Source organism: Oncorhynchus keta, chromosome 30, assembly GCF_023373465.1.
Source record: "Oncorhynchus keta strain PuntledgeMale-10-30-2019 chromosome 30, Oket_V2, whole genome shotgun sequence".
Lineage (NCBI taxonomy): Eukaryota > Metazoa > Chordata > Actinopteri > Salmoniformes > Salmonidae > Oncorhynchus > Oncorhynchus keta.
This window is the reverse complement of record NC_068450.1, coordinates 34,375,235-34,519,201: the sequence shown is the minus strand read 5'-3', so window position 1 is coordinate 34,519,201 and position 143,967 is coordinate 34,375,235. Positions and strand designations below refer to the sequence as shown.

Below are 143,967 nucleotides of genomic sequence, written 5' to 3'. Positions count from 1 at the left end.
TCCTGCGCCGGCTCTACGCACTATGCTTCCAGTGCGCCTTCATAGCCCAGTGCGTCCCGTGCCAGCACTCCACACTCACCGAGCTGGAGTGGGTATCCAGCCAGGACGTGTTGTGGCAGCCCCCCGCACCAGGCTTCCGGTATGTCTCCTCAGTACGGTGAGACCTGTTCCGGCTCCATGTACGAAGCCTCCAGTGATGATCCATGGCACGAAGCATCCAGTGATGATCCATGGCACAAAGCCTCCAGTGATAATCCATGGCCCGGAGCCTCTAGTGGTAATCCATGGCAGGAAGCCTCCAGTGATGATCCATGGCCCGGAGCCTGTAGTGATGATCCATGACAAGGAGCCTGCAGCGACGGTCCCCAGTCCGGAGCATCCAGCGACGGTCCCAAGTCCAGAGCCTCCAACGACGGTCCCCAGTCCAGAGCCTCTGGCGACGGTCCCCAGTCCGGAGCCTCCAGCGACAGTCCCCAGTCCGGAGCCTCCAGCGACAGTCCCCAGTCCGGAGCCTCCAGCGACGGTCCCCAGTCCGGAGCCTCCAGCGGTGGTTCCCAGTTCAGAGCCTCCGGCGAAGATCTGCGGTCCGGTTCCTCCGGCAACAATTCACGGTCCAGAGTCTCCGGGGACGATCCACGGCCGGTTCCACAGAAACGGAGGGATTAGCGTAGGGAGTGGGGGCTACGTTCCGAACTGGAGCCGCCACTGAGAGTAGATGCCCACCCGGACCCTCCCATATAGGTTCAGGTCCACACCTTTTGTGTGTGTGTGTGTGTGGGGGGGTACTGTCACGCCCTGACCTTAGAGATCCCTGTTTATTCTCTATATTTTGGTTAGGTCAGGGTGTGACTAGGGTGGGTACTCTAGTTTTTGTATATCTATGTTTTCTTTTTCTTTGTTGGCCTAGTATGGTTCCAAATCAGAAGCAGCTGTCTATCGTTGTCTCTGATTGGGGATCATACTTAGGCAGCCCTTTTTCCCACCTTCAGTTGTGGGATCTTGTCTTTGCCTGGTTGCATGTATTTTTGCATTACGAAGCTTTTCGTTCGTTGTATTGTTTATTGGTTTTTTTGCTGGTTCACATTTCAATAAAATATGATGAACTCAAATCACGCTGCTCCTTGGTCTACCCTTAACGACGAATGTTACAGGGACCATGCAAAACAAATGAGATTGTGCATTGGGAGGTTTGACATCACAGACTGCACTATGGCATCATGTTTGTTTTGTCTTCATAGAAAACTATAAACTATCCACACCAACTGGGCTATTCCTCTCTTTATGATAAACACCTTGCTGGTACAAACATCCAACGGTGGAAAAGCCAATCCAGAAGACCACACCTTGATATAATCGTTACGCTAGAAAGCTAGGTGTAAGCACAATCACATTCCAATCAAAGACTTGACCGAAACACAATTGCATAACTCCCATCACTCACTTAATTTGCAAAATCATCACAGGTTTAATAATAATTTAGAATTGTTTAATTTGCTAAACGTAACTTTTCTCAAAGTCTTTCTTCATTAGCCATCTTCTCGTTTAGACTTGAAGCGGAACTTCCTGTGTCTGTTTTCACACTATATTGTCACTTACACCCACAAACCACACTACTTTGTCTCTGTGGTACACTCACCCGGTAGCTCAGTAGATCAAGGCCTGCATGTTTATGTAAATTGTGCCATTCCAAGAATGTAACCATTGAGCAACAGTCATCGTGTAAAAATAACAAGCATCAGTCCTTGCAGCAAATGTTCTGCCAATACAAGCACACTGTATGTGGGTTAGCAAGTTCTGTCAGTACTACTCATTCTACTTCTATAGTTATCAACAGGTAAGAGTGGATGATGTGTTTGTCTGTGTGAGATTATGAAAAATCTGTATATATTATTGGTCTCTGTGTTAGCTATCTTCTGTGGTGGTGTATACAACAAGACAGGTCATTATAACACGAGCCAACACTTTCCTCTGATTCCCCTGACAGCAGGTCAGTGACCGCCTGGCTAACCGCTGAGGCCAACCAACTGGTCTCCTCTCCTGGATTCAGATACCGCTGGGTGATAAGACCCCCAGTCAGACTGGCTACGGTGGAACTCTCGTGATTCTGGGACATTTGGCAGAATGTCAAAACAGTGATCCTGCCTGCTTCTCTATAAAAACAAACAGCCATTGTCCTGCCAGTACAGGAGGTTGGTTCAATGCCAGATTTGGAACAAAGATGTCTTATACAGTGTGACTGTGATTCAGTGTGACTGTGATTCAATGTGACTGTGATTCAGTGTGACTGTGATTCAGTGTGACTGTGATTCAATGTGACTGTGATTCAGTGTGACTCTGATTCAATGTGACTGTGATTCAGTGCGCTTGTGATAAGGTGTGACGGTGATTCAGTGTGACGGTGATTCAGTGCACTTGTGATAAGATGTGACTGTGATTCAGTGTGACTGTGATTCTGTGTGACTGTGATTCAGTGTGACTGTGATTCAATGTGACTGTGATTCAGTGTGACTGTGATTCAGTGTGACTGTGATTCAGTGTGACTGTGATTCAGTGTGACTGTGATTCAGTGTGACTGTGATTCAATGTGACTGTGATTCAGTGTGACTGTGATTCAGTGTGACTGTGATTCAGTGTGACTGTGATTCAGTGTGACTGTGATTCAATGTGACTGTGATTCAGTGTGACTGTGATTCAGTGTGACTGTGATTCAGTGTGACTGTGATTCAGTGTGACTGTGATTCAATGTGACTGTGATTCAGTGCGCTTGTGATAAGGTGTGACGGTGATTCAGTGTGACGGTGATTCAGTGCACTTGTGATAAGATGTGACTGTGATTCAGTGTGACTGTGATTCTGTGTGACTGTGATTCAGTGTGACTGTGATTCAATGTGACTGTGATTCAGTGTGACTGTGATTCAGTGTGACTGTGATTCAATGTGACTGTGATTCAGTGTGACTGTGATTCAATGTGACTGTGATTCAGTGTGACTGTGATTCAATGTGACTGTGATTCAGTGCGCTTGTGATAAGGTGTGACGGTGATTCAGTGTGACGGTGATTCAGTGCACTTGTGATAAGATGTGACTGTGATTCAGTGTGACTGTGATTCAGTGTGACTGTGATTCAATGTGACTGTGATTCAATGTGACTGTGATTCAGTGTGACTGTGATTCAGTGTGACTGTGATTCAGTGTGACTGTGATTCAGTGTGACTGTGATTCAATGTGACTGTGATTCAGTGTGACTGTGATTCAGTGTGACTGTGATTCAGTGTGACTGTGATTCAATGTGACTGTGATTCAGTGCGCTTGTGATAAGGTGTGACGGTGATTCAGTGTGACGGTGATTCAGTGCACTTGTGATAAGATGTGACTGTGATTCAGTGTGACTGTGATTCTGTGTGACTGTGATTCAGTGTGACTGTGATTCAATGTGACTGTGATTCAGTGTGACTGTGATTCAGTGTGACTGTGATTCAATGTGACTGTGATTCAGTGTGACTGTGATTCAATGTGACTGTGATTCAGTGTGACTGTGATTCAGTGTGACTGTGATTCAGTGCGCTTGTGATAAGGTGTGACGGTGATTCAGTGTGACGGTGATTCAGTGCACTTGTGATAAGATGTGACTGTGATTCAGTGTGACTGTGATTCTGTGTGACTGTGATTCAGTGTGACTGTGATTCAGTGTGACTGTGATTCAATGTGAGTGTGATTCAGTGTGACTGTGATTCAGTGTGACTGTGATTCAGTGTGACTGTGATTCAGTGTGACTGTGATTCAGTGTGACTGTGATTCAGTGTGACTGTGATTCAATGTGACTGTGATTCAGTGCGCTTGTGATAAGGTGTGATGGTGATTCAGTGTGACGGTGATTCAGTGCACTTGTGATAAGATGTGACTGTGATTCAGTGTGACTGTGATTCTGTGTGACTGTGATTCAGTGTGACTGTGATTCAATGTGACTGTGATTCAGTGTGACTGTGATTCAGTGTGACTGTGATTCAATGTGACTGTGATTCAGTGTGACTGTGATTCAATGTGACTGTGATTCAGTGTGACTGTGATTCAGTGTGACTGTGATTCAGTGTGACTGTGATTCAGTGCGCTTGTGATAAGGTGTGAAGGTGATTCAGTGCACTTGTGATAAGATGTGACTGTGATTCAGTGTGACTGTGATTCTGTGTGACTGTGATTCAGTGTGACTGTGATTCAATGTGACTGTGATTCAGTGTGACTGTGATTCAATGTGACTGTGATTCAGTGTGACTGTGATTCAGTGTGACTGTGATTCAGTGTGACTGTGATTCAATGTGACTGTGATTCAGTGTGACTGTGATTCAGTGTGACTGTGATTCAATGTGACTGTGATTCAGTGTGACTGTGATTCAATGTGACTGTGATTCAGTGTGACTGTGATTCAATGTGACTGTGATTCAGTGTGACTGTGATTCAGTGTGACTGTGATTCAGTGTGACTGTGATTCAGTGTGCTTGTGATAAGGTGTGACGGTGATTCAGTGTGACGGTGATTCAGTGCACTTGTGATAAGATGTGACTGTGATTCAGTGTGACTGTGATTCTGTGTGACTGTGATTCAGTGTGACTGTGATTCAGTGTGACTGTGATTCAGTGTGACTGTGATTCAATGTGACTGTGATTCAGTGTGACTGTGATTCAATGTGACTGTGATTCAGTGTGACTGTGATTCAATGTGACTGTGATTCAGTGTGACTGTGATTCAGTGTGACTGTGATTCAGTGCGCTTGTGATAAGGTGTGACGGTGATTCAGTGTGACGGTGATTCAGTGCACTTGTGATAAGATGTGACTGTGATTCAGTGTGACTGTGATTCTGTGTGACTGTGATTCAGTGTGACTGTGATTCAGTGTGACTGTGATTCAATGTGACTGTGATTCAGTGTGACTGTGATTCAGTGTGACTGTGATTCAGTGTGACTGTGATTCAATGTGACTGTGATTCAGTGTGACTGTGATTCAGTGTGACTGTGATTCAATGTGACTGTGATTCAGTGCGCTTGTGATAAGGTGTGATGGTGATTCAGTGTGACGGTGATTCAGTGCACTTGTGATAAGATGTGACTGTGATTCAGTGTGACTGTGATTCTGTGTGACTGTGATTCAGTGTGACTGTGATTCTGTGTGACTGTGATTCAGTGTGACTGTGATTCAATGTGACTGTGATTCAGTGTGACTGTGATTCAATGTGACTGTGATTCAGTGTGACTGTGATTCAATGTGACTGTGATTCAGTGTGACTGTGATTCAGTGTGACTGTGATTCAGTGCGCTTGTGATAAGGTGTGACGGTGATTCAGTGTGACGGTGATTCAGTGCACTTGTGATAAGATGTGACTGTGATTCAGTGTGACTGTGATTCTGTGTGACTGTGATTCAGTGTGACTGTGATTCAGTGTGACTGTGATTCAATGTGAGTGTGATTCAGTGTGACTGTGATTCAGTGTGACTGTGATTCAGTGTGACTGTGATTCAGTGTGACTGTGATTCAATGTGACTGTGATTCAGTGTGACTGTGATTCAGTGTGACTGTGATTCAGTGTGACTGTGATTCAATGTGACTGTGATTCAGTGCGCTTGTGATAAGGTGTGACGGTGATTCAGTGTGACGGTGATTCAGTGCACTTGTGATAAGATGTGACTGTGATTCAGTGTGACTGTGATTCTGTGTGACTGTGATTCAGTGTGACTGTGATTCAATGTGACTGTGATTCAGTGTGACTGTGATTCAGTGTGACTGTGATTCAATGTGACTGTGATTCAGTGTGACTGTGATTCAATGTGACTGTGATTCAGTGTGACTGTGATTCAGTGTGACTGTGATTCAGTGTGACTGTGATTCAGTGAGCTTGTGATAAGGTGTGACGGTGATTCAGTGTGACGGTGATTCAGTGCACTTGTGATAAGATGTGACTGTGATTCAGTGTGACTGTGATTCTGTGTGACTGTGATTCTGTGTGACTGTGATTCAGTGTGACTGTGATTCAGTGTGACTGTGATTCAATGTGACTGTGATTCAGTGTGACTGTGATTCAATGTGACTGTGATTCAGTGTGACTGTGATTCAGTGTGACTGTGATTCAGTGTGACTGTGATTCAGTGTGACTGTGATTCAGTGTGACTGTGATTCAGTGTGACTGTGATTCAGTGTGACGGTGATTCAGTGCACTTGTGATAAGATGTGACTGTGATTCAGTGTCACTGTGATTCTGTGTGGCTGTGATTCAGCGAGACTGTCTGAATGCTCACCTGCTGCTAACTCATTCCCAAGGTAGCCTACTAAACAATGTATTAGATTTTGATCTAAAGGGAAATACAGTACACTGACAGTCTGTCTGTAAATGCTATATAAAGCCAGTCAGCCTGTCCTTTGACTGGTACTGAGTGGGTTTCAGTAGTATGATGTGTCACTGGCCCACTCAAATTACACACACACACACACACACACACACACACACACACACACACACACACACACACACACACACACACACACACACACACACACACACACACACACACACACACACACACACACACACACACACACACACACACACACACACACTGACTTATCCAAGGGTCAGGGGTCAGGCTCTAAAGGGGAAGGGAGAGGAGGGGCAGGAGGGCAACTTGAATGGGTTTCTCTAGTGTGCTGTGTCAGCGGCCCACTCGCATTCCAGACTTATGAGCCATTAACTGGCCATCACATACACACACGTTGGAACACGCGGACACACACACACACACACACGTAGGGCTAAATTATATTCAATAATATGAATATAATATATTTCACTCCATTAGATATTAGGATTAAACAATGTGCAATCAAGTATTAATAGTTTAGCTGACTAAGATGAAGAAATGGTCATTAGATGTGAATATAAAATGCAACTATTTAATAACATTATAAAGGGAATTAATTACATTATACAAGGCAAAACCATAAGTTACAAGACATTACTGTCAACAAGGCATTAGTTTAGGCATATGTTGTACATCGTAAAGTTACAAGACAAAGCATGAACAAATCGGTCCTACACACATAAGACTAGTAGCCTAGAAAAGAGAGCATTCCTCAGAAGACTTTTTCTCCAAGGACAGGATGCAAGAAGAACAGAACAATGTATTCCTATGACGGTGTGACTATTTCAAACCAAAACTGACCACCATAGACCAATCAGACCATTTCAAGGTACACTGACATTAAACTAGCTAGCCCAACCTCCACACAGGAGGTCACAGGATCCAAAGGTTTGTCTGGGGGATCGGTCCAATGCAGATGAGGCAGCATTCCTAAGAAGGGCAATAAAACCTCTTGCATACAGAACAAGTTGTTAGAGTTCACGCTGAAAAACATAAAAAGACCACAGAGATATGTTAAACATCACACATCCATATAGATGTCATCAAAGTTCTCCTCAGAGAACAAGGTTCATATAGACCAAACATGGATGCAGTAATATTATTCATGACTGCGTGGCCGTGCACGTCTCCAACTCAATCAACAACTTTGCTGATGACACAACGGTGGTAGGCCTGATTACCAACAACAATGACACAGCCTACCCAGGGAGGTGATGGCCCAGGAGAATAACCTCTACCTCAACGTCAACAAAACAAAGGACATACTTGTGGACTTCAGGAGACAGCAGAGAGAGCCCCCCGCCGCCCCCCTGCCCCATCCACATCGACGGAGTGGAGAGGGTGAAAATCTTCAAGTTCCTCAGCGTGCACATCACTGACAACCTGAAATGGTCTATCCAGTGTGGTGAAGAAAGCACAACAGCAGCCTCCTCAACCTCAGGGGGTTTAAGAAATGTTTTTGGCCCCTAAGTCCCTCATGAACTTCTACAAATGCAATATTGAGAGCATCCTGTCGGCCCGTATCACCGCCCGGGAACGACAATTGCACAGTTTTCTTGTTTTTGTAATTTATGGACAGCCAGGGGCACATTCCAAAACTCAGATATTAGAGATGACAACTCGTAATATAAACTGGAGGTTTTCCAATGCCTCGCAACTTAGAGTGTTGGACGAGTAACCGGAAGGTTGCATGTTCAAACCCCCGAGCTGACAAGGTACAAATCTGTCGTTCTGCCCCTGAACAGGCAGTTAACCCACTGTTCCTAGGCCGTCATTGAAAATAAGAATTTGTTCTTAACTGACTTGCCTGGTTAAATAAAGGTTAAATTAAATTTTAAAAAAGACCCTTTCTTTCAAAGATAATTTGTAAAAATCCAAATAACTTCACAGATCTTCATTGTAAAGGGTTTAAACACTGTTTCTCGTGCTTGTTCAATGAAACATAAACAATTAATGAACATGCACCTGTGGAACGGTCGTTAAGACACTAACAGCTTACAGATAGTAGGCAATTAAGGTCACAGTTATGAAAACTTAGGACACTAAAGAGGCCTTTCTACTGACTCTGAAAAACACCAAAAGAAAGATGCCCAGGGTCCCTGCTCATCTGCGTGAACATGCCTTAGGCATGCTGCAAGGAGGCATGAGGACTGCAGATGTGGCCAGGGCAACCTTTCAGGTTATGTCTATATAGGACTCGTTTTACTGTGGATATAGATACTTTTGTACCTGTTTCCTCCAGCATCTTCACAAGGTCCTTTGCTATTGTTCTGGGATTGATTTGCACTTTTCGCACTAACGTACGTTCATCTCTACAAGAAAGAACGCGTCTTCTTCCTGAGCGATATGGCGGCTGCGTAGCCCCTTAGTGTTTATACTATTGTTTGTACAAATGAATGTGGTACCTTCAGGCGTTTGTAAATTGCTCCCAAGGATGAACCAGACTTGTGGAGGTCTACAATTTTTTTCCTGAGGTCTTGGCTGATTTCTTTTGATTTCCCATGATGACAAGCAAAGAGGCACTGAGTTTGAAGGTAGGTCTTGAAATACATCCACAGGTACAGCTCCAATTGACTCACATGATGTCAATTAGCCTATCAGATGCTTCTAAAGCCATCACACTATTTTCTGTTTAAAGGCACAGTGATCTTGATGTATGCAATCTTCTGACCAATTGGAATTGTAATAGAGTGAATTATAAGTGAAATAATCTGTCTGCAAACAATTGTTGGAAAAATTACTTGTGTCATAAACAAAGTAGATGTCCTAACCGACTTGCCAAAACTATTGTTTATTCACAAGGATTTTGTGGAGTGCTTGAAAATGAGTTTTAATGATTCCAACCTAAGTGTATGTAAACTTCCGACTTCAACTGTAGATGGCATCAAAGTTCTGCTCAGAGAACAAGGTTCATATAGACCAAACATGGATTCAGTAATATTATTCATGACTGCGTGGCTGTGCACGTCTCCAACTCAATCAACAACTTTGCTGATGACACAACAGTGATAGGCCTGATTACCAACAACAATGAGGGGGGTGAGGGCCCTGACGGAGGCCCTTTCTATCAGCATGTTAAATGTGCAACCAGAGAGGATAAAAACTCTAGACCATCTTTACTCCACACACAGAGACACATACCAAGCTCTCCCTCGCCCTCCATTTGGCAAATCTGACCATAATTATATCCTTCTCATTCCTGCTTACAAGCCAAAATTTAAGCAGGAAGCACCGGTGACTCGGTCTGTAAAAAAGTGGTCAGATGAAACAGATGCTAAGCTACAGGACTGTTTTGCTAGCACAGACTGTAAATATGTTCCGGGATTCTTCCAATGGTATTGAGGAGTACACCAAATCAGTCACTGGCTTCATCAGTAAGTGCATCGATGACAACGTCCCCACAGTGACTTTACGTACATACCCCAACCGGAAGCCATTGATTACAGGCAACATTCACGCTGAGCTAAAGCGTTTTCAAGGAGCGGAACTCTAATCCGGGAGCTTATAAGAAATCCTGCTTTATCCTCAGATGAAAACATCAAACAAGCAAAGCATCTAATCGTACTACACCAGGTTTGACACTCTTTGGACGTGGCAGGGCTTGCAAACTATTACAGACTACAAAGGGAAGCACAGCCGAGAGCTGTTAGCGACATGAGCCTACCAGATGAGCTAAACTACTTCTATGCTCGCTTTGAGGAAAGTAACACAAACATGCATGAGAGCATCAGCTGTTTTATTTTTTTATTTTTATTTATTTCACCTTTATTTAACCAGGTAGGCTAGTTGAGAACAAGTTCTCATTTGCAACCAAGACCTGGCCAAGATAAAGCATAGCAGTGTGAACAGACAACACAGAGTTACACATGGAGTAAACAATTAACAAGTCAATAACACAGTAGAAAAAAAGAGAGCCCACATACATTGTGTGCAAAAGGCATGAGGAGGTAGGCGAATAATTACAATTTTGCAGATTAACACTGGAGTGATAAATGATCAGATGGTCATGTACAGGTAGAGATATTGGTGTGCAAAAGAGCAGAAAAGTAAATAAATAAAAACAGTATGGGGATGAGATAGGTAAAATTGGGTGGCTATTTACCGATAGACTATGTACAGCTGCAGCGATCGGTTAGCTGCTCAGATAGCAGATGTTTGAAATTGGTGAGGGAGATAAAAGTCTCCAACTTCAGTGATTTTTGCAATTCGTTCCAGTCACAGGCAGCAGAGAACTGGAACGAAAGGCGGCCAAATGAGGTGTTGGCTTTAGGGATGATCAGTGAGATACACCTGCTGGAGCGCGTGCTACGGGTGGGTGTAGCCATCGTGACCAGTGAACTGAGATAAGGCGGAGCGTTACCTAGCATGGACTTGTAGATGACCTGGAGCCAGTGGGTCTGGCGACGAATATGTAGCGAGGGCCAGCCGACGAGAGCATACAGGTCGCAGTGGTTGGTGGTATAAGGTGCTTTAGTAACAAAACAGATGGCACTGTGATAAACTGCATCCAGTTTGCTGAGTAGAGTGTTGGAAGCTATTTTGTAGATGACATCGCCGAAGTCGAGGATCGGTAGGATAGTCAGTTTTACTAGGGTAAGTTTGGCGGCGTGAGTGTAGGAGGCTTTGTTGCGGAATAGAAAGCCGACTCTAGATTTGATTTTAGATTGGAGATGTTTGATATGAGTCTGGAAGGAGAGTTTACAGTCTAGCCAGACACCTAGGTACTTATAGATGTCCACATATTCTAGGTCGGAACCATCCAGGGTGGTGATGCTAGTCGGGCGTGCGGGTGCAGGCAGCGAACGGTTGAAAAGCATGCATTTGGTTTTACTAGCGTTTAAGAGCAGTTGGAGGCCACAGAAGGAGGGTTGTATGGCATTGAAGCTTGTTTGGAGGTTAGATAGCACAGTGTCCAAGGACGGGCCGGAAGTATACAGAATGGTGTCGTCTGTGTAGAGGTGGATCAGGGAATCGCCCGCAGCAAGAGCAACATCATTGATATATACAGAGAAAAGAGTCGGCCCGAGAATTGAACCCTGTGGCACCCCCATAGAGACTGCCAGAGGACCGGACAGCATGCCCTCCGATTTGACACACTGAACTCTGTCTGCAAAGTAGTTGGTGAACCAGGCAAGGCAGTCATCAGAAAAACCGAGGCTACTGAGTCTGCCGATAAGAATATGATGATTGACAGAGTCGAAAGCCTTGGCAAGGTCGATGAAGACGGCTGCACAATACTGTTTTTTATCGATGGCGGTTATGATATCGTTTAGTACCTTGAGCGTGGCTGAGGTGCACCCGTGACCGGCTTGGAAACCAGATTGCACAGCGGAGAAGGTACGGTGGGATTCGAGATGGTCAGTGACCTGTTTGTTGACTTGGCTTTTGAAGACCTTAGATAGGCAGGGCGGGATGGATATAGGTCTGTAACAGTTTGGGTCCAGTGTGTCTCCCCCTTTGAAGAGGGGGATGACTGTGGCAGCTTTCCAATCCTTGGGGATCTCAGACGATATGAAAGAGAGGTTGAACAGGCTGGTAATAGGGGTTGCGACAATGGCGGCGGATAGTTTCAGAAATAGAGGGTCCAGATTGTCAAGCCCAGCTGATTTGTACGGGTCCAGGTTTTGCAGCTCTTTCAGAACATCTGCTATCTGAATTTGGGTAAAGGAGAACCTGGAGAGGCTTGGGCGAGTAGCTGCGGGGGGGCAGAGCTGTTGACCAAGGTTGGAGTAGCCAGGAGGAAGGCATGGCCAGCCGTTCCGGATGACTGTGTGATCACGCTCTCCGCAGCCGATTTGAGTAATTCACAAGGAAGCAGGGCCAGATAGATTACCAGGACGTGTACTCCGAGCATGCACTGACCAACTGGCAAGTGTCTTCACTGACATTTTCAACCTCTCCCTGTCTGAGTCTGTAATGCCAACATGTTTCAAGTAGACCACCATGGTCCCTATGCCAACAAACACTAAGGTAACCTGCCTAAATGACTACCGACCCGTAGCACTCACGTCTGTAGCCATGAAGTGCTTTGAAAGGCAGGTCATGGCTCACATCAACACCATTATCCCAGAAACTGTAGACCCACTCCAATTTGCATACCACCTCTACAAATCCACAGATGATGCAATCTGGCAAAAGGTATCGGAGCGCCAAGTCTAGGACCAAGAGGCTTCTAACCAGCTTCTACCTCCAAGCCATAAGCCTCCTAATTTTTTTAGCCCTTTTTCTCACCAATTTCGTGGTATACAATTGGTTGTTACAGTCCTGTCCTAACGCCGCAATTCCCGTACGGACTCGGGAGAGGCGAAGGTTGTAAGCTGTGCGTCCTCCGAAACACAACCCAGTCAAGCCGCACGGCTCCTTGACACAACGCCCGCTTAACCCGAAAGCCAGCCGCACCAATTTGTTGGAGTACGCACCGTACACCTGGCGACCATGTCAGTGTGCATTGCGCCCATTCCGCCACAGGAGCCATTGGTTCGCGATGGGACAGGAATATCCCTGCTGGCTAAACCCTCCCCTAACCCTGATGACACTGGGCCAATCGTGCCCCATCCCATTGGTCTCCTGGTCTTGGCCGGCTGCGACAGAGCCTGGACTCTAACCAGGTTCTCTCGTGGCACAGCTAGCACTGCGATGCAGTGCCTTAGACTCCCCCCTTCTACATTGCTGCTACTCTCTGTTATTATCTATGCATAGTCACTTTAATAACTCTACTTACATGTACATATTACCTCAATTAACTCGACACCGGTTTCCCCGCACATTGACTCTCTACCGGTACCCCCTGTGTATAGCCTCCCTCTTGTTAGGTTCTAAATAGCAGCATAAGAACTTGACGGACACTATGAAAGCTCCAACCAAGGTTATTCACCCATTGGGTCAATACAGCTGCATAAGACAAAATACATATTCACAGAAGCACTGATGTTTAACCCTTGATCCTATGCTGAGTCTCCTCCTACACATCTGAACAGCAAATGCATCTCTGTTGCTAGACAGAACCTTAGTGATATCTGTTCTTCCTCACTTCATCTGACCTGACCTCTGCCCCAACTCACGGCTGTCATGTTTACTCGTATCAGACGGTGTCTTTTTTCCTCCCATCGGATCCCTGATGGCTAACAATAACATATCTGGACAGAATGTAAACATTATACGTTCCCCTCTCTCCCTCCGTGACATGAACAAGTATATTTCATATTTTCAGAACCCAACACCCTCATAGATTTCTACAAATGCAATATTGAGACCATCATGTCAGGCTGTATCACCATCTGGTACGGCAATTGCACAGTCCACAACCGCAGATCTCTCCAGAGGGTGGTGCGGTCAGTCCAACTCATCACTGGGGACATACTGCCTGCCCTCCTGGAGAGGTGGGGCAGGAGGGCAAATTGAATGGGTTTCTGTAGTGTGCATACAAACACACACAACACACACACAGCAGTACTGACTTCTCCATGGGTCAGGGGTCAGGCTTTAAAGGGGAAGGCAGAGGACGGGCAGGAGGGAAAATTACCATCGCAACCCAGGCTCCTCTCCAAAGCTGAACTGGCCCCAGGATATAAGTAGTAACACTGCCGGCCCCACTGAAAGAATGCATAGCAAACTAGCACCATGACACCATGACACTTAAATGAACCGGATCTGTTAGAAGATCCGAATTTGCACTTTTATCATCAATAGTCATTCACAGTATAAATACTCCATAGCAATCTTTCACATGTGTGGAAGTGATGATGTTTTTTCAGGGCATCTGTAAGGGCAAAAATATTAACTTAACTCTTAAGGATCGGACCCTTTTTTTTCAATTTTCGCCTTAAATGATATATCCAAATCTATCTGCCTGTAGCTCAGGATCTGAGGCAAGGATAGGCATATTCTTGATACCTTTTGTGAAAATGTTAAATTAATGTAGGACTATATATAGCACATTAGATCTGGTAAAAGATAATACAAAGAAAAAAACATGCATTTTTTTGTGTTTTTTTCCCCTCCCATCCGCTTTGAAATGCAAGAGAAAGGCCATAATGTATTATTCCAGCCCAGGCGCCATTTACATTTTGTCCACTAGATGGCAGCAGTTTATGTGCCATGTTTTAAACTGATCCACTGAACCATTGCATATCTGTTAAAAATGTTGTATCAAGACTGCCCAAATGTGCCTAATTGGTTTATCAATACATTTTTAAGTTAATAATTTAAGTTCTCCTCAAGCAATAGCATGGTATTCTTTCAATGCAATAGCTACTGCAAATTGGACAGTGCAGTTAGGTTAACAAGAATTTAAACTTTCTACCCATATCAGATATGTCTATGTCCCGGGAAATGTACTTGTTACTTACAACCTCATGCTAATCACATTAGCCTCCGTTAGCTCAAACATCCCGCAGGGGGACATAGAGGTTTTAACACAATACACGTTGCAAAATTTTCAGCGTTAGCATCCTGTTATTGGTGATCACAATGATGTATAGGGATCTCTCTTCCTGCAGAGGTGTGTCCCTATGTTATTTTACTGTATGAGTCAGTACATTGTTTTGGATATCCTGCAGGAATTCATCCACTTAGATAAACACACTTGAGGCGCCATAAATCAAATCTATATTTTCCTACAGGGCCAGCCCTATGGCTTTGTAGACACACTGTCTACATATCACTATCTATTGTACAGTAGCGTCACATAGCGTCTCGGAGTAGGAGTGCTGATCTAGGGTCAGGTCCTCCCTGTCAATACAATCTTAGTCATTGTGATCTAAAATGCAAAGCTGATTCTACATCAGCACTCATACTCTAAAACACTTGGTAATTATGACCCTTGGTCTAATGTATATCTCTAGGAGAATACATATTGTGGTTTCTGGTGGGCCCGTTTCGAGTCATGAGAAAACTGACATTCCCAGCCAGATAAGAACTGTACTATGTATCTCTTCCAACACTAGGTTACTGCTCATGCTGCCCACATTTATTTCTTTATGATCATGTTTATAATTTTATCACTCACATCTCGAGGCAAAATCGGGGCAGGTGATGTGGAAAGTTGTCCAGAGACAATATTCAATTTCTCCTATCACGCCAGGATCAAACGCTGTGTAAATGTGGTACTTTGCGACAAACATTTACAGAACTGTGTAAATATTAACTTCATAAAAACAAAACTGGAGCAATGTGTCACCCAGGGAGAGACGTACTGTTTAGTAAGCTGCCAGTCTGGAAGGCTTGGGTGGCAGTAGAGAAGCATGATTATGAGGACAAGTGGGACAGAGGTGGACTAGGTGGAGAGACATAGTAGACTACTTTCTGGTAGATTACACAGTCTGATTAATCACTTTCACCTTATACTAACTAACCTTATCAGTCATTTGGAAAATCAAATACATTACCAACAACCAATGGTTATTTAAATGGGAACAAACTGATGCTTTATTCTCAATATTGAGACAGCTGCTCTGGTCAATTATTAGTAAGCGAGTGCAATTAGGTGGCTAGTGGAAGTCTAGGTCTGTAATGAACACGATGGGAGATAGAGAGCAGGTTTCAAGGAGAGGGCGCAGCAGGTGTTTACTGTAAAGGACCACAGGTGGAGGCAGGTAGCTGGGTCCAGAGGCAGGTAGAAGGTCATACACAGGGGTCCAAAAAGGCAGCAGTACAGGCAGGGAAAAGGCGAGTAATGTTGTCTGGGAGATCAGGCAATAGGTTGATAACAGGAAATCCGATAGGCTAAAGTACAGGCAGGGAATAGGCAAAAGGCGTTGTCAGTGAGGCAGGCAAAAGCTATCATAAATGCGAGGAGTAAATTACGGGGGGTTCAGGTGATTGAGACGTGGAGAGTGAGCCGCATTCAGGGGATCTGTGTTTGAGTGTGAGCTGGAAAGTGAGCTGGAAAGTGAGCTGCGTTCAGGGGATCTACGTGTTTGAGAGTGTGAGTTGGAAACAGACGTTACAAGATCATTATACAGCTAATCGCAGTTCGTTGTATTTCCACTCTGATTTATTACAGTGTGTATGCAATTAAATACACAGTGCTTCGCCATAATATTTCAGGGGGTTTGGTTATGTGCCACTTCTCATGAAATTGGTAGGATTAATTCCCCTGCTATTGAAAGGAAGTTACATACTTTTGAGATCAGGTATGTAGTATCATCTCATCAATACCCTAATTTGGTCCCTGACACCACTTCTCAATGTGCCGTATGTCTTTATGTATCTGGTTTATACGATAAGCACGTAATTTTCAGCTAATCTACTGATTTGCTTTATAGAGTGGTTGCGGTTCTCTGTGAACAATTTGTTTCCGAGTAGGCTTAATCACAAGTTCCTGTGAACATATGGCACATTTACAAAAAAAAGTCGTAGCAATCTAAACGTTGAAAGTCAATGTTTGAAATCAATGTTATTTTATGAATAACATAAAATCAATGTTATTATAAAAAGGTTAAATAATAAAATAAATGCTATTAATCAATGTCAAAATGTTTTTGAAATCGGTGTTATTATAATGAATAAACATTGATTGAATATCGGCTTTGAAATGAATAGGCCTAACCTACCTCAGTGATCGCATATAGGAGTTGGATTTCAGGGGGACGGCCGAGGAGAGGGGGGTCTATTTCCTTTATTTGCCGGACGGTCCAACCTAACCCAGAGTCAGTCAGGCGTATATCCTATATCTATCCAAACTGTTTGCAAAGATAGTGCACTCACTGCAGCGGTCACATTGGGATCTTAACTGGGTAAGTTGTACACCAATATCTCGGACTTAAATTAAACATTTAAGTTAAATATTCCTTATGTCAGGTTAATTCGCGATAGTACTATTATTACGTTTACTAGGTTTTCTAGAAGTCCGCATCGTCGTCAGTTTTTTTCTATGGAATGAAATAGTGCATTCGTGCGTTTCTCTGTAAACTATGTACCCACCGGGCTAGTTGGATAAGAGATTTAGATACAACACCAATGTTGTTAGTTCATAGTTATAGCTCGAGGAGGTGGGGTGCATTTCAGGGTAGGCTATGTGGGAAGATACAACTATTGTTTAGGTTAGGCTATGTCTGTACGCAGTGCAGTGAACTTTAATTGGCAACGAACATCAGTTAATTCATCAAAGATGCCAACAAGACGTTTTGTATTTTTAACACAACATGCTGTTATATTTTGTCCTGAAGAAAATAATCGGTGACTGCTTCAAAATTCAAATTCATGTTTTTGAGCGAAACCAGTATTTTCACAGTGATGCCATGTGGATACCTAATTTATTACATTTCTCCACAGATATTACAAGACAAGTTTTGGCTCTCTGCTGAAAAGACAGAAGATGGACTCAGCTATCCACAGCCACCTTGTGCGGAACCAGTCCAGTCTGATTCTGCACGCTGGGTATTCCAACGACACCTGTCGCTTCAATGAGGAGTTTAAGTACATCCTACTGCCTGTGTCCTACAGCCTGGTGTGTGTTATGGGTCTGGTGCTGAACTCAGTGGCTCTGTGGATGTTCCTGACCAAGATGCGACCGTGGAACCCCAGCACCGTCTACATGTTTCACCTGGCCCTGTCAGACTTCCTGTACGTTCTCTCCCTGCCCACCCTCATCTACTACTACGCTAACCGCAGCCACTGGCCCTTTGGCGTTGCCGCCTGCAAGATCGTCCGCTTCTTGTTCTACGCCAACCTCTACTGCAGCATCCTTTTCCTCACCTGCACCAGCGTCCACCGCTACCTGGGCATCTGCCACCCCATCAAGGCCCTGACCATGGTGAAGCCGCGCCATGCCCATGCCGTGTGTGGCATGGTGTGGGCTGCCGTCACGGCGTGTCTGGTGCCCAACCTCATCTTCGTCACCACCAGTCAGAGGGACAACGACACGTTGTGTCACGATACGACCAGTCCGGAGCAGTTTGAGGAGTATGTGGACTACAGCTCTACGGTCATGGTCCTGTTGTTCGGCGTTCCCTTCGTAGTCATCATGGTCTGTTACTGTCTGATGGCGAGGGCTCTGTGTCGGCCCAGACGGGGGCTTTCGCCCATCCAGCGGAGCTCACCTTCACGCACCAAGTCCATCAAGCTGATTGTGGTGGTGCTGGTGGTGTTCGCCGTATGTTTTGTACCTTTCCACATCACACGCACCCTCTACTATACCTATCGTGTACTGAATGCCAAATGTGAATTCCTGAACATCGTTAACTTTGCCTATAAGATCACCAGGCCCCTGGCCAGTGTGAACAGTTGTATTGATCCCCTCCTGTATTTCCTGGCTGGGGATCACTACCGCGCTAAGCTGGTCAAAGCTCTCACTGGTAAGAGACAGACAACCACCAGTCGCTCTGCTGCCTACCTGCAAAACCGCCCCAGTAACAACCATGAGATCGCCCTGGTCTATAAGAACTCAGACTCGAAAGCCAGCGGTGAACCTGAGAGATAGTGGGTCATTCATATGGACATCTATGGGGTATCATATATAGATATGCCTAACCTCCGTCATATAAACACGGAGGAAACGGTTAACAGTCCTGGGCTGGTCACCACACAGCTGCACTTCCTTTGGATGCTGTTCTGTCATTTTGGACCCCGGATGACTACATGCTGATCGGTAGGGCCTCATTACAGAGCCCAGATCTGTGAGAGGTTCAGTTCCTATAGGGCTGTTGGGGCAAAACCTTTCCTTAAAGGGGAATGAAGAAGTGGGCTTGGGATTGGTCAGAAAACAGATCCCTTATCACCAACAGCATTTTGCAGCAGTGTTGGGTGCAGTACCATTAAATCCAATCTACATTCCCCCTTGTTAGCAAGAATCTATGTGAAAACCAAGTCTGTTTTATACATTTACATACAGTCTCTAGTTCTTACTCTGAATGCTTTTCCGTCAGTTTCCCTCATTTTCATTGTGGCGGTTGTAGTGTTTGGAAGACAAAGTTCAAATCCTTTCAACCAGGGAAACAAAACAGTCTCTGTGTCTCTGTCTGAGCCAGACTGCAGTTTCCTACTGTTACCACCGACTGAGGAACTACAGGAACAAAGCCTGTTTTGTACAATTAGCTGCAGAAGGAAAAACAATGTATGCAATCTGTCATCTAAATGTTTGCACTTGTGTTATTATGGCAGCACGTACTCAGAGAGAAGATTTGTGAATGGATATGACAGATGTTAAAAACAGTGTGTTATTGTGATCATCAAGAGAGAAGGTCAAAAACATTATTACGGTGGAAAACATTATTTAGACATATGATCGAAGGGTTTTCGCTGGCTTCCAGTAAGAGCGGAGGTGACGTCATATTTAGCAACAGGCTCAGATATTGTGAGGCAATCTGAAACAGTTTAACAGAAACAGTGCATGTACCAGGAGACTCATTCTGGTAGATATTGGAGCTTTATCCCTCTCCCAGCTGTTTTTGTCCTTCAGCGCAGAGCCTCCACAGCTGTCTCTCTATCTGTCTCTGCTGTGAGGAAACCAGGAGAGGGGTGGCGTGGGGGAGTAGAGAGACTGAATGGGTGTGTAGGCCGGAGTATCAACTCCATCCAACAACCCACACTACGGATGAAGGGGGGATTTTCCTTCATTATCCAATTGGGACGTAGACCTGCACACAACATGGCTATTTTCACACTGATTTTGGCTGTTGTTGTGGACAGTCTGTCCATGGCAAAGCAGATATCTCTGTAACGTAGATTGCAAGTCAGAGGTCCGTTCCTAAGGGTACTTAAAGTACTATACTGCTGTCATGTTTAAGCTACTAGTAATGTTTATAAAGGGCATTATAACCTAGGTTCAAGGTATGATAGGAAAACACTTGGTTCTATAGGTCTATAACATTATAATGACATTAAATATATGTTTTATATATCTACTTTTTTTTGTTTGCTTACTGGTTATCATGTTATTGTTGCACCAACTATTACCAAGTAATAACAATATCCCTATTGTGCAATGTCAATAACCATCCATGACATCGGTTGATTAACCACAATCTCAGTTTGTGTGTGTGTGTCAAATTGAACTCCATGCCGCAGTGTCTTGCAGACTTGAATGGGGTTATGGTAGAGGGGGTGTGTGGGAAAGTGATGAGCGGTTGCGTGTCTCACCGAAACATGAGGCGTTACTGGGTGTAGGTCCTCCATTAATCAGACAGGGGTGACTTGAGGAAGCGGGAGGACAGAACTGGGCAGCACAGAGAAATAGGACCAGGAAGTGAGCTGGTCATGGTACTGTACTGTTTGGGTTTTTCCCTGCCTGGGCCGTGCCAAGAAAACAAAGCTGGTCCCACCAACACACCATGGAAAAGAGCTTGTGTTTCCTCTTTCCAGACAAGGCTCTGTCTTGATTGTCCATTGTAATGATCCATAAATAATCTGACATTGAGATCTGAAAGAGAGGAAGACCAGCTCTCCATAAAGGAATAGATAATGTTATGTTCTCCGCAGTACACAGCAGGTGTATTCTCCATCTTTCTGTTGGGCATTACTAGTCGATACTCTCCTTTACAAAAGGCTGCATCAACGGGCATATTGAAATACACCTATTTATGCTCAAAGAGACCAGTTGCTACAGTCGTCCAGTGATGTGAATGCAAGCCCCAGGAAGAATATGTGTTACATGTATCTGAACATTTGTCCTCTGGGTCAGAGATTTGGAATGCCATGAGCACTGGCGCCTCTCTGTGGGCTGAGTGAGACAAGACGGATTAGTGGTGTGCATTGGTGCCTTTGAAGATGGAATAGAAATGGAGCAATGAAATAAAAATGTTACCTTGGCCTAAATGGTTTAGTACTAATCACTATATCTTTCTCAAAAAATGTTTACATTTCATTTCAAGGCCTTTTAAAAAACCTTTTTTTTTTTTTTACAAAATAAGTCTTAGGCCAAACAAAATATATGATCAACTCTGTGGTTAGGATATATAATATTGTGTAAACCAACCACATAAAATGCCATTACCAATAGTGCTATATACTATATCACTGCACCTCTTTACAGCAGCTTGTTGTTGCATGTAGGATGTTCTCAGCTTGGTCAGGAGGTGTCCTCATTGGCTTCTTTACTGAAGCACGAGCATCGTGAAACCATATCAGTTATGAGCTTATCACTCTTTTTGGGATATAGGCTGATATTGTTCGGGGTGATGATGAGTTGATAAGAATCTTAACCAGAAATAAAATAGATAAAAGAGGAAACGTTTTACAATGAGGGGCTTCAACAATATTTTTTTCAGTCAGGACCAAACCAATGTTTCTTTTTTACGGAAATGGACTATATGAAGGGTCTCGATATTTCATATATTAACAAAACATGAGGAATTTATACATTTTCATTGGTATGGTGTAAGCAGCCAAGTAAAAAAAAAAGCTCTGTATCGCTTGTTACAGGAGGAGGCTTAATGGAGAAACCATCACGTTTATCATAAAGCAAGTTTATACAGCCTAGTCTCTGTAATTCATTTACCACAAACGATATTTCAATGCTAGAAGTTGGTATAAAATTAAATAAAATGCAAACATACTTATTTGAAACATCAATTTTGTAAATATCTGTGAATATTGTCCCTTTATATTTTGTAAGGACTACGCACATGCAGAACATGTATTAATGCAATAAGTTCTCTGATATGTTTATACATTTATGAAGGCTGCAATGGACGTGTACAATAACCTTTGTAATTTGCGAATAGCATATTTTGATAGATGTAAATTAAAGTATTATGTAAATATGTGCATACATCCACATGCATATGGAAACCATGCGTTGTTATAGCCTTCAGAATATTACGCGAAACATATTTTAATAGAACTTATATCCTTTTTTATTGAGTTATTTCATGTTTAAAGCGTAATCATCTCTAAACATCTCGGCTATTTTGCAGGATATGGGGTTATATGGGGTTATACATTTCAAAAGCTTGATGGGCTCCATAAAAACGTATCAGCTGTCTATTATATATACTTTCCACCAAAAACGTAAAATATATTGATTTAATTGAAATATAACACAGAAAATATTTTTTCTGCATGTTTTCATTCGGCCCCATATTTTTGTTCCTTTTTTAATTCGAATATTTTTGTTTTATTATTTTATTATTATTAGGCTTGCTGACATGCAGTGTTTTAATGTATTGCATGAGATAAACCGCTGCATTTAATTCTATATTGAAGAGAAGGATCCGCGCGGGTGGAGTGGAGGTTCGCACGGATCCTTCTCTTGTGATGGGATCATTACCCTCCAAGGCCATCCGGCGCTGCACAGGTGAGAGGAAAATCTGTGTTGAATGCTCATGGTCACAGTATTGTAGACACCAGACTATGCGAAAAATAACAGATAATACGTTTCTAATCATAGACTATTATATCAAGTGTGAAAGGAAGAAGACGCAGTAAATCGACTTCTCCAGGCGAAGCAAATAATATTCTCCATCATGTTTGTTAGATACATCAAATAAAAACATGTTACCCAATTCATAAGGAGTCTTTGCCACTCTCTTCGTGTGAGACTACCCATTTTAAATGTAATCTTCAATTGAGGTGGGACATCCCAGGGAGTTTGGCATTCGAAACCTAAAAGTTGAGTTGATAGGTCCACAGAAGAAGCGGGAACTGATAGGCCCATGTCAACTGAAAGGTGCATGTCTTTTTTTTAAATATAATAATACTTTTTCAAATATCTACTATTACTACTAATAACAGGTCCCTAAATTCTCCACTAAGCACAGACGTCAATTCAACGTCTATTTCACCTTGGTTCAGCGTAATTTCATTGAAAGGACGAGGAAACAACGTTGATTCAACTAGTGTGCGTCCAGTGGGTCAGGCCTACCGAGGCAATAAAATGATTGAGTTCTGCTAGGGAATCTGCCATAGAGGCTATCGATTGAACTCCATCGACAGTGGAGCATCCAAATGATATGTTTAGAATGGTCAGAAATGTTTTTGTAAAACAGACAGGATATCGAGCTGTGAACGAGGGGGCCTGAGGAAATAATTAATGCATTTGGCAAGTGCCGAATATAATGTCTGTATTCTCTAGAAATGAGAAAATACAGTTAGGCCTATCTTAATTCATCTCCCCAATTGAGTCCTACTGAAAAAAAAATGCGCCAAAACAGCAGGTGCTCGAAGTCAATTGAACTCACCCATTTTCGTTGGCCTTGTTGACACAATTTGTTCAATCATTCCACCAGTGAATTTCATACTTTTGGATTCATAAATGCTTCATGTTTATCAGTTAGGCTCACAACAAATTTACTTATAACTGGGTGTAGGGCAAGTGTCAGAGAAATTACACAAGTCATGAGCGTTGGAGAAGATAAGAAAACCATTGCATTGCTGAACAGAGGTCAGTCTTGGAGGTCAGTGTTTTGCCTAATATGACTGTTTGTTAGCCTACTAGCATAGAATGAACAGTGTAGGGTACCTATCCTCTTTCATTTAATGTATTTAAAAATAAACTAGTTTTGAGTTTTATTTATGCAAATACACTTGAGTTTATGTTTATATTTCTAGAGTCAATATCCTATGATATATCCTATGATATGGTATTTGTTGAGCTTCTAGGTTCTCTCTTTGTCTGTAGGCAATTTCTGTAAAGGGCCAAATTATGTGGAAGAAATGTAGGATTTCAAGGATGTGTGGATTTGAATTGAACTGGAGAGGCTGAGAGTGGAGGGGAAGAGTGACATAAAGAGGAGAGAAGTTCATTATCCAGGTGAAAAGGAAACCAACGGATTTTACAGTCTCCATGGGAACCAGCCTTTCTTTTGCTTTCAGACCTATGATAAGGTACTTCACAGCATTAAGCACAATTATTGCAAGGTAAAAAGAGGAAATATTGCTTTCCAATGCTAATAGATGTTAGATATTGATTGGCATGGCGATTCATGTAGAGCTTTGCCCTAAATGTTTCACCTGGCACTCTCCAGCCTGTTAAATGGTGACTTTGGACATGAGTGGCTCGGAGGTTATCCCTGATGGCTCTGCGATGCACTGAGGACCTAGACTCTCTCAACTCTCTCTGTCACGTTCTGTCTATCGTTCGTATGTGTTTTCCTTGTTTTAGTGTTGGTCAGGACGTGATCTGGGTGGGCATTCTATGTTGTGTCTGGTTTGTCTATTTCTATGTTTGGCCTGATATGGTTCTCAATCAGAGGCAGGTGTTTGTCATTGTCTCTGATTGGGAACCATATTTAGGTAGCCTGTTTTGTGTTGGGTTTTGTGGATGATTGATCCTGTCTCTGTGTTTTTCACCAGATAGGGCTGTTTTTGGTTTTCCACATTTATTGTTTTGTAGTGTTCATGTTTATCTGTTTTTATTAAACATGAGTCAATATAACCACGCTGCGTTTTGGTCCTCCTCTACTTCACCACAGGAAAACCCTAACACTCTCACTGATCATAACATGTCATTTGGTAGTGGAAAAACACATATTAGACACTAGAACAGGGATGTGCAACTTTGATGGTGGAGGGGGCCACAAGTAATTGGAACTCATCAGATTCCCACTGGCCGTCAGCTGCCCATCCCTGACACACTAAACTAACTGGAAAAGACAAGAGAGTGGAAGTGCGTGCATAGGTGTGGATATTGAATTTGCGCTGAAATTCATAAACCAACGGTGATATCTGTTTTTCCATTTGTTTTACTTGGTATGATTTGTTATTTTCAAACAGTAATGTTTGCTCTTTCATCACTAACATTATGTAGACAGTAATTGGACAAGTTAAGAGGCAGATATTCAGCATCAACCCTCCCTCCCCCTCAACCCCTGGTAGAAATCCCATAAATCCCATTTATGTAAAATCCCATAAATCCCAAACACAGGCTGCTTCATGTCATCAGCATGTCATCATGCCTCAGAGTGGCCTTCAGTGAGCTCCGCAACACAATGGTGTTCATGGCCCCGGGAGCAGCAAGGTCAGGCCGAAGCACAAGGGCAGGCCGTGGGGTGTGATGGAGGCCTAGTTAGTGGGGACCAGGCATTAGCATAGTGTAGAGGCAGGGAGACACGGGCGGGCTCACTCTGTGGGCGGGTGGGCAAGATGGGGCTGTGGCACTCCTGGCAAATAGTTTTAACCCCTATTACAGCAGAGGCATGGCGCCTGGTCTTATCTGGGCCGCTGCAGCCACTCATTAATATTCCGGACATATGACAGTGCTTTCTGTATCATTGTCTGTTAATGGGAGGGATAATCGCTCATTCAATTATCAGACAGTCAACGAAAGACCAATCGCGCCTGCCTACCCCTAGTTCTCACCAGCGCCGGGGCCACAACAGAGATGCGCCAGTGAGAAAGGGAGAGAGATAGTGGGGATTACACCATATTAGCAACTTTAATAATACAGAAGGCGGGTACCCTGTGAACCAATAGGGGTCTGACTCTGCCAGTGAACAAGAAGATGCACTACTGGAATCATTATCAACAAAGAAAGCTATATGAAATGAAAAAGTGCACTATCTTAAAACAAAGTGCTTTTTTGTGTTCATCTTGAAAGTCAGTGATAGAGCCGATCAATGTATCGTTTTACGGTTATTGAGACAGCTTTGCGGTCAGCTTGAAAAGCATCAAAGTAAGACCGATCCTGGCTTGACCTGTGGTCAGAAATGGGTACTGATAGTTCTGCGATAGACTCTGAATTGCTTCCACCGTCTGCAGCTTGAACCTGGTCAATGTGGGCCAAAGGTCTGTGAAGTGATCAAGTGCATCATTTATCCCTGTTGATCTGGTCTTTGTGGCCCCGGACCCTGCTCTGTCTGTCATCATGTTGTGGGGCCGTGGCCTGGATATGAAGGGGCTTCTGAGGGTCTACGACTAGGATGACCTCTGGCCTGCTACTGGCCTCTGGAGGGACTCTGTTGCCTTTATCCACACAGGCATGCACTTAAACACACAAGAGGGCAAACACACATGCACACACGCACACACAAACACACACGTGCACTCTCTCTCTCTCTCTCTCTCTCTCTCTCTCTCTCTCTTTCACACACACACACAATCACACATTATAATAGTGAGTTTATTTAGTTATCCTGTGTGCACCTCTTCCTTTCAGGAGGTGGGTCATAAGATTGGGGTTACAGGGCAGATGCAAGGAGGGGAGTTGTAGGTTAAAAAAAGACGTGAAATATTAAATAAATCTTATCAAATCCAGAGTTTGATAAATTCTCCCATTTTAAATGAACAGAGGCGTCTGTGGCTGTGGAAGGCCTTTGTTAGAGGACCATTTTCTCCAGCGGAGCCGCACGCCCACAGGGTCAACGAAGTTACGAAAGTAATTAAAGCTCTGTGATTCACCGCCTGCTGCAGAGAAAAGAAAGCAAGCTGTCATTCTGATTTAGAAAAATAAATTACAATTTTAATAATGGTGTAGGATGGGGGTGCAAGGATGTCTGGAGTCTTGCTTGGTTGGGAGGTTGTGGAGGAGTGCGCGTGGGGAGGTGGGGTGTGTGTGTGGTGGGGGGGGGTTGCTGGGAGACTACTTATCAATAGTTGCAATTTTTTTTGAAACCGCATCGGTAGTACATTGCAGAGAGCACAAGTGCCCTTCAAAAAAGAAATCCCCAGAACATTAACATACTGATTTCATGCGCGTGGCAAAGGGCCTGAGCCAATATCAGAGAGGACTCAGCACTCCTATTGTCTGCTGGGACTCTGGTCCCCTCTGATATGAAAATTCAATTATTTTATAACTAGATCTGCTGCTGCGTTTTGACAGTCGACGGTAGCGCCTCGCCAGCTGCATCAGTGTGGGGGACCAGAGGCCCCTGATAGCGAGAGGGAGGTCTTTCACGCCATTGGCGTGTTTTTTGGGGGACAAGATTACCTAAATGTGTTGCATTTAAGGAATTAAAGTTAATCTAATGCCCTGCCATTATCTCACTCAGGTAATTCCAATACCGTCCCCAATCTATGTTTACACACACATGCACGCACTTGCGCACTCACTCATTCTTTAACACTTTGAATCTGATTCCCCCACACGCTGTCTGCCTCCAAATGTGGTATGTATGTATTTATTTTGATGTGCATATGCTTACCGAGGTAGAAACTATATCACCTTGGAGTCATTTCCTATGAGACATCAGCACTTTCCAAGAAGCAATTTTATTGGTTTAGAATAAATGCAATACTCAATGTTTATAGTTATTTATTTATTTTGAGGGTGCATGAACATTGTTCAAATATGCACACATTGGCAGTTTGTTTACAAGGTGACAAGGTTGTATTTGTTTACATGGTGATAAGGTTGTGTATGCTTTTATTTAACATATGAGGAATAGGTTGTGGACCTTCACAATTTCAAATGTCCTTGAAGAAAGCAATTTTTGTAGTAGGTGAGGAGTAGCGATTTACAGCCATTAAACATGTTAGTATTTTGTATGAGTTGGAACACTTTGCGTTCATTATCTAAAGACTGGCCTTGTCCTTTATTCTGTCATCACATACAGCAGCGTACACGTATTATACTATACACTCAGTGGCTGTGGCTTGCTATATAAAGCAGACAGACAGGCATCGAGGCATTCAGTTACTGTTCAACTGAATGTTAAAATGAGTGACCTAAGCGAATTTGAGTGTGCTATGATTGTCGATGCCAGGCGCGCCGGTTCCAGTATCTCAGAAATGACTGGCCTCCAGTCAGACATCCAGTCAGTGGCAGTCCTGTGGGCGAAAACAGCTCATTGATGAGAGGTCGAAGGAGAATGGCAAGAATCACGCAAGCTAACAGGCGGGCCACAAATAGGCAAATAACGGCGCAGTACAACAGTAGGGTGCAGATCAGCATCTTGGAATGCACTACTCGTTGGTCCTTGTCATGAATAGGCTAGTGCAGCAGACGACGACACCGGTTTCCAATCATATCAGTTAAAAACAAGAACACTGGACAATTGAGTGGAAAACATTGCCTGGTTTGTCGGACCAGTCAGGATTTGGCGTAAGCAGCATGAGTCCGTGGCCCCATCCTGCCTGGTGTCAAAGGTACAGGCTGGTGGCGGTGGTGTAATGGTGTGGGGAAGGTTTTCCTGGCACACGTTAGGTCCCTTGATACCAATTGAGAAACGTTTCCATGCTCAAATAATTCAGGCTGTTTTGGAAGCTAAGGGGGGTCCTGACCCGGTACCAGATGACTGTACCTAATAAACTTGCCACTGAGTGTAGATACATGTTGTTGACTGAGGCTCCACTCTAGAGGTGTCAATGGGCTGGCTCTCTCAACACCTTCAGTCCTCGCCAGTTTTGTGGGGGGTTATGTTAGGAGCAAGGGGGACATGAAGCTCCCTCTTCTTCACCCAGCACTCCCAAACCACAAAATGGACCACCTTCTTAACCCATCTGGACCAGGGTGAAGACAAATCTGTCTCCTGCCTCTGCTCATCAGGCTGTGTTGAAGTAGTGAAGTACACACTCACCAAGGCGAAGAATGAAGTAGTGAAGTACACACTCAGGAGAATAATGGATCATGAATGAGTATTCTCTGCAGGGGGACTGCCATTAGCACTTATTAGCAGTAAGAGTACCATTCAGACAGGGGTCAGTTATTGTCCAACACAATATGTTCTGGTTCTGTCTCTCAGTGTGTCTTTTGTTAGTGCATGTGCATGTGTTTGGTGTGTGTGTTGTGTGTTGTGTGTTGTGTGTTGTGTGTGTGTGTGTGTGTGTGTGTGTGTGTGTGTGTGTGTGTGTGTGTGTGTGTGTGTGTGTGTGTGTGTGTGTGTGTGTGTGTGTGTGTGTGTGTGTGTGTGTGTGTGTGTGTGTGTGTGTGTGTGTGTGTGTGTGTGCAAAGTGCATGTATGCTATGTCTGCTTGCATATGCCCGCCAGGCGTTTGCTGTGTTCTCTACATTGTACATCGGATGTTCATTTGATATTCTTCTACCGCTAAGTCTTTGGGATGAACGAGTGGGTTTATATGACCAAGAACAGATATCTGCTCTGAACTGCAGCCATGAAAAGGCTTGTTTTGCCATCATGTGAAAAGCTGTCCACACAGGCCTGTGTTGTGTAAGCGTGTGTTTATCTGAATAATATTGTTTTTTTTCTTCCTTTCCCTGCTCTGGTCTGCTGTAAGGTCAGATGCTCTGTGTAAAGCTCAGACTACAGTGGGAATGTTTGGTGTGTAAGCTTTTTTTTTTACAGGGAAGCTCCTTTGATCTGCTGAGCCGGCATTCTGCTCCCCTTTTCTGTCCTCTCTACCTGCACACCAGAACTAGGTAGCAGACATGGGGAGGAGACAGGAAAGTTTTATCCTAACCCGCCTCACCCCCACCCCTCGGCCCTACCGCCCCCTCCATCAACTCCTCTGTTACCCATGGCTCAGGCAGACGGTGGCGGTGGTACCTTTCACTTCCCGAAATCCGAGAGGCGGAGAGCTGTCATTTGCCAATTTGGCCTGAATGGGGAGGCCAGCAGATTGAATGTCGTTTTCCCACCAGCCTTCGCCATCCAGCCCAGCGGGAGAGGGAGGAGGGAGAACGGAGGAGGGGGGATGGAGGAGGGAGGAGGGAGGGGTGTAATGCTAGAGTAAAATGATTACTTTGATGGCAGTTAACATTATGTGACGGGTGGCACTGATGTGGGACTTCCAGTAAAGACACTGCAGGTTGTTGGCCTTGTTCTCTCTCTCTCTCTCTCTCTCTCTCTCTCTCTCTCTCTCTCTCTCTCTGTCTCTCTCTCTCTCTGTCTCTCTCTCTCTGTGTCTCTCTCTCTGTCTCTCTCTGTCTCTGTCTCTCTCTGTCTCTCTCTCTCTGTCTCTCTCTCTCTGTGTGTCTCTCTCTCTCTCTGTCTCTCTCTCCCTCTCTCTCTCTCTCTGTCTCTCTCTCTGTCTCTCTCTCTGTCTCTGTCTCTCTCTGTCTCTCTCCCTCTCTCTCTCTGTCTCTCCCTCTCTCCCGACAGGGACGCTGACCATGGCCGGCCCTAGCCTTTTGGAGGACCTAAGCGAGATTTGATTGGGGGGCCCTCCACCTCACGGCAAAACATTTTAGTGGCCCCCTTCTTGACAATGGAGATAAAAATGCACGTTTTAAAGTTAAATTGCTGCTTTTGCCAAATGTAATGCAATTCTACACATTTTGCCATGACATACCATGTTAATATGATATCTGAGTGAGAATGACTAACAAAATCCATAGGGGGCCACAGGAGTTCAAGGTCCCTGGGCACATGTCCTGCGTGCCCGGTTAGTGTTCACCATGATTACTAGAAGTTTAGAAGCTTGCTAGGCTAACTACCAATCTAAAAAGTGACATGGATAATTGTCATCTAATTGAGTGACTGACATAACAAGAGAAAAATTGCTGATGCGTGTATTCTACTATTCATATTCTCTCAATAGTAAATTGAGACCCCTGCCTGAGTTCCTTGCTTAGGGCCCCCTAGCGGCTGGGGGCCCTTATCGACCGCTTATTCCTGGAGCTGGCCCTGACACTGACACACCTGAAAAGATTATACAGGCCCAACCTCTGCTCTCAGAGCTGTAATTTCACCCTGATCAATATAATTATACTTCTCCACCCCACCCTCCCTAATGTCAATGGGCCAGACCAGTCCTGTTCTGTGTTGTTGATAAAGCTTCCACACACACACACACACACACACACACACACACACACACACACACACACACACACACACACACACACACACACACACACACACACACACACACACACACACACACACACACACACACACACACACACACACACACACAGATAGAGATCAGCCTGTATGTCTGGGAAGACAATGGCAGAACAAGTCTGACTATGTTCCTTCTCCTGATTAGGGAGAGACGATACAGGAGCACCACACACAGATTTGGTTACATGGAACGTCCACTTAAAATGAGTTCATGTCACTATGGTTTGGTTGCAATGTTGAAGATATTTACTATGTTGTTCCATGGATAAGTGTAGGGATTTGACAAATGGCATTATAAATAGCATAAGGAGTAATTTTGCCTATAGCCTATTAGACTGAAGTTTATTGTTGGGTGCCTTTACAAAATCTTCATCAATCACAGATACTGTAAACTGGGGGCTTGAGCATCCTCTTCTTGACTCCATTCCTAGACACGGGGATGCATGAAACTGAACACCGCGACCTGTCTCACCCTGACAACAAAAAAATAAAAACTAAGATTTGCAGTGAAATTGCTATTTTCACAGGTATTTCACTTAAAATTCGTATTATGCACTGCATTATATTAAATTGTACAATTTTAAGTTCACATGTTAACACCACTTTTTCAAATATGAGGAGAATAACATGTTTTCACCTCACATGTGGAATTGCAAGTTCACATGTGAAAAACAAACACTAATTTCCAGTTATATACAGTTGAAGTAGGAAGTTTACATACATTTAGGTTGGAGTCATTAAAACAAGTTTTTCCACCACTCCATACATTTCTTGTGAACAAACTTTAGTTTTGGCAAGTCGGTTAGGACATCTACTTTGTGCATGACACAAGTAATTTTTCCAACAATTGTTTACAGACAGATTATTTAACTTATAATTCACTGTATCACAATTCCAGTGGGTCAGAAGTTTACATACACTAAGTTGACTGTGCCTTTAAACAGCTTGGAAAATTCCCGAAAATGATGTCATGGCTTTAGAAGCTTCCGATAGGCTAATTGACATCATTTGATTCAATTGGTGGTGTACCTGTAGATGTATTTCAAGGCCTACCTTCAAACTCAGTGCCTCTGCCTTTTGGAGAAATGTCCTCTGGTCTGATGAAACAAAAATAGAACTGTTTGGCCTTAATGACCATCGTTATGTTTGGAGGAAAAGGGAGAGGCTTGCAAGCCGAAGAACACCATCCCAACCGTGAAGCACGGGGGTGGCAGCATCATGTTGTGGGGGTGCTTTGCTGCAGGAGGGACTGATGCACTTCACAAAATAGATGGCATCATGAGGCGGGAAAATTATGTGGATATATTGAAGCAACATCTCAAGACATCAGTCAGGAAGTTAAATCTTGGTCTCAAATGGGTTTTCCAAATGGACAATGACCCCAAGCATACTTCAAAAGTTGTGGCAAAATAGCTTAATGACAACAAAGTCAAGGTTTTGGGTGGCCATCACAAAACCCTGACCTCAATCCTATAGAACATTTGTGGGCAGAACTGAAAAAGCATGTGCAAGCAATGAGGCCTATAAACCTGACTCCAGCTCTGTCAGGAGGAATGGGCCAAAATTCACTCAACATATTGTGGGAAACTTGTGGAAGACAACCTGAAATGTTTGACCCAAGTTAAACAATTTAAAGGCAATGCTACCAAATACTAATTGAGTGTATGTAAACTTCTGACCCACTGGGAATGTGATGAAAGAAATAAAAGCTGAAATAAATAATTCTCTCTACTATTATTCTGACGTTTCACATTCTTAAAATAAAGTGGTGATCCCAACTGACCTAAGACATGGAAATTTTACTAGGATTAAATGTCAGGAATTGTCACACAATCACACAAACATACATCATTACCGAGTATAACATTGACTGCCTTATCGATTGCTACCTCCCTTCATAGCACGTTAGCATAGCTCCTTCTCAGAGCTTCATTGGGCCCTCATGCTCTGACAGATGGGAGGTTAAAGGCTTCTTAAATGTCTATATCAATCTGCAGGGTTGTCATGGTGACAGAACACCATTAGCTGTCAGGATGCGTCAAGGGGGATCATCAGAACAACATCCCAGAAGTGGATGGATGGCTCTCACTGTCACTATCTCTATGGACATTAGGGCTAGATCAGCCTCTAATGGCATTGCTGTAAATACCGAAAATGGTTTTGTAGTTTTAACTCCAATAATCACGAATATGCTTGTATTAAGTTAACCTGCAGTCTAGAATTGCAACATCCTGTATTACAGTGAATCTGATAACACTGACTGCATTGTTATATTTGTATTAATACGATCTGTTGAATACTAATATGGTTCTGACCCGGTAAGGGTATTGTCCTTTCAACGCCACACAACAAGCATTGTAGTCCATTCCCCTGGGATAGGAGACGTTTTGTTTGTGTCCTCTTTTTACACCAGCACTCCTTTTTGACACAGAGACTCCTCTCTCTTCTCTCCCGCTGCACTGTAGCCCTTTTCAAAATGAGAAGCTCCAGGTCAGTTTCCCTTTCCAAGTTTTACGGCCTGCCATGTTGTCTATTCTGCTCAGCTATTTAAAAAATGTTGAATATCAACAATGGCTTTCACTGGTGCATTGTCAACTTTTGTATGAAGCAATCTTGGCTGAATGAGATGGGTCCCAGAGCAGGGAGGGCTCGGCTGTAGCGTGCACAGAGACACCACAGACGCCTGCTTGGTTCTCCCTCTCTTGCTCTGCTGCAGGTGGGATTGAGGAGGCAGGAGCAGCCGCCCCTCTCGTCCCTGTCTTAGCCCAGCCGGTTTCGTCTGCATGGGGCTGGGCATTCCACCCACTCGTCAGTCCTCGCCGCGAGCCCTTCCTCATCCCAAGGCCCCATCCCACTGGACCTGTCGTCTGGAGCCACTGAACGTGTGACACCTCACCCAGGGATCGGAGAGCCAGAGCCCCGGAGGCCAGTCAGAGCTGGGTGAGTGTCTGAGTGTGAGATGGTGGTGGTTGGGAGTTGTGAGGGAGGAAAGTGGGAGGGTGGTGTAGAGAGAGATGGCATGTTCTCTGTAGCTCTATGCAGCTCCAAGACAGCAGAAAATCTAACGGCAAAAAGTTTGCGGTCCATCTGAGTCATAGGGTTTTAATTTACAAAGTTGTTGGGTAGGAATGCATTCACTGTAAGATAAATCATGGAAACATTTTCATGTCCAGTCTGGCAAAAATATCAAATGACTACAAATGATACAGATACAGACATTTTCTGTAAAGGTTTCACCTATTGGTCCGGATGCCATGATTGTATATTGTGTGTGTATTGAGGGGCAAGTTAGTAAAAATGATCAGGCAAAATGTCAAGACACAAGGTGGACAGGGCCAACAGAAGAGATCATGTGATTAAAGTTACTTTCAAAGCAGGTATGTAGCTTTAGATCAGAGCTCAAACTCAAACAAAATAAATGTGATGGTTTGACAGACCCACTACAGCTTTTTGACTGTAATGTACTGACATGTTAACCTAGTGCACAGGGATGTAATAAAATCTAAATCAAACTTCAAAGACAACGCTGGTAACAGTTTATGTAATGCATGGCACGATTCACTACTCCCTTCATACGCTTGAATGCTTCCATGTGTTTACGCGGCTGATCGTGTGTTTGTACAAGCACAAGTGAGTGAGTGAGTGAGTGAGTGAGTGAGTGAGTGAGTGAGTGAGTGAGTGAGTGAGTGAACGAGGGAGGGAGGGAGGGAGGGAGGGAGGGGAGGGAGTGAGTGAAGTGAGTGAGTGAGTGAGGAGGAGAGTGAGTGAGTGAGTGAGTGAACGAGGGAGGGAGGGAGGGAGGGAGGGAGGGAGGGAGGGAGGGAGGGAAAGACAAGAGGAAAAGATCAATGAGAGTGAGAGAGCTCCAGCTGGAGGTAGCTTAGTGTCACTGTGTTACTGTCAGTGAGGAGTGCAGTGAGTCTGTGAGACATCTCATCTCCTTTCCTCTCAGCAGCAGCTTGTATCTTCCATTGACACGTCAGTCTCCGGGGCATTGAGCTGTCCTCTTCAGCTGCACTGATCTCACCCCTGTTGTGGTACTGTGTTTGTCTGTGGGCATTACGATTCAACTCAGTACCGTCATATGCACAAAATAAACTATATATACAAAATATATACAGTACCAGTCAAACGTTTGGACACACCTACTCATTCAAAGGTTTTTCTTTGTTTGACTATTTTCTACTTTGTAGAATAATAGTGAAGACATCAAAACTATGAAATAACACATGGGATCATGTAGGAACCAAAAAGTATTAAACAAAGTCAAATCAAATCAAATGTTATTTGTCATATACACATGGTTAGCAGATGTTAATGTGAGTGTAGCGAAATGCTTGTGCTTCTAGTTCCAACAATGCAGTAATAACCAATGAGTAATCTAACCTAACAATTCCACAACTACTACCTTATACACACAAGTGTAAAGGGATAAAGAATATGTACATAAAGATATATGAATGAGTGATGGTACAGAACGGCATAGGCAAGATGCAGTAGATGGTATAGAGTACAGTATATACATATGAGATGATTAATGTAGGGTATGTAAACATTATATTAAGTGGCATTGTTTAAAGTGGCTAGTGATACATTTTTTTTTACATCAATTTCCATCCATTTCCATTATTAAAGTGTTGAGTCAGTATGTTGGCAGCAGCCACTCAATGTTAGTGGCGGCTGTTTAACAGTCTGATGGCCTTGTGATAGAAGCTGTTTTTCAGTCTCTCGGTCCCTGCTTTGATGCAGCTGTACTGACCTCGCCTTCTGGATGATAGCGGGGTGAACAGGCAGTGGCTCAGGTGGTTGTTGTCCTTGATGATCTTTATGGTCTTCCTGTGACATTGGGTGGTGTAGGTGTCCTGGAGGGCAGTTAGTTTGCCCCCGGTGATGCGTTGTGCAGACCTCACTACCCTCTGGAGAGCCTTATGGTTGTGGGCAGAGCAGTTGCCGTACCAGGCGGTGATTGTGCATCTGTATAAGTTTGTGAGTGCTTTTGGTGACAAGCCGAATTTCTTCAGCCTCCTGAGGTTGCTGCGCCTTCTTCACAACGCTGTCTGTGTGGGTGGGCCAATTCAGTTTGTCCGTGATGTGTAAGTCGAGGAACTTGAAACCTATTACCCTCTCCACTACTGTCCCGTCGATGTGGATTGGGAGGGTGCTCCCTCTGCTGTTTCCTGAAGTCCATAATCATCTCCTTTGTTTTGTTGAGTGTGAGGTTATTTTCCTGACACCACACTCCGAGGGCCCTCACTTCCTCGCTGTAGGCCGTCTCGTCGTTGTTGGTAATCAAGCCTACCACTGTAGTGTCGTCCGCAAACTTGATGATTGAGTTGGAGGCGTGCATGGCCACACAGTCGTGGGTGAACAGGGAGTACAGGAGGGGGCTCAAAACGCACCCTTGTGGGGCCCCAGTGTTGAGGATCAGCGGGGGTGGAGATGTTGTTCCCTACCCTCACCACCTGGGGGCGGCCCATCAGGAAGTCCAGTACCCAGTTGCACAGGGTGGGGTCGAGACCCAGAGCTTGATGATCAGTTTGGAGGGTACTATGGTGTTAAATGCTGAGCTGTAGTCGATGAACAGCATTCTCACACAGGTATTCCTCTTGTCCAGATGGGTTAGGGCAGTGTGCAGTGTGGTTGCGATTGCGTCGTCTGTGGACCTATTGGGGCGGTAAGCAAATGGGAGTGGGTCTAGGGTGTCAGGTAGGGTGGAGGTGATATGGTCCTTGACTAGTCTCTCAAAGCACTTCATGATGACGGAAGTGAGTGCTTACGGGGCGGTAGTCGTTTAGCTCAGTTACCTTAGCTTTCTTGGGAACAGGAACAATGGTGGCCCTCTTGAAGCATGTTGGAACAGCAGACTGGGATAAGGATTGATTGAATATGTCCGTAAACACACCAGTCAGCTGGTCTGCGCATGCTCTGAGGACGCGGCTGGGGATGCCGTCTGGGCCTGCAGCCTTGCGAGGGTTAACACGTTTAAATGTTTTACTCACGTCGGCTGCAGTGAAGGAGAGCGAGCAAAAAAGTTATTCAGTCTGTCTGGGAGCAAGACATCCTGGTCCGCGAAGGGGCTGCTTTTCTTTTTGTAATCCGTGATTAACTGTAGACCCTGCCACATACCACTTGTGTCTGAGCCGTTGAATTGTGACTCTACTTTGTCTCTATACCCACACTAAGCTTGTTTGATTGCCTTGCGGAGGGAAAAGCTACACTGTTTGCATTCTGGTTAAAAGCAGTGGTTCACGCTTTCAGTTTCGTGCGAATGCTGCCATCAATCCACGGTTTCTGGTTTGGGAATGTTTTAATCGTTGCTGTGGGTATAACATCGCGGATGCACTTTCTAATGAAGTCGCTCACCGAATCAGCGTATTCATCAATGTTGTTGTTGGACGCAATGCGGAACATATCCCAATCCACGTGATCGAAGCAGTCTTGAAGTGTGGAATCAGATTGGTCCGACCAGCGTTGAACAGACCTGAGCGAGGGAGCTTTTTGTTTTAGTCTCTGTCTGTAGGCTGGAAGCAACAAAATGGAGTCGTGGTCAGCTTTTCCGAAAGGAGGGCGGGGGAGGGTCTTATATGCGTTAGTTAGAATAACAATGATCCAGGGTTTTACCAGCCCTGGTAGCACAATCGATATGCTGATAGATTTTAGGGAGTCTTGTTATAAGATTATCCCTGTTAAAATCCCCAGCTACAATGAATGCAGCCTCAGGATATGTGGTTTCCAGTTTACATAGAGTCAAATAAAGCCACCCTTTGCCTTGATGACAGCATTGCACACTCTTGGCATTCTCTCAACCAGCTTCAGGAGGTAGTCACCTGGAATGCATTTCAATTAACAGGTGTGCCTTGTTAAAAGTTAATTAGTGGAATTTCTTTCCTTCTTAATGTGTTTGAGCCAATCAGTTGTTTTGTGACAAGGTAGGGGTGATATACAGAAGATAGCCGTATTTGGTGAAAGACCAAGTCCATATTATGGCAAGAACAGCTCAAATGTTTATTTTTTTATTTAACCTTTATTTAACCAGGTAGGCCAGTTGAGAGCAAGTTCTCATTTGCAACTGCGACCTGGCCAAGATAAAGCAAAGTGGTGCGACAAAATAACAACACAGAGTTACACTTAAACAAACGTCAGTCAATAAAACAATAGAAACATCTATGTACAGTGTGAGCAAATGTAGAAGATTAGGGAGGTAAGGCAATAAATCGGCCGTAGAGGCAAAATAATTACAATTTAGCATTAACACTGGAGTGATAGACGTGCAGATGATGATGTACAAGTAGAGATACTGGGGTGCAAAAGAGCAAAAAGATCAATTACAATATGGGGATGGCTGTGTACAGGTACAGTGATCCATACACCGTGGGGTGGCAGGGTAGCCTAGTGGTTAGAGTGTTGGACTAGCAACCAAAAGGTTGCTGAGCTGACAAGGTAAAAATCTGTCATTCTACCCCTGAACAAGGCAATACCCACAGTTCCTGACTTGCCTAGTCATCAAGACAAAGGGTGGCTACTTTGAAGAATCTCAAATATATTTAGATTTGTTTACACTTTTTTGGTTACTACATTATTCCGTAGGTGTTATTTCATAGTTTTGATGTCTTCACTCTTATTCTACAATGTAGAAAATAGTACAAATAAAGAATAACCCAAACTTTTGACTGATACTGTATGTGGACATCCCTTCCAATTAGTGGATTTGGCTTTTTCAACAACACCCATTTCTGACAGGTGTATCAGATCAAGCAAACAGCCGTGCAATCTCTACAGACAAACAATGGCAGTAGAATGACCTTACTGAAAAGCTCAGTGACTTTAAACGTGGCACTGTCATAGAATGCTACATTTCAAGTCAGTTCATCAAATGTCTTTCCTGCTATAGCTGCTCCAGTCAACTGTAAGTGCTGTTATTGTGAAGTGGAAACGTCTTGGTGCAACAACAGCTCAGCCGCAAAGTGTTAGGCCACACAAACTCACAGAACAGGACCGCTGAGTGCTGAAAAGCATAGCGCGTAAAAATTATCTGTCCTCAGTTGCAACTCTCACTACCGAGTTCCAAACTACCTCTGCAAGCAATGTCAACACAAGAACTGTTCGTCGGGAGCTTTATGAAATGGGTTTCCATGGCAGAACAGCCGCACACAAGCCTAAGATCACCATGCGCAATGTAAAGCATCGGCTGGAGTGGTGTAAATCTCACCGCCATTGGACTCTGGAGCAGTGTAAACGCGTTCTCTGGAGTGATGAATCACCCTTTACCATCTCAAATTAAATACAATTGTATTGGTCACATAACATACAGTTGAAGTCTGGAGTTTACATACACCTTAGCCAACTACATTTAAACTCAGTTTTTCACAATTCCTGACATTTAATCAGAGCAAAAAATCCATGTCTTAGGTCAGTTTAGGATCACCACTTTATTTTAAAAATGTGAAATGTCAGAATAATAGTAGAGATAATTATTTATTTCAGCTTTATTTCTTTCATCACATTCCCAGTGGGTCAGAAGTTTACATACACGCAATTAGTATTTGGTGGCATTGCCTTTAAATAGTTTAACTTGGCTCAAACGTTTCAGGTTGCCTTCCACAAGCTTCCCACAAGAAGTTGGTGTAACTGAGTCAGGTTTTTAGGCCCCTGGAAGTACTTTGGAAGTATGCTTGGGTCATTGTCCATTTGGAAGACCCGTTTGCAACCAAGCTTTAACTTCCTGACTGATGTCTGAGATGTTGCCTCACCACCCTCTGGAGAGCCTGCGGTTTTGGGCGGTTCAGTTTCCATACCAGGCGGTGATACAGCCCAACTGGATGCTCTCAATTGTGCATCTGTAAAAGTTTGTGAGGGTCTTCTTCAGCCTTCTGAGATTGAAGAGGCGCTGAAGCGCCTTCTTCACCACACTGTGTATGTGGGTGGACCATTTTAGATTGTCAGTGAAGTGTATACAGAGGAACTTGAAGCGTTTCACCTTCTCCACTGCAGTCTCCAAAAGTCCACGATCAGCTCCATTATTTTGTATGCGTTGAGGGAGAGGTTATTTTCCTGGCACCACCCTGCTAAGGCCCTCACCTTCTCCCTGTAGGCTGTCTCATCATTGTTGGTAATCAGGCGTAATACTGATGTGTCGTCTGCAAACTTGATGATTGAGTTGGAGGCGTGCGTGGCCATGCAGTCATGGTGAACAATGACTACAGGAGGGGGCTGAGCACACACCCTTGTCGGGCCCCTGTGTTGAGGATCAGTGTAGTGGAGGTGTTGTTTCCTACCTTCAGGAAAGTCCAGGACCCAGTAGCATAGGGCGGGGTTCAGTCCCACGGCCCCAAGCTTAATGATGAGCTTGGAGGGTACTATGGTGTTGAAGGCTGAGATATAGTCAATGCACATCATTCTTACATAGGTATTCCTCTTGTCCAGATGGGATAGGGCGATGGTGATTGCATCATCTGTGGGTCGATTGGGGCGGTATGCAAATCGAAGTGGGTCTAGGGTGTAAGGTAAGGTGGAGGTGATATGATCCTTAACTAGCCTCTCAAAGCACTTCATGATGACAGAAGTGAGTGCTACCGGGCGATAGTCATTTCGTTCAGTTATCTTTGCCTTCTTGGGTATAAGAACAATGGTGTACATCTTGAAGGAAGTGGGAACCGTGGACTGGGATAGGGAGAGTTTGAATATGTCCGTAAACACTCCAGCCAACTGGTCTGCGCATGCTCTGAGGACGCGGCTAGGGATGCCATCTGGGACGGCAGCCTTGCTGGTGTTAACACGCTTAAATGTCCTACTCACGTCGGGCACAGAGAACAAGATCCAACAGTCCTTGAGAGTGGGCCGCGTCGGTTGCACTGTGTTTTCCTCAAAGCGGGTGAAGAAGGTGTTTAGCTTGTCGAGGAGCAATACGTCAGTGTCTGCAACGTGGCTGGTTTTCCTTTTGTACACCGTGATTGTCTGCAGACCCTGCCACATACATCTCATGTCTGAGCCATTTTTGCCTGTTTGTTTGCCTTACGGTGGGAATAACTACACTGTTTGAATTCAACCATATTAACAATTACCTGGCTGTGGTTAAATGCGGTGGTTCGCACTTTCAGTTTTTAGCTAATGCTGCCATATATCCACGTTTTTTTGGTTTGGGTATACACTTCCTGATGAACTGATGTCTGTGTATATGTCAATGTTATTCTCAGAGGCAACCCTGTAACATATCCCAGTCCGTGTGATCAAAACAATCTGGAAGCATGGATCTGCCAGTCCGACTGACATATTTGGGTTTGCCAGATGGTAGGAGAACACTACCTGCCACAATGCATAGAGCCAACTATAAAGTTTGATGGAGGAGGACTAATGGTCTGGGGCTGTTTTTCATGGTTTGGGCTAGGCCCCTTAGTTCCAGTGAAGGGCAATCTTAACACTACAGCATACAAATACATTCTATACTTTTCTGTGCTTCCAACTTTGTGGTATCAGTTTGGGGAAGGCCCTTTCCTGTTTACGCATGACAATGCCCCCGTGCACAAAGCGAGGTCCATACAGAAATAGTTTGTTGAGATCGGTCTGGAAGAACTTGACTGGCTTGCACAGAGCCCTGACCTCAACCACATCGAACACCTTTGGGATTAATTGGAACGCCGACTGCGAGCCAGGCCTAATTGCCCAACATCAGTTCCCAACCTCACTAATGCTCTTGTGGCTGAAGTCCCCGCAGCAATATTCCAACATCTAGTGGAAAGCCTTCCCAGAAGAGTGGAGGCTGTTATAGCTGCAAAGGGGGGAACGAACTCCATATTAATGCCCATGATTTTGGAATGAGATGTTCGATGAGCAGGTCTACCTTTGGTCATATAGTGTATGTGCCCTTCTGACTGAGATCCTCTTCATTCAATCCCATGTACAAGTGAAAGACACTGGCTCTGAACGTAGTGTCACAAAGCACACCAGGACAAAACATCAGGATTATAGTACCCAGTACTGGACCATAGATACGTTAGTAAGTCTATTCCTAGACATTGATAGTACTCCTAAAAGCCTGTTTCCTCCATTCATTCCATTCCTCCATTCATTCATTCTCTGCCAGTAATATACAGAACCTAATGTCCCGTAAGTGTGATTTGATCCTGTCTGTTTCAGTGGAGGATGCTGAGGGGAGGACGGCTCATAATAATATCTGGAACGGAGCAAATGGAATGGGACCAAACCCATAGAAACCATGTGTTTGATATATTTTATGCCATTCCAACGATTCCACTCCAGCCATTACCACGATCCTGTCCTCCCCAAATGAAGGTGCCACCAGCCTCCTGTGGTTTGTTTATTTTCCAGAATGGTGTCAGTCCTGATGTAATGGGCATGTGGTGGGAAGTGTGTTTTTGAGGGGGTAGCTGTATTTTCTAATGTTCCGTGTTAAAACTCCCCAAAAAGATTTCTCCTCATTCCAGACGTTCATACTGCTTATGTAGACTTTGCCCATGTTCAATTGCTTTTCACACATTTGGTTACGTTACAGGCTTGTTCTAAAATTGATCAAATTAATTGTTTTCCTAATCAATCTACACACAATACCCTATAATGACAAAGCAAAAACAGGTTTTTAGACATTTTTGGCAAAGGTTCTGAATAGTTATGTAAATGTGTTTTTTCTGTTTTTCATAAATTTGCCCAAATTTCTAAAAACCTGTTTTTACTTGTCATTGTGGGGTATTGTGTGTAGATTGATGAAAAACGATTTAATACATTTTAGAATAAGGCTGGAATGTAACAACATTTTGAAAAAGTAAAGGGGTCTGAATACTTTCCAATGCGATGCGTGTTTATAGACCCTGGTAAGGCAGTGAGTGAGTTGATGTCTTGCTACCTCTGGAGATCCAGCCGGCAGCACAGTCCTCTGTCTCACCTCTCAAAGTGAGCTCAGCTCACTCCTCGTTACCTCAGGAAAGGTGCAACCAGCAGCACACTCCTTTCAGACTCAGGCCAGGCCATCCATTATCCTGTCAACACTCCTACTTCCCCACCTTAGTTTGGGCTCAATTTAGAACACTGTCTGTAATGAAACCACCAGTAATCACCCAAACGCATCTCGTCACGCTCAAGGTAATTAATATATTTGGAGGGCGATGGCTAACTCTTAATTAAATTATGCCTCTTTTAATGAGACTGTGACTGAGACTAAATGTATGGCCACTATCTCCATTATCAAGTGCTTGGTGCGCAACAGAGATTTGTCATTTTCCTCCAAATCACTCGCAGATTAGGTTTAATGACGCTCGTGATTAATCTATCAATTTATACTTGTTTGTTTCTCTTTTAAACATATAATAAATTACATTTTGTAATTACCTCAACCAGCTTTGGCTACTGCAAAAGCCTCTGTTTCTGCAATTAATGCACAAAGTATTCCTATTATATGTAATTTTGGGGGAAAATACAGATAACTTCATATTATTAATCATATTACAAAATTGGATGTTTTTAATTAATTCAAGATACACTCTGAAAATTAATTGCGCATTCTCACAATACTATCTTAAACTAATGAAGGCTCGACAAAGAGACTGCTTAATTTTTTTTAAAGGGGCCAGATTAGTGGGATCTCAATTATGTCTAAAACAAAAGCCAGCCGCTTGCTAGGGCAGGGCGCAAAGAAAGAAAATGATGCTTCAGCACTTTCTCCCAAACAAAAAAAGGAGAACGTTTCTATTGTTTTTGGGGAACTGTAGAACATGGCAATGATTCAAAAGATACACGAGAAATAATGAGTGCTGTAATTAGCCATGCAGTAGGCAATAACAGTCTTTAAAATGATAATGTAGAGTAGACAGAGGTGGTTCATAAAAGGTGATTTACAAGCGTCAACGTCACTAAACCGGATGGCATCATCAGCCTGCAGACAGACAGGGTATTGTGTTAGGAACTCAGCAGCCTGGGGTTGAACAATGACATTAAGCATACTGTACACTATTAGAGGTTAAGGTGTCTTGAAGAACCTTTTGGGTTGCCACACCGGAGGCTCCTTGAGAAAACCTCTCTGAAAATGGTCTTTCAAGATCCCCTTCTGAAAGCCTATTCGACGAACCCCTGTGTAAAGGTTCTAACCAGAATTGAAGCTACAACACTGTCAGTGTTCAACATGAACATATACAGCCAAACAGATGAACAGAAATCACATTTATGTTAATATCTATTAAAGCCACGCCCCTACTAAGCCTTGCCTGCACTCCAGGATTCCTCCAAGGAACACTTTGCTAAATTGAACCATTAAAAGTTTCCTCCAAGAACCTCTCAAAAAAACAAAGGTGCAAATATGATTGACTGGCAATCCAAGAGGTTACAGACCACCACATATACAGGGCTACAGGTAATACAGAAAGGAGATGGATGGAGGTGATTGGCCCATTTGGTCAATTGAGATGATAGAGATTACAACACATTTTAATAGGAGGGCCTTTTCAGTTGAGGAAGTTCTCAGCAACCGAATCTCCTCTCATGCAAACATAGAAGTAGTCATGTTACATCCTCATTTCAAAACAATGAATTGTTATAACAGCCAGCTTGACTCAGTGGCTCAGTAGAAAAAAACATATGACATTTTCTGCTTAATTAAAACTGAATCAAAATTTGCTTTGAATGGTCATGATCTAATAATTCTGGGTATTTCAGTATTTTTTTATTTTTAATTTAACGCACCATATACCAAATGTGCTGTTATGGATGTTTTTTTAATTGTCCATACTGAAAGTAAGGGATTATTGTTTTAAAATGTGCTCCAGGGAGCAAATTGAAAGCGTATATTCATTTAAAATGCTTCTTTTCTAATGCCCTTTTTATGTGACATACGTTCATTAAAGCTTTGAGGTACATTGGCCAATAACCCTTATATAAAATGCACATGTTACTTAAGGAGTCCTTCAGGCATCACAAAATGATTGCCTATCATTGCCTTGACTAAGTCTATTCAACATATTCACACATTAAGTGTGTGTTATCTATTCTAAAAAGACAAGTAAACAACCCATTATGTTTTAGTGTTCACCATAGTCATTTAAAATAACCTTTTCTAGCGAGGAAGCAGCTATTGCTACAGCCTGACTAAATTTAGGCCTGTGCCCAGGAGGTTGGTGGCACCTTAATTGGGGAGGACGGGCTCGTGGTAATGGCTGGAGCAGAATCAGTGGAATGGAATCAAATACATCAAACACATGTTTTGATGCCCTTCCCTTACGCCGTTCCAGACATTATTATGAACCGTCCTCCCCTAGGCAGCCTCCACTGGGCCTGAGAGTTGTAGCTCAAAAGTGACTGCATCTTGTGTCTGTAAGGTGAGCTGCTGTCTTCTCAGTGAGTGTGTGGATGTGTATCGGTGAGTAGGCGAGTCGGTGGGTGTGCTTGAGAAAAAGTGTTTATGGATGCGACCACGAGTACGACACCAAGCAAGAGCTATAAATCCCAGGACACTCTCTTTGGCTAAGTGAGATGGAGCAGAGAGAGAGCTGGGTGGTCACGCCTTGTCTGCTGATGACAGTGGTGGGTTAAAGAGATTACACCGGGGTCTCTGTGTGTCAGCAGCCGTGGCCCGGCCCTCCTCACACTGGAACACAATGAGCAACGACATGCTTGGGCTGCTGGGGGTGGGGGGCTCCGTTTCAAGCATTCCTCACAAACAGCTACAGGGGGGAAATAACATGTTGCATGTTGTCTTTGCTTCTCAGCTCAATTGAGACGCTTACATTCCAGCGGGCCCAACAACGTGGCCAGTTGGCTGGTGGTGGTGAGTGCGGACGTAATATAACGTCTCAGAGCTGAGCTGAGCCTCATCGGCGCAATGACAACACAACAAACGACTCATCTGAAGCATTGGCAAGACCTTTTCATTAAGCCCTGGTGGACAGACGACACAACACTAAAGCTTGTTGGCTGCCTGTGAAAAAGGGAAATGAGTTCTGTTCTGAATGCTTGTTTTTCTTCTCTTTGAAGGTATGAAGGACAGGCCCTCTGTCTTAATGACTGACTGATTCACGGACATGGCTTTCAACAACATGGTCGGTCCTAGAGGAAGAAATTATGCTCTAACAGTCACACAACCCAACACACAGTGAGTTGAATAGACCCCCCTTCTCCATTCCCCATCTCGATTCATTAGGCCAGATGACATGGCAATAGGTTTGCTATGAAGGAACCATGAGTTTAAGTGTGGGTGCAGAGACAGTTAGCGGTGAAGGACACATCCACTGCCACTGCAGCATTCTCTGGTTCACACTCACTCAGCTTGTCATGAAAACCACTTCCCCCAGCCCTCCTTTACACCCACTATGAGGATGCACTGAGAGCAGTGATGCTATACACACAAGCCCCTCTTCCACCATTAGCGTGTTTTATTTTGAAATCAAATTATTTCGTTTTTCTTTTATGGAGCTAACATATTCCTAAATATGTATTTATAGATGGCTTACACTCCTTGTCATAGACTGTTTTTCGAAATGGTGCTAACGTAATGGATAAATGTTAAATTAACCGTGAACAAATGAATCACTGCTAATAGTGCACTGTCCAACTACTTGATGTGCTACAGGGATGTATGTACAAGTTGCTGCATGATGCGAACTAGTGTGATATATATCGTTAGGATTACTAAACAGTCAATAATTCGCAAGTGATGATGTTGTTCATCGTTAGCAATAAACCGCAACATTTTAGTATCTTGTAGTCTGTCACTGACCCTTAACCTTTGGTGTTCCATAGGCTATTACGCAAGGCACGTTATTGTCTTAATAACAGTCTATAAACAGCCGATTGAAAATATACTGTACAAAAATATGAATAAGAATAATAAATATAAATTAACAATATTTGATTAATTAATTAACAACAATGTATGCCCTTTAGTTTTATTCATAGACATAGAACATGTATTTTTATTATATATTCATGATTATTTAACTTTGCAAAATCATTAATTTGGGTGATTCAAAGCTATGGTCATTTTGTCAATGTAATTAGCACATTATGTAATCTCTGGTGAAATGTGATTAGAAGCTAAAATGATTCCACAGTCAGTAATGACCTTGCATTACATACAGACATTAAACACGTTAAAATATATATGCAGCAAGGCATGCGGTTAATAACATTAAATATCTACAGGAGCATGAGTTCGTTCAAATGTTACGACTTTTACAACAAATGAGGGTAGTAACCCCGCTCTACTGCCCTTCCTTGAAGTGACCCGTGCATATTATTTTACCTGTGGTAAAACGAGGGAAGACGCAACCATTTACACTGACACAATGGGAACAGCAGACCGTGTGTAAATTGCATCTTCATTTGCATTCCTGGTCCAAAAATCATGCAAATCTTAATGAGACAGTCTCTATTGTGGCTGTAATTGAAAACCCATTCTTTGTTAATTACTGTTTCGCAAAGGCCTTGTCCGCAGTCACTGAGCTGAAACAAAAAAGTTATTGATTCCAGAGGCCGTGGGGTTTAAATGGACTTCTAACGGAATGGTCTATAGTCTGTTTGAGGGAATATCCATATTTTCCCAGGCCAAAATGATAGTTTTGCCCCTTGGATTAAATAAAGAACGTTGGGGATCCGTTTCGCATTTCTAACCGCACGTGTTCTCTTTAAATGTATGCCAACAAAGCCTATAGCCAGCAACCAAACCCCTGTTATTTAGGAATCAGTCTATTGATAAGGCTAGTTAAATACCACAGATAACTATCTCTATTCATATTGGGGGATTGAAATCAGTATATAGTATTTATTCAAATTATAAAACAAATACACTGCCATGTCTAATAGATTTCTTTCAGTGGGGATATTATAGAATATTAAGTTTACCATGCGCCTTCCAGCACATTGTCTGTACTGAATAAAATGTCTCTGACCAAAAGCCCTATTCAGTAATGCCCTTTCAATGGGGGAATTAATGCATCTTTTGTGTCAATTAGACCGAATTAGAATGAATTTGAATTCGCCTGAAGCCCTGCGCAAATAACGTTGTTCATTATATACTTTTTAGTAGGCTATATCCTCTTATCATATTGTGCGGATATGCGATAGCGGGCCTTTCTGTAATTCCCATATTGTTTATTTACTGCTCATTAATACGATTCAGATCAGGAGTGAAATAGAGATTATTCAACATGATGGGTCATAAATGTATTAGTCTTTCATTTGAGGAATACGTTTTAATTCAATAATTTTTATTTAAAAAAAATGGTATACATTGGACTATAAAAGAAAAATGACTTGATGGGTTGCCCAAGGTTGTTCCTGTCAATGAATGGGAGCTCTTGGCCAATTGTTGCTGAGAGGCCTTCTGTGGGGGCTGATGCAGTTTATCGAAAGAGGCTTTAGTGTGTCTTGGTGTATACTTTATAAGACTTGATTAAAAATATAGTATGTTCCTTTGTCACTCAATTGCTGCATCCCTTCGTGTTGCATGACAAGTTAATCAAATTAAAATAAAGGGCTTGTTCGCCCTTGTTCGCTAATATCAGATATGGTAACTCAACTGGCATTGTTTGCATGCTGGTTGCACATTACTCTGCATACATGAACATACACACATTTCCTCCAAACACTTTCAACAGTGTGTTTCTGCAAGCCGTGACGCTGCAGGCCATGGGGCCCGAGGGGCATGGAGCTCGCTGAGGCCGAACACTGGCAGGCTTTGCTGGTGGTCCTCCTCGCCCTCCGCTTTCGTTAATTAGGAAATGAGGTGCACAGAGGCCCTCATTACCGTACCCCGGGTAACTTCGAGTTTTCGCTTTCCCGCTGTCTGGTCGATTTCCATAAGAAGATTACAAGCAGATAAATGTGTGAATCTTGACAGATAAACAAATAACTGCTTTCTGAATTAAATGGGTTAACCCAAGCACTAATTAGAGGTTAGCGACAAATCCTGTGCTCTGTTGATGGCGGATCAATCAACAAAGCTTTTCAATTGATTAACGTCTAGGTAAATCAATATGTTGTTATATGAGCTGGATAGCAAGTGATGAACTGCGTTTCTATGGTATTGATTTACATGAATACTGTGTCTTCAACTAAATTCAATGTAGGCTACTCTTTCTCTGACAGACATGTTTTGAAAGTGAATTCCATTCGTTAAATGTATTAAAGTTCCAATGCAGCCGTTTGTATCTCAATATCAAATCATTTCTGGGTAACAATTAAGTACTTTACACTGTGATGGTTTTTAATGAAAATTGTGAAAAATAAACTACAATTGATTCTTAGCAAACATCAATTTCTCAGTAATTTTGCTAGGACTGTCTGGGAGTGGCCTGAGTGGGAAGGGGAAAACTAGCTGTTATTGACAGAGGCTTGGAACTCTCTTTCTTATTGGTCTGTTCACTAATCTACCACCCAGGGAAGTCACCAAGCAGGCCAAAACTCCATCCCACCAAAACAGGCTGAAATTTCAGGTGGTCTTTGCAAACAGCTTTTACACTGAAAGGGTATTATCATACTTTGTACAATTTCCCAGTATTATTCCAACCTCATAGTGTGGAAACATATATAAAACATGGGGAAATCACGTTTTTGACTGCACTTGGCTTTTAAATAAAATGCAATATCCCCCTATATTTCAACATCATCAGATTGGGTGTGGCGGCAGGTAGCCTAGTGGTTAGAGCGTTGGACTAGTAACCGAAAGGTTGTTCGATTGAATCCCGAAAGGTTGTTAGATTGACAAGGTCCAAATCTGATATTCTGCCCCTGAACAAGGCAGTTAACCCACTGTTCCTAGGCCGTAATTGAAAATAAGTATTTGACAAGTTAAATAAAGGGAGAAAATAAATGTAGGCTTGTATATTACATCATATTGTTATGGGTACATGGACTATAGATTATATTATTTCATGTCAAGCCTGTGTATTTTCAAGCCTTGATAATTATTTTTTTTTTGTAAATCGTATGCTATTCTGTTGAAAAGAGGTGACAATAGGTTATTTAAAGTTTTGTTATCAAATAATCTCCCCTTTCGATTTTGAAATACAATTCACATGCAAAAATATGCTTACCCATGATTTCAATAAATTAGATGGGTTCCTGAAATAAAACATAGACATTTGGAACTTCTTTAGATTTAATAGTGAAGTCATTAGTGTGCAGAATTCCTTTTCGTTAATATTTAAAATCTTTAATCGCTCCCAGATCTGTGGTGCTCAAAATTGAGTGGCGGAAGTGTTCATTTAGGAGGTTTTTGATGGACGAAGCGCGTGTAGTCATTAGCAGGTGCCAAGTTTCCCCGAGGGCTGGGAGAAAATCTCACTTCTGTTTCAACTGCAAAACAGGAATCGTGTGTTTTGGGTCTTTGCGGTGACCATATTAATAACCATTAGCACTGCAGAGTGAAAACGTTTTACGCACAAGAGCTGTCGAATTTCACGACGAAGTAGCGTAAATATATATGAACTTTCTCAGAGCACCAATCAACCCTTCCTTCAAAACAGTCTTGAGAGGTAGGCTGGCTGTAAGCAGTTCTCCACAAGAGGTCGTTGATGTATCAAGTTTTTATCTTTCGCCGCTGTACCGTTCCCAATGTTGGCTGTTTTGAGAATTGGCAACTGAGATGAACCAAAATTAGTCGAGAAATAGAAAGTGAATCCGCATTTGCAAACATCGATGGACATGGTAAACAAATCATTTAAACCAATATTGTACCAATTACGGACACTTGCGGTGCAGTTTATTTTAAGTAACCCACATTTACATTTAAAACATCTTCTGTGTCATGCTGTTTTGATTAATCAGACTTTTTGTCAATATGTTCATTTAATAAATACATTCTAACTCAACACACACATTTTCAATATATTAACAAATTGTTTGTTGTCTGACATTGGCTGCAATTGAAATGGTATTTACAAAAACCCTTCATACAGGAACCTCAAGTTATATATAGATGCCAATCTACAATTCTAAGATATCATCTTGATATTTAAAGAGGGACTTTTCTGCTTCTATATTTGCCTTACACTCATAGGTCTATCTATACAGTCATTGGGACCCCGCCTCCAGTCACCACTTGAATGGGATTATTTGATTTCCACCGTTTTTTTTTTTTACCAAGACCGCTTACAAATGACGAAGTTTACGTCTGTAATGACATGATTTGCTAGAGTTTTCTAAATGGTTTATTTATGATCAGTCATGTCTACAGCACCTACAAACTCAAACCTATATATTTAATTATTAGGATAATATATTTGATGTTCAAGGTGACTTGAATTGTCGACTTGATCCGTTCCATCAAACTTATTCGTTTCATTTTAAAACCCTATATAGGCTATGCTTCAGTTTGTTTCAGTAAGATTTCAGCCATTTTCTAAAATGTTTCCTGCATGTGATGTAACTTACATTTTAACATCTCAATATACATACATATATATATGGTTTGTTTGAATGACTTCAGATTAACTATAATTAAGCAATAAAGCCAGAGGAGGTATGGTATGTGGCCAATATACCACGGCTACGGGCTGTTCTTATGCATGACGCAACAAACCCAGAGGTGCCTTATTGATATTATAAACTGGTTACCAACATAATTAGACAATAAAATAAATGTTTTGTCATACCCATGCTATACGGTATGATATACCACGGCTGTCAGCCAATCAGCATTCCGGGATCGAACCACCTAGTTTAAAAAAAATCTAATTTAACTGTTTTATAATATGTTCTTTATGTATAAAGTTGAATCTATCCCTTTCCTTCTACAACTCCAACCAGAGCACTGTCCAACTCAATTCGGTAGACGAAGCCGTGCTGTGATTGGTCGGGAGCAACGCATTGTTTCGCTGTCAATCCAAATCACATGACCCGGGAACTAATAACAGCTGAGGTTGGCGGACAAGTTTGCAGAGTTCTGTTTCAGAGCACTGAGAAATCGGAAGCACCTGACAAACTAACATTGCCTGAGCTTCTTTTGACAACTTTTTTCCCCCCTCACATGAGACTGGTCAGTACTATTTCTATCTCTCTTGTCTTTGATGGTATTTTTGTTTAACTTTATCCACGCCTGAGAGTGAACATTTTCAAAGCCGTTCGAATGTATAACATGATGGAAACCGAGATCAAGAGCCCACTCCCGCAGTCCAATTCGGGTTCAGCGGCGGGCAACAAGAACAACAGTGCCAACGACCAGGACCGGGTGAAGCGGCCTATGAATGCTTTCATGGTGTGGTCCCGTGGACAGCGGAGAAAGATGGCACAAGAGAACCCTAAAATGCACAACTCTGAGATTAGCAAGCGGCTCGGTGCAGACTGGAAACTTTTGACCGACGCGGAGAAGAGACCCTTCATCGACGAGGCCAAGCGTCTGCGCGCCATGCACATGAAGGAGCATCCGGATTACAAATATCGTCCCCGCAGGAAGACCAAGACCCTGCTCAAGAAAGACAAGTATTCTTTGCCTGGAGGACTTCTGGCGCCAGGTGCCAACGCTGTCAACAACGGCGTCTCGGTGGGACAGCGGATGGACAGTTATGCTCACATGAATGGCTGGACCAACAGTGCGTACTCTCTCATGCAGGACCAGTTGGCCTACCCTCAGCATCACAGCCCACAGATTCAGCAGATGCACCGGTATGAGATGGCAGGGCTCCAGTACCCCATGATGTCCTCGGCGCAGACCTACATGAACGCAGCATCCACGTACAGCATGTCCCCCGCATACACGCAGCAAACCTCCAGTGCCATGGGCTTGGGTTCCATGGCCTCCGTGTGCAAGACCGAGCCGAGCTCACCACCTCCGGCGATTACTTCTCACTCCCAGAGAGCGTGTTTGGGGGACCTGAGGGATATGATCAGCATGTACCTGCCTCCCGGTGGCGACAGCGCGGATCACCCGTCCCTGCAGACCAGTCGGTTACACAGTGTACATCCGCACTATCAGACCGCGGGGACTGGCGTGAACGGAACGCTACCCCTAACCCACATTTGAAAAAATGACTATAAACTTAAGTACTTCGTATACTTGAACATTTTGATTGCTAAAATAATCGCCGTTCAGTAGTTAAAAAAACAATAATTCATTTGATTTTGTTTATTTCCTTGTTGTCCATTTTAAAGCATTTTAAAACTACATATCCTGGACTGAAACTGAATGTTCAGTCCACCAGAGTAAATTGCATTGCAAATAGGCTTTTATCATGATTTATAAGCAATCAACTTCTGTAGAAGAATTGGACTTCTATTTTAATAATGCCATCATATTTTCTCTGAAAAAGGCATCTGGCCTCGTGAAGAGGCATTGTATTTCAGAAAAGCTGGATTGAGAGTTGGTTCATACGTGTTTACACTTAATTTGTAGAATGTCAGTGTCGGCTGTGTCCAAATCTTTGTAGTCTTTTTCTTCATGACCTAGGTTTTAATGAAATGTAAGACTGTGGGGTGCAAGTTTATTTATAGTATTTTTTTTATTTTATGTTATAATGTTCCATTTTTGTTTGACATTTTTTAGTCAGGTTAACCCATCATGGGCCAGGAGGTTTTATTTAAAACTGACGTTTCTACTTATTTTAAGGCCATCCTCTATTCTTAAATGATGAATAAATTTGTACGAAACAAGATTACTGAGTCCGTGTGTTTTGGTGATTGTGTGGGGTATGAGCCACCTGATGAGTACTTGTCGATAGGGGATGTGACGTGAGTTTGAGTGAAATCTGTCAGGTATCATGGGAGATGCCGCTTCACAGAATGAAATGAGTGGAACATTGAAAAGCAAAGTGATTTATCTTAGGCGATGGGTCTAACGAAGTGTGGCTAATGAGAACTCAAACATGACGGATGAACACGGTCTTGTATAACTCAAGTTTTTATAATCTCTTCCACTTAAAATAGGCCTATTGCAAACACTAATTTTAGTAAATAAAATATACGCTCATTTAGATTTTGTATAGTGTTGCATAGCCCAATTATTGCTTTGTATAATTCTGTTAACTTTAACGATCAGCATATCTTCCAATTATCGAAATATAGGATTCCCCCCCCCCCCTCCTAACTTTGGTTGTGGTGAATGTATTTATTTTTTTCCATTACTATTTAGGCTTAACTAAATACACCGGTATCTGACTAGTTACTCACTTATGCAATTTTGTTGGGAATAGCTGGGACATGGAGAAATACGGCAGCACCTAAAATATGTCAAAGACAATGGGCCTATAAAGTGTAGGTCTAACGTTTCCTTAACGCTCCTTTGTGTGGAGTTCAGCAAAGTCCTTCCAATATTGACTTTGGATCCTTTATACATAGTTATATCAGATGGCAAAGTGAATCTAGGTAGGCCTACCTGTAAATCCACTCCTTTATTGTGCACAGTTTAAGGCCAACATGTTCAACGGGGTGACTGAGTGTGACGATTCATATTTTTTATTTTTATTTTATTAGGATCCTCAATAGCGACGGATAGTCTTCCAGGTGTCCAGTCTTACTAGGGTCAGACACAAGCAAAAAGACATCACAGGTAAAATACTTTACAATTGACATATATTAAAAGTGTATACATCTCTGTTATACATGCACACAAAGTAGGTCACATGGCGAGAAGCGTTTTGCAGTGAGGTGTTACTTTATTTGTTTTTGGAACCACGTTTTCTGTCCACTTGCGCTATATGAGATGGGAGTTTCACACAATCCTGGCTCTTTATACTTTATTTCCTTGAATTTGTTCTGGATTTGGGGACTGCGAAAAGACCCCTTGTAGCGTGTGTAAATTGACTGCAATCAATTAGGAATGTTCAACAATGTTTCTAATAAGAACAAGAAGCTCTTGGCCAAGCGAGACTGGCATGCATTATTGTCGTGTCTATTATAGCCCTTGGTTGAAGCTCGGTGTTAAATTCAAATGTCCCTGCCAATATGACGCCAATATTGATGAAAATTCGCAAATCAATTTGATTGTAGGTTATGAACACACTCCCTGCCTCGCATCATGAGCCATTCGTCCGTTACCGAGAACCACAGAGCAGATTTTTAACAAGGTCGTTAGCATTAGGGCGCCAGGTATCCTAGTGGCTAGAGCGTTAGGCCAGTAACCCGAAAGGTTGCTCGATCGATCCCGAGCTGACAAGGTAAAAATATTTTCTTAACTGACTTGCCTAGTTAAATAAAGGATAAATAAAATTAGGGTTGTCAGACAATTGTTTTGGATGACATGGGTCCCATTATGCCTGGCGAAAACCAAACATTGCATTACACAGTAAGAGCCTTATACCAATGGTAAAGCATGATGGTGGTAGTGTGATGGTTTCCTTTCTAGGGAGTTTTTCCTTGCCACCATGCTTCTATGCATGCATTGTTTGGGATTTTAGGCTGTGTTTCTGTGCAGCACTTTGAAATATGATTTTGGGGAGGTAGGGTAGCCTAGTGGTTAGTGTTGGACTAGTAACCGGAAGGTTGCAAGTTCAAACCCCCGAGCTGACAAGGTACAAATCTGTCGTTCTGCCCCTTTACAGGCAGTTAACCCACTGTTCCTAGGCTGTCATTGATAATAAGAATTTGTTCTTAACTGACTTGCCTAGTTAAATAAAGGTAAACATTTTTTATTTTTTTTATCAGCTGATGTAAGAAGGGCTAATTTAAATAAATTTGATTTGATGGTTTGGGGATGCTTTTCTGTCTCAAGACCTGGAAGACTTGCCTTAATAGAAGGAACCATGAATTCTCCATCAGAATTCTACAGGAGAATGTCAGGCCATCTGTCTGTGCAGCAAGACAATGACCCAAAACATCAAGTCTACATGGAAATGGTTAAGGAACAAATTTGAAGTTTTGGAATGACCTAGTCAAAGTTCAGACCTAATCCCAATTGAGATGTTGTGGCAGGACTTGCTTGAAAATTCACATGTCACTGAGTTAAAGCAGTTCTGCATGCAAGAGTGGGCCAAAATTTCTCCACAGCGATATGAGAGACTGATCAACAACTACAGGAAGCGTTTGATTGCAGCTGAAGGTGGCACTACCAGTTGAGTGTAAGAGGGCAATTACTTTTTCACACAGGGGAATTGGGTGTTGCATAACTTTGTTAATAAAAAGTATTTGAACTCCGGTTCCATTTGATCTAATATTAGATTGTTGAAGACCTGATCACATTCAGTATAAAAAATAGAGAATCAAAGAGGGCAAATACTTTTTCACAGCTCTTTATATGCGGTTCATAACTAGCTTACTGTTTATTCAAAGCCATTCGTTTTCTCAGCTGTGGTTTGTGGTCTGGATTGTTCTTAGTTGAGGAAATGTAGTGTAGATAAACACAAGTTTTCTTGTCTAAAATCTGGCTACCTTGTCTTACTGTCGCTTGGTCTGTGCAATGCAAATTAACATGAACAGCGTGGCAGTTTCCCAAAGTTTGGTTGTAAATTTAACATTAACTAGCTATGTCTTGTAAGAAAGTAGGATATATTGTGGTGAATGAACTTGCCATACACGTTATCTAACATTAGTTTTATAATATAATAATAATATATGCCATTTAGCAGACGCTTTTATCCAAAGCGACTTACAGTCATGTGTGCATACATTCTACGTATGGGTGGTCCTGGGGATCGAACCCCCTACCCTGGCGTTACAAGCGCCATGCTCTACCAACTGAGCTACAGAAGGTTTTAAGTTGGCTAACGTTAACTTGCTAGTTAACATTAACTGGCTATCATAGCAGCCAAGGATGTTCTCAATCATGTTTGTGCTACGATTACACTCAAGTGTCAAGATGAGCATTTTACACATGATGACTTTAGCCTTATATGAAAAACCTTAGCTAGATGACTCTACTGGTCATCTATGAACGTTTGAACATCTTGAACGATCTAGCCTTCATTTCCATGTACTTAGTCTTCACATGGCACAGCCCGAAGAGGACGGGCCACCCCTCTGAGCCTGGTTTCTTCCTAGGTTCCTGCCTTTCTAGGGAGTTTGTCCTAGCCACCTTGCTTTATATCTGCATTGCTTTCTGTTTGCGGTTTTAGGCTGGGTTTCTGTAGAAGCACTTTCAGACATCTGCTGATGTAAAAAAGGGCTTTATAAATGTCATACTTGGCAAAATATAGCCATCTAGCATTCCTTGTTTGTTGGGTAGCTACTTAGCCAACATTAGCTCATCTGATTGGTATAACATTATGTTAGATAACTAGTTAGCTAGCTAATCAAAACAAAAACACATTTATTGGCGAGCTACCTTCTCATTTGCCTGTTTGTTATCTGGCTAGCTTTCAGCTGACTGGTGTTAGCTAGCTAGAGAGGCTAGCTGCTGGACTTTGCAAGCTAACGTTAGCTAGGTAGCATTAACTAGTTAGCTACCTAGCTAATCAAAATAACTGCTTGCATTTTATTGATTAACCTCATTGAATACCATCATATAGTTAGCTATATACAGCAGCCTAAGTTTGTTCGCATACACTTCTAATGACTGGTAGCATGGTGCAAGCAGCCGTGTTGCAGAGCAAATGACCACCGGGCATTAGAACTCAGATTAGCCTGAAAACATTGTCAGAAATGCTGCAAAAAGGTAGCACATTGTTTGTTCTTAACGGACAAAAATGAGCGCATGAGAGCGAGTAGAAATTAATCAAAACTGTTGCCCCTGGGGCACATAGCTACAGTGCTACGAAAGTATTTTCCCCTTTTCTAATTTTCTCTACTTTTACACGGAACGGTATGAGATCTTCAACCAAAACTTAATATAGGAAAAAGGGAACCTGAGTGAACCAATAACACAACCATTACATACTTATTTCATAAACAAAATTATGCAACACCCAATGCCCCTGTGTGAACAAGTAATTGCCCCCTTACACTCAATAGGTGGTTGTGCCAGCTCAATATCTAGGCATCGTATAAGAACTAGACAACGGAGTACATAAAGTGACAATTAGACTTGCCACCTTTTCAGACTGAATAAGTTTGTAGGGCCTAGATTTAAAAAAACATGTAGCCCCAATTTCGCTCTTGTCTCTAACTCCCCAACGGGCTTGGGAGGCGACGGTCGAGTCATACGCCCCCAGAAACATGACACGCCTAACCGCACTCCTTAATGCCCGCCCGCTTAACCCGGAAGCCAGCCACACCAATGTGTCAGGGGAAACACCATTCAACTGATGACCAAGGTCAGCCTGAAGGCGCCTGGCCTGCCACAAGGAGTCACTAGAGCACAAAGGGCCAAATAAAGCCCCCTGGCCAAACGATGGTTGAACCCCCAAACGCACATGTGAACATGAGCCTGTGTTGCGCTGCCAGTGTCCAGAATAGCTGTTTCAAACATGGAGAATACAGTCCAGCTCCCTTTCCTGCCTAGTCATTATAATCCACATTTGTGCTGACTGATTAAGTGTTGTTACTTTTCAGTGTGTTCCCAGAAAATCTGAAGTTGCCATCAACAAGTTAAAAAAGTAGTCGGAGGGTGTGGGTCCTGCACATGGTGCACCCAGGTAAAACAACATCAGAATAATTGAGGGGGTTTGATCAATCGATTTGGAACCGGGCCAACCTCCTGGACTTGAGCCAGGTGCCCACTCAGTCTGAAGTCAGCTCAGCAAAAGTGACGTAATTAAGCACGGGTACTGACCAAGACGAGATTGAGAACACACATTACACATTATTGTAAAAATAATTTGTTCTTAACGGATTTGCCTAGGTTAAATAAAGATTAAATATAAATAGAATAAGTTATGTAGCCAGTAGGTCCCTCAGGTCCTCTGACACTAGCCTTTTAATTGTCCCAAAGCCTAGGACAAAGAGGCATGGAGAGGCAGCCTTGAGTTATTATTCCCCCAGCCTCTGGAATAAACTGCTATATTGTGAACATGTTTTAATATATTTTTTTTAAATATCTCTTTAGCTTTGCTTTTCCTTAGGGTGCTTTTTAATTGATCAGTTTGTCTTTGTTTTATCTTATGTTTGTGTAGTAAATATTTCAGATTTTATTTATTTATTTTCATGTCTGACATGTGCTGTATAAAGCTTGATTTGACTTAACACATGTAGGATTCTGTATTTTGACATGCAAAAGTGATTGCCTTTTGATAAAGCGTTTTTATCTGCCTTCCCTCCCCGATGATGTGATGGGCCATAGTCCAGTGTAGCCAAGGACAGATGAATCAAACCCCCTCTGCTTGCTTAAATTGTGTGCCATGCTGTGCGCAGTCAAAATAATTACATGCTTGCTTACTTGGCAAGCTACGTGATTAATGAGTCTGTTTTCCACATCTTTTTTTAGCATGATGTTTTGACCAAGCAAGCAAAATTAACTAACAAAATTGGTTTTGAAGTAACGCTTCAAGACTGTCCATATATAAATGTTCTGTCAAATCAAAGTTTTTAGAACGGGGATCGTAGTGTAATGACGAGGTCCTGTATGTTTTAAGATTGGGAGGAAAACCCACAGAGGATACATTTTGACAATTGAGTTTATAGTTTTGACAGCTCCTTACCGACACACATTTTAATTTATTAGGTGGCTCTTAAAAGAGCCTTTGGTTTGTGTTTGAGTGGCAGTGAATGTGGTGGTGTATACACTTGTGTTCGTCCTGCTAGAACGGCGAAGAGACCAGCTTTGAGACTCTCCAGGAGTCTGAAAGCTACGCCTTACCGATTTGTGGTTATTATGGATGACTGTTCACACATCTAAATGTATATTTGAACCAAATGGTTGAGTTCAAGAAGTGTAAGCTGCTTATCAATACTTCAAGTTCTCCCACATGTTTTCATATGTATACTTCCATTTATGACGTGTGCTCTTACTGGAGTTGGACAGTTGTGGACAGCATTACTTAGGACATTTGTAGCTGAGGTTTTGAGCACCTGTCCAATTTCAGATTTTATCACATGTACAGAACCAGTCAAATGTTTGGACGCCTACTCATTCACAGGTCTTTCTCTTTACTATTTTCTGCATTGTATAGTAGTGAAGACATCAAAACTATGAAATAACACATGGAATCATGTCTCAACCAAAAAAAGTGTTAAAACAAATCATTGTTTTATATTTGAGACTCATGAAAGTAGCCACCCTTTGCCTTGATGACAGCTTTGCACACTCTTGGCATTCTCTCAACCAGCTTTTCCAAAAGTCTTGAAGGAGTTCCCACATGCTGAGCACTTGTTGGCTGCTTTTCCTTCACTCTGCGGTCCAACTCATCCCAAACCATCTCAATTGAGTTGAGCTCGGGTTATTGTGGAGGCCAGGTCATCTGATTCAGCTCTCCACTCTCGTTGGTCAAATGGCTCTTACACAGCCTGGAGGTGTGTTGTGTCATTGTCCTGTTGAAAAACAAAAATGATAGTCCCACTAAGCACAAACCAGATGGGGTGGTGTATTGCTGCAGAATGCTGTGGTAGCCATGCTGGTTAAGTGTGCCTTGAATAGTAAATAAATCACTGACCGTGACACCACCAAAGCACCATCACACCTCCTCCATGCTTCATGGTGGGAACCACACATGCAGATATCATCCGTTCACATACTCTGCGTCTCACTAAGACACGATGGTTGGAAGTAAAAATCTCAAATTTGGACTCATCAGACCAAAGGACAGATTTCCACCGGTCTAATGTCCATTGTTCATGTTTCTTGGCCCAAGTACGTCTTAATCTTATTTAGTAGTGGTTTCTTTTGCTGCATGAAGGCCTGATTCACACAGTCTCCTCTGAACAGTTGGTGTTGATGTGTCTGTTACTTGAACTCTGTGAAGCAATTATTTGGGCTGCAATTTCTGAGGCTGGTAACTCTGAACTTATCCTCTGCAGCAGAGGTAACTCTGGGTCTGCCTGTCCTGTGGCGGTCCTCCTGAGTGGCAGTTTTTCATCATAGCGCTTGATGGTTTTTACGACTGCACATGAAGAAACTATCAAAGGTACAGTGCCTTGCGAAAGTATTCGGCCCCCTTGAACTTTGTGACCTTTTGCCACATTTCAGGCTTCAAACATAGATATAACTATTTTTTTTGTGAAGAATCAACAAGTGGGACACAATCATGAAGTGGAACGACATTTATTGGATATTTCAAACTTTTTTAACAAATCAAAAACTGAAAAATTGGGCGTGCAAAATTATTCAGCCCCCGTAAGTTAATACTTTGTAGCGCCACCTTTTGCTGAGATTACAGCTCTAAGTTGCTTGGGGTATGTCTCTATCAGTTTTGCAAATCGAGAGACTGAATTTTTTTCCCATTCCTCCTTGCAAAACAGCTCGAGCTCAGTGAAGTTGGATGGAGAGCATTTGAACAGCAGTTTTCAGTTCTTTCCACAGATTCTCGATTGGATTCAGGTCTGGACTTTGACTTGGCCATTCTAACACCTGGATATGTTTATTTTTGAACCATTTCATTGTAGATTTTGCTTAATGTTTTGGATCATTGTCTTGTTGGAAGACAAATCTCCGTCCCAGTCTCAGGTCTTTTGCAGACTCCATCAGGTTTTCTTCCAGAATGGTCCTGTATTTGGCTCCATCCATCTTCCCATCAATTTTAACCATCTTCCCTGTCCCTGCTGAAGAAAAGCAGGCCCAAACCATGATGTTGCCACCACCATGTTTGACAGTGGGGATGGTGTGTTCAGGGTGATGAGCTGTGTTGCTTTTACACCAAACATAACGTTTTGCATTGTTGCCAAAAAGTTCAATTTTGGTTTCATCTGACCAGAGCACCTTCTTACACATGTTTGGTGTGTCTCCCAGGTGGTTTGTGGCAAACTTTAAACGACACTTTTTATGGATATCTTTAAGAAATGGCTTTCTTCTTGCCACTCTTCCATAAAGGCCAGATTTGTGCAATATACGACTGATTGTTGTCCTATGGACAGAGTCTCCCACCTCAGCTGTAGATCTCTGCAGTTCACCCAGAGTGATCATGGGCCTCTTGGCTGCATCTCTGATCAGTCTTCTCCTTGTATGAGCTGAAAGTTTAGAGGGACAGCCAGGTCTTGGTAGATTTGCAGTGGTCTGATACTCCTTCCATTTCAATATTATCGCTTGCACAGTGCTCCTTGGGATGTTTAAAGCTTGGGAAATCTTTTTGTATCCAAATCCGGCTTTAAACTTCTTCACAACAGTATCTCGGACCTGCCTGGTGTGTTCCTTGTTCTTCATGATGCTCTCTGCGCTTTTAACGGACCTCTGAGGCTATCACAGTGCAGGTGCATTTATACGGAGACTTGATTACACACAGGTGGATTGTATTTATCATCATTAGTCATTTAGGTCAACATTGGATCATTCAGAGATCCTCACTGAACTTCTGGAGAGAGTTTGCTGCACTGAAAGTAAAGGGGCTGAATCATTTTGCACGCCCAATTTTTCAGTTTTTGAAATTGTTAAAAAAGTTTGAAATATCCAATAAATGTCGTTCCACTTCATGATTGTGTCCCACATGTTGTTGATTCTTCACAAAAAATACAGTTTTATATCTTTATGTTTGAAGCCTGAAATGTGGCAAAAGGTCGCAAAGTTCAAGGGGGCCGAATACTTTCGCAAGGCACTGTATTAATGTTCAGTATAGACTGACCTTTGTCTTTAAAGTAATGGACTGTTGTTTCTCTTTGCTTATTTGAGCTGTTCTTGCCATGATATGAACTTAGCCCTATTTGGTAAAATACCATCTTCTGTATGCCACCGCTACCTTGTCACAGCACAACTGATTGATTGGCTCAAATGCATTAAGAAGGAAAGATTATCCACAAATGAACTTTTAACAAGGCACACCTGTTACTTGAAATGCATTCCAAAGGAGTACCTCATGAAGCAGTTTGAGAGTGCCAAGAGTGTGCAAAGCTGTCATCAAGGCAAAGGGTGGCTACTTTGAAGAGTCTCAAATATAGCATATATTTTGATTTAACACTTTTTTTTTGCTCACTACATGATTCCATATGTGTTATTTCATAGTTTTGATGTCTTTACTATTATTCTACACTGTAGAAAATAGTACAAATAAAGAAAGCCTTGAATGAGTAGGAGTGTCCAAACTTTTGATTGGTACTGTATGTTCAGTTTTGCACTTGTCTAATTACTTTTGTATTTGACAAATGTTTCCCATTCCTTAGTGTCTATAGCAGGAAATATCAAAATTGCTCTTGATTAGCCACAGAGTTATGCAGGCTTTTTTATTCAAGCCCAGTGCTACCACACCTGATTCTACTACTCAGCTGTTTATCGAGACGTCAGATGTTTATCGAGACCATGAATAAAAAGTGGCTTGTAAAGAGCAATTGTGGCCATCCCTGAATTGTATTTACAAAGTTGACTATATCTGATGAGTGTACATGTGGTTGTAAATGTTATTTAGTGATAAACAAGGTGAATTTTGGGTAATGTAGTACTAGGCCTTCAGTGAACTTGAAGGTATATTTTCATGTAAATAGTTCATGGGTACTTGTTGATTTATTTGTGTGTTTTCCAGGAGCTTGCTTAATTGTCTTAAGAGATCTCAATTTTTTTCCTACAGTTTTCTCCGTATTGGCATAAGTGGGTTTCTGTTTTTTTTCTTCCATCTGGAAAATCAGCTGTTAATATTAAATAAATTTGAACTACATTGTCTGTCATTGTTTACTTTACTTTTATTGCTGTGTTACGCTGTATTATAAACTGGGTTGTTGTTCCCTGAACGATGATGATGATGATGATGATGATGATTGGCTGAAAGCCATGGTATATCAGACCGTATACCACAGGGTATGACAATATTTATTTTTACTTCTATATACATGTAATTACGTTGGTAATCTGTTTTATAATAGCAATAAGGCACTTCAGAGTTTCGTGGTATATGGCCAATAGCGCTGTATCCAGGCATTAGGCGTGCATTGGGCATATACCAAACCCAACCCCCTCGTACCTTATTGCTTAATTACAATGTTCTATAATGTTACATAATCACCTTCTGGTGTAAAAACCATGGAAATGAAAAACAAACTGTTTTAACTGAGAATAAGCGTTGGTCTGAAGCGGAAAAAGAAAGGAAATTCCCAAGACCACCACAATTCCTATTCCACCCATGCTCTACCAAGGCTTGACATACTACAGCAGCTTTGTTGGTATTGTACTTCAAACTGTGTGTAGACGGGTGGCTAACACGGAACCCAAACCGGCTGTGCGCGTGTGCCATCATGCATACATTTATTTTGTCCTCCCACACCAAACGCAATCACGACACGCAGGTTAAAATATCATTGAGTTATTTTACCTGAAATGCTCAAGGTCCTCTACTCTGCCAATTAATCCACACACAAAATCTTTGAAATTGTTGCATGCTGCATTTTATATTTTTGTTCAGTGTATTTTTAGATATAGTCCTATTGTAAATGTGCATTATTGTGGCATTACCATCTTTATTGCAACAATTAATTCAAGGAGCTACAACTGTAAGTTGACAGAAGCAATGAGCTTTCCCACTGATCAGCACAGCAATTTGATAAAACAGGACCATGTTTGAAACAAGGGGTTCTGAGTCAATATTACACAGGTAAGCTATAACAGCTACAGAAATCAGGAATGCAGACAGGCTCTATCTGAGATACTGTGTCCAACACACCACCACTACCTGTTATGTTGGACACCTACTGACCAACAAAGAATCTGATTATGAAGCTTCCTTTATGACCTGTTTTGTTCAAATAAAGGATTAGGGAATACATGCATGTGCCACATTATTACAAGACAAAACAGCTCAATTAAGCCTGATGGTCTTGTAAGTATAAAAGCAAAGCTTGCTTTCATTTAATCAAATTTTAAAAACTTAAAGGTAGTGGAATAGGATAATATCTTAGTGTGGTGTGGGAATAGTCCAATACTTTACCTTGTATGTGGTACAAATCCCATGGTAAATCAGGCTTTCATGGTAAAGTGGCCAGACAGAAGCCACTTCTCAGTAAATGACACATAACAGCCTGCTTGGAGTTTGCCGAAAGGCACCTAAAGACTCTGATGAAACCAAGATTTGTCTTTGCCCTGAATGCCAAGCGTTATGTCTGGAGGAAACCTGGCACCATCCCCACAGTGAAGCATGGTGGTGGTGGCAGCATCATGCTGTGGGGATGTTTATCAGGAGCAGGGACTGGGAGACTAGTCAGGATCGAGGGAAAGATGAACGGAGCAAAGTAAAGAGATCCTTGATAAAAACCTGCTCCAGAGCTCTCAGTACCTCAGACTGGGGCAACGGTTCACATTCCAACAGGACAACAACCCAAAGCACATAGCTAAAACAACGCAGGAGTGGCTTATGGACAAGTCTCTGAATGCCCTTGAGTGGCCCAGCCAGATCCCGGACTTGAATCCAATCGAACATATCTGGAGAGACCTGAAAAAAGCTGTGCAGCAACACTCCCCATCCAAACTGACAAAGCTCGAGAGGCTCTGTTAAGAAGAATGGGAGAAACTCCCCAAATACCGGTGTGTCAAGCTTGTTTTTCATACCCAAGAAAACTGTAATTGCTGTAATTGTAATTGCTGTAATTGCTGCCAAAGATGCTTCAAAGTACTGAGTCACTTATTTTTGTATGTTATTTTTTTAACCTTTTTTTACTAGGCAAGTCAGTTAAGAACAAATTATTATTTACAATGACGGCCTACCACGGCTAAACACCAACCCGGATGATGCTGGGTCAATTGTGCTCCGCCCTATGGGACTCCCAATCATGGCCGGTTGTGATACAGCCTGGAATCGAACCAGGGTCTATAGTGACACCTCTAGCACTGCAATGCAGTATCTTAGACCGCTGCGTCACTCGGGAATAAAAGGTCTGAATACTTATGTAAATGTGATATTTCTATTCGATTTTTTAAAATATATTAGCAAAAATGTCAACTGTTTTTGCTTTGTCATAAGGGTTTATTGTGTGTAGATTGATGGGAGAAAAAACAATTTCATACATTTTAGAATAAGGCTGTAACCTAACAAATTGTGGAAAAATGTCAAGGGGTCCGAATACTTTACGAAGGCACTGTAATTCATAAATCCCTTTGAAACACACACATACTCACACAAACGCTAACTTTCTTATTGTCTTTGATGCCTAGATAAGCAGCGGTGGGACACAGTTCTTTACTATGACTGCTGGGTCTACATGATGAGTTTACTATTAAATCACTAACCCAGAAACCTCTATGGCTTATCGTAGGCTTCATTGCAGTCTGTTACGCAAAACCATTCCAGTCAGTTTCATTATGAGTTTTTCTGAGATCCTGCTTCTTGGCATCCCAGCTCACTCCCTCTATCCAACGTCCTTACAGTAGAGCTAAGGAGCAAGCAGACACAATAAGGTCTGACTGCGACCCGCGTCCAGGGAAACTCCAGGGAAGATCTGCCCAAGGAAGAACCGCCCATGTTAGGAGAACTAACGCAGCACGTGAGGAAAGCTAACGCAGCAGGTGAGGAGAACTAACGCAGCACGCGAGGAAAGCTAACGCAGCACGCGAGGAAAGCTAACGCAGCAGGCGAGGAGAACTAATGTAGCAGGTGAGAATAATTGACGTAGCAGGTTGAGAATGAGATTAAGGTTAGGAAAAGAGTTAGGTTTAGCTACAATGCTATAGTCGACCCATAGAACGAGGAAGTAGCCAGGAGCCAATAGAATGAAAGCAAGAGGGGGCTTGGTTAACCTGGGCGGTTCTTCCCTGAGTGGTTCCTCCCTGGGGTTTCCCTGGATGCGGGTTGCAGTCAGACCCTTCTCAGCAGGTATGCCTATACTGCTGCAAAGCACCCTGGGATAGGCTACCCCGGCCACGAAGAGGGCCAGAGCATTGGCAGTCCCCGCTGGCCTTCCCACACTCCCTGTAGGATTTGATCCAGAGCTCAGCACAGCGGCCTGGATTAGCCCCATGCACCTTTGTGGAGGGAAAGATTATCCGGACCTCCCTGCATTCACTGACAGGGTCTTATGTCACTCTAGTACGATAGCGGCTGCCTATCAGCTAATCACCCTCTCCAAGTCATTTTTTTGCAATTAAGCAGCTTTTCCCTTCCCGGTTGGCCATGTCGGAGGTGTTTGCACTGGGTCAGAGTCAGAGAGAGTCACGGTTCTGTGCCATCTGTCAAAATGTGCTCGATCAGTCAATTGGTATGTGATGCCCGAGCGGAGCGGCCTCCAGGCTCAGCCCTCATAGTTTGTAGGGTTCAGTTCTGTGGTACTTTTCCATTAGGATAGCAAGGCCCTACAGGAAATATGATGCAACAGTTATCAAAGTCTTACTGCTGCACTGAGTCTTAAGCTTTGTTTTCCAATGTATGTAACTTCCTAGATCCCACTTCCTATGATCTGTATTGCTTCTCCTGAGGACACTTAAAACATGGCTAAAACCGTGTAACTCAGTAGCTAAACCCTCATTAGCTAACCCCCCCACACACAACCTTCCTCTCCGCCCTCTCGCTGAGGAGCACCCAGAGGGCCTCTCTCAGGGCCAGTCATGTGGAGCACTGTGCCCACTGAGCGAGTGTGGGCATATCCCCACTTCCATCTGCCTATGACCTCACTGGGCCTGTTTGTTTAACCTTCTCCAAAAATGAACTTAATTACAACCCTGTAGAACACGAATTCAGTGGATTCCCATAGGCTTCTATCTGCTTCTGTGTGGTGCTTGTGATTGTGGGTTTAAATGCTCAGTTTGAGTTCAATTACATTACACTTCCAGTCAATTAAGAAAGTACAGTGAAATTCCAATTCTCTTTCAATGCTATTCAATTAGGAACATTTTGAATTGGAATTGTGTGTACTTTATGAATTGACTGGAATTTAAATGTAATTGACCCCAACCCTGGTAAATGATTGTTTCCCTATGTGTGTGTGTATTCACAGAGCTTCTGTCTCATACTTTGTTTTCCGGAGCATTTTTTTTTATGCCCTTCCACTTACATACAGTGGGGAAAACAAGTATTTGATACACTGCCGATGTTGAAGTTTTTCCTACTTAGAAAGCATGTAAAGGTCTGTAATTTTTAATCATAGGTACACTTCAACTGTGAGAGACGGAATCTAAAATCACATTGTATGATTTTTAAGTAATTCATTTGCATTTTATTGCATGACATAAGTATTTGATACATCAGAAAAGCAGAACGACCCATCTTCAATGCTCTTACTGAGGGAAGGAGATTGTTGGCCAAGATCTCACGATACATGGCCCCATCCATCCTCCCCTCAATATGGTGCAGTCGTCCTGTCCCCTTTGCAGAAAAGCATCCCAAAAGAATGAAGTTTCCATCTCCATGCTTCACGGTTGGGATGGTGTTCTTGGGGTTGTACTCATCCTTCTTCTTCCTCCAATCACGGCGAGTGGAGTTTAGACCAAAAAGCTCTATTTTTGTCTCGTCAGACCACATGACCGTCTCCCATTCCTCCACTGGATCATCCAGATGGTCATTGGCAAACTTCAGACGGGCCTGGACATGCGCTGGCTTGAGCAGGGGGACCTTGCGTGCGCTGCAGAATTTTAATCCATGACGGCGTAGTGTGTTACTAATGGTTTTATTTGAGACTGTGGTCCCAGCTTTCTTCAGGTCATTGACCAGGTCCTGCCGTGTAGTTCTGGGCTGATTCCTCACCTTCCTCATGATCATTGATGCCCCACGAGGTGAGATCTTGCATGGAGCCCCAGACCGAGGGTGATTGACCGTCATCTTGAACTTCTTCCATTTTCTAACAATTGCGCCAACAGTTGTTGCCTTCTCACCAAGCTGCTTGCCTATTGTCCTGTATCCCATCCCAGCCTTGTGCAGGTCTACAATTTTATCCCTGATGTCCTTACACAGCTCCCTGGTCTTGGCCATTGTGGAGAGGTTGGAGTCTGTTTGATTGAGTGTGTGGACAGGTGTCTTTTATACAGGTAACGAGTTCAAACAGGTGCAGTTAATACAGGTAATGAGTGGAGAACAAGAGGGCTTCTTAAATAAAAACGAACAGGTCTGTGAGAGCCGGAATTCTTACTGGTTGGTAGGTGATCAAATACTTATGTCATGCAATAAAATGCTAATTAAGTTACTTAAAAATATACAATGTGATTTTCTGGATTTTTGTTTTAGATTCCGTCTCTCACAGTTGAAGTGTACCTATGATAAAAATTAGACCTCTATATGCTTTGTAAGTAGCAAAATCGGCAGTGTATCAAATACTTGTTCTCTGTGTGTGTTGCAGCGCTTTAGTGTCATACTTACATTGATATACTGTGTGTTTTCTCTCTCGTTATAACAAGTTACATGGGTGTCCCAGTATGTGAACTAGGTGGTGTGATGGAATATGAGTGGGTGTTTTAGAAGGTTCTGTCCACGTCATTGTGATGTGTGGAAAAGTTGTTGTCAAAATCTGTGCCAGACAGACTGACTGATGTTGAGACATCTCACGCCTTCTCTGTCTCCATGGACACCTATCAGGACACACCTCTTTCCAAAAATGAACCCACATAGTTAGAAGTAAATATGGTTTGTTTTGTGCCGTATACAGTAGGTGACTGTTGCAGTGAGACTGAAACTCAGATGAGATGTTCAATTCAGTCTGTCTGTCAGGCTGCAATCCAGACCAGAAGCAGGCACAGGCTGTATTGGTATTGATCTGCTGTGGCTGGGCTCTCCAGGAGGCCCTCCCCTCTGAGCTCAGCTGGCCTGGCCTGGAGCACCCTGTATGTCCAGCTTGAGGCAGGCCTGTCCGGAGTAGTGACACTCGTGTGGGACCGTCAAGACTCACAGCCAGCAGAGAGGGGTGTGTGTCAAGTCAGTCAGTGTGTGTGTATGTGTGGAGGTGTGGTGGTTGGGGCAGTGTGGCGGGGGTTAATCTCCCTGAACTGGGGCAGATGTTGTTAACAAGCTACTCTCAGGTCGGCTCCCTGCGTGGGAAAATGGCATCAAATCCTCCTGAGGTCAGGGCTTTGGTGTTGACCCACTGAGAGCCATCCATCCCGCCCTCTCTCTCTTTTCCTCTTCAGCCAGGCCTCATCCACTCACACTGACCCTAACTGACTGATAGAGAGGCCTCAGTCAATACACTGACCCTAAATGACTGATAGAGGCCTCAGTCAATACACTGACCCTAACTGACTGATAGAGAGGCCTCAGTCAATACACTGACCCTAACTGACTGATAGAGGCCTCAGTCAATACACCGACCCTAACTGACTGATAGAGGCCTCAGTCAATACACTGACCCTAACTGACTGATAGAGGCCTCAGTCAATACACTGACCCTAACTGACTGATAGAGGCCTCAGTCAATACACTGACCCTAACTGACTGATAGAGGCCTCAGTCAATACACCGACCCTAACTGACTGATAGAGGCCTCAGTCAATACACTGACCCTAACTGACTGATAGAGGCCTCAGTCAATACACTGACCCTAACTGACTGATAGAGGCCTCAGTCAATACACTGACCCTAACTGACTGATAGAGAGGCCTCAGTCAATACACTGACCCTAACTGACTGATAGAGGCCTCAGTCAATACACCGACCCTAAATGACTGATAGAGGCCTCAGTCAATACACTGACCCTAACTGACTGATAGAGAGGCCTCAGTCAATACACTGACCCTAACTGACTGATAGAGGCCTCAGTCAATACACTGACCCTAACTGACTGATAGAGAGGCCTCAGTCAATACACTGACCCTAACTGACTGATAGAGGCCTCAGTCAATACACTGACCCTAACTGACTGATAGAGAGGCCTCAGTCAATACACTGACCCTAACTGACTGATAGAGGCTTCAGTCAATACACTGACCCTAAATGACTGATAGAGAGGCCTCAGTCAATACACTGACCCTAACTGACTGATAGAGGCCTCAGTCAATACACTGACCCTAACTGACTGATAGAGGCCTCAGTCAATACACTGACCCTAACTGACTGATAGAGGCCTCAGTCAATACACTGACTCTAACTGACTGATAGAGAGGCCTCAGTCAATACACTGACCCTAACTGACTGATAGAGGCCTCAGTCAATACACTGACCCTAACTGACTGATAGAGAGGCCTCAGTCAATACACTGACCCTAACTGACTGATAGAGGCCTCGGTCAATACACTGACCCTAACTGACTGATAGAGGCCTCAGTCAATACACTGACCCTAACTGACTGATAGAGGCCTCAGTCAATACACTGACCCTAACTGACTGATAGAGGCCTCAGTCAATACACTGACCCTAACTGACTGATAGAGGCCTCAGTCAATACACTGACCCTAACTGACTGATAGAGAGGCCTCAGTCAATACACTGACCCTAACTGACTGATAGAGAGGCCTCAGTCAATACACTGACCCTAACTGACTGATAGAGGCCTCAGTCAATACACCGACCCTAACTGACTGATAGAGAGGCCTCAGTCAATACACTGACCCTAACTGACTGATAGAGGCCTCAGTCAATACACTGACCCTAACTGACTGATAGAGAGGCCTCAGTCAATACACTGACCCTAACTGACTGATAGAGGCCTCAGTCAATACACTGTTATTTTCCCTCTCTTTTCTCATCCAATTTGTTTTGTTCACCAACTCAATACTCCTCTGCCTGAGAAGAAATCAGCACCGATCCGCCAAACAGACGTGCTCCGTAAAGTCTCTTGTTAATTACAGCTTATGGTTGTATCAGCATGCGTTGCACAACCACAAAGAATGCAGAGTGGGAGACGCTTCAAAGCCACCGCCACTTCCAAATCAGAGCAGGGCCTTAGGACCAAATGACTTCCATTGATGTCAGTAAGAAGGTACATTATTAGAATGAAAGGTTTCTAGACGTTGGACAGGTTTTTAGGTATAAATGTGAAGACGTGTGTTAGGGAAGGGTTCCTTGAAAGAATTCAAGTTAAAAATAAATAATTGTACTTGTTTTTCATTGAAACATACACACGGTGTTATCTGTCTAGGCCTGCACCACTTTCTAACTGTGGCATGCTCTTTCATTAACAGGGAGAAACCATTGGCAGTCTTGTAGAATGGCAATCTTGTGTAATCGAGGATTGTTGTCCAACAACGTTTGATTGAGACGCTGATATTGTTAGTCTTCACCTGATAAGGCGTGTGGAATCCATATCCACTCACTCAGGGTTGGGGTGAATGTCAATTCTATTCAGGAAGTAGATGAAAGAAAACAGAAATGGAAATCGGCTAACTTTATTTATGAATATATAGATTTATAACTTCAATTGACATGCTATACTCAACATACCCTTTTAAACCTGCCCACTCAGAAATAGTATGAAAGCAGGCCTGACCAGAGTATCTCCTCTCCATATTACCCACTGTCATTGTGTGTTTTTACATGCCTCACCTATGACTCAGCAGTGTGGGGGCGTGCCAGGCTGCCAGCCAGGTGACCTTAGGTGCCACACTAGAGTTACCTTTCCTCGACAACACCCAGCACCTAACCTGTTCCCATCCCCGTCCCTATCCCCTGAGTCTAGCGTACGTACGTCAACAGAACCCAAGCGCCCACGGCCTGGTTTACCCAGACTTAGTCCCTAATGGTCGGCTCATCCATTAAGGTGTCTGAATCCCCAGCACTGTTTGTTTTAGCACAGCAGGTGCGTGTGAATAGGAGACAGGTTTTACAGTTCCTTTGTCCCCAAAGAAAACACACAGATCCCACGCAGGGCTAGAAATGTAGTATTCGCTGGTGCTGGTGCTTGTTGTTCTAGCGAAGGGATGTTTGTAGAGGGTTCTCCCTACAGGGATTTTTTTGGGTCTCGTGTTCCATGAAGCCCTGCTGTTGAGGTTCACTTGAACTTTTGGGAATATGACTGCATGTGATTGGTGGATGACACATACATACAGCCGAGAGGGATACCTGTATGCAGAGATGACATAGCATACCGACGGTTATGTGTCATGTACGTCAGTGATAATAACAGAGGTGTTGAGGGCAACCTCTCCAGTGTGAAATCTGACCCTGAAGATGGTCCAAGTTCTCTAAGCCATATTCATTTGTTGTCATATTTCACATCGTCTACCAACACTAAAGCGTGTAGTGGGGTTTCACCTTACTCACCAAGAGCAGGAAGTAATCCTTTGACCCTACTTGACCCTTCTTGAGAGCCTAGAAAACGGGTCCAAGTGTGTGTAAGTTACACTCGAGGTACGTATGTCATATGTCCAGTGACAACTATCTGAGAATGGTACTGTATAGGGACAATGCAGTGATTGGGGCGCAGGGGTTAATGGAGGTAGGAGGGAGGCGATGCGGGGGGCAGACTCTCCTCTAGGCTACAGATATTGATTAGTGTTGGTTGGGGGACAGTGAGAAGGAACACAGATTGACAGACACACAATGGCCGCGCAGCGACTTAGTAAGATGGCTCCTGATCATATTCTTATTGTCAGGATCAGTATTCATTAAGCTGCTGGCTGTAACCTGTCTCAAACTCAATACCCATGCCGCCCCTCCATTCAACAACCTCCCACAAACACGTGTGCAAACATACATACAAAGCCCCCCTTCAAAACCCATAAACACACAAAGCCCCCCCCCTCCCTGCCCCACCTCACACACATATCACACATACACCCTCCTCCAGAGACACCTGACCCCCACACTAAGTCCTGTGCAGCGGGGTTCAGAGGGGGATAAAGTTCCCTCCCTGATCTGTGAGGTGAGGTGTTTATGGGAGACAACGCCTGCCTTGTCCTACCGGGTGGGGAGCATTGGTTACCCTTGGAACGTGGGGGAGGTGGGACACGTTCAGTTCTGACTGACTCTGTCACTTATTGATGAATTGTCATGGTGAGTTAATCAGTGCTCTCTCCCTCCCTCCCAACCGGATGGAGGTGTGTCCTGGAGGCCAGGCAGGGCTGCCCAGATTAGCCTGCCCACAATTTGTCTGGAGAGGGCTGTGACCTATCTCAGTCTCTCCATCTTCTCCTTTTGGTCTTGTCTCAGTTGTTTCTAGGACCGCGTCATTAAGCAAGTGTCTTTCCCAAAACTGAATCAGCCACAGTTAATCTGCTCCGGAGCCCTATCCATCTCCTCCATCTTGGTGACAATATGCATACAGCCAGTCTCATGGGGTCAGATGATGACATGGATTGTACATAAATGGTCTGTAGTTATTGAGCTGTGAAGTCCTGCGGCTCCGCTGGGTTGATATCTTGTATGATCCAGCTTCACTTAACAGCTCAGTTGCTATGGAGGGTTGGAGTGCGTTAGATCTTCCCAAAACCTTTCTTGGCTCCTCTTTTTTCAAGGCTGTCATGCGTTTGTTAATGTGGGCTTGGCCTGGAGTTCTCACCTGTCAAAGCAGTGAGGTGTAGTCTGCTTTATTTGCATTTTAGGAAAAAGCGAGGGGGGTTTAAGTCTTGCGCAGTTCTTCAAGAAATGCAAACTTTTCTCCATTTAGTAGCTGTGCACACTTCGGCTCTTCAAATTTGATGACAGGTCCTTCCCCGCCCCCTGTCCTCCCCAATATCACACCTCGGATGCATAAATATGCCTGTGCTCCCAACATCACCCCACCCAAGGGGGCCTGCATGACTTTAGTGCCTGAGCAGTGACACCAATCAGGGGAGAGGGTGGGTTCTTTTGTCATGCTAACACAAATCGCCTCTTGTCTCATATTCAAAGAACCCCTCTCTTTCTCCACTCCCTCACTCCCCCCCTTCCTCCCCTCTCTTTCTCCTATCCCTCACTCTCACCCCCTTTCCTCCCCTCTTTCTCCTATCCCTCGCTCTCACCCCCTTTCCTCCCCTCTTTCTCCTATCCCTCGCTCTCAACCTCCTTTCCTCCCCTCTCTTTCTCCTATCCCTCTCTCTCACCCCCTTTCCTCCCCTCTCTTTCTCCTATCCCTCACTCTCGCCCCCTTTCCTCCTCTCTTTCTCCTATCCCTCACTCTCGCCCCCCTTTCCTCCCATCTCTTTCTCCTATCCCTCTCTCTCACCCCCTTTCCTCCCCTCTTTCTCCTATCCCTCTCTCTCACCCCCTTCCTCCCCTCTCTTTCTCCTATCCCTCACTCTCGCCCCCCTTTCCTTCCCTCTCTTTCTCCACTCCCTCACTTTCCTCCCCTCTCTTCATCCTTCACTCCTTCTCATCCTCCCAAGGACCGAGAGGAAGCGGGAGAGAGAGAGCCTTCTATGTCATCAAAAGGAACATCAAATTCAACATACCAATTAGGCTAAAAATACTCAGCTATAGAAACCATTGCCCTTTATGGTTGTGATGTCTGGGGCCCGCTCGCCAACCAAGAATTCACAAAATGTGGCAAACACCAAATTGAGACTATGCATGTAGAATTCTGCTAAAATATCCTCTGTGTATAACGTAAAACACAAAAGAATGCATGCAGAGCAGAATTTGGACAATACCCATTAATTATCAACATCCAGGTAAGAGTCGTTAAATTCTACAACCATCTAAAAGGCAATTCCCAAACCTTCTATAACAAAGCCATCACCTACAGAGAGATGAACCTGGAGAAGAGTCCGCTAAGCAATCTGGTCCTGGGGCTCTGTTCACAAACACAAGCAGACCACACAGAGCCCCAGAACAGCAACACAATTAGACCCAACCAAATCATGAGAATAGTCAAATATAATTACTTAACACATTGGAAAGAATTAACCAAAAAACTGATCAAACTAGAATACTACTTGGCCCTAAACATAGAGTAAACAGTGGCCGAATACCTGTCCACTGTGACTGACCCAAAATTAAGGAAAGCTGTGACAATGTATAGACTTAGTGAGCATATCCTTGCTGTTGAGAAAGGCCGACGTAGGCAGACCTGGCTCTCAAGAGAAGACAGGCTATGTGCACACTGCCCACAAAATGAGGTGGAAACTGAACTGTACTTCCTAACCTCCTGCCAAATGTATGACCATATTAGAGAGACATATTTCCCTCAGATTACACAGACCCACAAAGAATTTGAAAACAAATCCAACTTTGATAAACTCTCATATCTACTGGGTGAAATACCACAGTGTGTCATCACAGCAGCAAGATGTGTGACCTGTTGGCACAATAAAAGGGAAACCAATGAAGAACAAACACCATTGTAAATACAACCTATAATTATGTTTATCTTCCTTTTTTTTCACTATTTGAAATTTGTTACAACACCGTTACTTGTTAGATATTGGTGCACTGTCGGAGCTAGAACCACAAGCATTTTGCTACACTCACATTAACACCTGCTAAACAAGTGTATGTGACCGATACAATTTGATTTGATTTGTAATATGACATTTGAAATGTCTTTATTCTTTTGGAATGTAATGTTTTTTATTTTTTATTATTTATTTATCTTTTGTTTACTATCTATTTCACTTGCTTTGGCAATGTAAGCATATGTTTCCCATGCCAATAAAGCCCCTTGAATTGAATTAAATTGAGATAGAGAGTGGCTGTGCTTGGGGCTGCTGAGCTGATCTGAACGGCGGGAGCCCCTCTTTCCTGGGGGTCAGCCTATGTCTCAGGAGTCTCGGAGCAGGGGGCTGTTTCCATGCCTGACGGATGGAGGCCATTTCATATTCAAATGCTACAATCAGGCCTGTGACCCGTGAGGGGCTCTTTATGGCCCAGGCCCCAGGTCAGGGGTCAAGACGGGGATTTAATAGCACAGGCTAAAGAAGGGAAAGAACGGGGAAGCAGAGTGATTTAGGGGCTGAATGAGTAATAAAAAAAACAGTTTTACTAAGTTGTCATGTAAATTGGAATCTCTCTCTCATCGTTTTCCTACTCCTCTCTTGTATAACTTTTCTGTGCTCAGCCCAGGACTTTTCTTTGAAAGAGACGTCTACTTTCGCCAGCCAAGCCGGCATCCCCCTGACTTGTCCGACCTGTAAACAGTAGCTGTGGAGCAGGAGAAGGTGCTGGTGAGATGGCAGGGGATTAGAGATGGAGATAAGGAGATGTTGGTTAGTCAGGCCCTTTTGACACACCTTTGCTCTTGTGTGGTGCCACTGTGTCCGATGTGTCCGGCCTGCTGCTGCTGCTGCTGGAGTGGCCTGTTATTCCTGTCCCTTGGGTGTGTTCTCTTCTCCTCTGCACTTGGAGAAGCTCTAGTGACATAGGACAGTGTGTGTGTGTGTGTGTGTGTGTCGTAACGGTTAAAACAGGTGACTAATACAGTTTTTCTGGCCGAGTTCAAGAGTTGCAGTAACTAAGCCACTTCAGTTGTCCTTCCACTATGCAGCTAAATATATATTTGTTTACCCTCTGTGTTACTGCTACCTCTTCTGTGGCACTATGCTACTGTCTAAGCGAGCGTGTGTGACTCACACCCCAGCTAGCACATTTGGTTCCTTGGAAGTTGTGAGAACGTATGTTTTTGGTTTCACCAGAAGTGAACATTTAGCCTTTTCTGTGAGCGTTTATTTTTAGGTTGCAGGGAGGTTTACTCTGGTTCCGTGAAAGTTTTCCTGGGAGGTTTTATTAACGCTCTGAGAACAGAAATTATATGTTGTTCGGAGGTTTTTGAATAGCTTCCTTAACTTTCACTTAATGTTTCAATATGACTTTTAATAACACAAATTAATTTCCTTAGACATCAATCATGCAAAAACATATATTTTTTTATTGTTACACAGCATCAGTGAGATTTGAACCAATAATCTTCTGTTTGTCTATGGAATAAGTCCACTGAGCCACCAGTATGGCACAAGCATGTCATGGTTTTTTTCTGCATACAAAGCTGTTCATTTTAGTCTATTCAATCAAATCAAGTTATACACATGGTTAGCAGATGTTAATGAGAGTGGAGCAAAATAATTGTGCTTCTAGTTCCGACAGTGCAGTAACATCTAACAAGTAATCCAACAATTCCCCCAAAACTACCTAATACACACAAACCTAAAGGGGTGAATGAGAATATGTGCATATAAGTATATGGATGAACGATGGCCGAGTGGCATAGGCAAGGTGCAATAGATGGTATAAAATACAGTATATACATGTGATATGAGTAATGTAACAGGAAGCGGCGCAGGTCCTAATCCAGGCACTTGTCATCTCCCGTCTGGATTACTGCAACTCGCTGTTGGCTGGGCTCCCTGCCTGTGCCATTAAACCTCTACAACTCATCCAGAACGCCGCAGCCCGTCTGGTGTTCAACCTTCCCAAGTTCTCTCACGTCACCCCGCTCCTCCGCTCTCTCCACTGGCTTCCAGTTGAAGCTCGCATCCGCTACAAGACCATGGTGCTTGCCTACGGAGCTGTGAGGGGAACGGCACCTCAGTACCTTCAGGCTCTGATCAGTCCCTACACCCAAACAAGGGCACTGCGTTCATCCACCTCTGGCCTGCTCGCCTCCCTACCACTGAGGAAGTACAGTTCCCGCTCAGCCCAGTCAAAACTGTTCGCTGCTCTGGCTCCCCAATGGTGGAACACACTCCCTCACGACGCCAGGACAGCGGAGTCAATCACCACCTTCCGGAGACACCTGAAACCCCACCTCTTTAAGGAATACCTAGGATAGGATAAAGTAATCCCCCCTTAAAAGATTTAGATGCACTATTGTAAAGTGGCTGTTCCACTGGATGTCATAAGGTGAATGCACCAATTTGTAAGTCGCTCTGGATAAGAGCGTCTGCTAAATGACTTAAATGTAAATGTAAATGTAATGTAAGATATGTAAACATAATTAAAGTGGCATTATTTAAAGTGACTAGTGATCCATTTATTAAAGTGTCCAGTGATTGGGTCTCAATGTCGGCAGCAGCCTCTCTGAGTTAGTGATTGCTGTTTAGCAGTCTGATGGCCTTGAGATTGAAAAACAGCTTCTATCTCTCTGTCCCAGCTTTGATGCACCTGTACTGACCTCGCCTTCTGGATGATAGCGGTGTGAACAGGCAGTGGCTCAGGTAGTTGTTGTTCTTGATGATATTTTTGGCCTTCCTGTGATATTGGGTGTTGTAGGTGTCATAGAGGGCAGGTAGTTTGCCCCCGGTGATCAGCTGTGATACAGCCCGACAGGATGCTCTCGATTGTTCCGTTTTAGGACCACTATTGTTTTCACTATATATTTTGTATATATATATTTATACACTATATATTTTACCTCTTAAGTATGCCCTCTCTAATTCTCGCTTTCTCACTTTCTTTCTCTCTCTTGGAGGTCCTGAGCCCTAGGACCTTGCCTCAGGACTATCTGGCATGATGACTCCTTGCTGTCCCCAGTCCACTTTGCCGTGCTGCTGCTCCAGTTTCAACTGTTCTGCCTGCGGCTATGGAATCCTGACCTGTTCACCGGACGTGCTACCTGTCCCAGACCTGCTGTTTTAAACTCTCTAGAGACAGCAGGAGTGGTAGAGATACTGTTAATGATCGGCTATGAAAAGCCAACTGACATTTACTCCTGAGGTGCTGACTTGCTGCACCCTCGACAACTACTGTGATTATTATTATTTGACCATGGTCATTTATGAACATTTGAACATCTTGGCCATGTTCTGTTATAATTTCCACCCGGCACAGCCAGAAGAGGACTGGCCACCCCTCATAGCCTGGCTCCTCTCTAGGTTTCTTCCTAGGTTTTGGCCTTTCTAGGGAGTTTTTCCTAGCCACCGTGCTTCTACACCTGCATTGCTTGCTGTTTGGGGTTTTAGGCTGGGTTTCTGTACAGCACTTTGAGATATCAGCTGATGTACGAAGGGCTATATATAAATATATATATATATATAGATTTGATTTGATTGTGTATCTGTAAAAGTTTGTCAGAGTTTTGGGTGACAAGCCAAATTTCATCGGCCTCCTGATGTAGAAGAGGCGCTGCTGCTGTTGCGCCTTCTTCACCACACTATCTGTGCCATTTCAGTTTGTTTGTAATGTGTACGCCAAGGAACTTACCACTTTCCACCTTCTCCACTGCTGTCCCTTTGATGTGGATAGGGGGTGCTCCCTCTGCTGTTTCCTGAAGTCCACGATCATCTCCTTTGTTTTGTTGACACGTTGAGTGAGAGTTCTTTTTTTTGACACCACACTCCGAGTGCCCTCACCTCCTACCTGTAGGCTGTCTCGTCGTTGTTGGTGATCTAGCCCACTACTGTTGTCGTCTGCAAACTTGATGTTTGAGTTGAAGGCGTGCATGGCCACGCAGTTGTGGGTGAACAGAGAGTACAGGCGATGGCTGAGCATGCACCCTTGTGGGGCCAGAAAAGTGGAGATGTTGTTTCCTACCTTCACCACCTGGGTGCGACACTTCAGAAAGTCCAGGACCCAACCAGAACCCATTTCAGAGGAAACAAGCAAGATTAAGATCAGGTGTGGCCAATTAGTGGGTGCTGCCAACATACTTAACAAGATAGAGGATAGAGAGAGTTTTGTTGATGCTGAGAACTGAATGTACATGCTTTTAAATAACATTATTACAACGTTCTCTGGACGTTATTCAAGTTTTCGTCACATTCTGAGAATGGAATGTATGTTTTTTAAAAATACGTTCTTAGAATGTTCTCTGAACTTAACTAAAGTATTTTTGTGTTTTTTATGCAAAGTTTTATTCATGTTCTTGGAACAATTTACGAACATGACTTTAAATAGAACCATGAGGAAACCTGTAGGAAACGTTTGACTTAAGTACTGAAATTCCCACAGAAGAAAGTTGTTTCTTAACGTTCTCTGAACTATTTGAAAACATCTCCCATTGTCAAACCAGTTGGAGAATGTTCCTAGAACATTACCAAAATTTAAATGTAATGTAAGCATGTTAGAACTTTTAGGAAACGTTCCGTTAAATTTTTTTCTTGATATTTCATTATTTTTTTTTGTCAAGTTACTTAAACCTCTTAAGTGTAAAGTCCCCACATTTGTGGACCCTATTAGATTTTATTTTATTTTATTCAGTCTGGTATGAGAACACGGTGTTTCCGGAAAGCGGAGAGTCTTGGCTATTGATTGGTGCCTTCAGATCTTTCGTGTGTCTTATATATGGGCATACGGATGTATAAGGGCAGGCCAAGCCGATGACCTCATTTCAAGATGTCTGCTACCTACATTCCAGTTAGTGTTGTGAAGCATAAACGTAATAAACACATCATACACAATACATTGACACACACCGAAAGCCGGGACGCCACAGATCATGAGGATATCTTATTTGTCTGCCTGTGACCTACCGTTATTGATCACCAGCTCTGAGAGTCAAAATGTTTATTTTACACAATATTTTCATCAAACAGCAAACATCTTACAAGGTAAGCTTCAATTTGGTCTGTGTTTAAGCTCCAGCTACATTTGGGGTATCAAAGTAAACCTTAGGTGGGTAGGAACAAATCTAGCCCATCGCTTAGTGACTTTTCCCATCAAAAATATATGATGTTGCCTGCTTACGCGCTGTAGGCATCCATTACACAGGGAATGGGCTACTATGAACCTTGACAATCTTGTAGCCAATGAGATATGCTGTCCAGGGATATGCAGTTGACCTGGGTGGGACAAAGCAAGGCCTAGGACCTTTTATGCATGATGTGAACTATTGTTTCCTCGCTCAGAGACTTGGAAATGTTTAGTGACCACACCTGACACCACTTACTAAAACATCTGGCCATTTCTAGTTGTTAGGTCTATCAATCCCATTTCTAGTTGTTAGGTCTATCAATCCCATTTCTAGTTGTTAGGTCTATCAATCCCATTTCTAGTTGTTAGGTCTATCAATCCCATTTCTAGTTGTTAGGTCTATCAATCCCATTTCTAGTTGTTAGGTCTATCAATCCCATTGCTAGTTGTTAGGTCTATCAATCCCATTTCTAGTTGTTAGGTCTATCAATCCCATTTCTAGTTGTTAGGTCTATCAATCCCATTTCTAGTTGTTAGGTCTATCAATCCCATTTCTAGTTGTTAGGTCTATCAATCCCATTTCTAGTTGTTAGGTCTATCAATCCCATTTCTAGTTGTTAGGTCTATCAATCCCATTTCTAGTTGTTAGGTCTATCAATTCCATTTCTAGTTGTTAGGTCTATCAATCCCATTTCTAGTGGTTAGGTCTATCAATCCCATTTCTAGTTGTTAGGTCTATCAATCCCATTTCTAGTGGTTAGGTCTATCAATCCCATTTCTAGTTGTTAGGTCTATCAATCCCATTTCTAGTTGTTAGGTCTATCAATCCCATTTCTAGTGGTTAGGTCTATCAATCCCATTTCTAGTTGTTAGGTCTATCAATCCCATTTCTAGTTGTTAGGTCTATCAATCCCATTTCTAGTTGTTAGGTCTATCAATCCCATTTCTAGTTGTTAGGTCTATCAATCCCATTTCTAGTTGTTAGGTCTATCAATCCCATTTCTAGTGGTTAGGTCTATCAATCCCATTTCTAGTTGTTAGGTCTATCAATCCCATTTCTAGTTGTTAGGTCTATCAATCCCATTTCTAGTTGTTAGGTCTATCAATCCCATTTCTAGTTGTTAGGTCTATCAATCCCATTTCTAGTTGTTAGGTCTATCAATCCCATTTTTTCAATAATATTGTTCACATGTTGTGGAAGCCATCTGATGTGTTTCCACCTCTTGTCATCAATAATTCACGTATACCTTGTCAATGAAAGATGACTTTCAAAAAACAAAAACGGTTATTTTGTGAGTGCTTGATCTTGTGTATTCTGAACTATGTAACTCCTATCTTCTGAAAATCTCCTCACAATCTCCCAGATGTCGTCTTTCCAAATGTACCACGTTTTTGTAATTCCACATGAATAGCAGTTACTTTTGGGTATGTATATTTAGGCAGAAATCTACATATTGCCATTACATTTAAAGAGGTTAAATGTACTATGAATGTTCCAAAGCCAAGTAACTAACCCTCACCATTCCCAGAAAGTTGTGGCAAGGTTGTATGCAAAATGACCATAGGACAACCAAGCTCTAAGAAACATATGGTTCTCAGAACATTATGTGCTAGCTGGGTCTTTTTGGTCTGTGGAGAAGGCAATGATGTCTGCCTTTTGGATTAGATATTTTGTGCTTGCAAATATTTTTGGCCTAAAATGTTGTGCTTATTACATTAAATTAACAGGATATTGTGTGATCTAGTCTGTTCACAGGTAGCCATGTAAACCCTATTGGAGGTGTAGGTTTGAAGAGAAGCAGAGGAAATCCCCCACCCAACCCAGAGAAGCCCTCTCCAGGTCAGCAGCAACATTGGAGTACCCTACTACCTGACAGGTGGGTTTAGAGGCCCACTCAGGCTTTGACGAGGGCTTTGGTCTACTTCCCTTTCTCCCTCCCATACCAAATCTATGGTTGAGTCCATCTAAATGCCTGACAATCCAAAAACAGACTTACTCTCCTATGAAGAAATTCCATGTCCAATGGATTTGACCCCAACTCTATCTGACAGCATGATCCTATCATGGTGGTTAGTGGCTTGGGGAGCGCACGGTGGTTGAGTGGTGTTTGTGAGGCAGGACCAGGGGTAGGGGAGTTAGTTTTGGGAGTGTGGTGAGGTGCAGAGGCCAACACAAGCCTCAGCGAGCACAGCTGCAGTCCCACTGTCATTACTGCTCCTCTGGTGGCTGGGAAGAAAGGGGCTCCTTGCCGCATGGCTGCCCACCCCCTGCTTGCCTGCCCACCCTGCGCCCAGGAAGGGTTGGTAGCGCCAGGCGGCACCATTCACAGTTCACACTCTCCCTCTCGTGTGGCAGCAGGGAGGTATAGAGCGAGGGGGGTTAAAGGGAGAGAGTAAAGGAGGAGGGAAGGGGTGTAGGGGTGTGTTCCCTCTCATCTCCCCTCTTCCCCTCTGACCATTCAGTTTCACACCCTTCACCCCTCTCTCTCTCTCCTCAATCCTCTCCACTCTCTTCTTTTTAGCCCATGCACCTGCAGACCTTAAATCCAGGCCATAGAGCTGAGGGATTGGGGTCTTCTGAGGGTTAGAGGGGGACCCTATTAAACAGCACATTTCTAAGTACTGCCTTTTGATATGGGCCAGTGCTATTAAATCAAATGTAATATGTCACATGCGCCGAATACAACAGGTGTAGCCCTTACAGTGAAATGCTTACTTTACAAGCCCTTAAACAACAGTGCAGTTTTAAGGGAAAAAATGTGAAATATAACAGATAATTAAGGAGCAAAAATACAATAATAGTAGCGCGGCTGTATACGGGGGGTTCGGGTACAGAGTCAATGTCCATTTTTCTTCCCCAAGATGGCATAGCAGTCAGACGTCCTTTGTCCTCGTCTTTTCGTGTCCCGTGTATATATATATATTGACATCTTTTCTTCGCATCTTTTTATATATTTTTTTTCTAAAAATCTCAACTTCAAAACACTCTCCTGCCTCACCAATTTAAAAAAAGTATTATTCACCTCAAATCTGAAATCCACAGTAGAAGCCAGCCAGAAGCTATCCAGAAGCTAGCGTCAGTTTACTGGCTAACGTTAGTATTCAGCTAACCACAGTTGGTGGTCATCAGCTATCCTTTAGCTCGAAAAGCTATTGCCAGTTTTATACAACGCGACCCAGACCAGAGCATACCGGACCTGTTTTCTCTCCATATCCCCGGATTTCTACCGCAAGCTCTGGACATTTACAACTGAATCTTGAAGCTAGCTAGCTACTATCCGAGTGACTTTTGGCTTACGTCGGTCCCGGAGCAAACATCAGCTGAAGAGTTCCATCAGCCACTCCTGGGCTACAATCACCTATCCGGACCAATTGTACGGCTTATGTGGAGGCCCTCTGCCCGGGGGTGTTATCCAACTGGCCCCTCCGTCGCAACATTACCTGAATGCCAATCTGCAGCCCGCTAATCGTTAGCTGTCTTATCAGCTGCTATCTGAATAGGTCTATCGGACAATTTTATTGAGTCACTACAGCTATATCTATTTTGCCAATTGGATTGGTCCTCTCTACCACACGGAATTCTGCTAATCTACCAACGGAAACACACGAGGTGGCTAAAAACAGACCTCCATCCTCTGCCAGCTTGCTACCGATGGCCTGACTAGCTGTCTGAATCGCCGTGTCCCCAACCAACCTCACTACTCACTGGACCCTTATGATCACTCGACTAAGCATGCCTCTCCTTAATGTCAATATGCCTTGTCCACTGCTATTCTGGTTAGTGTTTATTGGCTTATTTCACTGTAGAGCCTCTAGCCCTGTTCATTATACCTTATCCAACCCTTCAGTTCCACCGCCCACACATGTGATGACATCACCTGGTTTCAATGATGTTTCTAGAGACAATATCTCTTTCATCATCACTCAATGCCTAGGTTTACCTCCATTGAATTCACATCCTACCATACCTTTGTCTGTACACTATACCTTGAAACTATTTTATCGCCCCCAGAAACCTTCTTTTACTCTCTGTTCCGGACGTCCTAAACAACCAATTCTCATAGCTTTTAGCCGTACCGTTGTCCTACTCTCCTCCTCTGTTCCTCTGGTGATGTAGAGGTGAATCCAGGCCCTGCAGTGCCGAGCTCCACTCCTACTCCCCAGGCTCTCTCTTTTGATGACTTCTGTAACCGTAATAGCCTTGGTTTCATCCATGTTAACATTAGAAGCCTCCTACCTAAGTTTTTTTTATTCACTGCTTTAGCACACTCTGCCAACCTGGATGTCCTAGCCGTGTCTGAATCCTGGTTTAGGAAGACCACCAAAAACTCTGAAATCTCCATTCCTAACTACAACATTTTCAGACAAGATAGAACGGCCAAAGGGGGCGGTGTTGCAATGTACTGCAGAGATCTGTCCTACTATCCAGGTCTGTACCCAAACAATTTGAACTTCTACTTTTAAAAATCCAACTCTCTAAAAACAAGTCTCTGACCGTTGCCGCCTGCTATAGACCACCCTCTGCCCCCAGCTGTGCTCTGGACACCATATGTGAACTGATGGCCCCCCATCTATCTTTAGAGCTCGTGCTGCTAGGTGACCTAAACTGGAACATGCTTAACACCCCAGCCATCCTACAATCTAAGCTTGTTGCCCTCAATCTGACACAAATGATCATTGAACCTACCAGGTACCACCCCAAAGCAGTAAACACGGGCATCCTCATAGATATTATCCTAACCAACTTGCCCTCCAAATACACCTCTGCTGTTTTCAACCAAGATCTCAGCGATCACTGCCTTATTGCCTGCATCCGTAATGGGTCAGCGGTCAAGCGACCTCCATTCATCACTGTCAAACGCTCCCTGAAACACTTCAGCGAGCAGGCCTTTCTAATCGACCTGGCCCGGGTATACTGGAAGGATATTGACCTCATCCCGTCAGTAGATGATGCCTGGTTATTTTTTTAAAATGCCAACCTCACCATCTTTAATAAGCATGCCCCATTCAAGAAATTTAGAACCAGGAACAGATATAGCCCTTGGTTCTCTCCAGACCTGACTGCCCTTAACCAACACAAAAACATCCTATAGCGTTCTGCATTAGCATCGAACAGCCCCCGTGATATGCAACTTTTCAGGGAAGTTAGAAACCTATGCAGTTAGAAAAGCCAAGGCTTCAAGCAGAAATTTGCTTCCTGCAACACAAACTCAAAAAAGTTCTGGGACACTGTAAAGTTGATGGAGAATAAGAACACCTCCTCCCAGCTGCCCACTGCACTGAGGATAGGAAACTCTGTCACCACCGATAAATACACTATAATTGAGAATTTCAATAAGCGTTTTTCTACGGCTGGCCATGCTTTCCACCTGGCTACACCTACCCCGGTCAACAGCACTGTACCCCCCACAGCAACTCGCCCAAGCCTTCCCCATTTCTCCTTCTCCCAAATCCAGTCAGCTGATGTTCTGAAAGAGCTGCATAATCTGGACTCATACAAATCAGCCGAGCTAAAAAATCTGGACACTTTCTTTCTAAAACTATCTGCTGAAATTGTTGCAACCCCTATTACTAGCCTGTTCAACCTCTCTTTCGTGTCTTCTGAGATTCACAAAGATTGGAAAGCAGCTGCGGTCATCCCCCTCTTCAAAGGGGGGGACACTCTTGACCCAAACTGCTACAGACGTATATCTATCCTACCCTGCCTTTCTAAGGTCTTCGAAAGCCAAGTCAACAAACAGATTACCGAACATTTCAAATCCCACCGCACCTTCTCTGCTATGCAATCTGGTTTCAGAGCTGGTCATGGGTGCACCTCAGCCACGCTCAAGGTCCTAAACGATATCTTAACCGCCATCGTAAAGAAACAATACTGTGCAGCCGTATTCATTGACCTGGCCAAGGCTTTCGACTCTGTCAATCATCAGAACCTCATCGGCAGACTCGATAGCCTTGGTTTCTCAAATGATCGCCTCACCTGGTTCTCCAACTACTTCTCTGATTGAGTTCAGTGTGTCAAATCGGAGGGCCTGTTGTCCGGGCCTCTGGCAGTCTTTATGGGAGTGCCACAGGGTTCAACTCTTGGGCCGACTCTCTTCTCTGTATACATCAATGATGTCGCTCTTGCTGCTGGTGAGTCTCTGATCCACCTCTATGCAGAAGACACCATTCTGTATACTTCTGGCCCTTCTTTGGACACTGTGTTAACAACCCTCCAGACGAGCTTCAATGCCATACAACTCTCCTTCCGTGGCCTCCAACTGCTCTTAAATACAAGTAAAACTAAATGCATGCTCTTCAACTGATCGCTGCCTGCACCAGTCCGCCCGTCCAGCATCACTGCTCTGGACGGTTCTGACTTAGAATATGTGGACAACTACAAATACCTTGGCGTCTGGTTAGACTATAAACTCTCCTTCCAGACACACAACAAACATCTCCAATCCAAAGTTAAATCTAGAATTGGCTTCCTATTTTGCAACAAAGCATCCTTCACTCATGCTGCCAAACATACCCTCGTAAAACTGACCATCCTACCGATCCTCGACTTCGGCGATGTCATTTACCAAATAGCCTCCAATACCCTACTCAATAAATTGGATGCAGTCTATCACAGTGCCATCCGTTTTGTCACCAAAGCCCCATATACTACCCACCACTGCAACCTGTATGTTCTCATTGGCTGGCCCTCGCTTCATACTTGTCGCCAAACCCACTGGTTCCAGGTCATCTACAAGACCCTGCTAGGTAAAGTCCCCCCTTATCTCAGCTCGCTGGTCACCATAGCAGCACCCATCTGTAGCACGCGCTCCAGCAGGTATTTCTCTCTGGTCACCCCCAAAACCAATTCTTCCTTTGGCCGCCTCTCCTTCCAGTTCTCTGCTGCCAATGACTGGAACGAACTACAAAAATCTCTGAAACTGGAAACACTTATCTCCCTCACTATCTTTAAGCACCAGCTGTCACAGCAGCTCACAGATTACTGCACCTGTACATAGCCCATCTATAATTTAGCCCAAACAACTACCTCTTCCCCTACTGTATTTATTTAGCTCCTTTGCACCCCATTATTTCTATTTCTACTTTGCACATTCTTCCACTGCAAATATACCATTCCAGTGTTTTACTTGCCATATTGTATTTACTTCGCCACCATCGCCTTTTTTTCTCTTTACCTCCCTTATCTCACCTCATTTGCTCACATCGTATATAGACTTGTTACTGTATTATTATACTTGTTACTTGCTACTGTATTATTGACTGTATGTTTGTTTTACTCCATGTGTAACTCTGTGTTGTTGTACAGTGGGGCAAAAAAGTATTTAGTCAGCCACCAATTGTTCAAGTTCTCCCACTTATAAAGATGAGAGAGGCCTGTAATTTTCATCATAGGTACACTTCAACTATGACAGACAAAATGAGAAAAAAAATCCAGAAAATCACATTATAGGATTTTTTATTAATTTATTTGCAAATTATGGTGGAAAATAAGTATTGTATTTGACTTAGACTTGGCACTCTGGTACTGCTTGCTTTGCGGTAGCAGAGAGAACAGTCTATGACTAGTGTGGCTGGAGTCCTTGGCAATTTTTTGGGCCTTCCTCTGACACCGCCTGGTATGGATAGCCGGAAGCTTAGCCCCATTGATGCACTGCGGTGATGCAACTAATCAGGATGCTCTTGATGGTGCAGCTGTAGAGGACCCATGCCAAATCTTTTCAGTCTTTTGAAGGGGAATAGGTTTTGTCGTGCCCTCTTGACGACTGTCTTGGTGTGTTTGGACCATGATAGTTTGTTGGTGATGTGGACACCAAGGAACTTGAAGCTCTCAACCTGCTCCACTGGGCATGCTCGATCCTCCTTTTTCTGTAGTCCACAATCATCTCCTTTGTCTTGATCACGTTGATGGTGAGGTTGTTATCCTGTCACCACACTGCCAGGTCTCTGACTTCCTCCCTATAGGCTTTCTCATTGTTGTCAGTGATCAGGCCGACCACTCTTGTATCGTCGGAAATCATAATGATGGTGTTGGAGTCGTGCCTAGCCATGCAGTCATGGGTGAACAGGGAATACAGGAAGGGCAGATGTGTTGTTACTAGAGGTCGACCAATTATGATTTTTCAACTCCGATACCGATTATTGAAGGACAAAAAAAGCTGATTAATCGAATGATTTTTAAAATGTATTTGTTATAATGACAATTACAGCAATACTGAATGAACACTTATTTTAACTTAAAATACATCAATAAAATAAATTTAGCCTCAAATAAATAGTGAAACGTTCAATTTGGTTTAAATAATGCAAAAACAAAGTGTTGTAGAAGAAAGTAAAAGTGCAATATGTGCCATGTAAGAAAGCTAACGTTTAAGTTCCTTGCCCAGAACATATGAAAGCTGGTGGTTCCTTTTAACATGAGTCTTCAATATTCCCAGGAAAGAAGTTTTAGGTTGTAGTTATTATAGGAATTATAAGACTATTTCTCTCTATACCATTTGTATTTCATATACCTTTGACTATTGGATGTTCTTATAGGCACTTTAGTATTGCCAGTGTAACAGTATAGCTTCCGTCACTCTCCTCGCTTCTCCCTGGGCTCGAACCAGGAACACAACTACAACATCCACCCTCAAAGCAGCGTTACCCATGCAGAGCAAGGGAAACAACCACTCCAAGTCTCAGAGCGAGTGATGTTTGAAACGCTATTAGCGCGCACCCCGTTAACTATCCAGACATTTAACATCACATCGGTTACACCAGCCTAATCTCGGGAGGTGATAGGCTTGAAGTCAAACAGCAGAGCTGCTGGCAAAACGCTTGAAAGTGCTGTTTGAATGAATGCTTACAAGCCTGCTGGTGCCGACCATCGCTCAGTCAGACTGCTCTATCAAATCATAGACTTAATTAGAACATAATAACACACAGAAATGTGAGCCTTAGGTCATTAATATGGTTGGATCCAGAAACTATCATCTCGAAAACAAGAAGTTTATTCTTTCAGTGAAATACAGAACCGATCCGTATTTTAACTAACGGACGGCATCCTTCAGTCTAAATATTCCTGTTACATTGCACAACCTTCAAAGTTATGTCACAATTACGTAAAATTCTGGCAAATTAGTTCGCAATGAGCCCGGCGGCCCAAACTGTTGCATATACCCTGACTCTGCGTGCAATGAACGCAAGAGAAGTGACACAATTTAACCTGGTTAATATTGCCTGCTAACCTGGATTTCTTTTAGCTTAATATGCAGGTTTAAACATATATACTTCTGTGTATTGATTTTAAGAAAGGCATTGGTGTTTATGGTTAGGTACACGTTGGAGCAACGACAGTCCTTTTTCTTGAATGCGCACTGCATCGATTATATGCAACGCAGGACACGCTCGATAAACTAGTAATATCATCAACCATGTGTAGTTATGATTGATTAAGTTTAATGCTAGCTATCAAATCAAATGTTTATTTGTCACATACACATGGTTAGCAGATGTTAGTGCGAGTGTAGCGAAATGCTTGTGCTTCTAGTTCCGACAATGCAGTAATAACCAACAAGTAATCTAGCTAACAATTCCAAAACTACTACCTTATACACACAAGTGTAAAGGGATAAAGAATATGTACATAAAGATATATGAATGAGTGATGGTACAGGGGGCATAGGCAAGATACAGTAGATGGTATTGAGTGCAGTATATACATATGAGATGAGTATGTAAACAAAGTGGCATAGTTAAAGTGGCTAGTGATACATGTATTACATAAGGATGCAGTAGATATAGAGTACAGTATATACGTATATATATGAGATGAATAATGTAGGGTATGTAAACATTATATTATGTAGCATTGTTTAAAGTGGCTAGTGATATATTTGTACATAATTTCCCATCAATTCCCATTATTAAAGTGGCTGGAGTTGAGTCAGTGTGTTGGCAGCAGCCACTCAATGTTAGTGGTGGCTGTTTAACAGTCTGATGGCCTTGAGATAGAAGCTGTTTTTCAGTCTCTCGGGCCCAGCTTTGATGCACCTGTACTGACCTCGCCTTCTGGATGATAGCGGGGTGAACAGGCAGTGGCTCGGGTGGTTGTTGTCCTTGATGATCTTTATGGCCTTCCTGTGACATCGGGTGGTGTAGGTGTCCTGGAGGGCAGGTAGTTTGCCCCCGGTGATGCGTTGTGCAGACCTCACTACCCTCTGGAGAGCCTTACGGTTGTGGGCGGAGCAGTTGCCGTACCAGGCGGTGATACAGCCCGCCAGGATGCTCTCGATTGTGCATCTGTAGAAGTTTGTGAGTGCTTTTGGTGACAAGCCGAATTTCTTCAGCCTCCTGAGGTTGAAGAGGCGCTGCTGCGCCTTCTTCACGATGCTGTCTGTGTGGGTGGACCAATTCAGTTTGTGTGTGATGTGTACGCCGAGGAACTTAAAACTTACTACCCTCTCCACTACTGTTCCATCGATGTGGATAGGGGGGTGTTCCCTCTGCTGTTTCCTGAAGTCCACAATCATCTCCTTAGTTTTGTTGACGTTGAGTGTGAGGTTATTTTCCTGACACCACATTTCGTCTGGTGGGCTCGTGTCACTGGTCAGCGGCTGTGCTTCACTTTAGTCCATAGTAGTTTGCAAGCCCTGCCACATCTGACGAGCGTCGGAGCTGGTGTAGTATGACTCGATCTTAGTCCTGTATTGACGCTTTGCCTGTTGGATGGTTCGTTGGAGGACCTAGCGGGATTTCTTGTCTGGGTTAGAGTCCCACTCCTTGAAGGCGGCAGCTCTACCCTTTAGCTCAGTGCGGATGTTGCCTGTAATCCATGGCTTCTGGTTGGGGTATGTACGTACGGTCACTGTGGGGACGACATCATCAATGCGCTTATTGATGAAGCCAGTGACTCATGTGGTGTACTCCTTAATGCCATCAGAAGAGTCCCGGAACATATTCCAGTCTGTATTAGCAAAACAATCCTGTAGCTTAGCATCTGCGTTCTCTGACCACTTCCTTATTGAGTGAGTCGCTGGTACTACCTGCTTTAGTTTTTGCTTGTAAGCAGGAATCAGGAGGATAGAGTTATGGTCAGATTTGCCAAATGGAGGGCGAGGGAGAGCTTTGTACGCATCTATGTGTGTGGAGTATAGGTGGTCTAGAGTTTTTTTTCCCCCTCTGGTTGCACATTTAACATGCTGGTAGAAATGAGGTAAAACGGATTTAAGTTTCCCTGTGTTGAAGTCAATGGCCACTAGGAGCGCCGCATCTTGATGAGCATTTCCTGTTTGCTTATTGCCCTATACAGCTCGTTGGGTGCCGTCTTAGTGCCAGCAATGGTTTGTATAGACAGCTACGAGTAGACAGCTACGAAAAATATAGATGAACATTTTCTTGGTAAATAGTGTGGTCTACAGCTCTACCTCAGGCGAGCAAAACCGTGAGACTTCCTTAACAATACATTTCATGCACCAGCTGTTATTTACAAATATACATAGAGCGCCACCCCTTGTCTTACCGGAGGCAGCTGTTCTATTTTGCCAATGGACCGAAAACCCCGCTAACTTTATGTAATCCATGTCATAGTTCAGCCACGACTCAGGTGAAACACAAGATATTACCGTTTTTAATGTCCCATTGGTACATTAAAAACAGCGGTCTGTGGTTATATCACATTATGTAGACGGGATGTAATGTCCTTTGACAGAGAGGGAAGGAGTTTAGAGGATTTATACGGCAGGTCTTTAAAGCTGTCCCATAACGTAACCTTTCTGGGTTTGTGTCAATACTAATCTATATGAAGGGACAGCTAACAACCGATTAACCCTAAACATGCCTGTCCTCTAAACAATCTGGTGTTTCAGCTCAGCTTAGTGAATGTAACCTACAGTAACATCATCAGATATGTAGGTAGAACAGGTATGTAGAACAGAGGATAGTACTGAAACACTCCGTATTGTTGAGCAAACTGCCACAGGGTAATCTAATCTACATGGATCATATACGTTGTGTTTTGTTTCCTTAATAAACCTTTTGTTTTGGAGGTCAGCCTCACAACTTCAACACATGTAGATCGTATCAAGCCATGATGTTCCCTAAAATCGTTGTAGCGGCGTCACTCTATGTCTATTCCCCACCTGTTGTAACGTTATGTTCAGTCTTGTAGAACTGCTCGCTCACTCCCCATGCATGCCAGACCCCCCACACTACAATACAGCTATTTGGAAGAAGGAGGAAAAAAAGATTCTCTTTGAAAGAAAAAAACACAAAGGCTGATGAAATCACTCTGTACGGCCTTAATTCTACCATTAGGCGATCGACAATGAGAGACAGCGAGAGGCAGTGCTAAGGCAATTGGCTGGGCCTCTGCTCTATATTCACAGGCCCAGGTTGAGGCTGGGGGACCTGCTGAGAAAATAGTGTCGTAATCAGGAGCCACATGTTCTGCCTGATCAGGTACGCTGGCCCCCACTCCTCTCTCTCCCTCTCTCCCCTCCTCCTCCCTTCCTCTCCTCCCCGCCCGTGACTCCCTCTCCCTGGCCAGTAAGGAGATCCTAATGAGAGTGTGGATGTACTGAGCTCCTCATATGTGAGGAACTTGGCAGGAGGGAGGAGAGACGAGGCCTGAGGTGGGGGTGGGAACGAGAGGTAGAGAGTTGGGGAGGGGCTGTTTTTTTTTGTTCAGACATTTCATTATTCAGGTTGGCTGAACTAAATTCTAAACCCATAAAATTCGTATCCCCTCTGGTGTCCATTTGCATATATTTTGCCACCCCCCCTGGCCTCCCAATTCCCCTTTTTTCCTCAGAAAGTGAAAGAGAGGGCGAAGCAACCAGGCCCGTCTAGGCTTTAAGATGTCACCATGGTGTGAAATATGGATGAACAAGCAGGGGCTTTGAAACTCCAACTGACCCCCCTTTTTACACACTCACACTCACACCTCTATACCCCAGTCCTACCTATACCAGAGAAGCCACTCTTTGTAATGCTAATTTTGCTACTTTTTCTCAAACTTACAAATGCTCATTTACAACGTTCAACAGTTATATGGTTTGTAGTTTTTCCACAATGACATATGCTGAAGAATATTTGTTTAAATCACAATTGAACAAGTGTTTGTGATAGGGAAACAGTAACTGACTTGACATAACATCGAGTTAAACCTGCACTAACAATATTCCAGGGAAATATTTGATAAAAATGTCTAAAGTCCATTTTAATTGTCCCAATTTTACACTCACATTGGTGAAAGTTGGGAATTAATTTTCAGACAGAAATGTTTGAAGCCAGGTTCTAATATTCAATTTGGGATGTGTGCCCAATAGCTTATATATGATGAAGAGAACACACAGGTAGATGGGGGGTGGGCACATGTTCTGTCTGAGAAGCTAGTTGGTTATAGCAACTACAACAACACACACCCATGCAGATAGCCAGCCATAGGAGACACCTGTTTGTTTGACCAGCTGAGTTGAGCTTTTTGTTTTGAACTGTGCCGTGCTCTGGTTCAATGGCACTTGTTTTATGGCCCATATGTGTGGAACTGTGGATGGGGCATGGGGGCTGAAGTTGGATGGTGATGGTGAGGAGGGGGCATTTAGTCACATGGGATTTGCTTCTGCTGTCACCCCCTGCACCCCTGCAGGAGCCCCTCTGCCTCCCACACACCTCCCTTGGCCCGCTCCCCGGTGCTCGGGCAGAATGCAGCGTCAGGAGGCTGAGCACTGAGCGGCCATTGTGTGTGCTAACCAAAGCGGAATGGCCGGGTGACAAAAGGGGGAGGAGTGGACTCAGGGCGCACAAAGCCAGGGGGAGGAGAGGAGAGGGGTGGTAGAGGAATAGGAGGAGGGGTGGAGAGATGGGGTGCGTATGGCTGGGGGCTAAATAGATCCAGTTAGCCTCAAATACTCCATGCACCCCCAAAACTCCCTACAACCCCTCTCCCCCTCTGTACCCCTCTCTTCCCACTCTGTCCTCCTGGGATGTATGTGGGCTGGGGAGAAATACAACAACTGAAACGACAAACTCATTGTTGTTTTTACTTTCATGAATCTGTCTTCAAAGTGGCAAAATACGTAGATAGTATGTGTCAGTAGTCACCAATGACATACATTCCTATCAAACTGGCCGGTGAGCATTCTGTCTCTCTGTCTAACTAACAGGTGTTGCTGACATCCTAAAATAGACACAAAATACTTGCGGCTCAGTTCACAAACTTTCAACATATACTGTACGTTTGGAATGAAACGGTGGGACAGATAATCTCATTCATATTTGAGATCCAATTTGACATCTGACATTGACATTTTATTTGAGGAACTTGTTCTATATCCTCCTTTTTCAACTTCCCCAATACAGTCATGTCAGTGATTGATTGCTGAGGGCCCTGTGGTGTTTGAGAGAGAGAGGGAGAAAGAGAGAGAGAAATAGAATTTGTATAGCATTACCACTCTAAACCAACCACTAACCCTTCATAGAGAAGACCTGAGTGAAGAGACCACTCTAAACCAACCACTAAACCTTCATAACCCTTCATTATCACAGTGCCATCCGTTTTGTTACTAAAGCACCTTTTACCACCCACCACTGCGACCTGTATGATCTAGTCGGCTGGCCCTCGCTACATGTTCGTCGCCAGACGCACTGGCTCCAGGTCATCTACAAGTCTATGCTAGGTAAAGCTCCGCCTTATCTCAGTTCACTGGTCACGATGGCAACACCCACCCGTAGCACGAGCTCCAGCAGGTGTATCTCACTGATAATCCTTAAAGCCAAAACCTCATTTGGCCGCCTTTCCTGCTGCCTTTTCTCTGCTGCCTGCGACTGGAACGAATTGCAAAAATCTCTGAATTTCGAGACTTTTATCTCCCTCACCAACTTTAAACATCTGCTATCTGAGCAGCTAACCGATCACTGCAGCTGTACATAGTCCATCTGTAAATAGCCCACCCAATTTACCTACCTCATCCCCATACTGTTTTTATTTTATTTACTTTTCTGCTCTTTTGCATCACCAGTATCTCTACCTGCACATGTTCATCTGATCATTTATCACTCCAGTGTTAATCTGCTAAATTGTAATTATTCACTCCTATGGCCTATTTATTGCCTACCTCCTCATGCCTTTAGCACACAACGTATATAAAAAAAATATTTTCTACTATGTTATTGACTTGTTTATTGTTTACTCCATGTGTAACTCTGTGTTGTTGTCTGTTCACACTGCTATGCTTTATCTTGGCCAGGTCGCAGTTGCAAATGAGAACTTGTTCTCAACTAGCCTACCTGGTTAAATAAAGGTGAAATATTTTTTTTTTATAAATATAGATGACCTGAGTGAAGAGACCCCTCTAAACCAACCACTAACTCTTCATAGAGAAGACCTGATGAAGAGACCACTCTAAACCAACCACCAACCCTTCATAGAGAAGACCTGAGTGAAGAGACCACTCTAAACCAACCACTAATCCTTCATAGAGAAGACCTGAGTGAAGAGACCACTCTAAACCAACCACTAACTCTTCATAGAGAAGACCTGAGTGAAGAGACCACTCTAAACCAACCACTAACCCTTCATAGAGAAGACCTGAGTGAAGAGACCACTCTAAACCAACCACTAACCCTTCATAGAGAAGACCTGAGTGAAGAGACCACTCTAAACCAACCACTAACCCTTCATAGAGAAGACCTGAGTGAAGAGACCACTCTAAACCAACCACTAACCCTTCATAGAGAAGACCTGAGTGAAGAACCACTCTAAACCAACCACTAACCCTTCATAGAGAAGACCTGAGTGAAGAACCACTCTAAACCAACCACTAACCCTTCATAGAAAGACCTGAGTGAAGAGACCACTCTAAACCAACCACTAACCCTTCATAGAGAAGACCTGAGTGAAGAGACCACTCTAAACCAACCACTAACTCTTCATAGAGAAGACCTGAGTGAAGAGACCACTCTAAACCATCCACTAACTCTTCATAGAGAAGACATGAGTGAAGAACCACTCTAAACCAACCACTAACCCTTCATAGAGAAGACCTGAGTGAAGAGACCACTCTAAACCAACCACTAACCCTTCATAGAGAAGACCTGAGTGAAGAGACCACTCTAAACCAACCACTAACCCTTCATAGAGAAGACCTGAGTGAAGAGACCACTTAAACCAACCACTAACCCTTCATAGAGAAGACCTGAGTGAAGAGACCACTCTAAACCAACCACTAACCCTTCATAGAGAAGACCTGAGTGAAGAACCACTCTAAACCAACCACTAACCCTTCATAGAGAAGACCTGAGTGAAGAGACCACTCTAAACCAACCACTAACCCTTCATAGAGAAGACCTGAGTGAAGAGACCACTCTAAACCAACCACTAACCCTTCATAGAGAAGACCTGAGTGAAGAGACCACTCTAAACCAACCACTAACCCTTCATAGAGAAGACCTGAGTGAAGAACCACTCTAAACCAACCACTAACCCTTCATAGAGAAGACCTGAGTGAAGAGACCACTCTAAACCAACCACTAACCCTTCATAGAGAAGACCTGAGTGAAGAGACCACTCTAAACCAACCACTAACTCTTCATAGAGAAGACCTGAGTGAAGAGACCACTCTAAACCAACCACTAACCCTTCATAGAAAGACCTGAGTGAAGAGACCACTCTAAACCAACCACTAACCCTTCATAGAGAAGACCTGAGTGAAGAACCACTCGAAACCAATCACCAACTCTTCATAGAGAAGACCTGAGTGAAGAGACCACTCTAAACCAACCACTAACCCTTCATAGAGAAGACCTGAGTGAAGAGACCACTCTAAACCAACCACTAACTCTTCATAGAGAAGACCTGAGTGAAGAGACCACTCTAAACCAACCACTAACCCTTCATAGAGAAGACCTGAGTGAAGAACCACTCTAAACCAACCACTAACCCTTCATAGAGAAGACCTGAGTGAAGAACCACTCTAAACCATCCACTAATCAGTGACTTGGTATCAATACATCAAACACATGGCTTCCATGTGTTTGATGCCTTTCCATTTGCTCCGTTCCAGCCATTATTATGAGCTGTCCTCCCCTCAGCAGCCTCCTGTAAACAACAGCCGGTGCACAATATCTAAGGAAGTCTCGAGCTACTGCTCGCCTGAGGTCGAGTTCTCATAATAAGCTACAGACCACATTACCTACCGAGAGACTTTTCATCTATATTCTTTGTAGCTGTTTACATATCGACACAGTCAGAGAATGGCACTAAGACAGCATTGAATGAGCTGTATTCCGCCATAAGCAAACAAGAAAACACTCACCCAGAGGCAGCACTCCTCGTAGCCGGGGACTTTAATGCAGGAAAACTTAATTCAGTTTTACCTACTTTCAATTATTTTTTATTTCACCTTTATTTAACCAGGTAGGCTAGTTGAGAACAAGTTCTCATTTGCAAATGCCACCTGGCCAAGATAAAGCGTAGCAATTCGACACATACAACAACACAGAGTTACACATGGAATAAACAAAACATTCAGTCAATAATACAGTAGAACAAAAGAAAACAAAAAGTCTATATACAGTGAGTGCAAATGAGGTAAGTTAAGGAAATAAATAGGCCATGGTGTGCGAAGTAATTACAATATAGCAATTAAACACTGGCATGGTAGATTGGCAGAAGATGAATGTGCAGGTAGAGATACTGGGGTGCAAAGGAGCAAAATAAATAAATACCAGTATGGGGATGAGGTAGGTAGATAGATGGGCTGTTTACAGAGGGGCTATGTACAGGTGCAGTGATCTGTAAGCTGCTCTGACAGCTGGTGCTTAAAGCTAGTGAGGTTCAGAGATTTTTGCAATTCGTTCCAGTCGTGGGCAGCAGAAAACTGGAAGGAAAGACGACCAAAGGAGGAATTGGCTATCAACATGTTAAATGTGCAACCAGAGGGAAAAGAACTCTGGATCACCTATACTCCACACACAGAGATGCATACAAAGCTCATCCTCCATTTGGCAAATCTGACCATAATTCTATCCTCCTGATTCCTGCTTACAAGCAAAAATTAAAGCAGGAAGCACCAGTGACTAGATCAATAAAAAAGTGGTCAGATGAAGCAGATGCAGGACTGTTTTGCCAGCACAGACTAAATATGTTCCGGGATTCCTCCAATGGCATTGAGGAGTACACAACACATGTCTTTGGCTTCATCAATAAGTGCATCGATGACGTCGTCCCCACAGTGACCGTATGTGCACACCCCAACCAGAAACCATGGATTACAGGCAGCATCCGCACTGAGCTAAATGCTAGAGCTACCGCGTTCAAGGAGCGGGACACTAACCCGGAAACTTATAAGAAATCCTGCTATGCTCTCCGACGAACCATCAAACAGGCAAAGCATCAATACAGGACTAAGATTGAGTCGTACTACACCGCCTCTGATGCTCGTCGGATGTGGCAGGGTCAGTAAACCATTACAGACTACAAAGGGAAGCACAACCGAGAGCTGCCCAGTGACATGAGCCTACCAGATGAGCTAAACTACTTCTATGCTCGCTTTGAGGCAAATAACACTGAAACATGCATGAGAGCACCAGCTGTACCAGAGACTGTGTGATCACGCTTTCCGCAGCCAATGTAAGTAAGACTTTTAGACAGGTCAACATTCACAATGCCGCAGGGCCAGACGGATTACCAGGACGTGTATTGAGAGCATGCGCTGACCAACTGGCAAGTGTCTTCACTGACATTTTCAACCTCTCCCTGTCCGAGTCTGTAATACCAACATGTTTCAAGCAGACCACCATGTGCCGGTGCCCAAGAACACTAAGGTAACCTGCCTAAGTGACTACTGACCCATAGCACTCACGTCTGTAGCCATGAAGTGCTTTGAAAGGAACACCTATGTGAGAATGCTTTTTATTGACTACAGCTCAGCACCATAGTGCCCTCAAAGCTCATCAATAAGCTAAGGACCCTGGGACTAAACACCTCCCTCTGCAACTGGATCCTGGACTTCCTGATGTGCCGCCCCCAGGTGGTAAGGGTAGGTAACAACACATCTGCTACGCTGATCCTCAACGCGGTGGCCCCTCAGGGTGTGTGCTCAGTCCCCCTCCGGGAACTCCCTGTTCACTCATGACTGCACGCCAGGCACGACTCCAACACCATCATTAATTTTGCCGATGACACAACATTGGTAGGCCTGATCACTGACAACAACAAGACAGCCTATAGGGAGGAGGTCAGAGACCTGGCCGTGTGGTGCCAGGACAACAACCTCTCCCTCAACGTGATCAAGACAAAGGAGATGATCGTGGACTACAGGAAAAAGAGGACCGAGCACGCCCCCAGTCTCATCGACGGGCCTGTAGTGGAGTAGGTTGAGAGCTTCAAGTTCCTTGGTATACACACCAACAAACTAACATGGTCCAAGCACACCATGACAGTCGTGAAAAGGGCACAACAAAACCTATTCCCCCTCAGGAGACTGAAAAGATTTGACATGGGTCCTCAGATCATCAAAAGGTTCAACATCGGCCTCCCGGGTGGCGCAGTGGTTAAGTACGCTGTACTGCAGCACCAGCTGTGCCATCAGAGACTCTGGGTTCGCGCCCAGGCTTTGTCGTAACCGGCTGCGACCGGGAGGTCCGTGGGGCGACGCACAATTGGCCTAGCTTCTTCCGGGTTAGGGAGGGTTTGGCCGGTAGGGATATCCTTGTCTCATCACGACACCAGCGACTCCTGTGGCGGGCCGGGCGCAGTGCGCGCTAACCAAGGTTGCCAGGTGCACGGTGTTTCCTCCGACATATTGGTGCGGCTGGCTTCCGGGTTGGATGCGTGTTGTGTTAAGAAGCATTGCGGCTTGGTTGGGTTGTGTATGGGAGGACGCATGACTTTCAACCTTCGTCTCTCCCGAGCCCATATGGTAGTTGTAGCGAGAAGACAATTGGATTCCACAAAATTGGGGAGAAAAAGGGGTAATAAAATAATAATAAAACATGTAAATGGCTGGCAGGGCATCGAGAGCATCGATGAAAAAAATATATATTAAAAAATGGTTGATTCAATGTATAAAAACAAAAAGTATAAAAAATATATTTAAAAAATGGTTGATTCAATGTATAAAAACAATAAGTAAGTTGACAGAACGCATTCCAAGATCGACAGATGCGTGTTTTGGGCAATTGTTCACTTTTCTGTCCAATAGCAACTGCTCGGCCCAGTACATCACTGGGGCCAATCTTCCTGCCATCCAGGACCTCTATACCAGGCGGTGGCAGAGAAAGGCCCTCTACGATCTCTATACGTGTCAGAGAAAAGCCCTAAAAATTGTCAAAGACTCTTGCCACCCTAGCCATAGACTGTTCTTTCTGCTACCGCACGGCAGGTGGTACCGGAGCGCCAAGTCTAGGTCCAAGAAGCTTCTAAGCAGCTTCTACCCCCAAGCCATAAGACTCCTGAACATCTAGTCAAATGACTACCCAGACTATTCACGTTGCACCCCCCCAACACACCACTTCCACTCTGTTATTATCTATGCATAGTCACTTTAATTAACTCTACCTACATGTACATACTACCTCAACTAACATTGACTCTGTACCGGCACCCCCCAGTATTTTTTACTGCTCCTCTTTAATTACTTGTTACTTTTTAATCTCTTATTCTTATCCATATTCTTTGAAACTGCATTGTTGGTTAAGGGCTCGTAAGTTAGCATTTCACTGTAAGATCTACACCTGTTGTATTCGGCGCATGTGGCAAATACAATTTCATTTGATTTGTGGAGCACATCCACTCCAAACAGAATTCTAGTAGTAGTATCACTCTTGTCTACGCCAATGGGACTTTGCCTGTTTGAGTTCAACTAGATACTGGATCTCTCCTTCTGTCCCAAACTGACTGTGGGGACAGCCAGCCAGTGAGATGTCTGCATTAGATACATGTCTCAGTGTTTCCATGGAGATAACCTCCAGATGGCCTCCAGTCATGGATGTCCCCTGGCCCACCCCTTGGCTGGTCACCAAAACCACAAAGGGCCACAGGGCCAATTTGAAGAGGCCTCTCTTGCTCGTTGGGCCCTTCCTCACCCCCTCTAATGCAAGGTGGACTCAGAAACATCAAAGGGATGCTATATAGAAACTCCCCTCTCGATCCTGACCCCCCCTCCCCTCCCCCTCCTCCCTCTCACCTCCCCTCATATACACACTTACCATTTGAAAACCCTCTTCATTCCTGTGGACCTCACCCTTTTCACATCTATTTACAAACCCCACTGTAGGGCCCAATGGCAGTGTCCCTTTTGTCTGGTTGTTAGCAACCGGGTTAGGAAGTAGCTTTCTGGGTTGTTTTACGTTATCTTTTGTGATGTTGAACTAGAGGGTCAAACTCATCGAAAGCCCTCAGGGCCACGCATAGGTCATATAACAGTAGTGAACTGTTAGGGTCAACCCAGGAAATCCACATCACACTTTCTTTACCATCACTCCTACAAGGTGTGTTTTGCCCAGAGCTCGTACATTTGTGTCTCTGGACAGTACAGGTTGTCCTGGCTCTACCTCACCTCCAGTAGTGCAGTCAGAGCCCTCTCCATCAGAACCATGTCCCTGCCAGCCATTATCCATGCAGCCTGTAAATCGGCCCGCAATCAGGGCCCCATGGCTCCTGGAGCCCTCACCTCGCCACTCCAGATGATTCCCCTGGCTGATTGGGCTAACTGGACTCCTGTCTGTGGAGGCATTAGCATGGATTGTTTTCTGGATGGCACACTGATGGAGCTGTATTAGCATTCACACCTCACCTCACCTCTGCTGAGACCCTGGGCTTCAGGAGGGGAGTCCTCACAAGTGGTTCGACTGGAACCGAACGGTCTCCAGACTAGCGGGTTGGTCTACTGGAGACTGGTCCGTCTGGGTTTAGATTTCTTTAGATAAGAGACATTTCTGTTGTTTACAATTGTGTCTTGTGGGTTGTGACTGAACACAGTATGAAGCTCACTCCCCAACTCTGTGTCTCACCCATGAGGGCTCCATAGGTACTCTGCAGCAATCAGAGACTGACCCATGGCTGGTGTCTTACCGTGATGCCTACGGAGAAGGTCTGATGTGCTCTGTGTCTGTGGTTTTAGATAGGTAGGGATGAGAAAATGGGTTTGTGAGTGGCGATATCATCAAGCTTTCATATGAGTGAGTGAATTTAGGTGGTTTCCGTTTGTGAGACTGTGAATGAGACAGAGAAAGAATTAGAGAATGAGCGGTTGAGTGAGTGTGTTTGGCTTGTGATTAGCAGCCCCCCCCCCCTACATACACACCCAAACGCTCGCACATACACACACAACCATACACACACATCTCAACCTCTCTCTCTCTGGCTGAGTTATGCCCGGAGACAGCCATTGTCTAGAGCCTTGTGGAATCCTGGTGACATCACAGTTGCCCAGGCTCTAGTGTGCTTAGTGACCACTCAGCTCTGGACAGGCCTCATGTCTGGCTCCACACAGAGAGAGAGAGAGAGAGAGAGAGAGAGAGAGAGAGAGAGATGAAAGAGTTGGGTCAGTGGAGAGAGAGGGGGTATGAGAGGGAGGACAGAGAGGGGGTTGAGTGAGAGCTGTTGGGGAGGGGGGAGAGAGAGAGGGATAGGGAGAGATTTGGGGTATTGGGGGGAGAGAGGGGAGAGTCAGGGGGAGGGGGGTCATGTGGAGTGTTTTGGGTTCTTCTAGTTAGCCAAATCAACCCACAATGTACAAACATCCAGCAGACCTGTCTCCCACTTGGGAAACACCAAAAGCTGTACATATGGCAGAACGAAAAAAGTGCCAAACTTCCTATATTTAGAAGAACATTATCTCATTCAGACTAGGGGGTAGATTCAATCTGTAGCGCTGAAGATCTGCCCTATACCCCATTATAAATGCATAGGTTGTTTCCGATTGAGCTGACATATGCAGCCTTTACTGTGAATGCTGTAAAGGCTGCATTAAATTGCACTTGAATAATTGAATAAACCACATTTTATATTATGTAGAAATATCTAATGCTATAAGACATATCTGGTTCATCAGTGATGGGAAACCAGAAAGGAAGCTGGTCGCATTGGCAACCTGACCCTAGAAACAGAGGAGATACTCAATGAATATAATTTACTGTCAGATATAGGAATCAGACACAGGTCCTCTCTAGGAATTACTGTGTGTGTGTGTGTGAGAGAGAGAGAGAGAGAGAGAGAGAGAGAGAGAGAGAGAGAGATGGAGAGAGAGGTGGAGTGAGAATGAGAGAACGAGAGACAGAGACAGAGAGAGACAGAAAGAGATGGAGCGAGAGAGAGCAGAAATGGGCCTCCGGTGTAATCTTGCGCTATGTGTCTGAGCTGGTCTTTCTTTCCGCTTCTAAGGACTGCTGTCTCTGTTAGTAATCATGATCAAGTTTACTGTCTGCCTCTACGTGTCACAGAGTTGTAGAGAGGGTCAGAATGTTCAGCAAAAGAGTGGAACATGTTAATCATTTTGTGGTTATGTGGCAGCTGCTATATTTGCATGTGCGAGTGAGCGGTGTGTGTGTGTGTGTGTGTGTGTGTGTGTGTGTGTGTGTGTGTGTGTGTGTGTGTGTGTGTGTGTGTGTGTGTGTGTGTGTGTGTGTGTGTGCGTGTGTTTATTTCAATGTGTGTGTATGCTTTTTGCTGTATGTGTGTTTATTTTTCTGTGTGTATGTGTTTTGCTGTGTGCGTCAGATTGTGTGTGTGTATTGTGGGCCAGGGGGCGGTGGTGGTGGGATGCCAGCTCCCAGGAAGCTCAGGGCTATAGAAACCTGAGCCAGCAACTCCTGAGACAATGAGAGAAACACGTGAGGTTCTGGCACATGGTGGCTTGGATTACCTACCTGTCCTGCCTCACTGGGCCCCACTCTGCCTGCCTGCCCTCCTCGCTAACTGAACTGTTGGCCCTCGGAGCATAGTTGCCCTCCTCCCTGTTATCTCCCTCCCTCTTTCCTTCTCTCCCTCTCTCATTTACTCCCTCTATTTTCATACTTTCCTTCATTACATCCCTCTATTATCTCCTCAACTCTTCCTCTACCCTGTCATCTCCCTTTTTTTTATATATCTGCCCATCTTGTTTCCTCTAATTCTCTCACTTGTTTTCCATCTTCCACTCTCTTACACCAGCCCATCTCTCTGTCTGTCTCTCTCTCTGTTTTTCTCTCTGTCCTCCCCTCTCTTGCTCTCTGTCTCTCTCTGTCTCTCTCAATCCTGCTCCTCAGGCTGACTGATGCTCCAGACAAAGGGTGTCCTCTACCATCCATCCACAGGTGAGCTCTCTTATACTGGGTAAACCAGACTTTCAAGTCTCCCATACTAACATACACATATGTATTGGGCCGGGCTCCTCTTACCTGTGCAAATAGAATTGACTAGGGTAAGAGAGAGCGAGAAGGTGAGAAAAAAAGAGAGGTGGGTGACAGACAGAGAGAGGGAAAAGAGAGAGAGAAGGAAAGAAAAAGATAGTCAAATGAAGAAGTCTACCTGCCATGTTACTCAGAATAGCACATAGCTGAGCAAACACTCAGCACCACAACACCTCACCTGGGTTCTCCTCCACCTTTCACTCCTTTGTTTTCGCTCTTAACCAACTATCCCTCTCTTTCTAATGCTGGCCGTGCAGCGATAGGGGTATAGGTTCCACAGTTGAAATGAAGAATATCAAATAGAAAAGGACAAAAGGAAGGCAGAAATAGTGAAAACGTCACATCTGTCTTTGTCTCTCGCTCTCTCGCTCTCTCGCTCTCTCGCTCTCTCGCTCATGCTCTCTCGCTCTCTCGCTCATGCTCTCTCGCTCTCTCGCTCTCTCGCTCTCTCGCTCTCTCGCTCTCTCGCTCTCTCGCTCATGCTCTCTCGCTCTCTCGCTCATGCTCTCTCGCTCTCTCGCTCTCTCGCTCTCTCGCTCTCTCGCTCATGCTCTCTCGCTCTCTCGCTCATGCTCTCTCACTCTCTCGCTCATGCTCTCTCGCTCTCTCGCTCATGCTCTCTCGCTCTCTCGCTCATGCTCTCTCACTCTCTCGCTCATGCTCTCTCGCTCTCTCGCTCATGCTCTCTCGCTCTCTCGCTCATGCTCTCTCGCTCTCTCGCTCATGCTCTCTCGCTCTCTCGCTCATGCTCTCTCGCTCTCTCGCTCTCTCGCTCATGCTCTCTCGCTCTCTTGCTCATGCTCTCACCCTCTCTCTCTTGCTCTCGCTCTCTCTCCAGTGCTCGCTCTCTCTCTCTCTCTCGTGCTCTCGCTCTCTCTCTCGTGCTCTCGCTCTCTCTCTCGTGCTCTCGCTCTCATGTGTCTGTCTGTCTGTCTGTCTGTCTGTCTGTCTGTCTGTCTGTCTGTCTGTCTGTCTGTCTGTCTGTCTGTCTGTCTGTCTGTCTGTCTGTCTGTCTGTCTGTCTGTCTGTCTGTCTGTCTGCCTGCCTGCCTGCCTGCCTGCCTGCCTGCCTGCCTGCCTGCCTGCCTCCTGCCTCTGTCTGTCTGTCTGTCTGTCTGTCTGTCTGTCTGTCTGTCTGTCTGTCTGTCTGTCTGTCTGTCTGTCTGTCTGTCTGTGTCTGTCTGCTGTCTGTCTGTCTGTCTGTCTGTCTGTCTGTCTGTCTGTCTGTCTGTCTGTCTGTCTGTCTGTCTGTCTGTCTGTCTGCCTGTCTGTCTGTCTGTCTGTCTGTCTGTCTGTCTGTCTGTCTGTCTGTCTGTCTGTCTGTCTGTCTGTCTGTCTGTCTGTCTGTCTGTCTGTCTGTCTGTCTGTCTGTCTGTCTGTCTGTCTCTCTGTCTGTGTCTGTCTCTCTCTCTCTCTGTGTCTGTCTCTCTCTCTCTCTCTCTGTCTCTCTCTCTCTCTCTCTCTCTCTCTCTCTCTCTCTCTCTCTCTGTCTGCAGGTTGAGACCTGAAAGACGTGCCAGACCCTCTGCCAAACGTCGTCCTCCACCTCGCCCTGCAGACATTGGTATACACATACGCAAAACACACACACGCACATGAAACATACTAAACTTACTCATAAACACGTATAGTTTCACAATTACACCCATCTATGCATGCATGCAAACACACACATACACACACTCTTTCGATATCATTCCCTCATTCAAATCCACACCCATGTAAACATCTTCACTCCTTCACAGTCAATCTCCCTCACACACACAAACAAACTGTTTTTCATGGTTTGGGATAGACCCCTTAGTTCCAGTAAGGGGAAATCTTAACACTACAGCATACAATGACATTCTAGACTATTCTGTGCTTCCAACTTTGTTGCAACAGTTTGGGAAGGCTCTTTCCTGTTTCAGCATGACAATGCCTCTGTGAGCAAAGCGAGGTCCATAGAGAAATGGTTTGTAGAGATCTGTGTGGAAGAACTTGACTGGCCGGCACAGAGCCCTGACCTCAACCCTATCAAACACCTTTGGGATGAATTGGAATGCCGACCAGGCCTAATTGCCCAAGGCCTAATTGCCCAAAATCAGTGCCCTACCTCACTAATGCTCTTGTAGCTGAATGGAAGCAAGTCCCCGCAGCAATGTTCCAATGTCTAGTGGAAAGCCTTCCCAGAAGAGTGGAGGCTGTTATAGCAGAAAAGTAGGGACCAACTCCATATTAATGCCATGATTTTAGAATGAGATGTTCGACAAGCAGGTGTCAGCATATCTTTGGTCATGTAGTGTGTATAAAAATCATTAGGCTGTATGTATTTTTAGAAATTGGACAATTGTAATGGTATTTTATTGTAATCAAATCAAATATTGTTGATCACATACACATGGTTAGAAGATGTTAATGAGAGTGTAGCAAAATGCTTGTTCTTCTAGTTCCGACAGTGCAGTAATATCTAACAAGTAATCAAACAATTCCCCAACAACTACCGAATACACACAAACCTAAAGGGGTGAATGAGAATATGTACATACACGTGTATGGATGAATGACGGCCGAGCGGCATAGGCAAGATAGATGGTGCAGTGGATGGTATAAATTACAGTGTATATTATATTATGTGATATGAGTAATGTAAGTTTAATTAAAGTGCCATTATTTAAAGTGCCAGTGTTTTAAAGTGACTAGTAAAAAAAAAATAGTGATCAATGTATTAAAGTTGCCAGTGATTGGGTCTCAATGTAGGCAGCAGTTAGTGATTGCTGTTTAGCAGTCTGGTGGCCTTGAGAAAGAAGCTGTTTTTCAGTCTCTCGGTCCCAGCTTTGATGCACCTGTACTGACCTCACCTTCTGGATGGTAACGGTCTGGACAGGCAGTGGCTTGAGTGGTTGTTTTCCTTGATTATATTTTTGGCCTTCCTGTGACATCAGGTGCTGTAGGTGTCATGGATGGCAAGAAGTTTGCCCCCGGTGATGCGTTGTGCAGACCACACCACCCTCTGGAGAGCCTTACGGTTGAGGGTGGAGCAGTTGTCGTACCAGGATGTGATACAGCCCCACAGGTTGCTCTCGATTGTGCATCTATAAAAGTTTATCAGGGTTTTGGGTGACAAGCCAAATTTCTTCAGCCTCCTGAGGTTGAAGAGGCGCTGTTGCGCTTCTTCACCACAGTATCTGTGTGGGTGGACCATTTCAGTTTGTCTGTGATGTGCACGCTGAGGAACTTACCACTTTCCACCTTCTCCACTGCTGTCCCTTTGTGGATAGGGGGCTGCTCCCTCTGCTGTTTCCTGAAGTCCACGATCATCTCCTTTGTTTTATTGAAGTTGAGTGAGAGGTTGACTTCCTGACACCACACACCGAGTGCCCTCATCTCCTCCCTGTAGGCTGTCTCGTTGTTGTTGGTAATCAAGCCCTCTACTGTTGTGTCGTCTGCAAACTTGATGATTGAGTTGGAGGCGTGCATGGCAATGCAATCATGGGTGAACAGGGAGTACAGGAGGGGGCTGTGCACGCACTCTTGTGGGGCCCCAGTGTTGAGAATCAGCGAAGTGGAGATGTTCTTTCCTACCTTCATGTTGTTTTCTACCTGGGGGCGGCCCGTCAGAAAGTCCAGGACCCAATTTCACAGGGCAGGGTTGAGACCCAGGGCCTCCAGCTTGATGATGAGCTTGGAGGGTACTGGGGTGTTGAATGCTGAGCTGTAGTCATAGGTTCTTAAATAGGTTTTCCTCTTGTCCCGATGGGATAGAGCAGTGTGCAATGTGATGGCAATTGTGGCATCTATGGACCTATTGGGGTGGTAAGCAAACTGAAGTGGGTCTAGGGTGTGAGGTAGGGTGGAGGTGATATGAGTCTTGACTGGTCTCTCAAAGCACTTCATGATGACCGAAGTGAGTGCTACGGGGCAGTAGTCGTTTAGTTCAGTTATCTTTGCCTTCTTGGGTACAGGAACAATGATAGCCATCTTGAAGCATGTGGGGACAACAGACTGGGATAGGGAGCCATTGAATATGTCTGTTAACAGCCAGCTGGTTTACGCATGCTCTGAGGACAAGGCTAGGTGATGCCGTTTGGGCCAGCTGCTTTGCGAGGATTAACACGTTTAAATGTTTTACCGACATTGGCCACAGAGAAGGAGAGTGGGGGGGGCGGGGTTCTTGTTAGTGGGCCGCGATGGTGGCACTGTATTATCCTCAAAGCGGGCAAAGAATGTGTTTTAATTTGTCTGGAAGCGTGACGTCAGTGTGCGTGACGTGGCTGGTTTTCTTTTTGTAGTCCATGATTTCCTGTAGACCATGCCACATACAGTGGCTTAAGAAAGTATTCAACCACTTAGCATTTTTCCTATTTCGTTGCCTTACAACCTGAAATTAAAATCGATTTTGCGGGCGGGTTGGTCTTTTGATTTACACAACACTTCGAAGATGCAAAATATATTTTATTGTGAAACAGACAAGAAATACGACAAAAAAACAGAAAACCCCCAAATTCAATACTTTGTAGAGCCACGTTTTGCAGCAGGAATCTTCAAGTCATACTACATATTCTCAATTGGATTGAGGACTGGGCTTTGACTAGGCCATTCCAAGACATTTAAATGTTCCCCTTAAACCACTCTAGTGTTGCTTTAGCAGTATGCTTAGGGTCATTGTCCTGCTGGAAGGTGAACCTCCATCCCAATCTCAAATCTCTGGAAGACTGAAACAGGTTTCCCTCAAGAATTTCCCTGTATTTAGCGCCATCCATCATTACTTCAATTCTGACCAGTTACCCAGTCCCTGCCGATGACAAAAATCCCCACAGCATGTTGCTACCACCACCATGCTTCATGGGACAAAATTCTTTGGGTGATGAGAGGTGTTGTGTTTGCGCCAAACATAGCATTTTCTTGATGGCCTTATAGCTCAATTTTAGTCTCATCTGACAAGAGTACTTTATTCCATATGTTTGGGGATTCTCCCACATGCTTTTTGGCGAACACCAAATGTGTTTGCTTATTTTCTTCTTGAAACAATGTTTTTTTTTCTTGCCACTCTTCAGTAAAGCTGAGCTCTGTGGAGTGTACGGCTTAAAGTGGTCCTATGGACAGATACTCCAATCTCCGCTGTGGAGCTTTGCAGCTCCTTCAGGGTTATCTTTGGTCTCTTTGTTTCTTTTGACTAATGCCCTCCTTGCCTGGTCTGTAAGTTTTGGTGGGCGGCCCTCTCTTGGCACGTTTGTTGTGGTGCCATGTTCTTTTCATTTTTAATAATGGATTTAATGGTGGGATGTTCAAAGTTTCAGATATTTTTAATTTTTTTTACCCTACCCTGATCTGTACTTCTCCACAACTTTGTCCCTGACCTGTTTGGAGAGCTCCTTGGTCTTCATGGTGCTGCTTGCTTGGTGGTGCCACATTCTTAGTGGGGTTGCAGACTCTGGGGCCTTTCAGAACAGCTATTGACAGGTATATATTGAGATCATGTAGTTTGATAGATTGCACACAGGTGGACTTTATTTAACTAATTATGTGACTTCTGAAGGTAATTGGTTGCACCAGATCTTATTTAGGGGCTTCATAGCAAAGGGGGTGAATACATATTCATACATTTTTTCACTTGACTTCACCAATTTGGACTATTTTATGTAGGTCCATTACATGAAATCCAAATAAAAATCAATTTAAATTACAGGTTGTAATGAAACAAAATAGGAAAAACGCCTAGGGGGGTGAATACTTTTGCAAGGCACTGTACGTCTCGTGTCTGAGCCGTTGAATTGCGACTCCACCTTGTCCTTGTACCGGCACTTCACTTGTTTGATTGCCTTGCGGAGGGAATAACTACACTGTTTATATTCAGTCATATACCCAGACCTCTTTCCATGGTTAAATGTGGTGGTTCACACTTTCAGTTTTGTGCGAATGCCGCCATCCATCAACGGTTTCTGACTAGGGTAGGTTTTAATAGTCGCAGTGGATACAACATCTCCAATCCACTTCTTTTTAAACTCACTCACCGAGTCAGCGTATAGGTCGATGTTGTTCTCTGAGGCTGACAGGAACATATTCCAGTCCACGGGATCAAAACAATCTTGATGCGTGGCTTGCGATTGTTCAGACCAGCGTTGAATGGTTCTCGTCACTTGTACATCCTGTTTGAGTTTCTGCCTATAAGATGGTAGGAGCAAGATGGCGTCGTGGTCGGATCTGCCGAAGGGAGGGCGGGGGAGGGCTTTGTATGCATTGCAGAAGTTAGAGTAGCTGTGATCGAGTGTATTACCCCTGCACATAGTGCAATCAATATGCTGATAGAATTTAGGTAGCCTTGTTAAAATCCCCAGCTACAATAAATGCAGCCTCAGGTTATGTGGTTTCCAGTTTACATAGAGTCCAGTGAAGTTCCTTGAGGGCCGTCTTGGTGTCTGCTTGAGGGGAAATGTACACAGCTGTAACTATAAATGATGAGAATTCTCTTGGTAGGTAAATTCTAGGTCGGTGAGCAAAAGGACTTGAGTTCCTGAATGTTGTTTTGATTACACCATGAGTCGTTAATTACGAAGCATCCACCCCATCCCTTCCTCTTCTCAGAGAGGTGTTTATCTCTGTCGGCGCGATGCATTGAGAAGCCTGGTGGCTGGAATGATTCCGACAACATATCCTGAGAGAGCCATGTTTCCGTGAAACAGAATGTTACAATCTCTGATGTCTCTCTGGAAGGCAACGCTTGCTCGAATTTTGTCTACCTTGTTGTCAAGAGACTGGACATTGGCGAGTAGTATACTCGGGAGCGGTGGGCGAAGTGCACGTCTATGGAGCCTGACCAGGAGGCCGCTCCATCTGCCCGTTCTTCAGCGCAGTTGTTTTGGCTCAGCTACCGGGATTAGATCCATTGTCCAGGGTGGTGGTCCGAACAGAGGATCCGCTTCGGGAAAGTCGTATTCCTGGTCGTAATGTTGGTAAGTTGACATTGCTCTTAAACTCAGCAAAAAAATAAACATCCCTTTTTCAGGACCCTGTCTTTCAAAGATATTTAGTAAAAATCCAAATAACTTCACAGATTCATTGTAAAGGGTTTAAACACTGTTTCCCATGCCTATTCAATGAACCATGAACAATTAATGAACATTCACAGCTTACAGATGGTAGGCAATTAAGGTCACAGTTATGAAAACTTAGGACACTAAAGAGGCCTTTCTACTGACTCTGGAAAACACCAAAGGAAAGATGCCCAGGGTCCCTGCTTATCTGCGTGAACGTGCCTTAGGAATGCTGAAAGGAGGCATGAGGACTGCAGATGTGACCAGGGAAATAAATTGCAATGTCCGTACTGTGAGACACCTAAGACAGTGCTACAGGGAGACAGGACGGACAGCTGATCGTCCTCGCAGTGGCAGACCAAGTGTAACAACACCTGCACAGGATTGGTACATCCGAACATCACATGTGTGGGATAGGTACAGGATGGCAACAACAACTGTCCGAGTTACACCAGGAATGTACAATCCCTCCATCAGTGCTCAGACTGTCCGCAATAGGCTGAGAGAGGCTGGACTGAGGGCTTGTAGGCCTGTTGTAAGGCAGGTCCTCACCAGACATCGCTGGCAACAATGTTGACTATGGGCACAGACCCACCGACGCTGAACCAGACAGAACTGGCAAAAAGTGCTCTTCACTGACTAGTCGCGGTTTTGTCTCAACCGGGGTGATGGTTGGATTCGCGTTTATCGTCGAAGGAATGAGCGTTACACGGAGGCCTGTACTCTGGAGCAGGATGATTTGGAGGTGGAGGGTCCGTCTTGGTCTGGGGCGGTGTCTCACAGCATCATCGGACTGAGCTTGTTGTCATTACAGGCAATCTCAACGCTGTGCGTTACAGGGAAGACATCCTCCTCCCTCATGTGGTACTCTTCCTGCAGGCTCATACTGACATGACCCTCCAGCATGACAATGCCACCTGCCATACTGCTCGTTCTGTGAGTGATTTCCTGCAAAACAGGAATGTCAGTGTTCTTCCATGGCCAGCGAAGATCCCGGATCTCAATACCATTGAGCACGTCTGGGACCTGAAGGATCGGAGGGTGAAGGCTGGGGCCATTCCCCCCAGAAATGTCCAGGAACTTACAGATGCCTTGGTGGAAGAGTGGGGTAACATCTCACAGCAAGAACTGGCAAATCTGGTGCGGTCCATGAGGAGGAGATGCACTGCAGTACTTAATGCAGCTGGTGGCCACACCAGATACTGACTGTTACTTTTGACCCCACCTTTGTTCAGGGACACATTATTCAATTTCTGTTAGTCACATGTCTGTGGAACTTGTTCAGTTTATGTCTCAGTTGTTGAATCTTGTTATGTTCATACAAATATTTACACATGTTAAGTTTGCTGAAAATAAACGCAGTTGACAGTGAGAGGATGTTTTCTTTTTTTGCTGAGTTTATATTCAATAGTTCTTCCCGGCTGTATGTAATAAGACTTAAGATTTCCTAGGTAACATTGTAAGAAATAATATTTTTAAAAACAAAATACTGCATCGTTTCCTAAGAACTCGAAGCGAGTCGACCATCTCTGTCGGCGCCATCTTGTGACACCATGTTTATTACAAAAATAAATACAAAAACACACAACTCAAAGAAACATATCCATTTGACAGAGGTAATGAACTACCCTTTGATCAGCACAGAAATGGAAACAGGACCATGTTTGCCAAACAAGTAGATCTGAGTTTAATTCAATATTGCACAGGTAAGCTAACAGTTACAGAAATCAGGAATACAGACTTTCTCATTATACAGGTATGCTTGACTGTGTCCAGCATACCACCTGTTGTTATGTTGGGCACCTATTGACCCCAAAAATGATGTGTTTTTTCTCAATGATATGTATTGCCATGATGAAGGTGAAGGAAACACAGGTAGGTACCACATTACTACAAGACATAACAACTCACTCCATCAGGCCTGATGGTCTCGTAAATATGAAAGCAGAGCTTGGTTTCAAAACGTGAAAAGGTAGTGGAATGGGATAATGTCTTAGTGTGGTGAGTGAAGAATCCAATACTTTACCTTGTATGTGGCACCTTCCCGAAAAGTATGAATTAGGCTGTTTGAGAAGGTTTGAATACTTAGCAACTTGCCTACACATTGTTTGAAGTACAATAGACCACCATACTGTAGCTACTGTAGTAGGTCAAAGCTGTGTCCTGGAAAACCTTGGTAGAGTATGGGTGGAATAGGCATGTGAATTTCCTTTCCTTTTTGGCTTCAGACCAATGCCTACTTCTCACTTAAAACTTTTTTTAATAGAGTTGTGTTTTAGATTGTTACAAAAGTACTGATATAAGTCTGGCATTCGGCAACTTGAAAAACAACTTACTTCACACGTGTATCTATCTGCCTCCTCATTGGCTACAATGGTCCCACCTGATCTCGTCTCATCCCGCCTGCCTTCCATCTTTTGAGGACATGTGTTTTCATTGTTAGAGCGGTTACTTGAACATCCTGATCATCTTTGCTATCACTAGCTAACAAAAGGGAACAAATCCAGGGCAGAGACAGTAGAGAAAGCGAGACACCCCATCATTTTTTTCAGATCGGGGCAGGCCCACTCTGGTCTGCTTTTTGTTCACACCCTGTGGAGGGGGTGCCCCAAAGCGAAACATCGCACTAGCAATTATTTTCTGATTGGGGAGGGGGCAATAAGCAGACCTGATTGGCCCCTCTTTTTGGTTTCAGGTAGAACCCTTTTTGGTTCCAGGTAGAACTCTTTTGGAAAGGGTCCTACATGGAACCCAAAAGGGTTCTACCTGGAAATAAAAATGGTTATTCAAAGGGTTCTCCTATGGGGACAGCATAAAGAAATGTTTAGGTTCTAGATAACCTATCTCTTTTTCTAAGAGTGTAGGCTACTTTCTGTCCCTAACGCTAAAACTAATACTCTAACTAAATAATATAAAAACCAAATATAACATATATTTTTTTACCAAATTGTAACTAAATAAAAACTAGTAAATCAAATCGGAAAACTAACTGAAACAAATAAAGAGATAAAGCTCTAAAAATGAGTAGAAATAAAAACAAATCGGAAATCACATAGGTTTAATAACCTTGCGCAGCAGCCCGTTTCTTAGTCCTAGTCTCTCCTAGCCTACTCTCACCATGCGTTCTCTCACACCTAGAGAAACACCCAACTCAGAATGAGTCAGCTGATGCTAGTGGTCTCTCTTTAAAGCGGTTGGTGCTGCCACCCCCACAGTTAAATAGCAGACAACGCCATCATTAGTACATGCTCCGAGCTAGTGTGGTACAAGTACTTACATGGTACATACCTGTACTGGGTGTAAGCCCATCCACAGAGCATAAAATAACCTAGCTGGAAGAGATCCTCATTATCAGTGTATATTCATGTACACTTCTACCCCTACCCACTGTGTTACCTCAACTACCACGTACCCCTGCACATTAACTCGTTACCGTTACTCCTTGTAAATAGCCTTGTTCTTGTTTTTTTGTATGTTACTATTTACTTTTTCTTATTTACCTCATATTTCTTGTACTTTTTTTTAACTCTGCACTGTTGGGAATGGGCTCGCAAGTAAGCAAGTCTACACCTGTTCAATTCGGGTACAGCTGAGTGTCGTTACTGGAGGAGAGGGTGACCCCTAATCTGCCCGTCATTATCATTGTATATCAATGTTCCTCTCAACGTATACCTCCCCCATGGCCCTACAGATAGCTAGGTCCTCTATAGAGAATGGTCATGTCATACACATGCCCATAGGGATCTTACTGATAGGCTGTTAAGATAAGTAATGGATCCTGTCTAATGAATGTAAGTGAAATGATTAGAGTGGCATGTTGCTGTGAGACGTAAAGCGTCAAGCCCTCTGAAGCATGCCTAGTGCGTCTGTTTGTGTTGGTATAGCAGACTTGGTGTAGTGATGCCGCTTGTTTTGACAGTACTCAAGCGTGTTGAGGATAGTAGTTGAATGAATGGGTCTCTCTGAGTGTGGTTATGGGTGCAGGACCGGAGGTAACGGTATCAGCCGCGGTTGTGTAGTGGTTATGAGATGGCAATAAAGTGGCTGTGAGGTGGTGGTTGTGTTTCCACGGCCTCTGGGTCTTCCTGTGTGACAGTAACGTGAGGTAAACCCCAGTAAATCTCTCCTCGTCCTCCTTCCTCGTCTCTTAATTCCTCATTACCTCACAGTAGGCTGTGTCACAGCGGAGGTTTAGAACGCCTCCGGGGCTCCCTCTTTGTGTGTGCGGGCGACTGTGTTGTTTTAAGTGTGTATTAAGCCATGCGGTGAGCGTGTTGGACCACAGGGGCTCACTGCGGGAGGGAGTTAGCCAGCAGCCAGGTGTATGACCATTGACCACATGGGTCATGCAGGTGACCCACACTCTGGGTTCTTCTGAATGTGTGTGTGTCTCTGTCCTGACTACTCTATATAGAAAGAGACTCTCTGAAGAACCTCAGCCAGATTTTAGCACGCTCACCAATCAAGCCCTATGATAAGGTCAGATGCAGATATGTTAGTCTTAGGTCTTATCCACACTGATAATCTTTGTTAAATGTTTAGAGAGGAACAATAGAGGTGCGAGCGGAGAGACACTTGTATGCTCTGTTGATTGTTGATTTGATATTGGTGCATTTGTCTGGGGACTCGTGGGTTTGCTCGTCCTTTCAGCTTTTATCAGTGTAACTGAACACCCAGCCTCGTCAATCTACCCTCTCTACTTGTCTACCTGACTGTCTGTGTCTTAACCTTTGTCAACCTTTTGTCTTTGAACAAACCCATAAAATCACTATTGGTTCCCAACACTGTTCAAACAAGGCTAGGAAAAGTCAGTGGGGACGACAGAAGAATCTGGTAGCCTCTCACCTGTTTACTAGCCCCCACCAGTGGAAGGTAGAAGTACTGCAAGCTGGATGTTTTGATATTTTAATGGATATATAATACCTTAAAGTGTTTATAATTTTTGAAATCTTTGATCTTTTTATGATTAAACATTATTTGTGACTACATATTCAAGCATTTCCCCATTTGAAGGTGCTGAAATACATTCTGAGTCTTATATTTCAAAATGTAGTCGAACAGCCAGTACTATCAAAAAGATGGTTCCCGTTCTCTTCTGAAAAGTCTGCTCTGTAAAGTCTTTTCAATGATTTTCCTGTAGTCTGACAGAGCCAACCACGCTGTGCAGGCAACCAGGAATGAACTAGCACTGTTGAATTGAAGCCGTTTGTGATATGTGTGATTTCTCCTCTGGCATTGTGTCTGCTACGACAGTGTTTAATGATAATTGAGTAATTAGGTGTAAAATATAGCACTCCCATGGTTCAGCACAGCTAATCTTACCTGCCCGGTTCCACTGCAGATCAGGTTTTATCACAGCAGGGGCTAAACACTACAGTTTAGCAGCAGCACCACTAGCTTTCTCAAGTGTGTGTGTGTGTGTGTGTGTGTGTGTGTGTGTGTGTGTGTGTGTGTGTGTGTGTTAGCAGCTTTAAAAATGCTTAACTATCCTATGTGCTAAACTGGCCTAAACTGGCAATCAACAAGAAAAGGTTTAGAACTAATTTTACCCTGAGAAGAGCTGATCGTCAGCTTCACAATTGCACCAAAAAGGAAGATGACAATTTGACAGTCCTTTGGGGGTTTCACATTCGCACTGCTAGCAGCCTCAGCCACGTTGGAAAGACAAACAGCAATGTGTGCTCTTGGCCACACACACACACACACACACACACACACACACACACACACACACACACACACACACACACACAAAAAGTGGTCTTTCTGTTTGAGTTATAGCGGCCATTGAGGTTGTGAAAGTAGTTCCACATAATGTATCATGAGAGTGTAAGAGAAGAAGTCACCCTATTCCCCCACTTGCTTTCCTTAGGCTCTCAGTCAAAGGTCTAACACACACCACCCCCCCTTTACCAAACAGATGTCCATCAGTCTCTCTCACACCTTATGTTGCAGCTTCACTGCACTCAACCAGCCTACTTTCTCTTCCTCTTTACCAAATACCAAACTTCAAACTGGGCCTCCAACCAGAAACGAGCAGTGGCAGCCAGAATATTTGGTTACGGATGTATTTCCATTCGATTGTACTTAAAGGGGCCAAGAAGAAGTAAGCGATATGACTACGGGGATCATATTAATGTAACGCACAAACACAATAATCCCACAAGACTTCCTTCCCATTCCCATTAGAAGCCACACCCAGGGGGAGAAGTAACAGGAGAACACCTTTCACAGAGTCAGATTGGAAGAGGTGGGAAAGCAGTGAGATGCTCAAAGAATAGTTTCACCTCTCCATACCTGCTATCCTCTCTCGCTCTCTGTCTCTGTCTCTCTCTCTATCTCTCACCTTAGGGCTGCTGCAACACATCTGACCCATTTTAATATTTGTATCTGCTGCTAATTTGAAGCATCTCATGCATGCCCAAAGCCCATTGGCCACTCTGTAGTGGTCACCCCTAGTGTTTGCCTAAGAGTTGGCTCCTCTCAAAGGGGACAGTAATATCCACTGATGTAATGTGTGAGATAGGAATCTTTTGTGCACGGCGTTATAAATTGTCACTGTAATGTGAGTGAGTGGAGAGAGAGAGAGAGGGGAGGGAGGGATGGATGAAGCAGTATGGCTGGAATCCACAGTGTTGTGAGAGCCCATACCTTTCAGCTTCATTAAACCAATTTCACGCCGAGGTGAGCTAAGAGAGGAAGCTCCGAGTCTCAGCGGCAGCAACAATGGCGCATTGAAGGGAAGAGGCAAAAGTAAATTAGGTACCACTTCAGAGTCGGCAAATTAAAATCTGAAAGTTGGAAAGGAAAAGTTGAGGGGAGATGATTATGTCTTTATTGTAGCCCCCCCCACCCCCCAACCTGGAGAAAAAAATCTGATCTATTTCTTGTCTGGTAATTGGTTTTGAAGATGCCCCCACTCAAAGCCGTAGCAAACCTTAAATAGCAAACTGCTTGTGGACCTCCTTTCAGCCACTTAATTTGCTTGAGCGTATCAGTAACATTTCATATCCAGGAAAATCATATAAATTGAACTTTAATGTGCTGCTTATTTCTGTGCAATCATTAACCTAATGTAGCAGGTGTAAAAGAAATGGCTGAGCGGGGTCGGAAGAAACCGGAAGCATTTTCAGGCTTCGCCTCTTCTCTGCTTTTCCCCCTTGAAAAAAACGGATTCTTCCAGATGCTTCCGTTTTCTCCGAACCCGCTGAAGATGTGTAATCCTTGACTTCCCGTGGCCCTTGGCCTGCTGTATTGAGTCAGGGGGCTGGCTGTTTGTCAGTCAAATGGGTGCAGGTTTCATCAAGACCACCTCTGCTTAAGGAATTAGTATTACTATCTACCATGGCATTAAATGTCAATCCATCTTTTTGTATCAGATGTGGATTTCATACTTTTATGCCACAGATGTTGATGTGCAACTTATATCCCGATCTTCCATTGACTGAAATCTCATCTGTGATGTTAGGGGAAACACTAGGGGGGATCACTGTTTTTCACCGAGGTGTGGAGGCAGGAGTATCAGAAATATTCAACGGGAGGGATCAGAGTGGATTTTATTCTTATTTGATTTAATTGTTGGACATAAAGACTGTGAAAACACCAGCGAATCAGCTCCATGTGATTTTTTTACAGTATTCCCACGAATATCATCAAGTCATCACATTTTTATTGGTCATATACACATATTTCCCAGATGTTATCGTGGTGTAGTGAAATGTTCCTAGCTCCAACAGTGTAGTAGTGTGCAGCATATCTGAGAGATCTATGTAAACATATACAAATGTTTGAAGGTTTGAAATGATTATGTTTTAGTCAAATGTCTGTTTGTGGTTCTTGCGGTCAATTTGCAGTCTACAAATGATTAGTAATTAAGTTCCGGCCCCCTGACCATCTGCTCAAAAAAAATTGGCCTGTGGCTGAATCTAGTTGATCCCAGGTTGTGTGTGTGTGTGTGTGTGTGTGTGTGTGTGTGTGTGTGTGTGTGTGTGTGTGTGTGTGTGTGTGTGTGTGTGTGTGTGTGTGTGTGTGTGTGTGTGTGTGTGTGTGTGTGTGTGTGTGTGTGTGAACGAGTGAACATGTTTGTGCGTGTACATGTTTTTGTGTATGTATGGGGAGGCGGTTGCTGAGAGGGTCTCTCTCTCTGGCTGACTGGGTCACCACAATGCCCTGGTAGCAGTGTGGGCTTTACTGGGCTTCTACAGCGCTCTGCTGGGCCACCGGCTTTACCAGAGACAGAGAGGCAGACGGATAGATCCCCTCGTCTTGTGCCATAAAGCCATCAGTGGGGAACAAAGAGGCCAGGTGCGAGGGGAGGCATTGGGAGCTCACCTGCACCCAGCAGGGAACAGCCTCTATCCATCCAAGCCAAGAGGCCCTCCACATTCACATTCAGCCTCCACTCACTAACAGCACTAATGGGAAGCAGGGACACTGTCAAAGAAGAGAATCCCTCCCTGTTTGGGATGGCCTGGGATCGTTATTAGCTGTTAGTGCTAGAACACAGCTTTAATGGTGAAGAGTTCAGTCAACACAGACGCTGACAGTGTAGTGCAGAGCAGGCTGCAACAGGTTGCTGCCAACAGCTGTAATTATGATCAGGAGACTCTAGTTTCTGTGAGAGTGGTGGGATGTTTGTGAACATTTGAATGTATTTTTAAGAGGCACTTGCTGGAGGGAGAACATGGTTAGGTAACAGGTTGTATCAGTTATCTGACGGAACGGGGCGGATAGAGTGACGGAGTCGTGAAGGGAGGCTAACAGAATGACAGGCAGAGAGGCAGGCTGAGCGACAGACCGACAGAGACAGGTAGGCATGGAGTCAGGCTGTCGGTGGGGGCAGACCCACCCTGGGTAGCTGCTTCCCTCCCTGTTGGAGTGGCAGATGTGTGGTGAATCTTTAACACTCCTAACAGCTCCTCACTCCCACTGTCACCGCATCTGTCCCCGGCAATGTCCCCTCCTCAGTCCCCCATGGCTCAGCCCCCTCCTGTGTGAATGCAGGACAACCAAAAGGAGCTATCAGTGGACTTATTGATTAGTCCAGCCTGCCCTGGCTAGCTTCATTTAATGACCTCTGGGACTCATTATTGACAAGGCTTTGTCTTTGTGATCAGTTCGTTCTTTCACTGGGCATATGGTAATCCTGTGTCTCACTCAGTGGGACAATTGAATCAGAACGTCTGTAGCCTAATGGATCAATGCAAAAAAAAAATATTTGTTGATATATGTAGAATTATGAACATATTTGAGTATGTTGACATGGATCAAGCGGAAACAGACATTTGAACAATGATAAGTGGGTCATGTTATCGGGACAACAACAACAGAATCTAAGAGGCCAATACGCTCTCAACCGAACAGCATCCCGTCTCATTGTCTGCCTTAAACCCCACTGCAAGAAAACATATCCCTGCCACAGCCGTAATAGATGATAAGCAGCATTTTATCCTCATCCGTATGATCAGCCTAATCTTCTCAGACGCCCCAGCATTAGACTCGCCGTCCCCTGTCTCTCTCTCCCACTCAGCTCAGCTCGGCTCAGCCTGGCCCGGGCCCTGGCGAGAGCTGGTTTATTTTAATTGAAAATTAGCAAAACAAAACAAGGGCAAGAGGATCCCTGAATGGGGCCCCTTTCTCTGGGAGCTCCTGTGCCGTTGAATAATGCATATGGGAGAAAGTAAACAGCAGCCGCGGGCCCAGCCCAGGGAACAATGAGCCGCACACAGCCCAACCACGGCGCCTGATTTTATTACGGCCCTGTCAGTCCCCCACCTCCCTCCATCCATCCCTCCACTACCTCCCCTAGCCTGGGAATCGTGGGACCCAGGCCAGGCAGCAGCTGCTGACCGCTCCACCCTGACCCAACACACTCCGCGACCTGCAGGATAACTCCGCACACACACCCACCCAGCACACACCACTGCCGAATACCTCCGCTGTCACAGCCTGCCTGCTTTCCTGCCCGCCTACCACCACTGCAGTGTATACATATACACAGTCACACAAGGCAGCAACTGGTTGGTTACATCCAGATGGTGTCTTAGGAGTAAGTGTATGCATTCCGCGGATGCTGTGCGTGCTGAATGTTAGAAAAGATTACATTTATGTTTAAGTTTTTCTCTTGACCAACTCCAACCCCCATTTCTGAGATCTTGGCTTGGACAGTGAAGGGTCACTGTGGCCACTTGTGAACTTTTCTCTCCACGAGAACATTCTGTGTGTTCCCTCTCCCCGACCAGGCAGGCATTAAGATTCCAGTCTTGCCTCTGGCTTCAGCTTGGGCCGGTTGCCATGCCGACAGGCAAATTGGCTAGCAGGATGAGTAATGATGTGATGTGGCTCTAAAGTCCCAACGAAGACCTTATTACAGACCAAGCTTTTCATAACACGCTATTGTTGTCAAGTGCTCCTGATATTAACCTACATTCACTGGCACTTCCTCCTCCTGCTGCTCTAGACGTGTGTGTGTGTGGAAAAGGGTTGTGTGTGTATGTGCATCCACACTTGTGGTTGGACACCAGAAGTCATACTAAAGCTTGTCTACAGTCACAACGACAGTAGATTAATACTGAATAGAATACGGAAGGATTTTCCTATTCTTTTAGATGGGTAATGTTTTAGCAGGTTTGTTTACATGATGTTTCTCTCTCTCTCTCTCTCTCTCTCTCTCTCTCTCTCTCTCTCTCTCTCTCTCTCTGTCTCTCTGTCTCTCTCTCTCTCTCTCTCTCTCTCTCTCTCTCTCTCTCTCTCTCTCTCTCTCTCTCTCTCTCTCTCTCAATTCAATTCAATGTAAGGGCTTTATTGGCATGGGTAACATTGCCAAAGCAAATGAACTAGATAATAAACAAATGTGAAATAAACAATAAAAATGAACCGTAAACGTTACACTCACAACAGTTCTAAATTAATTAAGACATTACAAATTTCATATGATGTGCAAATAGTTAGTACAAAAGGTAAAAATTAAGAGAAACATGGGTTGTATTTACAATGGTGTTTGTTCTTCACTGGTTTCCCATTTCTTGTGGCCACAGGTCACAAATCTCTCACACATTTCAATGCACAGTTGCCTCTCTCTCTCTCGCACACACACACACACGCACGCACGCACTGCAGCAGCAGCCAGTAGTGGACACGGTGGTATGGGTCAGTGGTCAGCTAAGCTAGGACGGTGTTGAGTCAGCCAGTAGTGGACACGGTGGTATGGGTCAGTGGTCAGCTAAGCTAGGACGGTGTTGAGTCAGCCAGTAGTGGACACGGTGGTATGGGTCAGTGGTCAGCTAAGCTAGGACGGTGTTGAGTCAGCCAGTAGTGGACACGGTGGTATGGGTCAGTGGTCAGCTAGGACGGTGTTGAGTCAGCCAGTAGTGGACACGGTGGTATGGGTCAGTGGTCAGCTAAGCTAGGACGGTGTTGAGTCAGCCAGTAGTGGACACGGTGGTATGGGTCAGCAGCTAGTGGTCAGCTAGGACGGTGTTGAGTCAGCCAGTAGTGGACACGGTGGTATGGGTCAGTGGTCAGCTAGCTAGGACGGTGTTGAGTCAGCCAGTAGTGGACACGGTGGTATGGGTCAGTGGTCAGCTAGCTGTTGAGTCAGCCACGGTGTTGAGTCAGCCAGTAGTGGTACACGGTGGTATGGGTCAGTGGTCAGCTAGGACGGTGTTGAGTCAGCCAGTAGTGGACACGGTGGTATGGGTCAGTGGTCAGCTAGGACGGTGTTGAGTCAGCCAGTAGTGGACACGGTGGTATGGGTCAGTGGTCAGCTAGGACGGTGTTGAGTCAGCCAGTAGTGGACACGGTGGTATGGGTCAGTGGTCAGCTAAGCTAGGACGGTGTTGAGTCAGCCAGTAGTGGACACGGTGGTATGGGTCAGTGGTCAGCTAGGACGGTGTTGAGTCAGCCAGTAGTGGACACGGTGGTATGGGTCAGTGGTCAGCTAGGACGGTGTTGAGTCAGCCAGTAGTGGACACGGTGGTATGGGTCAGTGGTCAGCTAGGACGGTGTTGAGTCAGCCAGTAGTGGACACGGTGGTATGGGTCAGTGGTCAGCTAGGACGGTGTTGAGTCAGCCAGTAGTGGACACGGTGGTATGGGTCAGTGGTCAGCTAAGCTAGGACGGTGTTGAGTCAACCAGTCGTTGGATGTTCCACTCCTTTACACATCAAAACAACATGGAGACATCACTTGGCAAATATTCCAGCCTTGGCAGAGAAAACCTCAGATTTAAATGAAACACAGGATTTATCCATCTGAAAACCCAAGGAAATACGATCACTGACATCTATGTCAAGCAGTAAGCGTGTGTTATTTGCTGTGTGCAGGAGCTCTTAATTGGATTGTAGGGACGGAGCCCCTTTGTCTCAGGCTGATGAGGTGTACACACAGGTGTGTGACACGGCCAGGATGTTTTGTCTTGTGTTTCTCTCACCCCGTCCTGGCGGTCAGGAGAGAGGTGCTCCATGGGGGTTATCAGCCCGCAATCACCACCCCACTCCAGAATCTGACGATCGGGGTTGCCGTGGGAAACCGCATCCATCAAATAAAGTTAGGCATTTACCTGTGTGGCTCAGGTGACAGTGGGGATGGGGGTGAGTGGTAAATGGGGTGGAGGCCCAGGGGTGAGAACCAGAGAGGTTAGCCAGCCCAGCGGAGGGAGGGGGAGGGTGGCCTTGGCTCCACGGCCTGGCCCCTCTGTCCTGCAGGCAGACTGAGACTGTGGGAATGTTCCCTCTCTAACGGGGCCAGCTGGTCCCAGGAGAGCTCTCCCCCTTCCGGAAGTGGCAGCAGCAGCTCTCCCACCCTCCTCACCTCACTACAGCAGCACAGGGCTGGAAGTGCCAGTCCAGATCACACACAAGCATCACTGACTTCAGGAAATTATTGAAATGCGGTGGCATTTGTTCATGGCATTTTGAAAAACATTTACTTAAAAGTATTTGGGTAAATCTTCTCATTCTAAATGAAGTAATATGGTAGCTTTAAAATACTGAAATGACTTTTATATTTGTTTTACCATTACAATAACATTGTGCCACCAGTAGTTGTAGCAACACCAATGAACAAATGGTAATTCAGGATGTTCTTAAATGGAGGCCACAGATGCTCAAATATCAGGTCATTAACCCTTTAAAAATAATTAGATTGATTGTTCATTGTGCTCACAATTAAATGTCCCTTCATTTTAGTTGATGAACATTAGTTACACTTTTCATTTGGACACATCAAAATATCAATGGAATCTTCAAATGTATGACATACTACAAGGGTGTGATAAGCGAATCATTTTCTTCAATATAGACCCTTTCTCCGATCACAGTTTGCCACTGGAGGGAATGCTCAAGGTCCTTGTATATCTTTGTGATGAATGATTGTCAATGCAGCAAAGTTAATGACATAAAACGTATGGATGCATATTTGATTTGTAATTAGATTTTTTTTAAGTATTTAAATAGCCGTCTTTGTTTTTAATGACTATACAATACCTTAAATAATTTTGTTTACTTTCTAGCATTCAAAATAATAGTTACAGTTGTCGTCAGAAATTGACATACACCTTAGTCAACTATATTTCACTCAGTTTTTCACAATTCTTGACATTTAATCCCAGTAAAAATTCCCTGTTTTAGGTCAGCTAGGATCACCACTTTATATTAAAGATGTGAAATGTTAGAATAATAGTACAGATAATTATTTATTTCAGCTTTTATTTCTTTCATCACATTCCCAGTGGGTCAGAAGTTTACATATACTCAATTAGTATTTGGTAGCATTGCCTGTACATTCTTTAACTTGGGTCAAACATTTCAGGTAGCTTTCAACAAGCTTCCCACAATATGTTGGGTGAATGTTGGCCCATTCCTCCTGACAGAGCTGGTGTAACTGAGTCAGGTTTGTAGGCCTCCTTCCTGGCATGCACTTTTTCAGTTCTGCCCTCACATTTTCTATAGAATTGAGGTCAGGGCTATATGATGGCCACTCCAATACCTTGACTTTGTTGTCCTTAAGCCATTTTGCTACAACTTTGGAAGTATGCTTAGGGGTCATTGTCCATTTGGAAGACCCATTTGAGACCAAGCTTTAACTTCCTAACTGATGTCTTGAGATGTTGCTTCAATATATCCACATTGTTTTTCTTCCTCATGATACCATCTATTTTGTGCACCAGTCCCTCCTGCAGCAAAGCACCCCCACAACATGATGCTGCCACCCCCGTGTTTCACGGTTGGGATGGTGTTCTTTCACTTGCAGGCATCCCCTTTTTTCCTTAAAAAATAATGATGGTCGTTATGGGCAAACAGTTCTATTTGTGTTTCATCAGACCAGAGGACATTTCTCCAAAAAGTACAATCTTTGTCCCCATGTGCAGTTGCAAACTGTAGTCTGGCTTTTTAGGGCGGTTTTGGAGCAGTGGCTTCTTCTTTGCTGAGTGGCCTTTCAGGTTATATCGATATAAGACTTGTTTTACTGTGGAAATAGATACTTTTGTACCTGTTTCCTCCAGCATCTTCACAAGGTCCTTTGCTGTTGTTCTGGGATTGATTTGCACTTTTCGCACCAAGGTACATTGATCTCTAGCAGACAGAACGCGTCTCCTTCCTGAGCGGTATGACGGCTCCGTGGTCCCATGTTGTTTATACTTGCGTACTATTGTTTGTACAGATGTTTGTTGTACCTTCAGGCATTTGGAAATTGCTCCAAGGATGTACCAGACTTGTGGAGGTCTACAATTTTCTTTCTGAGGTCTTGGCTGATTTCTTCTGATTTTCCCATGATGTCAAGCAAAGAGGCACTGAGTTTGAAGGTAGGCCTTGAAATAAATCCACAGGTACACCTCCTATTGACTCAAATTATGTCAATTTGCATATCAAAAGCTTCTAAAGCCATGACATCATTTTCTGGAATTTTCCAAGCTGTTTAAAGGCACAGTCAACTTAATGTATGCAAACTTCTGACCCACCGGAATTGTGAGACAGTGAATTATAAGTGGAAAACTCTGTCTGTAAACAATTGTTGGAAAAATTACTTGTGTCATGCACAAAGTAGATGTCTTAACTGACTTGCCAAAACTGTAGTTTGTTAACAAGAAATTTGTGGAGTGGTTGAAAAATGTGTTTTAATGACTCCAACCTAAGTGTATGTAAACTTCCGACTTCAACTGTATCTACGCACAATACCTAATCAAAAACAGGTTTTTAAAAATGTTTGCAAATGTATTAAAAATAAATAACTGAAAATGATATTTCATTACGTATTCAGACCCTTTACTCAGTACTTTGTTGAAGCACCTTTGGCAGCAATTACAGCCTCGATCGAGTCTTGTTGGGTATGACGCTACAAGCTTGGCATACCTGTATTTGGGGAGTTTCTGCCATTCTTCTCTGCAGATCTTCTCAAGCTCTGTCAGGTTGGATGGGGAGTGTCGCTGACATCTATTTTCAGGTCTCTGCACAGATGTTCAATCGGGTTCAAGTCCAGGCTTTGGCTGGGCCACTCAACGACATTCAGAGACTTGTCCCGAAGCCACTACTACATTGTCTCTGCTGTGTGATTAGGGTTGTTGTCCTGTTGGAAGGTGAACCTTCACCCCAGTCTGAGGTCCTGAGCGCTAAGGAACAGGTTTTCATCAAGGATCTCTCCGTACTTTGCTCCGTTGATCTTTCCCTCCACCCTGACTAGTCTCCCAGTCCCTGTCGCTGAAAAAAATACCCACAGCATAATGCTGTCACCACCATGCTTCACCATAGGGATTGTGCCAGGTTTCCTCCAGACGTGACGTTTGGCATTCAGGCCAAAGAGTTTAATCTTGGTTTCATCAGTCCAGAGAATCTTGTTTTTCATGGTCTGAGAGTCCTTTCGGTGCCTTTTGGCAAACTCCAAGCTGGCCGTCATATGCCTTTTACTGATGAGTGGCTTCTGTCTGGCCACTCTACCATAAAGGTAGATTGGTGAAGTGCTGGAGAGATGGTTGTCCTTTTGGAAGGTTCTCCCATGTCCACAGAGGGGCTCTGGAGCTCTGTCAGAGTGACCATCGGGTTTTTGATCACCTCCCTGACCAAAGGCCCTTCTCCCCCGATTGCTCAGTTTTGCTAGGCGGCCAGCTCTAGGAATAGTCTTGGTGGTTCCAAACTCCTTCATTTAATTCCAGTTTTTCTACAAATTAAAATGGGATATTTTGCATTCACGTCTCCATTTCAACCAAAAATCTAGTTAAAGAATAGCACTAAATCAAACTTTATTTCAATTGCATTTAATGTTTGATTTGATTTGATTTAGTCATATTCTTCAACTTAGATTTTTGTTTGAGATGGAGACAACCATACATAATTCAATTTCACTTTTGAAATGCAGTAAATAGCCTTAACTTTAGGCGATCTTACCAACGAATGTAACATTCAACCATAAAATGAGTAACACATCCATGGCCACATTTTGAGGTTACTGTAACTATACACGTCTTCTTATGTAATCATATAAAGTGTGCATGTTCAAGATAGCATGCAGAGGTTGTCGCAGGTCTGTGGAGATCTTCCCAATGGCTGTAATAGTCTGTGCAGAATCTTGAATGGCATTGATCAGTTGCACCATGTACTTTTAATGTAATCTCAACTGCAGTCCAGGTCATTTGGTTCTGCTATTAGATGAAGCACAGTGACAACACATTCATCTGTTGTATAAGTAAACAACATATCTGTATTACCGTTCCAACTTTTTTGTGCTTTTAAATGGTTGAAAGCGCAGTGATGGACACCAAAGATCCAACATTGTTTTTCCATTGGAAGCATAGTGATAACACATTGGAAATTCAACTAACTTTTGCCTGTATTTTTGAGTGAGTGAATATAGGTTGCAAACTCATTGATCAACATCTCAACCAAATATTACCCAATTATCCACGTTGAAATGACGTAGTGTTCCTTGGGAGTGGTCACTGAAGGTTTGATGAGCATGAAAACAATGTAAGCCACAAGCCATGTCTCAGTCACCAGATCTCAACCAAATAGAACACTTGTGGGAGTCTATGGAGCGTCGCCTGAGACAGCGATGTCCATCACCAACAACAAAACACCAAATTATGGAATTTCTCACGGAGAAATTTACATTTAGAGAAGCCATGCAATATGTAAGGTTCGCTATCACCGTCCTTTACACCAACATACAAATACCTGTGCCCCTATCTTAGTCCTGTTGTAACGATCGTTGTCCTCCTCGGATGAGGAATAGGAAGGATCAGACCAAAACGCAGCATGGTAAGTGTCCATGTTAATTTTAATAAATAAACGGAACACTGCAATAACCAAAAACCAACAAAGAGAGAGAGAGTGAATGAAGCGAAACAGTTCTGTAAGGTGAAGACACACAAAACAGAAAACAACTACCCACAAACATAGGTGGGAACAGGCTACCTAAGTATGATTCTCAATCAGAGACAACGATAGACAGCTGCCTCTGATTGGGAATCATACCAGGCCAAACACAGAAATACAAAACATAGAACAAAAACATAGAATGTCCTTTATACTGTAAAATACTGCAAAATTTTGTTTTTTTGCATTGTTTCAACTTTAAAGTACTTGATAGTAAAGTAGAATTGTAGTGATATGTTTTGGGGATTGAGCCTTCGGCATTTTGTTACGTTACAGCCTTATTATAAAATGAATTAAATAAATACAAATCCTCAGCAATCTACACACAATACCCCATAATGACGAAGCGAAAACAGGTTTATATTTATAGCACATTTTTAGCACATTTATAAAATTTAAAAAAATGAAATATCTTATTTACCTAAGTATTCAAACTTTTTGCTATGAGACTTGAAATTGAGCTCAGGTGCATCCTGTTTCCATTGATCATCTTTGAGATGTTTCTACAACTTGATTGGAGTCCACTTGTCGTAAATTAAATTGATTGTACATGATTGGAAAGGCACACACTTGTCTTTATAAGGTCCCACAGTTGACAGTGAATGTCAGAGCAAAAACCAAGCCATGACGTCGAAGGAATTGTCCGTAGAGCTCTGAGACACGATTGTGGCGAGGCACAGATCTGAGGAAGGCTACCAAAAAATGTACGCAACATTGAAGGTCCCCAAGAACAGAGTGGCCTCCATCATTCTTTTAAATCCAGACTAAGTCAGTGACACAGATGGAACTATCCAAGCAGAAGATACATCTTGGTTGTGTTGACAACCAAACACAATTGAATATAACTAAATATCATTCCATTTGAAATCAACCAGAGCTTTAAACCCTAGGCCTATTCTATTGTCTATTCTTAGTTTAATTCTGGTTTGAATTTAAATAATTGCTGTTGATGACACATTTCATTTGCTCTGTTAAAACCTACCCTTTGGAATGACTTCGATAGCAACAGTGAATCTATTTAGTTTTTAAGTGGAGATCTTTCAACAATCATTATCATGATAGCACATTGGTATTAGTCAGTGACGTGTCATAGCTAAGCAGGGTTTGGTTACAACCTTGAATGGGAGACCAAGGGATAGCTGTCGTGAAATCAACTATCCAGCTGAAAATCGAATGCTGTTTTAAAAGTAGAAATTCAACATATTTTATACAAGGTTTGTTTATGTCTAAATTTGTTTACCGTGATGACACAATCCCGTGATAGACATTTCATCCTATTTTCTACGTAGATTCCATGTCACAATACGTTGACAAATTACAGTTTGTCATCCACTTCCATCAGGATAAAAATGATTCATCGTAGGTTGAAGCTGATTACTCAGAATGGCTGTCTATTTACTGGTGTTAACCCTGTCCTCGAAAGGCTAGAGTGGACAGAAACCATGTCAGGAAAAAGCTCCACACACCATAACAGGGCCGACAGAACCCTCATTTACTTAAGTGTTTCCATTATTTTAGCTGTTACCTGTATGTGCAGGTGTACTGTTGTGGCTGATCACAATGAACTCATCAGGAGTGTGTTTGTGGTGGAAATATCTCTGGGTTGATTCCCAATCTCCCCTCCACCTCTGAAGGGGAAGTCTCACTCTCGTGTCACTGGTGTGTATCTCCCCTCATGAGATGAGAGACGGACATGGCATCACTCAGTTCCCCCTCTGACTGGACAACAGCTTGTCATATGTAGAGGAGCAGAGTGGTAGTGTTTCTGAGTGTGTGTGTGTGTGTGTGTGTGTGTGTGTGTGTGTGTGTGTGTGTGTGTGTGTGTGTGTGTGTGTGTGTGTGTGTGTGTGTGTGTGTGTGTGTGTGTGTGTGTGTGTGTGTGTGTGTGTGTGTGATGTTGTTTTGGGATTATCAACTGTGTCTTATTTGAGAGAGAGCGAGAACTCCTGTATTACTAATCTGTAGGAAATAATTCATATAATGTATGAATCACCACCCCCACATTTATCATCCACATCAGGATAGATTATGAAGAATTAATCACATTCTAAAGCCATTAAACGTAGGACTGAACAGTTATGTATTTTAATAATCATCATCCTTGAAAAAAATTCACTTTTTAATTGATTTCGTTTTCATTACATGAGTGCAGGACTACTTTTCTATAAAATAATACTTCCAATTTTGTATTATTTCTGTCAGACAAGACTCCCATATATCATTGCGGTGACAATGTAAAACAGAGCTGAAGACACTGCGGCTTGATAAGCAGGATATACGGTTACACCTGCTGATACGTAGATACGATTACATTTGAGACAGAGAGATGAGGGGTGGAGGTGTAGGAGGAGGGTAAGGAATGGTGGGTGGGGCTCCTCAGTGATGCATAAAGAACAACATCCAGGCTAGGGTTGGGGCCGGGCGGATGGCCGAGGGGTCGTGTTTACCTGTGTCAGGTATTTCCTCTGGGACCTGATAAGACCAATGGAGGGGAAGTGCTGTGTTCCAGGTGAGTGCCGAGGGACCTGCAAAATGACACCAAACACAACCAACCAACCTCCAACCTATACCTACCCCTCAGACTCCACCTCAAACACACACACACACACACACACATTACGCACACAAAATCACATTAAAATTGAAATCACAAGTAAAATGACTGATTATGACATTCAAAAAGTTGTGTTGATAAATTTGCATAGGTAGGGTATGGGTGACGTTTTACTGTATATCTCTCAGTCCTGTGGAAAAGAGAGAAGGTGGGTACTTTGGGTGGATCGGCCTGACACTAACCCTTGACAGGCGGGTAACCAGCCTTCGGGGGAGGGGCAGAGTTTCTCTCTTCGCTCAGTGAAGTCAGAGCATCCTTGTATCCGGGATAACATTAATGATATCTTATAACAAAGGTATGATAGCTTAAAACTGCTCTGCACAATTCAGTCTAAACTCTTAATTGAATAAAACAAGTAGAACTAAATGCTGAATTCTTCCACACTGCAGGAGTGTCATAGAATCAGGAAGCTGTGACATTGAGTTCCTCTTAGTTTGTTATGATTCTGTCTTCCCCTTCCTCACCTGGCCCAGCTCTGAGGCCCTCCCCCCCCCAGGGTGCTGAGAGGAGTCAATGAGCTAGAACATGTTAACAAGAGAAGCCTAAACCACGGTACTGACAGACATACGCATATGGCAGGGAGGAGGGAAAGGTCCACCATGAGGAAGCATGACGCAAGAAATGACAGGATTGCTGCTGCTCTTTTCGAAGTTGATTGGTAATCAAATGGGCCATTACATGTTGTGTACTTGATGGCAACAACAAAGCAGTGTTGTACTCGAGTCCAGTCTCGAGACCACATATTGAGTGTCTTGGTCTTGTCTCTGTGTCGGATACATTTGTATTTGGTCTTGACTCGGTCTAGGGCAGAAACCAGCCGAGACCAGCGAAGTAAAAAACTAACAATTATCAGCTTCCAATGAAACATGAATATCTAAACAGCCTATATCTATTATATACATGTTAATACAGTGGTGAACCTATAGGTCTTCAGTGTGACAGGTTAGTACAGTGGTGAACCTATAGGTCTACAGTGTGACAGGTTAGTACAGTGGTGAACCTATAGGTCTTCAGTGTGACAGGTTAGTACAGTGGTGAACCTCTAGGTCTTCAGTGTGACAGGTTAGTACAGTGGTGAACCTATAGGTCTACAGTGTGACAGGTTAGTACAGTGGTGAACCTCTAGGTCTTCAGTGTGACAGGTTAGTACAGTGGTGAACCTATAGGTCTTCAGTGTGACAGGTTAGTACAGTGGTGAACCTCTAGGTCTTCAGTGTGACAGGTTAGTACAGTGGTGAACCTCTAGGTCTTCAGTGTGACAGGTTAGTACAGTGGTGAACCTCTAGGTCTTCAGTGTGACAGGTTAGTACAGTGGTGAACCTCTAGGTCTTCAGTGTGACAGGTTAGTACAGTGGTGAACCTAGGTCTTCAGTGTGACAGGTTAGTACAGTGGTGAACCTCTAGGTCTTCAGTGTGACAGGTTAGTACAGTGGTGAACCTCTAGGTCTTCAGTGTGACAGGTTAGTACAGTGGTGAACCTCTAGGTCTACAGTGTGACAGGTTAGTACAGTGGTGAACCTCTAGGTCTTCAGTGTGACAGGTTACAGTGGTGAACCTCTAGGTCTACAGTGTGACAGGTTAGTACAGTGGTGAACCTCTAGGTCTTCAGTGTGACAGGTTAGTACAGTGGTGAACCTCTAGGTCTACAGTGTGACAGGTTAGTACAGTGGTGAACCTCTAGGTCTACAGTGTGACAGGTTAGTACAGTGGTGAACCTCTAGGTCTTCAGTGTGACAGGTTAGTACAGTGGTGAACCTCTAGGTCTTCAGTGTGACAGGTTAGTACAGTGGTGAACCTCTAGGTCTTCAGTGTGACAGGTTAGTACAGTGGTGAACCTCTAGGTCTTCAGTGTGACAGGTTAGTGTGGTGAACCTCTAGGTCTTCAGTGTGACAGGTTAGTACAGTGGTGAACCTCTAGGTCTTCAGTGTGACAGGTTAGTACAGTGGTGAACCTCTAGGTCTTCAGTGTGACAGGTTAGTACAGTGGTGAACCTCTAGGTCTTCAGTGTGACAGGTTAGTGTGGTGAACCTCTAGGTCTTCAGTGTGACAGGTTAGTACAGTGGTGAACCTCTAGGTCTTCAGTGTGACAGGTTAGTGTGGTGAACCTAGGTCTTCAGTGTCAGGTTAGTACAGTGGTGAACCTATATGTCTACAGTGTAACAGGTTAGTACAGTGGTGAACCTCTAGGTCTTCAGTGTGACAGGTTAGTACAGTGGTGAACCTCTTCAGTGTGACAGGTTAGTACAGTGGTGAACCTATAGGTCTTCAGTGTGACAGGTTAGTACAGTGGTGAACCTATAGGTCTTCAGTGTGACAGGTTAGTACAGTGGTGAACCTATAAGTCTTCAGTGTGTGACAGGTTAGTACAGTGGTGAACCTATAGGTCTTCAGTGTGACAGGTTAGTACAGTGGTGAACCTATAGGTCTTCAGTGTGACAGGTTAGTACAGTGGTGAACCTAGTGTGTGACAGGTTAGTACTGGTGAACCTAGGTCTTCAGTGACAGGTTAGTACAGTGGTGAACCTATAAGTCTTCAGGTGAAGGTTAGTACAGTGGTGAACCTATAGGTCTTCAGTGTGACAGGTTAGTACAGTGGTGAACCTATAGGTCTTCAGTGTGACAGGTTAGTACAGTGGTGAACCTATAGGTCTTCAGTGTGACAGGTTAGTACAGTGGTGAACCTATAGGTCTTCAGTGTGACAGGTTAGTACAGTGGTGAACCTATAGGTCTTCAGTGTGACAGGTTAGTACAGTGGTGAACCTATAGGTCTACAGTGTGACAGGTTAGTACAGTGGTGAACCTCTAGGTCTTCAGTGCGACAGGTTAGTACAGTGGTGAACCTAGGTCTTCAGTGACAGGTTAGTACAGTGGTGAACCTATAGGTCTACAGTGTGACAGGTTAACAGTGGTGAACCTCTAGGTCTTCAGTGTGACAGGTTAGTACAGTGGTGAACCTATAGGTCTTCAGTGTGACAGGTTAGTACAGTGGTGAACCTAGGTCTTCAGTGTGACAGGTTAGTACAGTGGTGAACCTATATGTCTAGGTGACAGGTTAGTACTTGAACAGTGTGACAGGTTAGTACAGTGGTGAACCTATAGGTCTTCAGTGTGACAGGTTAGTACAGTGGTGAACCTATAGGTCTTCAGTGTGACAGGTTAGTACAGTGGTGAACCTATAGGTCTACAGTGTGACAGGTTAGTACAGTGGTGAACCTCTAGGTCTTCAGTGTGACAGGTTAGTACAGTGGTGAACCTATAGGTCTTCAGTGTGACAGGTTAGTACAGTGGTGAACCTCTAGGTCTTCAGGTGACAGGTTAGTACAGTGGTGAACCTAGGTCTAGGTTAGTACAGTGGTGAACCTCTAGGTCTTCAGTTGACAGGTTAGTACAGTGGTGAACCTACAGGTTAGTACAGTGGTGAACCTATAGGTCTTCAGTGTGACAGGTTAGTACAGTGGTGAACCTATAGGTCTTCAGTGTGACAGGTTAGTACAGTGGTGAACCTATAGGTCTTCAGTGTGACAGGTCTGGTGAACCTATAGGTCTTCAGTGTGACAGGTTAGTACAGTGGTGAACCTATAGGCCTTCAGTGTGTGACAGGTTAGTACAGTGGTGAACCTATAGGTCTTCAGTGTGACAGGTTAGTACAGTGGTGAACCTATAGGTCTTCAGTGTGACAGGTTAGTACAGTGGTGAACCTATAGGTCTTCAGTGTGTGTGACAGGTTAGTACAGTGGTGAACCTATAGGTCTTCAGTGTGACAGGTTAGTACAGTGGTGAACCTATAGGTCTTCAGTGTGACAGGTTAGTACAGTGGTGAACCTATAGGTCTTCAGTGTGACAGGTTAGTACAGTGGTGAACCTCTAGGCCTGGTTAGAAGTGGTGAACCTATAGGTCTACAGTGTGACAGGTTAGTACAGTGGTGAACCTATAGGTCTTCAGTGTGACAGGTTAGTACAGTGGTGAACCTATAGGTCTTCAGTGTGTGTGACAGGTTAGTACAGTGGTGAACCTATAGGTCTTCAGTGTGACAGGTTAGTATAGTGGTGAACCTATAGGTCTACAGTGTGACAGGTTAGTATAGTGGTGAACCTATAGGTCTTCAGTGTGACAGGTTAGTACAGTGGTGAACCTATAGGTCTTCAGTGTGACAGGTTAATACAGTGGTGAACCTATAGGTCTTCAGTGTGACAGGTTAGTAGGCTATTTGTGATGGGCAATTGTCATCCTGCTCTGTTTGCATCAGAGGAGAAGACATGGATGGGGTGGACAGAGGATGGGGTGGACAGACATGGATGGGGTGGACAGACATGGATGGGGTGGCTCTCCCACCCACTGGGGTAATGGCGGCCTGCTTGTTTGTTTGTTCAGAGCTTGTTGACAGGGTTAAAAGCTCAGGTTCCCACAAGCAGCCGTCCTGCCCGGGTAGGACTAAACTTGACTACATTTAATATCCTTGTACTACTTCATCTACTAACTACACTATTCATTATGATACATAGTCCTGAGAAATATGTTTTAAACTCAGATCACAGCTGCTACCATATCGAGATTGTCTAAAACCCCATATTTTTGTACACCCATGTGTTTTGTCATTTATTTATTTTCTAAATGGATTTGTGGAGGTGTTGTGTGAGCTTGTACGCGAGTGTGCATGTTATTGTGTGTGTCAGAGTAGCGTGGCTCTTGTCTGCTAAGGAGGTGAGAGCAGTGTGTGGGGTAGGTGTGTAGTGGCACCCCCACTCCTCTCCTCTCCTCTCCTCCTCTCCTCGTCCTGCTCTGCAGAAAGCCTCATTACTGTTAAGGAGCTGCTGAGGTAGCACACGGCTGCCATTGTAGCCAATCCAAACACAGGGCCCTATCCATCCCTCTCCATCCTCCAGGCCCCCCACTTCAGATCAGCCCCCCGGACCAAATCCCATTTTCAGGCTCCGCAGCTGCCCCTGCTCCGCCAGAGCACTTAGCCATGTCATTCAATCTGGCCCTCCAGGCCTGGGCGGGGAGGAAACAGGCTTGTTTTGTTGCTTCACTGTCTCTGATATGACTCCAGAAATGGAAATGAAGCAATGGATCTTCATTAGGAGAGGCAGGTGTCCACATGAAGCCGGCCCAGGTGAAGAAAGAGCAGAGATGGCGAGGAGGCGAGAGGCATGTGTGTGTGTGGATGGGGGGTCCTTAGACCAACAGGCGACCCCCCCCCCATACCCGGCCTCCGTAATGTACCCCCGCCCCCCACACTGCACTAATGTACCGCCCCACCACTACCGCACCTCTACCATCCCTACCACCCCAAGCCAGCACTTAATTGCCCATGTAATGAGCTGGAGTGAATGGGATTACTTGTGTGGAGGCACTTGAGGAGCCTGTGCATTGGGGCACCTCCTGCAGGCCCTTCATCTCCAGGGAATACATTGAGGAGGTGGATGTTGTGTGTGTGTGTGTGTGTGTGTGTGGATGGACCACAGGGCTAAAAGCTTACCTCCTCCTCTGCATCTGGCCTGTTAGCCTTGGCTTGCCTCTCCTCTCCTTTCCTCCCCCATGAGCCTTTGTTTCCTAATTATTCATCCAAGAGAGACGGCCTTCATTTGAAACCTGTGGAGGCAGATGATGAGGCTTGTTGCTGACCCACAAATCACACAGGAGCATCCTAGAGCCTGAGAAGCCCCTTTGTGACAGGACACCTGTTCTTTCACCATCTCGGCCCTCTTGTCTTTCTCCAGACCTTGCCAAATCTTATTACCAACAGGACATATAGCACATGACCAAAAGTATGTGGACACGTGCTCGTCGACCATCTCATTCCAAAATCATGGGCATCACAGGAGGTTGGTGGAACCTTAATTGGGGAGAACAGGCTCATGGTAATGACTGGAGCAGAATAAGTGGAATGGTATCAAATACATCAACATGCTTTCCATGTGTTTGGTGCCATTCCATTCGCTCTGTTCCAGCCATTATTATTTGCCGTTCTGCCCTCAGCAGCCTCCACTGATGGGCATTAACATGGAGTTGGTCCCCCCTTTGCTGCTATAACAGCCTCCACTCTTCTGGGAAGGCTTTCCACTAGATGCTGGAATATTGCTGCAGCGACATGCTTCCATTCAGTCACAAAAGCATTAGTGAGGTCAGTCACTGATGTTGGGAGATTAGGCCTGGCTCGCAGTCAGTGTTCCAATTCATCCCAAAGGTGTTTGATGGGGTTGAGGTCAGGGCTCTGTGCAAACCAGTCAAGTTCTTCCACACCGATGTCGACAAACCATTTCTATATGGACATCGCTTTGTGCGTGGGGGCATTGTCATGCTGAAACAGGAATGGACCTTCCCCAATCTGCTGCCACACAGTTGGAAGCACAGAATTGTCTAGAATGTCATTGTATGATGTGGTGTTAAGATGTCCCTTCACTGGAACTAAGGAAGGGGCTTAGCCCGAACTATGAAAAAAAGCCCCGACCTTTATTCCTCCTCCCCCAAACTTTACAGTTGGCATATATAATTATTATTATTACATTTGGACAGGTAGCCTTCTTCTGACATGCACCAACCCCAGATTCGTCTGTTGGTCTATCAGATGGTGAAGCATGATTCATCACTCCAGAAAACGCATTTCCATTGCTCCAGAGTCCAACTGCGGCGAGCTTTACACCACTCCAGATGATGCTTGTTATTGTGCATGGTGATCTTATGCTTGTGTGCGGCTGCTCGGCCATGGAAATCAATTTAATGAAGCTCCCGACAAACAGGACTTGTGCTGACGTTGCTTCCAGAGGCAATTTGGAACTCAGTGGTGAGTGTTGCAATCGAGGACAGATGATTTTAGGCGCCAAGTGTGAGCTTGTGTGGTCTACCAATTACATCAGCGGCTGAGCCGTTGTTGCTCCTAGACGTTTACACTTCACATTAACAGCACTTACAGTTGACCGGGATAGCTCTAGCACGGCAGAAATTTGACGAACTGAATTGTTGAAAAGGTGGCATCCTATGACGTTGCCACATTTAAAGTCACTGAGCTCTTCAATATGGGCCATTCTACTGCCAATGTTTGTCTGTGGGAGATTTTATGGCTGTGCACTTGATTTTATACACCTGTCAGCAACGGATGTGGCTGAACTAGCCGAATCCACTAATTTGAAGGGGTGTCCACATACTTTTGGCCATGTAGTGTGTCAGGGTTCCAGAGTTTCATTTACCCCCTTGTGTCCATAGTTATATAAAATATGAACTGATTATTTTTTTATTTCTTATAGAACTTGACTTGAATTAATGCTTGCTAGCAGTTGAATAGAGACAACTTAATTGCCGTTTTTCAAGATGGAGGTCTTTTGTGGAGGTGTGGGGGTGTTTATGTGTAGGTCCCATAAATTATGATGCCATTCCGCTAATGATGTGAGGAAACTATGGTAAACCTCTCCTCCCTCCATCATTCTCTCCTCTCTCCATCATCCCTCTCTCGTTTGCATGGAGCCCCTGCCAGCTCCTCTTCTCACGCTGTTTGGTGGTAAAACATTAGCCCCCGGAGCAGGGCGGCTGACAAATAGAGGGCCGTTGTCCCCCTTCTCTCTCAAGGTTTGGGGTTAATGATTGTTGTTCTGGGGGGTTAGAGCCTGGTGATAGGCCCTTTCTCCTGCACCCCAACAGATGTTGCTGGGACTTTAATGTGGTTATCAAATCTGAGTGCCCTCTGATCCCTAAGAACCTATTGTGTGCTGGTCGCATTCCGGGGCCTTGCCGTAGCAACAGGGCATCCTGGGGGCCAAGCGGGACTCCCGCTGAGTCTTCCAGCAGCCTTCAGCTCTGACAGGCAGGGCAGCCCATCTACCCCCTACTACACCCCCTCTACCCTTCTGTGTAAAGCCCCACTCATTTACCCTCTCCCACACTAGCCTCTCTCTGTCATGGTAGGGATGAGTTCTTCTCACAAACGGGCCCACTCACTGACACTCACAGCCCCCTCACACACATACACCTCATTCCTCAAATCGTTCACACCCAAACACATTTCTACAATGCTACAGCACATTTACCAAATTCACACTTTTTTACACTACCTAAACATATTCAGATACTCTCACAGCTTCACACTCCCCCATTTTCATAGTATGCTGCCAAACAAATAATCAAGAAACACTTTGTTAGTACCCAACCCATATATAATACGACCTCACATCTACTAAGATTACTGCTGTACTAACAACCACTTGACTACCAGCCCTACTTCAGATAACAAATACATTTTTATGAAAGAAAAATGATTTGACAATCTACTCCTAAAAATGTAGAAAGTGTGAATACAATATGCTATAATCTTGGGGGAACAAAACTTCAGGCCTCTCTGGTTATAGGACCTCTCCTCTACCTGATGCTGCTGTTGTTAATGTGACATTTCCATCTCCAAGGCCTATCACCTCTTAAGGAAGTGTCCGTTACAACAGCAAATAGCAGATTTGGGGCAGGTGGGAGTTTACACTGTCGCTAAGGCTGACAAGGGCTGTATACCCTCGGCACTTAGCCGTCCTATAAAGTCTCCTGGGATTTTTGCATAATGAAATAAACATTTATCCAACACTCTATGTCAACAATGAGCACACTCTGTTGCCAGTGTGTGACAGTTCGTTTGAAATTGTAAACAGGTTCAATGCTCTGAGGTGTCACAGATACCTCAATGTGATGAATAGAGGCATGGCACCCATCTCACAGGCGATACTGGGGCCCTGGAGGGCGACCTGAGCTTTCACTCTCCTGCTCTGCATCTACAGTATCAATGCCAGCAGCTGTGGGATTGTTGGTACACAGATGTGGGAGTGCTTGATGATAATTGCCTCGCAGCTGCACTCCGGGCCTGGAGTTCGCTGTTTTTTTTCCACCCAGGCTCAGGCTCGTATTGTGTTTGGAGGCGTCCTCGCTCCGGAGCAGGAATGTGAGAACCTGCCGTAATTAAAGTATTCTCTAACCCAATTAAGGGTGCTGCCCTCCAGCACCACAGTCTCAGCCCTAGTCACAGCCCTACCTAGCTAGCCCCGGCGATAGTGACTCGATCCTGGGAGAGCTTGGCGACTTAACCCCCTTTATGGTCTCCCGACCACTCTCTTAGCCCAGGGCCTAAAGTGTTTAACTGGACTGGTTACTCTGAGAAAGGGGGGATTTGGGGGAGAGTGTGAAGGTATAAGGGTTTTGAGGTGGAGAGAAAGGAGGACAGTGACGTGGAATGCATGGGAATAGTTGCTCTGTGGTGCAGGGCTGTCCACCAGGCTCCCAGTCTGAGGTGACTGAGACACTCATTAGACCTAATGATTTCTTTGTCACAGTTGTATCGCGTGACAGTGCACAGAAGATGGATGGCTGACTATTACTTTGGTGAAAAACTCACATGCCCTCGTCATTGGAAGGAAAAGAGTAGTTTCACAGTGTAAAATTGCATCAACAATTTCAAACACCCAAATTTAGATTGAGTTTCTGAATTTGCTATTATGGAGAAAAAAATATTTTGGAGTTAGATTTTGAAATGTGGCTACATGTACTTGTTGTTTAACAATATAAATGTTTGTTTTGGCTGTTTAACAATATAGATGTTTGTTTTGGCTGTTTAACAATATAAATGTTTGTTTTGGCGGTTTAACAATATAGATGTTTGTTTTGGCGGTTTAACAATATAGATGTTTGTTTTGGCTGTTTAACAATATAGATGTTTGTTTTGGTGGTTTATTTCAGAGAATGGGAACAGGAAACAAAACTTGTATCTTTTGTCCAAACTCACCCAAAGACTTGGGCCAGTTGCTGGGTAGTGTATCTGAGCACCGTTAACAATGACAGGCTAAAATAGAGGTGCTCAATTAACTGTAGATCACTGCCATCAATTAAGACCTCAATTACTAAATTGATTGATGAGGCTAAATGATCCGATTAATTTTCTCCATCCAGCGTAAAAATTGGAAGCACCAATATGGGGAAATTAGTTGATGAATGTATTTAAGAAGCCGATATGAACAGCTTTTGAACCCAGCGGACGGTAATATACACTGAATGTTTCTCTCTATTTTCTCAGCTCACAGTTCTGTAGGAAACGTGTTCTTGATAAAACACAATTCACAGATAATTACAGTATATTTGTCCTGCTATATGTGTTCTATTTCTCACAATACGTTGTTTGTTTCACAGTCAGTGTTGTGTTTTTGTTTACATGTTTTGGCATAATATTTGCTGAAGTACACCAGGATTTTGTCTTTTAAATTAACTTAAAAAAATATATATATATATATATATATATATATATATATATTATATATATATATATATATTATATATATATATTTGTATATATATTATACAAAAATCATTGAACACAAATCAAACACAATGACAAAGGATCTACAAGCAAGTGTGTGTAACTAACTGAAAAAGTAAGCACCTCAAATTCTCCTCTGCATTCATGTTGCTCAGGCCTGTAACAATGTTGCTCAGGTCTGTAACAATGTTGCTCAGTTCTGTAACAATGTTGCTCAGTTCTGTAACAATGTTGCTCAGGTCTGTAACAATGTTGCTCAGGTCTGTAACAATGTTGCTCAGGTCTGTAACAATGTTGCTCAGGTCTGTAACAATGTTGCTCAGTTCAATGTTGCTCAGGTCTCTAACAATGTTGCTCAGGTCTGTAACAATGTTGCTCAGGTCTGTAACAATGTTGCTCAGGTCTATAACAATGTTGCTCAGGTCTGTAACAATGTTGCTCAGTTCAATGTTGCTCAGGTCTGTAACAATATTGCTCAGGTCTGTAACAATGTTGCTCAGGTCTGTAACAATGTTGCTCAGGTCTGTAACAATGTTGCTCAGGTCTGTAACAATGTTGCTCAGGTCTGTAACAATGTTGCTCAGTTCAATGTTGCTCAGGTCTGTAACAATATTGCTCAGGTCTGTAACAATGTTGCTCAGGTCTGTAACAATGTTGCTCAGGTCTGTAACAATGTTGCTCAGTTCTGTAACAATGTTGCTCAGGTCTGTAACAATGGTTGTTATAACAAAGAAGAGAGGTCTTGGGAGCAGCTTGGACTGTGGCTTGTGTTTTATTCTCTCCATGTTGTCGATGTTTAGAGGGATAATTGAACCGGGCTGCCACTATAGGATCTTTTTATCCTCAGCATAATTCCGCCTGTATTCAGGCATTATCATGGTGTCAGGGACGGGACAATAGCACAATAAGGTCAATATAATGAAACCCCAAAATAATATAGTGTCATTCCTTTAATTAAAAAAGTTTGACACTCCCAATTCTTCTGTCTTATTACAGACAGTGATATACGGAGTGTCTTTCAAAAAGAATCACAAATAGTTACCGTCTGTTGTTTATAGTCTCCGTATATGCTGTGAGCTCTTTATTCATTAGGAATTTTTCCCAAAACA

The 143,967-nt window shown here is 44.0% G+C and overlaps 2 protein-coding genes and 1 long non-coding RNA gene across 6 annotated transcripts; all 3 read left to right on the top strand.

The window, feature by feature from the left end:
* The first annotated feature begins 16,217 nt into the window (after positions 1-16,217).
* p2ry4 (pyrimidinergic receptor P2Y4) lies at positions 16,218-20,248 on the top strand. Of its 3 annotated transcripts, none has more exons than XM_035744290.1 (2): positions 16,218-16,329; positions 17,679-20,248. In XM_035744290.1, the coding sequence occupies exon 2, from the start codon at positions 17,722-17,724 to the stop codon at positions 18,823-18,825; it is 1,104 nt and encodes a 367-aa protein (XP_035600183.1). In that variant the 5' UTR covers positions 16,218-16,329; positions 17,679-17,721; the 3' UTR covers positions 18,826-20,248. The 3 variants fall into 3 exon arrangements, with proteins under 3 accessions (XP_035600183.1, XP_035600181.1, XP_035600182.1); XM_035744288.1 differs by lacking the exon at positions 16,218-16,329 and adding an exon at positions 16,382-16,537; XM_035744289.2 differs by lacking the exon at positions 16,218-16,329 and adding an exon at positions 16,998-17,140.
* Positions 20,249-33,111: 12,863 nt separating this feature from the next.
* On the top strand, positions 33,112-140,081 carry LOC118363430 (uncharacterized). 2 transcript variants are annotated; one of them, XR_004821402.2, is made up of 6 exons: positions 33,112-33,961; positions 45,995-46,112; positions 82,959-83,090; positions 105,442-105,489; positions 107,081-107,148; positions 139,148-140,081. It is a non-coding gene; the product is annotated as an uncharacterized LOC118363430 (long non-coding RNA). The 2 variants fall into 2 exon arrangements; XR_008087560.1 differs by lacking the exons at positions 107,081-107,148; positions 139,148-140,081 and adding an exon at positions 106,424-106,500.
* Positions 51,888-53,607, top strand: LOC118363429 (transcription factor Sox-3-like). Its single transcript, XM_035744287.2, has one exon. The coding sequence runs from the start codon at positions 52,086-52,088 to the stop codon at positions 52,977-52,979; it is 894 nt and encodes a 297-aa protein (XP_035600180.1). The 5' UTR covers positions 51,888-52,085; the 3' UTR covers positions 52,980-53,607.
* Positions 140,082-143,967: the final 3,886 nt, after the last annotated feature.

Excerpts from the sequence above, each read along its gene's own strand:
- p2ry4 (XM_035744288.1), top strand. The coding sequence starts at position 16,413 with ATGCAATTAAATACACAGTGCTTCGCCATAATATTTCAGGGGGTTTGG. Across the intron at positions 16,538-17,678 it reads TTACATACTTTTGAGATCAG|ATATTACAAGACAAGTTTTG; the intron begins GTATGTAGTATC and ends ATTTCTCCACAG.
- LOC118363429 (XM_035744287.2), top strand. The coding sequence starts at position 52,086 with ATGTATAACATGATGGAAACCGAGATCAAGAGCCCACTCCCGCAGTCC.